The 144,179-nt window shown below is 38.6% G+C and overlaps 3 protein-coding genes across 6 annotated transcripts; all 3 read right to left on the reverse strand.

The window, feature by feature from the left end:
• Positions 1-9,687: 9,687 nt before the first annotated feature.
• Positions 9,688-55,150, reverse strand: LOC118809641. Of its 4 annotated transcripts, none has more exons than XM_036573120.1 (33): positions 55,075-55,150; positions 54,870-54,980; positions 54,745-54,768; positions 42,801-43,193; positions 42,644-42,709; positions 41,622-42,011; positions 40,959-41,348; positions 40,573-40,620; positions 37,447-37,494; positions 36,486-36,878; positions 36,329-36,394; positions 35,311-35,700; positions 34,650-35,039; positions 34,264-34,311; positions 31,395-31,442; positions 30,412-30,804; positions 25,271-25,336; positions 24,251-24,640; positions 23,591-23,980; positions 20,969-21,096; positions 17,471-17,734; positions 17,299-17,397; positions 17,064-17,193; positions 15,372-15,502; positions 14,374-14,637; positions 14,201-14,299; positions 13,953-14,082; positions 12,714-12,856; positions 12,358-12,636; positions 10,640-10,735; positions 10,419-10,554; positions 10,221-10,303; positions 9,688-10,060 (listed from the first exon to the last, which is right to left on the reverse strand). In XM_036573120.1, the coding sequence occupies exons 2-33, from the start codon at positions 54,931-54,933 to the stop codon at positions 9,986-9,988; spliced, it is 6,054 nt and encodes a 2,017-aa protein (XP_036429013.1). In that variant the 5' UTR covers positions 54,934-54,980; positions 55,075-55,150; the 3' UTR covers positions 9,688-9,985. The 4 variants fall into 4 exon arrangements, with proteins under 4 accessions (XP_036429013.1, XP_036429012.1, XP_036429014.1 ...); XM_036573119.1 differs by having other exon boundaries at positions 42,801-43,196; XM_036573121.1 differs by lacking the exon at positions 37,447-37,494 and having other exon boundaries at positions 42,801-43,196.
• An 8,774-nt stretch (positions 55,151-63,924) lies between these two features.
• On the reverse strand, positions 63,925-73,012 carry LOC118809644 (sushi, nidogen and EGF-like domain-containing protein 1). Its single transcript, XM_036573125.1, has 9 exons — positions 72,876-73,012; positions 72,703-72,801; positions 72,454-72,583; positions 70,410-70,552; positions 70,034-70,312; positions 65,658-65,753; positions 65,420-65,564; positions 65,239-65,321; positions 63,925-65,140 (listed from the first exon to the last, which is right to left on the reverse strand). The coding sequence occupies exons 1-9, from the start codon at positions 72,963-72,965 to the stop codon at positions 65,066-65,068; spliced, it is 1,140 nt and encodes a 379-aa protein (XP_036429018.1). The 5' UTR covers positions 72,966-73,012; the 3' UTR covers positions 63,925-65,065.
• LOC118808765 lies at positions 72,967-96,245 on the reverse strand. Its single transcript, XM_036571642.1, has 18 exons — positions 96,203-96,245; positions 95,982-96,091; positions 95,854-95,877; positions 95,090-95,131; positions 94,126-94,167; positions 93,750-93,803; positions 93,413-93,466; positions 90,721-91,113; positions 90,580-90,630; positions 89,820-90,206; positions 89,173-89,562; positions 85,740-85,867; positions 83,361-83,624; positions 83,189-83,287; positions 82,939-83,068; positions 78,335-78,465; positions 73,009-73,139; positions 72,967-72,976 (listed from the first exon to the last, which is right to left on the reverse strand). Exons 2-18 carry the CDS (start codon positions 96,043-96,045, stop codon positions 72,967-72,969), a joined length of 2,394 nt encoding a protein of 797 aa, XP_036427535.1. The 5' UTR covers positions 96,046-96,091; positions 96,203-96,245.
• Positions 96,246-144,179: the final 47,934 nt, after the last annotated feature.

Below are 144,179 nucleotides of genomic sequence, written 5' to 3' on the forward strand. Positions count from 1 at the left end.
GAAATATGTTTTTTGTTTTTCCAATTTAGCAGTATTTTTTTTTTTTGCTATAGTTAATGCTGTAAGTAATGGGACTGTATCTTTGACTGATGATTCTGCTTCTGAGAGGTCTCCTAGGAGGCAGAGGGAGGGTGACATTGAACTGCTGCTCCCCAAATATAGAGATAATTTTGAGGTTATATTTTCCCAAAAACGGTGGACTGGTGTGCAAATCCAGAATGCATGAAAATAGTCGTCTGTTTTGTTAGTTATACATTGTGTACGAATGCTTGAATCGCTGAATCCCAATTTAAACAATTTGTATTGCGTAATGTGTGTCCTAATAATTTTATACTGAATTAATTGTATGTTTGTGTTTTTACTCATAATGAAGATATTATTACAGATTTGTGTCCAGAATTGTGTGTCCTTTTTCCATTTATTAATTGGTATTGATATGGTTAAATTTAAAGTACCTATGAGAGCATATAACTTTGATAAAACTTTCTTCGGGCTGATGATTTTGTTTAAATTTTCAGTAATGGGGGGTGGACTGAGACTGTTGTGAAAAATATTCATTTTGGTTTTAAGTATACTTTTTAACTGATAATGTTTTAAATATTGATTTTCCTCTAAGTCAAATGTTTCAGTTAGTTCTTGAAAGCTTTTAAATGTGTTATTCATAAAGAAGTGTTTTAAATGTGTTATGCCTTTGTCTTTCCACTTCACCAGGTCTTTAAAAATTTAGCTTATGTTCAGTTGGTGCATCAATCTTAAAATTTTCCCTAAAAAGTTACAACCGAGCAGGCGTAAGCTCTGTTGGTGCAAGCAGCACAATATTGCTCAGTGTTGGAGATATCTTGCTTTGACCCTGGTTAAGGTTGCTTGCAGCTGTGTTGCTGTAAATTAAGCAAACAACAATAAATTACACTCCAAATACCTTTTTGGACCCTCTGTTTCAAAGCGACTTACTTTTAACAGCATGAATGGATTAGCTTATTCATGCTACAGATCTTTCAGAAGACGTTATCTTAGATGTTGACTTAGTTATCTTAGTCCATCTATGCTTAACAGAAGAAAGCTCTTTCTTTCATCTAATTACAAGCACATGTACGTGGAGTTTGCTACACGCTGCTAGAACTTTAACCGGAACCAGCTTCTATGGTCAGGTCAAAACTAGAAAATAAACACTGAAAGTGACTTTGATGTAAATAGAAGAATGATTATACAGAAAATAATCTAATCTCCATTATAAATCAGGGGAGTACAGAAAATCCCTACTTAATCCCTGGTAAAAAATACTTTAGTTGTAGTTGAGTATTTGAGTTACGTTTTCTGCAATTATAGTTTTAAAAGTATTTTTTTGAGTTGACTCAGCTACATTATTGGAAATAATATGCATAAACAAAACTAGCTATGATATTATGTGGGGGAAAAGTTCTGAGTCCTGAGACTCAGATCACAGTGTGCTCTGCTAATGCACATTTACACATCTTTATGTGAACTGAGTAAGGAACAAGGTTTACATTAAACTACATGCATTTCATGGTGAGATGGTTATATAAGACTTAGTTTATCAGTTTCCAAGAAAGTGGTGTAGAATCCATGAAAGGCTGTGCAGACTTTGTTACTGTTTAATTAAGTCTATATTAAAAATGTGATTAAAAGTCAGAATTAAAGATAAATTACTTATTTAATAATGCCATTTTTAGTGTTTCATTAGCTCCCTGAATGTTAGCTTAAATTAATAGGTGTGGACCTCTACAGACAGTAAACATTATATTCACAGCCTTTAAACTGTATAAGTTAACTAATACATTCAATATGTTTTTGATACAGCTAATGCGTAATACATTTCTACCATTACAATCATTAGCAACAACAGCAGCTTATACCGTTTTGATTTTTTTCACTGTGACATATTTCTCTGGTAATCATATTAATCACTTATTACACAATCACTAATTTATTTTCACTGAAATTTATTTGATAGTAAAGTTAAACCATCCTTTCACACAGTTAACGACACAAACACAAAGGAATAGAGAGAGAAAGAGAAGAGCCGGCCTCAGTTCTTGAGAACAAATTTCATCTTAAAACACACACAATTTTCACATAGATTCTGACATTCACTAATATTTGTTATGTGGAAATTGATCTTAGCTAAGAACAGAATCTACACACTCAAGAGCAATGTCTGCCACTCCTCCTGCTGAACCTATTCCACACAGTCATTTGACTTAATTTTCTCCAGAAACTCAATCTCCCAGAATTCCCTGGGGGATCATATGACCATCACACCACCACCATCAGCCAATTATTGTTCATCATCACCTGAATACTGATATGCCTCACCTGTTTCTTGTTATCATTGTTTGGTATAGTTAATATATAAGCCTGAGCTTTAGCTTAGCTTGTTATGAGGTACTGCTTCTTTCTTAGAGCTACTGAGTGTTTCTTCCTGCGATTATTGTTTACTTGTGTATCAGACTCTATTTTGCATCTTTGACTTTGCCTTTTTGCCCAGCCCCTTTAGGGATCAGATTTGCCTTTCTTCTTATGGTTATGTTTGTCCCTTTTCATTTTTGGACGATTCTAGGTTTGACCTTTGCCTATTTCATGACCATGAGTATTGATCACATCCAAAACAGTAAAGCCTCAATTCCTGACTTTACTTGTGAGCGTCTGGGCAGTTCTGTTTCATTATCAGCACAAAGATGCAAACAATTCTGACGTTTAAGAACACATCATGAATCTGACGTGGACTTTTTTAAGGACCTTTCTCACGAACAAACTTAAGAAAGAAGATATTGGTCAATGAGTCCCAAAGTCGCTGATGATGTAATATTATCTGTGAAGTGAGATCGAGGAATACATTTATTTTAGCAAATGCATTTTTAAGTAGGTACAGTCTTCAGTCAGAACGATTATGTGAATATTACAGCACAACACTTTTCAAACTCTGTCTAAGTCATGCTCTAATGGCTTGTTATTCATGTGAGATTATTTCTGTTTTGTCCATGTACAGTGAGCATGTAACAAAAGAGCTTTATACTTCACCAGCCAATCTGTTCAGATCACTGTTTAGGCCACTAAGTCTTAAAAAACAACAAAAAGTGAAAAACAAATCATGATGGAGGTCCTGTGCAGTGAGTTTATTGGGAGCTTGTATTAGACTAGATTTCCTTTGTCACAGCCTTATATGACCATTTACCTCAAACCCTGCAACAAAACTATATTTTACATAGGTAAACCGTCGGCTACAGGTTGGCAGCAATTTTAACTAAAGTAGCTAATTAACACACACTTAAAAGTTACTGTGAAAAAGATTTGAAGAAATTTTAAGTTTACTAAACAGCCATCCTTTTATTCTAAAACAAAATTAAGAAGCAAATAGTGAACACAGAACCTGTTTAGTTAGAATTAGCTAGCTAGGCAGTGGTTCCCTCAGGATGAGGCCAAGTTGTGAAAAGCGAGATCTCATTAGAGATCTTGGCAGATTTCGAGAGGCATGTTTGGCAGCTGATGCTTTAATGCCATATTCTTTAGTTCATTTGAAAACACATGAAGATGACTGGACAAAGAATGTTCCTCATGTGGAATGGTAAAGTTCTTCTCTTTCTGTCTCCTCTAAACGTAATGTCTCTGAACAATTCTGTAACTAGTGTTTTTTGCAACTGAAACCTGCTCTGTTTTTACTGTTTTCAGAGTTCAACCAGTATTTCTTCTAATTGGTTTATGAGCTAACATGCTTATAATTTTTTGATTCACTCTGTAACCTTTTTAAAAATTGAAACAGCAAAATGAAAGTACTTAGTTAAAAATGAATTGAAGTAAAAGTACTTTAATTATATTTGAAAAAATACTGTTAGAAGGAAAAATATACTCAAGTACAGTAAAAAGAGTAAATATCATATGTTACTTTACACCTCTGTACTGATACAGTGCCTGATATAGTGTCTACATTTGTCTCTGCAGTTTAAGTGTAATGAGCACATCTCTCTGACTAAACTGATAACTTTGCTATTGGTTCCTCTGTTGAGTCTTAAACACTCATTTCTTAAATTATCTTTCAGTGTAAGTATAAAATTTCTTTTGACTGTTTTCCCCTTTAGTTTTCAGAAACCTTTTTTGAAGGTGCTGCTCTGGCATTTCCTTTGTTTGGCTTTAGCCATCTCCCTTTTGTTTATCAACTCTTCTGTGATACTTTCCTTAGCGTGCTGCAATAGCTTAGCGGTAACACAATCACACCACGTCGGGTGAGTCTTGCTCGGTGCAACCTTGCTTTTCCCTTTTTTCCCGCGTTCTCAAGTCTCTACAGCTCTGCATTTGAGTCTGTCTCTGCACCTGGTCGGTGGCTTATCCCATAGCTTACCAGTTTTCTAACACAGGGATTGTTGGTTCGATCCTAATGTGCTTCCCCACCACGATCCTCATAAGCCAGCCACCATGTTACAGCAAGACTGAGCCAGAACGTGGACTCAGCCAAACAGTGTTACAGCTGAGGTGCACCCTAGCCAACCAGGGTGCTGCCACTGGGCACCATGAGCAAGTGCTGCAGCAAGAGAGTCTTGCAGGGGTCATTGTAGAAACCCAATGGGCAGAGTCTCCATTGTAAAAGGTTTCTGCTACAATGTGAATCAGCCTTTGAGCAGAACCCCTTAAGGTTTCCCACTGAACATTTTAAAGTAGTGTATAACATCATTCTGCTTATGGACCAAGCCCTGGCCTGGGCCACCCCTGTTTGGGAGAATGAGGCCACCACATGCTCCTACTGAGAACTGTTCACAAAATCCACAATGTGCCATACATTTGAACATCCAGTCTGTAGAGAAGTGGCTGGTTCTCATCTCCTCCGATTAAAGCAGGACAAGCATTCAGTGGTGGATTATGCCATTGAGTTTCACATTCTGGCTGCAGAGAGTGGTTGGAATGCAGAGGCATTAATGGCTGCCTTCCAACAGGGCCTCAGAAGTGAGGTCAAGGATGAGCTGGCTACCCAAGACATTCTGGACTCACTAGAAGAGATTACGACCAGGCACTAAAGTTGGTTAAGTGACTATAAGAGCACCATAGAGAATGGGAATTTGTGCCCAGGGTTCATTGCAGGAAAGGGTTCCTCTGGCTGCAATATGACTGTGCAATTGACCTTCTCCCAGGCACCACCCCTCCCCAAGGTAGACTGCTTTCTCTCTCAGGTCCCAAGACAGTGGCTATGGATGAGTACATCATGGCGGCCCTGGCACTGGGTTTCACCAAGCCATCCACCTCATTAGCTGAAGCCAGATATTTCTTTGTAGAGAGAAAGGATCATGGTCTCCATCCTTGCATTGACTACTGGAACTCAATAAAATCACCATCAAGGACCATTATCCCTTGCAGTTGATGTCTTCAGCTTTTGAAGCACTGCAGCAGGCATCAGTTTTTACTAAACTGGACTTGCGCAGTGCCTACAACCTCATTAGGGTGCACCAGGGCGACGAATGGAAGACAGCATTCATTACCCCGTCGGGCCATTATATGTACATTGAGATGCCCTTTGGGCTAATGAATGCAACAGCTGTCTTCCAGCGTTTCATAAACAAGGTCCTGTGAGAGACCCTGAATAATTACGTCTTCACATACCTTGACAACATTCTCATATACAGTCACTCAATGGACAAGCACATTGTCCATGTTTGCCGGGATCTTTATAAGAAGATGGAGAAATTCATCTTTCATGCTCAGTTGGTCAACTTTTTCAAGTTGATGGTGTTAAAGTGTTGACTGAGCATGGGCCCAGGAAGGTGTTAGTGGACTTTGGAAGCCCAGAAAGCATTTGAAGAGCTTAATTGTCGATTGGCCTCTGTTCCGGTCTGTTTCCGGACCCTACACTACCATTTGATGTAGAGATTGATGCATCAGATGTCGGCGTAGGGGCAGTCCTATCCCAGCATTCTGAGGATGACCACAAGCTCCATCACTGCACCTTCTTTTCCCACCACCTCACCCACCCCCCCGCTGAACGAAACTGCGATATCAGGGAATGAGTGTTGCTAGTTGTGAAACTGGCCCTGGAGGAATGGAGGCACTGGCTGGAGGAAGCAAAACATCCTTTCATGGTCTGAATGGATCACAAGAACTTGGCCTACATTCAAAAGGCCAAGCATCTTGGTGAGTTTATCCTCAGGCTTTTACCGTAAGTCTCATGGACAGACTGAGAGGATAAATCAGGAACTTGAATGGACACTCAGGTGCCTGGCATGTCTAGGCCATCCACATGGTCTGATTATCTGCTGTGGGTGGATTATGCCCATAACACCTTGTGGCATTCCTCTCTGGGCATGTTGGCCTTTGAGTGTCAATTTGGATACCCTCCACCCATGTTCCCAGAGCAGGAATCCGAAGTAGAGGTCCCCTCTTCTTGCCTCTTGCTTCAAGTCAGTCCTCTGTAGTCCCCTGGTGCTGGCCCGCGCCCCTCTGCCGCCATGTGCGATTGCCAGGTCCCCAGCTTACATTGTCTGATGGCTGCTGGACTCTCATTGAGTGCAGAATGATACCCAGTACTTGGTGGATTGGGAGGGATATGGACCAGAGGAGTGCTGCTGGGTCCCCAGAGGGAAGTCCACTTGCGAGAGGCTGTATGTCCAGCGGTCACCTCCACACCCTCCCTCTTCTCAGCTCCTTTCACATATTAACTCATCAGATCTGATCTGCAGCACCGCTGCAGTCCCCTGTTCTCCCCCTCTGCACATCTTCACTGCAAATCAGGTTAGATGTGAGCTGAGGAAACTCCACATAAGGAAGGCAGCTGGACCGGACAAAGTGTGTCCTAGACTACTAAAGTCCTGTGCCACTGAGATGGGGATACCCCTACAGCACATTTTCAACTGGAGTCTACACTTGGGGAGGATTCCCACACTGTGAAAGACAGTGTGGAATCATGTCTTATTCCAGTACCCAAGTCCTTTAACATCTGTAGGAAGCTCCTGCAGATGTTCTATCAGACCGTGGTTGCTAGCTGTCTTTTTTATGCTGTGGTGCGCTGGGGAGGAAGCATAAAAAAGAGAGACAAGATGCGACTGCACAAGCTGGTCAGGGGAGCGGTGTCAGTGGCTGGCATAGAACTGGACTCTGTGGTTAAGGTGGCTGAGAGAAGGACACTGCACAACCTGCTCTCCGTTATGGATGATGATGGCCACCCACTGCACACCATCATCATGGACAAGAGAAGCAAGTTTAGTGGCAGGTTGCTGTCACAGAGCTGCTCAGCCGACAGACTCAGATCCTTTGTTCCTAGAGCCCTTAGTCTTTTCAACTTTTCCCAGTGGGGTCAGAAGAGAAGAGAGAAGAAGGAAGAGGATAGATGAGAACTGAATCTTGCGTGTTAAATCCTGGGTTTATTTTATCTATCTGCACATATGGACACCTTACTGTACATATTGCACTTCTGCACACCTTATCGCACATCTTGCACATCTGGACACTCCTCCACACCTAGACACTTTATTTCAGCATCAGTATATGCACATATTTATTCAGTATTGTCATTATATGCTGTTACCTGCGCTTCCTTGTACATTCATTATTGCACTGCCTTTTTTATTTTAGGATGGATCTTATTGTATATTGTTGTATATTTCTAGTTGCATATACGTCTGTGGATAGGTTTTTTTGTATATATTCTTCTTTTTATGTTGTCTTACCCTTCTTATTAGAACTGTCCTGTTTTGTGTGACTGCTACTGGCTGCTAAATTTCCTTCGGATCAATAAAGTATCTGTCTATCTATTTATCTATTCATCTATCTATCTATCTATCTATCTATCTATCTATATGCAAGGCCTTCTCTGAAAAAGATGTCACCTGGAGAACAACTAATGTTGCGCCAAAAGCTGTATATATCATTCAGCATGAATGGTTCCTTACACATGCCATGTGCACTAATGCACCCCCATACCATCATGGATACTGGCCTTTAAACTGTACACTGATAACAAGCCAGATGTTCCCTCTCCTCATTACCCCTGAGGACGTGGTGTCCATGATTTCCAAAAAGAATTTCAAATTTCCAGTTTGCCTCAGTCCATCTTAAATGAGTTTGGTCCCAGAGAAGACGGTGGTGTTTCTGCATCCTTTATATATATATAAAGGATGCAGAGAGAAGAGGATATATGTGTATATATATACACATATACATATACATATATATAAACTGTGTTCACAGACAGTGGTTTTCAGAAGTGCTGATGAGCCCTTGCAGTGATTTCCACTACAGAATCATGTCTGTCTTAAATGCAGTGCAGCATGAGGACCTGAAGATCACAGTCATCTAGTATTGGTTTTCAGATTTGTCCCTTGCATGCAGAGATTTCTCCACATTCACTGAATCTTTTAATGATACTATGTACCGTAGATGATGAAATCCCCAAGTTCTTTGCTATTTTACATTGAAAAACATTATTCTTGAATTTGCTCCCACAGTCTTTCATAGAGTGGTGAACCCCTCACCAGTCTTAACTTCTAAATCTCTGGGATGCTCTTTTTGTACCCAATCATGTTACTGACTTGTTTTTTTAGAAACATGTTGCTGGCATCAAATTCAACATGGGTATATATTTTTCAGAAAACAGTAAGATTTCTAAATTTTTACATTTGATATGTTGTCTTTGTACTATTTTCGATCAAATATAGGGTTTAAGTGATTTTCACATAATTGCATTTTGTTTTTCTTTATATTTTGCAAAGCGTCCCAACTTTGGTATGACTTACTCAGTAGCTGCTATGAAACCAATCTCTATGTATTGTAGATATGACAGAGAGAAACTGAAGTGTTAGCCCACATGGAGGCTCTTGCAGGACAACAATAATCCAACAGGAATGCTATATTGTGCCATGTTTGTACAGGAAACAACAGAATCCTGGACTGTGAGTTATTTTGGTAAAGTTTTATTTAAAGTATCTATTACCCTATTATTACCATCTGGTGATGGAAAAGAACATAGAGAGTTCAATGTGAGGAAACCACCGCAGGTGATACATTCTAAAAAACAAAAAATTATAACGCTTGCTGTAAATTCACATCTTAGACCCAATACAAGCCTGTGTGGAGTCAAAGTCTCCAATAATGTTTCCCAATGCTGCTCAGGGAATTCTCCCACCCTGCATATTTAGAGTTTTTCTGCTCAAAAATGATTACTTTGACCTTATGAAGTGTTTGGGAATGTGCTATTTTTGTGTACAGAGTAGGGAGTCTCCAGGGACAGTATTGGAAAGCATTGATGTACAGAATTTAATTAACCAATTTAAGAAAAAAGAATGCCAAACTTAATAAAACATTATGTATTTGCTCTATAGACTCTATAGTAATAGTATAAAAACTCAAACCCAAGATCACCCCAGCATAATAAATTAAACAAATTAGTATCTTGTTTCACATGGACACAGTTAGAAACACAAGACAACTTGCAACTATCAGCAAGAAAGTCATCAAATTAAGTAGGACCATCAGATGCTGCGTTTACATCTTGGCAGTAGATGGACAATGTCAAACCTGATATTCTGTTGTTTTCAGTGGAGCTGTTATACACAGTGATAAGTGGAACATTCCATCAAGAGTTACATTTTCCCAACTTTTGCTGTTGACTAGAATAAACATTTAGTTTATTTTGAAATAAACTGGATGTCAATGTATATATAATGTTTTAGATAATCAGTTTTGTTTAGTAACCACAGAAGCCAATAAGTTTATTAAGATTGAAAAAAAAATTATTTGTTGAAAACTACTAAAAGGATCACAAACCTCAGGCTAAAATTCTACAACCCTGCACCATTTCTGCCTAGACGAAAGAGATTTATGTTTAATGTATTTAAATTTGACATTTAAGGAAGTTTCAAAATTCTTTAGCAAATTCATTAATATTAAAGTTACATACAGGTGTTACCTACCAAAACACCACCACCATATCACTTATTAGCTAAATATAATTAGAGAATTTATCCCACAGAGATTCTTCTGGATCTTCTAATCATGGACTTTTCTTTTGAACACGTTTCACTTTTATAGTGGATGTAACGCCTCTCCTCCTCAGTTCATCCTGAAGCTGAAAAACAAGAGGTTTCACAAATATTTTTATAAATGAAAAATAGGATTTAAGGCACTCATGCAAAGGAGAAATGATAAGTAACAGTGCATTATGACTTTGAATGCTTATGGCAAAGTTTAAGCTCAGTCAGGAAACTGTATTAACTGTATTAACTTACCTGCTGTAGAAAGATCTTCTGGTTATTGAAGTCTGTTAGGTTAGAGCCTGTCAGGACTTTCAGTCGAGCTGCAAGAAAGGCATCTGTGGGAAGATTTCACAATTACACACAGTACAGAGTCATTTCTGAATAAAGGTTTTGTATTAGAAACACTCAAAAAAAGTATATATATATATATATGAATAAAAACATCATTACCACTAGGTTGGTTTAGCATGAAGGCCCAGCGTCCTGGGACGTTCACATTACTCAAATACTTGAGGTTCGGAATGGTGGATTTGTCATTTGACCACAGAATTACAAAGTAGTCTGTGAAGTTTGTGTCATATCCAGCCTAAACAGACATGTTACGAAATGTTTAGAATCAAGAACAAAGACACAAGTTCTGTATTATGTAGATGAGGTTTAGATCATTTTACCTCCACTCTGTAGTTTGTTGGTGCAATGTCACCATAATTTATCAGCACAAAGGACAAACTGCCACCAGAAATCAAAACCACTTGGAAGGATGTTTCCTGAAAGATAAAGTAAAGAAAATTTCTAAAACGTATCAGAGACAAATTGTTCTTGGAATATGCTTTCCTTGTTTTATTCACTACACTTCCAGACACAAAACAGTACAGTATTATTCCTAACTATTTCATTAAAACCACTTATTACCTATACACACTCAGGCCTGATAAACTGACTAATAATCGGTTGTCTCTGTGGAGGTTACAAAATATGGATTTCGAATGAAATTAACGCAGGGCTGTTCGCTTACTTTTTTAGGTGGTGGCACTTTTGTTGCACAAAAAAACAGCAGTGCACAGAAGAATGGATTTGAAAACATTTCATTATGCAAAAATAGCTGAGGAAAATCGGTAGGCAATACACTAACTGGTACAACACAACACCTTCCTATTATGACATACACTATATTTTCAAAAATATGTAGACACCCCTACTAATTAGTGAATTCAGCTTGGTAAGGTGCTCCCATTGCTGACACAGGTGTTCAACTGCTCATATGCAGCTTGTATGATTTCCATTGAAAGGCACAGTCAGCGGCTCATGAGCTTCACGACCCCCAATGCCAAGTGTCGGCTAGAGGGGTATAAAGTATCCCAGCATTGGGCTGTGGAGCTGAGGAAATTTGGTATGAGCTGAAGTGCAGTTTATGATCTAGAACTACTCATCCAACATCAATGTCTGACTTCACCAATGCTCTAGTGTCTGAATGCAATCAAATCCTCACAGCAATGTTCCAACATCTAGTGCTAAAGCCTTCACAAAAGAGTAGAGGCTGTTAATGCTGCAAAGGGGGATGAACTCCCTATTAGTACTCTTGATTTCATGGGAAATTTTGGATGGTGTCTAAAAACTTTTGGACATTTAGTGTAAAATTGCTGTTTCATTGAATTATCGATCTGTGTGTTTTGTCTGTTGCATGAAATGAATAGCAAAAGGTGATTTCAGTATTTGGATACTGGCATCTTGACCCAGGTACTCGAGTACCTGTGCAGTTTCCTAGGTTGCACATCCACTTAGTGGGTTTTTACAGGTGCTTTACAAAGAAAAAAATCAAAGATGATGACACATAGAATAAGGAAAGAGAAAACAATATTTAAATGATGCTTTTCTGTGTGAATCTGTTCTCAGTAGCCATGGTACACTTAGATCTCAAAGAGCTGTTAGTTTATTTGTCCCTTTAACACCAGTCAGTTGACGCTCTCAGATATGAGTTTTCATCCTCTAAATGAGTGTGAAGATCATTTTGCTGGAACTGAGTGTGTACTGTGGTGTGTGGCACTTTTGGACTGCCAAATAGGAAATTACAGCTACAGCTCTCAACAGGTTCTCAGACATACATTTTTATCGTCTATACTTTTCAGCATTAAGTAGTTATCATCTAAACCTGTTTAGGTGTTTTACTGTTAGCCAGAATCAAACGTTCTGTGGTGAGCAGAACTGGTATCATGCTAGCTGAACTAATGCTAACCAGCTGTTTTCTCATAATTAGCAGCAAAGTTGAACATTTACTAATTGTTATTTGGATGAATGCTGGAATAAAATTGTGTGTCTGTTGTATAAGTGTATAAACTCCTTTTAATTCCATCATGTGATTTCTCAGAATTCTCAAAATTCTGTATCTTACCGTGCCTGAGTAGCTGTAGTACGCCACTTTATCCCATGTTGCAACAAAGACGTAGGAAGCAGTGAAGATAAACTCTGGAAAGTACTGGTTTATGTCCCGTGTGGCCTGTGAAAGGACACTGCCACTAGTGTACTGATTATATGAGATATTGCCGGTTGCACGATTATCAATATCAGTCCAGAGTGGAGCGATGATATCTCTTCCATTATAAGCACTGAATTGAGTGGGTGTATAGCTGTCCCACGGCTGATCAAACGTCAGGTGTCCATTGTTGTTAACCTGCAAGTGAAAACAAAAACAGACAATTAAAAATATATATGCATGGTTCAGCTTTAATAATGATTATAGTCACTCACATATAGCTTAGTGTATGTGCGTCTGAAGAAAGTGAATGGACTCTGTAAGTTTACAGCAGGTGAGCTTCCATCATCACTGCGGGGATTAACAGTGTCTCCTGCTCCTGAGCCAAATGGATAGAACAGTGCTGGTGGTGGTGACACTGTGAGAGAATAAGTGATGTTATGCATTAGTGGATAATCTTTAATATAAATATCTACAACCCTAAATAATCAATCACTCTCTCATAATCATTATTTGGGTCCAATCTGAGCTGTAGGGGGTCCTGCCACTGCAATTCAATGGGCCTCAGTTATTGAAGTATACTGGGTTATTCCAGCTGTTCTGATGTATAATCGGTCCACATGATAATCTATAGTTAAAATGAACAGTAAAGGCTGATGGAATAAAATATCCTTGGTTGCTATTTTTAATGCCTTCCTTAACGTTTCTAAGCCAATAATATGGCAAGGCAGACGTTGATGGGATCATGTAACCACTCTCTCTGAATTATTATATGTACGCAACATGACTCTGAATGTTGCCAAACTTGAGGATGGAGTTATAACCCTTTACATTTTGACATGCAAAAATTTTATTTGAAGGAAATGAATGCAAAGAAAAAGTCCTTCATAACACATCCAGCATCTAGAATCTATGCCCAGGTGAATTCATCGTGTTCAGAAGGTCTCAGAAGGTATAATCTGCTATTAGATAAATAATATATATAATAAACTGGCAAGTCAATAAATGTCAGTTGCTACATGTTGCAAAGATATGGGGATGAGCAATTTTCATGGAGACCTTCCATGAATGTTTTCTCATTAGTTATCTATTTTTATTATTAGACCATGTTATTCCAATGCTAAAGGTTAATTCTGGATACATTTGATATTTTTGATGTTATTTTAACCATGATTTTTCTATGTTCAGATTCACCATTTCAGTATGTATTTGCTGTGATATGCATTATTATGTATTAGGTTCCCAGTGGTACAGCTGTGTAAGATTTTCGCTCTATCATCAGAACATTGCGAATTTGAAATCCTGTGATACTGCAATTGAAAAAGTTGGTAATTAACGGTGCGTCATTGGTGATATTGTTGATGTCACTAATACCGCAGGTCAATGATATTGGCCGATATTACCAGCCAACCATTATATCAGTCAGAGTCTAATTTTCTCAGTGTATCATGTTGCTTGAAATGTAGTTTGACAAGCTGCACATCACCCCAAAGACAAAATAACAGCAAATTCACCTGAGACTGCACTGTCAACACGGAAAGCCCAGCGACCAAGTATTCCAACATTAGTAGTAGCAGACAGAATAGAGGTACTGGGTGCTTGAATGCTGAAATAATATGTGTTGTTCACCGTCTTATATCCAGCCTAAAAAAGTTAATTGAAATAAAATTATATAAGTGCTATTTGTTTGCCTACTTTTTTATTTTAATATCATAAAGCATTATGAAATTAGTAAAAACATGAATGAACATGCTCCTCTTACCATCCATGGTAGTGGATCAGGAGGGATGGATCCATAGTTCATCAGGACATAAGAGCGGTTCTTGCTATCAGAGATCAGGATGACTTGGAAGGTCACCTCCTTCAAGAGGATAAAAGTATTAAAAATGTATTTAGCTTGGAGTCAGTGACTGAGTTATAAAGACAGACTCTTACCCCTGTATCAGGTTCAAATTCCATCTTCTCCCAAGTGGCGACAAAAACCCAGGAAACAGAAAAGTTCAACCCAGAGAACATGCTGTTCATTTCATTTGTAGCTAGCTCAATCAAAGACCCATTTGTGGCTTGCTCATAAGAGATGTTTCCTCTGGTGTAAGAGTCAACGTCAGTCCACAGTGGAGCGATGATGTCTTTGTTCAGAGTTGAGTCATAGCCATCAGGGTAGAGGTACTCAAAAGACAGGAAACCATCCATACTGAGCTGAAAAAGAAATAATCACAAAAGAATTCAGAATAATAAAGTTACACTGAAGATTCATTCAGTAACTCGCAAATTAATACCCCACATCTTTCTGAGATGCTCTGTTAAAATTTCTTTAAAAGACAGTGAGCCATTGCTATTTAGCAGAGATCAGTAATTAAAAAGCAGTCTGAGTAACTCTTAACTGTGAAACCTTAACCAGATTGAAGTGAAATCTTAGTTTTTCTTTTCTGACATTCTTCAGTCTTCAAGAAACCCTAAGCAGTCATCAGTCTTCTTAAGTCATCAGAGGTCTAAGGGTGTGTTTAAACGCAGACATCCCGGGCCGAGAGTGGCAGTGACAGAGACACCATTCTCCCTACTATAAGTCAGTGTACCATCAAAATGATTTTTTTATTTTAATGCAAATTTGCTACATAATGTTGCTTTAAAATGGTTCAGTTCTCCAATGACCATCACCCAATGTCCTATGACCTAAACCCCTTAACTGAGGTCAAGAGAGTAAATGAAGAGGACAGTCCCATACATTGTGAAAAATGACTCACCAGTTCAACCTACCAATATGACTTCATGTGTTAACAAGCAATTTAACTAATGAAGAATTAAGTGTCAATTGTCTTAAGAAACAGGAGGATCAAAGACTGAATAATCACGTTAATTGAGGGTACTAATCATGGTAATAGGCAATGTGTCAGAATGATTCTTTAACCATTCTGTTCTGCTCTTCTACTTACATATATTTGTGAATGTGGTTTTCCAAAGTAGAAGAATGGATAGTCAAGCTGGATCAGTCTAGAACCTCCATCAGCAGTAACAGCATGTTGAATAGCACCAGGTAGCATGGGAAAGAAAAACGTAGATGGAGCTGCAAGAAAGATATTTAAAGATGAGAGAAAGAAATTATAACTACTATGAAAACTTATATATTCTTTTTATGTTTCTATTAATAACAGTAACACAGTCCAAAAATCTTAGGACGATGGGTGACTTATTCTTCCTGGAAATTTACTCATATAAAGAAGTAATGTAAGAACTATCTAGTACTTATAAGTTAGTCCCATCAATGATATTTTAATGAATCCACTGATTTATCGTTATTAATTAAATACAACTTTCTGTCCCTCCCAATAATGTGATAATTTTACTACTAATTATACTAAATATGAAAATGTTCCAGGTGGAACTAATAGATGACAACAATTACACGCACTTTTAATAGCTGTACACAGTTTTATGCATGAACACAGGCTTAATGCATAACTACATTAACATGCAGATTATACTCGTGATTTTTTTGCGCCGGCACAAGGAAACAGCAGCACTTGGTGGTTAAAAGTGTTAAAAAAGCAGAACACACTCGCTTTTTGAATTCCTGAGCAGGTACTTCTCACATTTTTCATTAACACGATTTAATCCTAATTCAGCAGTTCCAATAGTTAGACATACATTATTTTGCTATAATAATAACAGCAACAACCAATAAAATAAATGCAAATGACTGTTAAATAAAGATCATTTTGAGAATTTATATTCCATTCTTGTAAATTAACAAAAGGAGTGTTAAAATTCAGTTAATATTTCAAGTGCACTTTTAACCTTTTTTTTTCCAAAAAATGGGTATTGAGCATTACATTTTGTAGCACTTTGACAGTTAAACTTTTAAATCTTTTACACAGTGTAGCATTTCCACCTTATCCTGTGTTTTACCATAGCAAATAAACCAAATAGAGAAACTCTGGCTTATGCTTGGATATGTGGACCTCTTTGGATTAGCATCACTACAAAGGAGGTTAAGTTCTTTTGCTAACATCTTGGTGCCAGACACCACAGGGCACATTTAGAGGTCTTATACAGTCCTCGGCACATCTGAGGTGTTTTGGTGCAATGCAGAGGACCAACAGTTTTGCCTGTTTAGAGCATGTTACTTTGAAATCCCCCTTGTTGTAATAAATATTACTGATGTAATCTGACTGATTCTCTTTTTGCCTGAGAAATATTAGAAATATTTTAGTTCTTTATATTGTATCAAAACTTTTAATTCATTATAATTTTAAGTTACTGTTGAATTGCTGAATTGAATCGCTGTTCTGTGTCAAATCATGTTGAAATTCACAAAACTGTTTTTGCATTTAAACAAAGAAAGCCTCCTTTCATCGATAAATAACACAGATTTCGATTTCACTTCTGAAATACAGAATAGCGTATGCATGTTTTAAATTACGAGCACAGAAATGATGATCTTTTCTTTAATCAAACTAATTTTTTTTGCTATTGTTCCTGCACTCTTGTAACATGTCTGAATTGAGATGCAAACACAGTATCCCACTATATGCACTACATCATTGTGCTTGAAGTCTGATATATATGTCCATATTGTTGCTGTAAAGCTGCACATCAACCCAAAAATGAAGTAACAATAAATTCACCTGAGACTGCACCATCAACACGGAAAGCCCAGCGACCAGGTATTCCAACGTTAGTAGTAGAAGACAGACTAGAGGTATTGAGTGCCTCAATGGTGAAATTATAGGTATTGTTCTCTGCTTTATATCCAGCCTAAAAAGAATAACAAAAACATAGTGAATCTTGAGTATCTGGTTACATGATATTTCGAAGTTATAAAGCATAACGAAATAATCACGATGACCATGATCCTCTTACCATCCATACTTGTGGAGAAGGGGGGATGGATCCATAGTTCATCAGGACATAAGAGCGGTTTTCGCTGTCAGAGACCAAGACTACTTGGAAAGTCACCTCCTTCAAGAGAAGAACAGTGTTAAAAGTTGTCTTGCTTGGAGTCGGTGACTGAATTATAAGGAGAAACACCTACCCCCACATCAGGCTCAAATTCCACCTTCTCCCAGGTGCTGACAAAGACCCAGGAAACAAAGACTTTACTGCCGGGTAATCCTTGGGAAATTTCATCAGCAGCTAGTTTTACAAGAGGGCCACTTGTGGCTTGGCTGTAGGAGATGCTTCCTCTGGTGTAAATGTGGATTTTAGTCCACAGTGGAGCGATGATGTCTTTGTTCAGAGACGGGTCATAGCTGACAGGGTAGAGGGGCTCAAAAGACAGGAAACCATTCATACTGAGCTGGAAAAGAAACAGAAGACAGTTCTGAATTCTGTAGTTACACTAAACAATGTGGTGTTGAGTTGTTTAGAAATTGTTGAGAAGCTCTTTAAATTAAGACGACAGGGATGGAGGCCACAGTTTGTTAGTTCATGTTTGTCTGTTGTAAGTTTGTTCTCTTACAATTGAAAATCACATTCTCCTCAGGGTTAGTCACACAGCATCATCTGATCTGTTTTCTTCTTTTGTATCAGTTACTCCTAAACCTTGTGGAAAGCCTTCCTAGAAGAGTTGAAGCTGTTATAGCTGCAAAGGGTGGGCCGACATCATATTAAACCCTATTTATTAAGAATGGGATGTCACTCAAGTTCATATGCATGTGAAGAAAGACGAGCGGATACTTTTGGAAATACAGTGTATATAAAGCCTGGGCTTTAGCTTAGCAGTTTTCGAGGTATTGCCAGCACCTTCCGTTGTGTAGCATTCTTTGTTTGTGCAAGTTCTTCTGTGTGTGACTTGTTTTCTGTGTTTTTGGCCTGTCCTTTTCGTCTTTGCCCTTTTTGGTTTGTTGGCAGGTATTTATCTGAGCCTTTTTTTGGTCATCCCAGTCAAAGGTCTAGTTTTTTGGTCTCAGACTGTAACACTGGACACATGCCAAGTGAACCACTGTCCTGCAGTTACCAGGCTTCCATATGTGTAGGGTACGAAATGGAGCTATAAGGGACATTGTGAGGAAAAAACAGTTGGTGTTGAGGTGCTTTTGACCCCCTTTTGTGAAAGATCATCATCATCTGTAAAGCCTTTTTTGTGATTAATGTTCCTTTTCAAGAGTTTTGACACATCATCATTGTGGAGCGAATATACACAAACTTGCCACTCTGGTGCAGTTGCACCAGCAGGTCTTATCTAGAACAGTCTTAACTGTTAAGACAGTCAGAGTAAAGAACATTTTTAGACCATTTATCAGAAAGGCTTAGTCTGTTTATGAATCACATGAATTTATGTCTTAGAAGCAACTAAGACTGTTCTTAGCGGTATGTATACATTTATATATATGTGCAACCAAAATTGCTGACCAACTTGCATCACTAAGCAGAGGCCCAGGGTTAGAGTTATTTTAGAATTATTTAGTGATTTTTTTTTCGGCTGCAGCTCTGAAGTACCTTCACAGAATATGAAAATATGGGCGTGTACGTCTTTTTGGCAACAGTTCTGTGACCTCAGGTGTCACGCCTCCAGCCGAGGACGCTTCCTCTACTTGTTCCTTTTCCCTTGTAAGGACTTGAGTCCATGAACTGTCTAGAGGACTAGAACTCTCATGAATCAGTTGGAGATCATGTGACTCTCGTCCGATAACCATCAACCAATGAACATTCATTCAGCGTTCCTCCTCACCAGAATTCTAAGCTGTCACACCTTTTTGTCATTATACTCCACTAGTCAGTTAGTACACTATATTGCCAAAAGTATTCATTCACCCATTAAGATCATTGAATTCAGGTGTTCCAATCACTTCCATAGGTATGCTCTCAGGAGCTCAGTGAATTCCAGCGTGGTACTGTGATAGGATGCCACCTGTCCAACAAGTCCAGTCATGAAATTTCCTCGCTACTAAATATTCCACAGTCAACTGTCAGTGGTATTATAACAAAGTGGAAGTGATTGGGAGTGACAGCAACTCAGCCACAAAGTGGTAGGCCATGTAAAATGACAGCGGGGTCAGTGGACAGAGTGCACAGAGGTCACCAACTTTCTGCAGAGTCAATCGCTACAGACTTCCAAACTTCATGTGGCCTTCAGATTAGCTCAAGAACAGTGTAGGGAGCTTCATGGAATGTGTTTCCATGGCCGAGCAGCTGCATCCAAGCCTTACATCACCAAGCGCAATGCAAAGCATCGAATGCAGTGGTGTAAAGTGCCGCCACTGGACTCTAGAGCAGTAGAGACGTGTTCTCTGGAGTGACGAATCACGCTTCTCCATGTGGCAATCTGATGGACGAGTCTGGGTTTGGTGGTTGCCAGGAGAACGGTACTTGTCTGACTGCATTGTGCCAAGTGTAAAGTTTAGTGGAGGGGGGATTATGGTGTGGGGTTGTTTTACAGGAGTTGGGCTCGGCCCCTTGGTTCCAGTGAAAGGAACTCTTAATGCTTCAGCAGACCAAGAGATTTTGGACAATTTCATGCTCCAAACTTTGTGGGAACAGTTTGGGGACGGCCCCTTCCTGTTCCAACATGACTGCGCACCAGTGCACAAAGCAAGGTCCATAAAGACATGGATGAGTGAGTTTGGTGTGGAAGAACTTGACTGGCCTGCACAGCGTCCTGACCTAAACCCGACAGAACACCTTTGGGATGAATTAGAGCGGAGGCTGCAAGCCACGCCTTCTCAGTGTCTGACCTCACAGATGCGCTTCTGTAAGAATGGTCAAAAATTCCCATAAACACACTCCTAAACCTTGTGGAAAGCCTTCCCAGAAGAGTTGAAGCTGTTATAGCTGCAAAGGGTGGGCCGACATCATATTAAACCCTATGGATTAAGAATGGGTTACTCTCTTGATATCCCTTCTGTTTTGGTTCTCTTGCTCTCTGGTTCTGACCCTAGCCTGTTCTGACTATGCCCTCTGTATCATTACTTTAGTAAACTTCAGCCTTGTCTTTTTATCTGTGAGCATCTGATCTGTGACATCGTAACATCAGGTTAAGAACCAATAAAACAGAAGTGGTTGTTAAGAAATTACAATTAAAGAAAAATGGAAAGACAGGTTGAAGAAAGGATGCATCTACTCATGCCACTGTGATGAATTTAGCAGTTTGAATGTGAAACTGATTACAAGCAGTTGGAGCAACGATTGGAGTTAAACCCAGAAAGTTATGGCTAACATAGTTTATGACCACTTCCAAAATACAGGCAGCAGATTGCATGTTAATACAATTCTGATATGTAATCCTAAAACACTATGGTTAGTCATGCTTTGTCAAGCCAAATATGCAGCCATTGGGATACAGGGACTGGGATAAAAGCTCTTCAAAGTAGCCAGACTAGGAAGAGACTTCAGGCTGCCAAGGGGTGGGCTAGAGAAATTGTTTCTCTCTTTATTCAGTGAACAGCCTATAGACTTGGCAAGCTATGCTGTAAATTTGAAAAAAAAAAATCTACCCTGCCCAGTTTATTTTCCTCATTTATGATGCAAATAATCCTGGAAGGCACTTTAACAGAATATATATTTAAGCACTGTATTGTGTTTTTATACTTACATATAACTGTGAGTGTGGTTTTCCAAAGTAGAAGAATGGATAGTCCAGCTGGATCAGCGTAGAACCTCCGTCAACAGTAACTGCACGCTGAACAGTACCAGGTAGAATGGGAAATAACCTATAAGGAACTGGAAGAAAATGGATAACCGTCAAAAATTCACTGTTCTTCCCATACTTACTTTTTGGCAACATTTGACTATGAATGCCACCTTTTATTTAGTGTAAATTCTTTGAACCACAATAATTAATTGTTAGAGATCTGTTGCTTATCGTGAGCACTACAGCTGTAATCAAGTTTAATTATTAATTTTATAGACAAATATAATTTTTGAACACTTTTTGCCTGACCTGACCCACTGAAGCGTGTTTTGAATCTGAACCCAGTTGCAACTCAACAAAATTCTGTCTGAGCTCAGCTGCAGCTCAAAATAACTCAAAATTAGCACTTTTTTTGTTCTTTAAAAGTTGATATGCAGAAAATAGAAATCAAACTGAAATTATTAATGCACCTTGAAGATTAACTAAAACTAAAAAAAAGGAAAAACTGAAAATAACAATAATAATAATAATAATAATAATAATATTAATAATAATAATAATGACCATTTCATATATATAATAATCCTAGTGTAGGCACCAGCGTCTCAGTTAAGCAGTGTCACTGGGAGCTCATCAGCAACCTCAGCCACTCAAACAGCAGCATATTCAGCCAAGGGAAGTGGACTTCAGGAAGGGAAGTCGTGCTGCATAATGCAAGTCTTCTTCAGCTGTACCCCGGTGGTACCTGTCATTAGAGAGTCTGGTCCATTTTGTCACTTAATATGGCCAAAAACTGCCTACTTTGACAGGAAAGGCCGTTTTTCTGACAAATTGTTTTAGCATGATGTGTAGGGGCAGACGATTTTACAAAACGATGCTGAAACCTCAACAAATCCACAAGAAACAAATGTGTCTGCAAACTCACAAGATTATGTTGCTTTAAAGCTACTAATTTTTTTAAAAAAAGGGAAAAAATGCATAAATGTCCTTTAAAGATGTAAAGACATGAAATTTACAGTTTATTTATTTTTTTAATCCAACCACTATCTTCCGTCATCATCCAGATATTATAGTTTGGAAATTCTCTCTGGAGCAGGATTCCAAACAGCCTTCACTGCTGGCTTTTAAAATGATAACTTGCATCCAAAATAATCTTTCAGGGAAGCACACATACATACACACTGACTGCAAACACACTAGCTACCATGCCTCACAAGTCATCTCAAACTGGTTCCATGAAGATTACTATGATTTCAGTGTACTTTATTGGCTTCTGCAGTGACCAGTTCAGAATGCAACAGAGCACCTTTAGGATGTGGTAGAAAGGGAGATCAACGGTATTAACATGCAGCTGATAAATCTGCATTAATTTGGTGATGCAATCACATCAAAATTACACATTCTGAGGAGTTCTTACAGCAACTTATTTAATCCGTGACACAAACAATTCAGGCATTTCTTACAGCAAATCAGGGTCGTCCCAGTTCTAGAATGGTGTTCCTAAACAAGTAGTTAGAGGGTGTATTTATCAGCTAAACTAGGCATAGGTGTGTCTAATAACATATAAGTGGTGCTAGGGTAAAGCTGGAGCCAGTATGGGCCAAAGCCAAATGGGAGAATCCAATTTCAAATGCCACACCCTTTGTGGTGCCACTCTACCAACATCAGTGCAAGTGATTTCTGTTCATAAATAGAGCAACCAAATAAAAATGGGAAAATCATGCAACCAAATTGCAAACACATTGGTATGATGCTACTAAGTTAAAAAGGGTTACTTTACAGGGCTAGAGAACTAATAAATAAAAGATGGTTTTATTTTAAACTCTATATAAACTAGAAAAGTACACTCATGATACACTATATGGCCAAAAGTATGTTAACACCAGACTGTCACACATTTTTTTTCCAAAATCATGTGCATTAAAAGGAAGTTGTCTTTGTATGCTGTAGCATTAATATTACCCTTCACTGGAACCAGAAGGCCTAGACAAACCTTGAAAAACAGCCGTATACCATTATCCCTCCTCTACCAATCTCTACTGTTAGCACTCTGCATTACAGAAGGCAGCTTTGTCCTGGTATCTGCCAAACCCAGATTCATCCAGTAGACATCTGGATAGTGAAGACAGATTATTCACTCCAGAGAACACATTTGCACTGCTCCATAGTCCAATGACGGCATGCTTTACACCATTTCAGGTGATGCTTGGCATTGTGCATAATGATCTTAGACTTGTGTGCAGCTGCTCAGCCATGGAAACCGATTTCATGAAACTCTTGATGCACAGTTGCACTGATGTTTGCTTGGGTTCGTTGATGAGCTGTTGTTGCTCCTAGACACTTCCATTTCACAGTTATAACACTTACAGTTTCCAGATCTAGCATTGCTAGAATGTCCATATATTTTGGCCATCTAGTATATGCAAGTATGCAGACAATCTGATGATTGCACATGACAATTAATGTGCGAACAAATTCTGACATTTTGAGAAACAGCCTAAAGTACAGCATCCCATCAACATTTCCAAGTCAGGAAATTATCTTATACATATTTTTTTTCATGCAAGTATATCAGTGCATTACCTGTACAATAGGCTGCATTGCAGAAACTTGTCTTGACAAACTCGTACACATAGTAATTTCCTGGACAAGCTTTCACTTGAATTGGAAAGGCTTTGTAAAAGCAGCAATCACTGCCATAACTTGTACAGGTTTGCCGGACCACCACTCCATCTTGCAGATTTGGGTGAGAGCCATTGAGCCAAAGTGGGTACTGGGTGCCACATCTGTATGAACTGACACATGATTCTGGCATCTTGGCACTTTGTCCCTGATAGAACAGCCGATACCAGCCCACCCAGTTTACACTGGTATCACAGTGTGAAGTTGTGGTGTAGTCAGAGCTGCTTCTCCAAGTATCATTCAGGGCAGTATAGCTGTAGCAGGGATCTACACTGGAGTTGCTAAAAGAAACTATAATTGAAACAAAGTATTAGACTTTTTCAGTTGTCACTGATACACTTCACACAATGAAAACTGAATTTTTTTGAGCATGTATAGATGTTGGTGCTCCATCTCTCCTGTCATAAGGAATATATCACACGAAACAAAAATCAAAACCCGAAGAACTTCATAATGCAGCGTTTAAATCCAGACTTCACCACTTAATCTACAAGAGTAAAATGATCTTCATGGAATACACAAATGATACAGTTAAGGTAGTAAAGAAGAGCTTTGCTGTACCTGCACAGTATGAAGGAACAGGGATCGATATATCTGGTTTAACAAGTTTATAGACGTAATAATTTCCTGGGCAAGCCTTGACTTGAATAGAGTTGGATTTGTAGTAATTGCATGTGGAGAGCCAGCGAGTTCCAGTTACTTCACGAGTGACAATTCCATCACCAATCCGTGGATGTGAACCTCTGAGCAGCAGTGGAGTAACACCACCACATGACATAAAACTCACACACCACTCAGACATTTGAGCATTTTTTCCTTGAAGATACAGTCGATACCAGCCCTTCCATTCTACAAGGGTGTCATCATGTCCTCTGTAGTTTATACGTGTATTTCTCCAGTAGTTGTCCAGGACAGTATAGTTATAGCATGGGTCAAAGCTGGAGTCTGTTGCTGTGAAATAGAACCCAAGATAGACATGTGGTAACCTTAACAAACAGGAGTGTTTTAGTGAAAGGCCTGGACCATAATTCATGATATGTTTCTCATGATCTTTGCATTTACCCTTAAATTGTCTCAAATGATTTTCATGATATATAACTAAAGCTTTTTAATGAACTTTAAGGGTCAAAGCAGACTTGACTTTAAGTGTGTATATATGTGTGCAAGATGGCTGGCCTAAGTATTGTGTATTAACTTGGGGCACTGGTTGTGCACATATTTAGAAATTAACATAATGCGTCAGTGAGATGTAATGGCAACATAAACAGTGCATGTGATATCACATCAGAATCAACCAATTAAAAATGTTTGACCCTGACCTGCTCCCTAGTCGATATAAATTTAAGTCCTCTAGACAGAAAAAAAAGGTATGCAGGTGACTGTGGAAAAATCTGCTAATGTAGCAAATATGCACACATATGAAATGTTTTAAATCAAGTGTACCATGCTTAAGAAATTTTACAAATAATGACACCGGTCATAGAAATTAGAGGCATTCATTTTAAGGGCTATGTATTCTTTTTATTTATTTTTTGCTAATAAAGCTTATTGATCTCACTTATTTTAAAAAAGCATACATACTTGTATTGGTCTCTGTGGTGATGACTCCAGTTGTTGAGAAGTTGCTTGGAGTTAGTGTGGAGATATCTGTGAGAAGTAATATATTTTTAATATACATATTTCATAAATTTCAAGCATTATGCTAAAATGGCCATGTTTCAAACAAAAACGTCTTAAATGATACCTGCACAGTAAGCTGAATTACATGAGACAGGCTTGATGAATTCATAGACATAAAAATTTCCTGGGCACGCTTTGACTCGAATGGAGGTTGTACTGTAGGAACTAGAGCAGCAGATTCCTCCACTATAACCACAGATCTGTCGGGTGACTATTCCATCCTGCATCTGGGGATGTGAGCCGTTTAGCCACAGGGGAACCCCAGTGGAACATCCACTACTACAGCGCTCTGGCATGCGTATGTTCATCCCATAATAGAGAAGACGATACCAGCCGTTCCACTCAAAATCTCGATCACAGACATTATCCCATGATGCATTAGTAACTCTCCAGGGCTGGTGCAGGACTGTATAGTTACTGCACGGGTCATAACCAGGGTTTGCAGTAGTAGAAAGTGCAGCTGTTGAAGACAAAACTGTAAAAGTAGTGCATGAATTTAAATGCTTGACTGAGGAAAAGACACCTCAACCTTACACTGCATAACGGTGTGATTTGTTTTAAATTTTAACAATAAAAACATTTCATTTCTTGATATTCCAGGTATTCTACAATTACTGCTTTTTCTTTTACTCAATACTGCATAATGTGACATTAGATATAAATATATGATACATTTTGAAAATATAGATATTCAGATATTCTAATCAGCAAACTAGCAAAGTACTAGAGCTAATGCTTAGCTAGCTAGCAAATTTTACTGAGTTAGCTAACATTAGGTAGCTAGCTAGCAAATTTTGAGTGCTACTTATACTGTATTTCTGTTAAAACTGTAATCGAAAACTAATGGATTGCTGCTTCAAGGTGTTTCAGCCATTCTGAAGTAATTTGTCTGCACTGCACTCTTCTGGTCAGAGCGGAAATCACATTGTTTAAAAAAAAAAAGCAAGGGGCTCCCGAGTGGCGCAACCGTCTAAGCGTTGGCCCTATCATCAGGAGATCGCGAGTTCGATCCCTGGTGATGCTACAGCCATCCGTAGCCGGGAGTCCGAGAGAGCACAATTGGCCTCACTCTCTCTGGGTGGGTAGGATGGCCCCTCCTTCTCCCCCCATCACTCAGCGCAGGCGTCTGTTAGCTGACGTAACAGATGTGGCGGTTGGCGCTTTCCTCCGAGCGCGTTTGGCTGTCCAATGACGTTGCGTGAGCGGCAGTTCGAAAAGATGCGGTGGTGCTTCACAGGTCTCGGAGGAAGCCTGTGTTAGCCTTCACCCTCCTAGCGTTGATAGCATCGTGTGATTGGGGGAGTCCTAACTAGCGGGTGGAATTAGAGATGACTAAATTGGGGAGAAAATGGGGTAAAAATTAAAAAAAAAAAAAGCACCTGAAAAGTTTGAAATGTGAATTAATGGTGTGTCTTCTTTCTTTAAATCTGATGAAATGTGATTCTTGTCAGAAAACACTGGCTATCTGGGTTATATTACCGCTGTTATAAGAGCACCTAGTGCTACCAGAGCCTGTTGCGATTGCAACTTGCAACGGTCACTGATTCTGTTGATTCACCACGGTTGTTAGGTACCACTGTGGCCTGTGGGTCAGATCAGAACCATAAGACTATGGAGGCATCAATCTGGATTATACTGAATTTGTTTCCCGATTGGAAAGTCAGGATCAGAGCCAGGTCTACCTCAAAAGCAACATAAGCAGCTTCTTAGAGCCCCCTAACAGCTTTTGGGTATAAGATGCTCGAGTGAGGGAATAAAAGCGACTGGTTAATCTTTTCTCCAAAAAGATGCATCTAGTGATGACAAGTGGAAAAGAAAAAGAGAAGATGTTGAGAAAAAGCTTTTAGTTCATAACAAAAGAAAGTGGATAGTGAAAGCTGAGATGGTTACCTGTAATTTGTATGTATTTGATATTAATTGGTCTCTGCTATTTTGATTTTGATTGCCACTTTTTTCAAACTATTCAAACTGAAGTCACATTCTTTTATTACACTATTTTGATTGATCATTTATGTATAATATTTTACATTTAATTATTTACAGTTTTATTCTTAAATGGTTTATTGTGTGTAAGTTTGGGGGAGTGCCAGGACACATGGGGGCTCCAAAACATCCTGTGATAGGGCAACCGAAAGGCTAGAACAGGCCTTGGGGAGGATGGTGTTGAAGGCCCTTAAAAATTAAAGAATGTGATCCTGACTGTAGCTTTGACTTTGTCCAGATGTGATCAAGCTAGGGAGGATGTAGATCAGAGGATCTGTGTGTGCCTGGTAGGCGAACTGAAGATCCATGACCAAAGGTCAGATGCAGGCATAAAACCATGTGTATTTAATCTATGTAATCAGCTCTTCTTCATCAGCAATCACATGATTTGAAAAAGAAAACACATAGATACAAACATAAGTCTAACATAAGTGATAAAAATTCATGCCATGAAAGAAGTCAAAGGCTGTTCTGAGGGCAAATGGGGTTCTACCTAAGTTAAAAATAGTTTTCCCAATAAAGTGGTCGGTAAGTGTATGTATTAGTTAAACCAGCCTCAGGTCTGTGAAATTATGACTGCTTGGTGTTGAAGTGGATCTGGAACAGGTGGGGGACAAAGCCAAATGGAAGAGTCCAATGTTACACGCCACATCCCTTGATTTGACACTCCATCGATAAAAACAGCAACCAAACAAAAATGAATTAAAAAGCAGGTCCAAACAAATTATCAATACACCTGCGTAAAACCACTGAGTAGGTCTTTGTTACACTTCACTGTGCTTTGTTATACTGCACCAAAATACAACCAAAAGTTTCACTTTGAAGTGTCTTTACTACATTCTGCATTTTTAGTGACCAAATATAAAAAGTAGTTCTTACCCTGTGGGGTAGTTGTTGGTGCGTTGGTGACAGTTATGTTGCTTGTATCTGAAATGAAATTAAAGAGGTAATATAGGAGTTATTTAAATAAATACACTTACAAATGTGGCCAACGGAACCTTTGCAGGGCAAGAGAACTAATAACTAAAGAATTATTTTACTGTAAATTCTGTTTAAGAATTGGGAAAGTGTAGTCATAATATTTTTTAAAGTATTCAATAATTTGCTGATTGCACATTCAATCTAAGTGCACAACATAAAAAAACATTTAATAAACTAGCTAAAACGTAGTATAACATTAATATGTATGTTTATCTTATGCATAAATGTATTTTCATGCAGTTGTATCAGTACATTACCTGTGCAATAGCCTGTAGTGCAGAAATTTGGCTTGACAAACTCGTACACATAGTAATTTCCTGGGCAAGCTTTCACTTGAATTGGTAAGGATTTGAAATAGCAGCAATCACTGCCACTGCTTCCACAGATTTGCCTTATCACCACTCCATCTTGCAGATTTGGGTGAGAGCCACTGAGCCAAAGTGGGAAGCTGGTGCCACACCTGTATAAACTGACACATGATTCTGGCATCTTGGCACTTTGTCCCTGATAGAAAAGCCGATACCAGCCCACCCAGTTCACATATGCATCACACTGTGAGGTTGTGGTTGAGTCGGTGCTGCTTCTCCAAGTATCATTCAGGGCAGTATAGCTGTAGCAGGGATCTACACTGGAGTTGCTAAAAGAAACTGTAATTGAAACATCAAGTATTAGACTTTTTCAGTTGTTATTGATACACTTTACACAATGAAAACTGAATTGTGTTTTGAGCATGTTTTCATGTTTGATGCTTAGCTCTGTCTCTGCTATTAGTAAAGGAATCACATGATATACAAATCAAATCCCAAAGAACTTTATACTAGAGGGTTTCAATCCAAACTGCATTTAGTCTAGAAGAACAATTGAATCATCTTAGAACAAACAAACATTACAGATAAGGTAGTGAAGAGGAGTTCTGCTGTACCTGCACAGTATGAAGGAACAGGGATCGATATATCTGGTTTAACAAGTTTATAGACGTAATAATTTCCTGGGCAAGCTTTTACTTGAACAGGATTGGATTTGTAGTAATTGCATGAGTAGTACGAGTGAGATCCAGTTACTTCACGAGTGACAATTCCATCACCAATCTGTGGATGTGAACCTCCGAGCAGCAGTGGAATAACACCACCACATGTCGTAAACCTCACACACCATTCAGACATTTGAGCACTTTGTCCTTGAAGATACAGTCGATACCAGCCCTTCCATTCTACAAGGGTGTCATCGTGTCCGCTGTAGGATGTGCGTGTATTTCTCCAGTAGTTGTCCAGGGCAGTATAGTTATAGCATGGGTCAAAGCTGGAGTCTGTTGCTGTGAAACAGAACCCAAGACAGACATGTAGTAACTTTAACAAAACCTGCTGTAAATGAAATTTGCTAAAAACAGGAGTGTTTTAGTGAGAGATTTGGGCTATAATTCATAAGTTGTTTCTCACGATTGTTGTATTTACCATTAAATTGTCTCATGTGATTATCATGATGAACTAAAGATTTTCAAGAACTTTAAGGGTCAAAGTAAACTTGATTTTAAGTGTGCATATGTGTGTGCAAGATGGCTGGCCTTGGTACTGTTTATTAACTAGGGACACTGTTTGTGCACATATTTATAAATGAATGCAATGTGTCAGTGAGATGTAATGACAACATAAACAGTTGATGCCCTGTACCATAATATGCTGTCATCTCAGCAGCAGGCAGAATAAACCATTAACCAATTTATGTTTTGTAGATTTTTCAAGCTTAATCTGCCCTTTAGTGGATATAACTTCCAACTGCTCAAAGCAAATATGTGCACATATGAAATGATTAAGAAATTTTAATTATAATGATGTTTTAAGAATTTTAAGAGCTAATTTTTTTATTTTTTGCTAATAAAGCTTGATGATATTATTTATTTTAAAAAATCATCACAACTACATACTTATATTGGTTTCTGTGGTGATGACTCCAGTTGTTGAGAAGTTGGCTGGAGTTAGTGTGGTGACATCTGCAAGAAGTAAAATATTTTTTTAATTACAAGAATTTCAAGAATTATGCTAAAATGGCCATAATTCAAAGAGAAATGTCTGAAATGATACCTGCACAGTAGGCTGAATAACAATACAGAGGCTTGATGAATTCATAGACATAAAAGTTTCCTGGGCACGCTTTGACTCGAATGGAGGTTGTACTGTAGTAACTATAGCAGCAGGCTCCTCCATTAGTACCACAGATCTGACGGGTGACTATTCCATCCTGTATCTGGGGATGTGCGCCATTTAGCCAGAGAGCAATACCAGTGGAACATCCACTACTACAGCTCTCTGGCATGCGTATGTTCATCCCATAATAGAGAAGACGATACCAGCCGTTCCACTCAAAGTCTCGATCACAGGCAGTACTCCATGATGCGTTAGTAGCTCTCCAGGGCTGATCCAGCACTGTATAGTTACTGCACGGGTCATAACCAGGGCTTGCAGTAGTAAGTGTAGCTGTTAAAGACAAAAACGCAAAAGTAGTGCATGAATTTAAATGCTTGACTGAGGAAAAGGCACATTAACCCTACAATGCAAAAGAGTGTGATTTGTTTTAAATGTTAACAATAAAACATTTCATTTCTTGATATTACAGGTATTCTACAAACATCTTGTTTGTGAGCGACTGACGTCTTGTTCATGTGATAGGGTAATGCAAATTTTGTTTACTAATACAACTTGGACCACAATGCAGTAGCCTCAGGTCTGTTAAACTAGCCTCAGGTCTGTGAAATAATGACTGCTTGGTGTTGAAGTGGATCTGGAACTGGTGGGGAACAAAGCCAAATGGAAGAATCCAGTGTTGAATGCCACAAACCTTGATATGACACTCCATCGACAAAAACAGCAACCAAATAAAAATGAAAAAAAACAAAAACATGTCCAAACAAATTATCAGTACATCTGCGTAAAACCACTAAGCAGGTCTTTGTTACACTGCACTGTGCTTTGTTTTACTGCACCAAAATACAATCAAAGGTTTTGCTTTGAAGTGTCTTTAATACATTCTGCATTTTTAGCGATCAAGTACAAAAAGAAGGTCTTACCCTGTGGGGTAGTTGTTGGTGCGTTGGTCACAGTTATGATGCTGGTATCTGAAATGAAAAAGCTTTATGTTAAACAGGTAATAGAGGAGTTATTTAAATAAATAATCTTCTACCGCTGCACTCTTATTCTCTCGTCCTCCTTTAATGTTCCACAGCTACACTCCTCCCATCAGCCGCTTAAATACATTTTCAATCCCTCTTGCTGCTTCAACGTGTTTCAGCCATTCTGAAGTAACTTGTCTGCACTGCACTCTTCTGGTCAGAGCGGAAAACACATTGTTTTACAAGTAAAGCAACTGAAAGGTTTGAAATGTGAATTAATGGTGTGTCTTCTTTCTTTTAAATCTGGTTAAATGTTGTGATTATTGTCTGAAAACACTGGCTATCTGGGTTATTTTACTGCTATTATAAGGTCACCTAGTGCTGCAGGACAGCTACCAGAGCCTTTTGCTATTCCTCCAGGAATAACTTTCTGTTAACTTGCTGCTTTGATTCTGGATAAAAGAATGGATCTTAACTGAAATGGTGTTGTCACATTTGTAATGTCGGCTTTATACATTAAGTGAAAAAGACAAAGATACAAAATGATTTAAACCGTTGATGTGTTTGCTGTCTGGTGCAGAGGTGCTGCATCAAAAGCGCATCAAAAGCATGAAAAAAATCCTGGCCATCCGGTCTGTCATTTAGGTAGAACACCTGTTGTAGGACTTTATCTTTACATCCTCCCCCTGGATAGTAACTAGGCTTACAGGCCCCTAACATGCTGGCAATACATCACCAGTCCTCTTGTTTTACTGACAATATCTGCAGAACAATCCTCCTGGTTTCTGACTCATCTTCATCATGAATGAATCCAAAAATAGAAGAGTCATCAGAGAACATAAGCTACGGTTGCACTGGAATGTGGAGAGTGAAGAGAAAAGGAAACACCACAGGAAATGAAAGACTTTATTTCCCAGTTGGAAAGGCAGGATCAGAGCCAGCTCTACCTCATAAGCAACATAAGCAGCTTCTTAGTGCCCCCTAACACCTTTTGGGTACAACATACTCGAATGATGGCAAAAAAGTGACTGGTTAATCTTTTCTCAAAAAAAAAAAATCAGGTGATGACAAGCAGAAAAGAAAAAGAGAAGATGTTGAGAAAAAGCTTTTAGTTGGATAACAAGAGAGAGAGTGGATCTGGATAGTGAAAGCTGAGACGGTTACCTGTAATTTGTAGTTATTTGATATTAATTGGTCTCTGCTTTTTTGATTTTGACTGCCACTTTTTCAGACTATTTAAACTGTACCAAACTTACATTCCTTCATTACACTATTTTGATTTTTCATGTGTAATATATTTACATTTATTTATTTATATTTACAGTTTTATTTTAAATCGTTTATCATGTGGCCATTTGGAGTGCCTAGACACACGTGGGCCCCAAAAAAATCGTGCTTAGAACAATCGAAAGGCCAGAGCAGGCCTTGGAGAGGATGGTGTTGAAGGCACTTATAAAATTAAAGAATGTGATCCTGACTGTAGCTCTGACTTTGTCCAGATGTGATCAAGCTTGAAGCAAGTAGATCAGAGGATCTATGTGTGCCTGGTAGGTGAACTGATGGTCTATTACCAAAGGTCAGATGGAGGCATAAAAATGTGTCTATATATTCTATTTAATCAGCTCTTCTTTTTTGCTAATCACATGAATTGAACAATAAAACACATGGATACAAACATAAGTCACCCAAATGTCATAAAAATCCATGCCACAAAAAAGTCAAAGGCTGTTCTGAGAGCAAATGGGGTTCTACCTAGGTTAAAAATGGTTCTCCTAATAAAGTGGCAGAAGGGTATGTATGAGTTAAACTAGCCTCAGGTCTGCGAAATAATAACTGATTGGTGTTGAAGTGGATCTGGAACTGGTGGGGGACAAAGCCAAATGGGAGAATCCAATTTTGAATGCCACACCCCTTGATGTGACATTCCAGCTTGCTCCTCGTGCCAGGGGTTGTCCCAGGGGGGCTGTTCAAGAACCATTCCCGAGTCGCCTACATGGTCAACGTAGGACTTCCTCGATGAGCCTGTGCTGTGGGTGGACTTCTTGGTGGGCGTTGTGGTCTAATTTGTTCCAGGGCCTTCCCAGACTCTTTGGGGGGTGGGGGGGGGTGTACTGTCACACATTCCTCCAGCAAGGACTCCCAAGTCCCCGAATCCCTGGAGAGAACACATGACCCTTTTTCCCCAATGCACAACCTATCCAAGCTCAACTTCGCCTGATCACTGAGTTTCTTCATCTGTTCTGTGTATCATGTGGTCTGTTTAGCTAGCTTTATAAGCCCAGGCTTTAGTTTAGGTTTTCTGTGAGGTATTTCATCTGTTCTCAGAGCTACTGAGCAGTTCTTTCGATTACTGGTTTGATTTCCTGTGTTTGACTTTTGGCCTGTTTTGTCCATTTCTGACTTGCTGCCTGATCCCTTGGACTTTGGTAAAAGCATTACTCTCTGGTTTTGTATTGTTTTGGATTTGACATTGGACTGTTTTGTGACAACGATTTTGGAACTTCCTCAAACCAGTAAAGCCTCATCAGTCTTTTCCATCCGCACACGTCTGTTTGATTCTGTTGCATTACAAAATGGGAGAATATAATTTTGAATGTTACAACCCTTGATGTGACACTCCACCGACAAAAACAGCAACCAAAAATAATAAAAAAAAAACATGTCCAAACAAATGATCAGTACACCTGCGTAAAACCACTAAGCAGATCTTTGTTACACTGCACTGTGCTTCAATATACCACACAAAAATACAACCAAAGGCTTTACTTTAAATTGTCTTTACTATATTCTGCATTTTTAGTGACCAAATACAAAAAGTAGTTCTTACCCTGTGGGGTAGTTGTTGGTGCGTTGGTGACAGTTATGTTGCTAGTATCTGAAATGAAAAATTTATGTTTAAAACGGTAATAGAGGAGTTATTTGAATAAATAATCTCCTTACAGGTGTAGCCAAGGGTTACTTTGCAGCGCAAGAGAACTAAAAACTAAAGAATTATTTTACTGTAAATTCTGTGAAAGAATTGGGAAAGTGTAGTCATGATATTGTTTTAAAGTATGTAGGTAATTTGCTGACTGCACATTCAATCTAAGTGCACAATATACAAAACATATTTTTGAATTAGCCAAAACAGAATATCACATTAATATGTACAAATCAAGAATTTATCTTATGCATAAATACATTTATTTTCATGCAAGTATATCAGTACATTACCTGTACAATAGGCTGCATTGCAGAAACTTGTCTTGACAAACTCGTACACATAGTAATTTCCTGGGCAAGCTTTTACTTGAATTGGTAAGGATTTGAAATAGCAGCAATCACTGCCACTGCTTCCACAGATTTGCCGGACCACCACTCCATCTTGCAGATTTGGGTGAGAGCCACTGAGCCAAAGTGGGAAGGTGGTGCCACACCTGTATAAATTGACACATGATTCTGGCATTTTGGCACTTTGTCCCTGATAGAAAAGCCGATACCAGCCCACCCAGTTCACATATGCATCACACTGTGAAGTTGCGGTTGAGCCAGTGCTGCTTCTCCAAGTATCATTCAGGGCAGTATAGCTGTAGCAGGGGTCTACACTGGAGTTGCTAAAAGAAACTGTAATTGAAACATAAATTATTAGACTTTTCCAGTTATCACTGATACACTTCACACAATAAAAAAACTGAATTTAGTTTTGAACATGTAGTGATGTTTGATGCTTAGCTCTCCTATTAGAAAAGGAATCACATGATATACAAGTCAAAACCCAAAGAACTTTATACTAGAGGGTTTTAATCCAAACTGCATTTAGTTTAGAAGAATAATTTAATTATCTTAGAACAAACAAACATTACAGATAAGGTAGTAAAGAGGAGTTCTGCTGTACCTGCACAGTATGAAGGAACAGGGATCGATATATCTGGTTTAACAAGTTTATAGACGTAATAATTTCCTGGGCAAGCCTTGACTTGAACTGGGTTGGATTTGTAGTAATTGCATGAGTAGTACGAGTGATATCCAGTTACTTCACGAGTCACAATTCCATCTCCAATCTGTGGATGTGAACCTCTGAGCAGCAGTGGAATAACACCACCACATGTCATATAACTCACACACCATTCAGACATTTGAGCACTTTGTCCTTGAAGATACAGTCGATACCAGCCCTTCCATTCTACAAGGGTGTCATCATGTCCTCTGTAGTTTATACGTGTATTTCTCCAGTAGTTGTCCAGGACAGTATAGTTATAGCATGGGTCAAACCTGGAGTCTGTAGCTGTGAAATAGAACCCAAGATAGACATGTGGCAACCTTAACAATAACAGCTGTAAATGTAATTTGCTACAGATAGGAGTGTTTTAGTGAGAGATTTGGCCATAATTCATGAGCTGTTTCTCATGACTGTTGTGTTTACCCTTAAATTGTCTCATGTGATTATCATGATGAACTAAAGATTTTCACGGAACTTCAAAGTACACTTGATTTTAAGTGTCTCATGTATATGTGTGTGCAAGATGGCTGGCCTCAGTACTGTTTATTAACTAGGGACACTGTTTGTGCACATATTTATAAATGAATGCAACGTGTCAGTGAGATGTAATGACAACATAAACAGTTGATGCCCTGTACCATAATATGCTGTCATCTCAGCAGCAGGCAGAATAAACCATTAACTAATTTATGTTTGATGGATTTTTCAAGCTTAATCTGCCCTTTAATGGGAATAACTTCCAACTGCTCACTTAGCAAATATGTGCACATAAGAACTGATTAAGTAATTTTAATTATAATGATATTGGTCATAGAAACAAAGGGCATTAATTTTAAGAGCTATATTTATTTATTTATTTATGGCTAATAAAGCTTGATGATATTTATTTTAAAAAATCGTCACAACTACATACTTATATTGGTTTCTGTGGTGATGACTCCGGTTGTTGAGAAGTTGGCTGGAGTTAGTGAGGTGATATCTGCAAGAAGTTAAATATTTTTTTAATTACAAGAATTTCAAGAATTATGCTGAAATGGCCATAATTCAAAGAGAAATGTCTGAAATGATACCTGCACAGTAGGCTGAATTACAGTATACAGGCTTGATGAATTCATAGACATAAAAGTTTCCAGGGCACGCTTTGACTCGAATGTAGGTTGTACTGTAGTAACTATAGCAGCAAACTCCTCCATTAGTACCACAGATCTGACGGGTGACTATTCCATCCTGTATCTGGGGATGTGAGCCGTTTAGCCAGAGAGGAATACCAGTGGAACATCCACTACTACAGACCTCTGGCATGCGGATGTTCATCCCATAATAGAGAAGACGATACCAGCCGTTCCACTCAAAGTATTGATCACAGGCAGTACTCCATGATGCGTTAGTAGCTCTCCAGGGCTGATCCAGCACTGTATAGTTACTGCACGGGTCATAACCAGGGCTTGCAGTAGTAAGTGTAGCTGTTAAAGACAAAAACGCAAAAGTAGTGCATGAATTTAAATGCTTGACTGAGGAAAAGGCACATTAACCCTACAATGCAAAAGAGTGTGATTTGTTTTAAATTTTAACAATAAAAACATTTCATTTCTTGATATTACAGGTATTCTACAAACATCTTGTTTGTGAGCGACTGACGTCTTGTTCATGTGATAGGGTAATGTAAATTTTGTTTACTAATACAACTTGGACCACAATGCAGTAGCCTCAGGTCTGTGAAATAATGACTGCTTGGTGTTGAAGTGGATCTGGAACTGGTGGGGAACAAAGCCAAATGGAAGAATCCAGTGTTGAATGCCACACCCCTTGATATGACACTCCATCGACAAAAACAGCAACCAAATAAAAATGAAAAAAAAAAACACATCCAAACAAATTATCAGTACATCTGCGTAAAACCACTAAGCAGGTCTTTGTTACACTGCACTGTGCTTTGTTTTACTGCACAAAAATACAATCAAAGGTTTTGCTTTGAAGTGTCTTTAATACATTCTGCATTTTTAGCGATCAAATACAAAAAGAAGATCTTACCCTGTGGGGTAGTTGTTGGTGCGTTGGTCACAGTTATGGTGCTGGTATCTGAAATGAAAAAACTTTATGTTAAACAGGTAATAGAGGAGTTATTTAAATAAATAATCTTCTACCGCTGCACTCTTATTCTCTCGTCCTCCTTTAATGTTCCACAGCTACACTCCTCCCATCAGACGCTCCCTTTCGAACATTCCAGGATCACTTTTATTTTCACATTGCACACTTATATTTTCAGTTTAAATACATTGTCAATCCCTCTTGATGCTTCAAGGTGTTTCAGCCATTCTAAAGTAACTTGTCTGCACTGCACTCTTCTGGTCAGAGCGGAAAACACATTGTTTTACAAGTAAAGCAACTGAAAGGTTTGAAATGTGAATTAATGGTGTGTCTTCTTTCTTTTAAATCTGGTTAAATGTTGTGATTATTGTCTGAAAACACTGGCTATCTGGGTTATTTGACTGCTATTATAAGGTCACCTAGTGCTGCAGGACAGCTACCAGAGCCTTTTGCTATTCCTCCAGGAATAACTTTTTGTTAACTTGCTGCTTTGATTCTGGATAAAAGAATGGATCTTAACTGAAATGGTGTTGTCACATTTGTAATGTCGGCTTTATACATTAAGTGAAAAAGACAAAGATACAAAATGATTTAAACTGTCGATGTGTTTGCTGTCTGGTGCAGAGGTGCTGCATCAAAAGCATGAAAAAAATGCTGGCCATCCGGTCTGTCATTTAGGTAGAACACCTGTTGTAGGACTTTATCTTTACATCCTCCCCCTGGATAGTAACTAGGCTTACAGGCCCCTAACATGCTGGCAATACATCACCAGTCCTTTTGTTTTACTGACCGTATCTGCAGAACAATCCTCCTGGTTTCTGACTCATCTTCATCATGAATGAATCCAAAAATAAAAGAGTCATCAGAGAACATAAGCTACGGTTGCACTGGAATGTGGAGAGTGAAGAGAAAAGGAAACACCACAGGAAATGAAAGACTTTATTTCTCAATTGGAAAGGCAGGATCAGAGCCAGCTCTGCCTCATAAGCAACATAAGCAGCTTCTTAGAGCCCCCTAACACCTTTTGGGTAGAACATACTCGAATGATGGCAAAAAAGTGACTGGTTAATCTTTTCTCAAAAAAAATCTGGTGATAACAAGCAGAAAAGAAAAAGATGTTGAGAAAAAGCTTTTAGTTGGATAACGAGAGAGAGTGGATCTGGAAAGTGAAAGCTGAGATGGTTACCTGTAATTTGTAGTTATTTGCTTTTTTGATTTTGACTGCCACTTTTTCAGACTATTTAAACTGTACCAAACTTACATTCCTTCATTACACTATTTTGATTTTTCATGTGTAATATATTTACATTTATTTATTTATATTTACAGTTTTATTTTAAATCGTTTATCATGTGGCCATTTGGAGTGCCTAGACACACGTGGGCCCCAAAAAAATCGTGCTTAGAACAATCGAAAGGCCAGAGCAGGCCTTGGAGAGGATGGTGTTGAAGGCACTTATAAAATTAAAGAACGTGATCCTGACTGTAGCTCTGACTTTGTCCAGATGTGATCAAGCTTGAAGCAAGTAGATCAGAGGATCTATGTGTGCCAGGTAGGTGAACTGATGGTCTATTACCAAAGGTCAGATGGAGGCATAAAAATGTGTCTATATATTCTATTTAATCAGCTCTTCTTTTTTGCTAATCACATGAATTGAACAATAAAACACATGGATACAAACGTAAGTCACACAAATGTCATAAAAATCCATGCCACAAAAAAGTCAGGCTGTTCTGAGAGCAAATGGGGTTCTACCTAGGTTAAGAATGGTTCTCCTAATAAAGTGGCAGAAGGGTATGTATGAGTTAAACTAGCCTCATGTCTGTGAAATAATAACTGATTGGTGTTGAAGTGGATCTGGAACTGGTGGGGGACAAAGCCAAATGGGAGAATCCAATTTTGAATGCCACACCCCTTGATGTGACATTCCAGCTTGCTCCTCGTGCCAGGGGTTGTCCCAGGGGGGCTGTTCAAGAACCATTCCCGAGTCGCCTACATGGTCAACGTAGGACTTCCAGCCCCGCGGCAGCTCAGGGCATACTCTAGCCTGTGCTGTGGGTGGACTCACTGGTGGGTGCCGCAGTCTGTCTTGTTCCAGGGCCTTCCCAGACTCTTTGGAGGGTGGGTGGTCGGAGGGTGTACCGTCACACATTCCTCCAGCAAGGACTCCCAAGTCCCAGAATCCCTGGAGAGAACACATGACACTTCCCCCAAATGCACAACCTATCCAAGATCAACTTCGCCTGATTACTGAGTTTCTTCATCTGTTCTGTGTATCATGTGGTCTGTTTAGCTAGCTTTATAAGCCCAGGCTTTAGTTTAGGTTTTCTGTGAGGTATTTCATCTGTTTTCAGAGCTACTGAGCAGTTCTTTCGATTACTGGTTTGATTTCCTGTGTTTGACTTTTGGCCTGTTTTGTCCATTTCTGACTTGCTGCCTGATCCCTTGGACTTTGGTAAAAGCATTACTCTCTGGTTTTGTATTGTTTTGGATTTGACATTGGACTGTTTTGTGACAACTAATTTGGAACTTCTTCAAACCAGTAAAGCCTCATCAGTCTTTTCCATCCGCACACGTCTGTTTGATTCTGTTGCATTACAAAATGGGAGAATCCAATTTTGAATGCTACAACCCTTGATGTGACACTCCACCGACAAAAACAGCAACCAAAAATAATAAAAAAAAAAACATGTCCAAACAAATGATCAGTACACCTGCAAAAAAACACTAATAATGACTGCTTGGTTTTAAGTGGATCTGGAGCTGGTGGAAAAGAAAGCCAAATGGAAGAATCCAGTGTTGAATGCTACGGGTGTAGCATTCAACTACGGGTGTAGCATTCAACACATGGATGTGAGACTCCATCAACAAAAACAGCAACCAAATAAAAATGAAAAAAAAAAAAATATCCAAATTATCAGTATATCTGTGTAAAACCACTAAGCAGATCTTTGTTACACTGCACTGTGCTTCGTTATACCACACAAAAATACAACCAAAGGTTTTACTTTAAAGTGTCTTTAGTACATTCTGCATTTTTAGTGACCAAATACAAAAAGTAGTTCTTACCCTGTGGGGTAGTTGTTGGTGCGTTGGTGACAGTTATGTTGCTAGTATCTGAAATGAAAAATTTATGTTTAAAACGGTAATAGAGGAGTTATTTAAATAAATAATCTCCTTACAGGTTTGGCCAAGGGTTACTTTGCAGCGCAAGAGAACTAAAAACTAAAGAATTATTTTACTGTAAATTCTGTGAAAGAATTGGGAAAGTGTAGTCATGATATTGTTTTAAAGTATGCAGGTAACTTGCTGACTGCACATTCAATCTAAGTGCACAATATACAAAACATATTTTTGAATTAGCCAAAACAGAATATCACATTAATATGTACAAATCAAGAATTTATCTTATGCATAAATACATTTATTTTCATGCAATCATATCAGTACATTACCTGTACAATAGGCTGCATTGCAGAAACTTGTCTTGACAAACTCGTACACATAGTAATTTCCTGGACAAGCTTTTACTTGAATTGGTAAGGATTTGAAATAGCAGCAATCACTGCCATCATTTCCACAGATCTGCCTTATCACCACTCCATCTTGCAGATTTGGGTGAGAGCCATTGAGCCAAAGTGGGAAGGTGGTGCCACACCTGTATAAATTGACACATGATTCTGGCATTTTGGCACTTTGTCCCTGATAGAAAAGCCGATACCAGCCCACCCAGTTCACATATGCATCACACTGTGAAGTTGTGGTTGAGCCAGTGCTGCTTCTCCAAGTATCATTCAGGGCAGTATAGCTGTAGCAGGGATCTACACTGGAGTTGCTAAAAGAAACTGTAATTGAAACATAAATTATTACTTTTTCAGTTATCACTGATACACTTCACTTATCGAAAACTGAATTTAGTTTTGAGCATGTAGTGATGTTTGATGCTTAGCTTTGTCTCACATATTAGTAAAGGAATCACATGATATACAAGTCAAATCCCAAATAACTTTATACTAGAGGGTTTTAATCCAAACTGCATTTAGTCTAGAATAATAATTTAATCATCGTAGAACAAACAAACATTACATTTAAGGTAGTGAAGAGGAGTTCTGCTGTACCTGCACAGTATGAAGGAACAGGGATCGATATATCTGGTTTAACAAGTTTATAGACGTAATAATTTCCTGGGCAAGCCTTGACTTGAATTGAGTTGGATTTGTAGTAATTGCATGAGTAGTACGAGTGAGATCCAGTTACTTCACGAGTCACAATTCCATCTCCAGTCTGTGGATGTGAACCTCTGAGCAGCAGTGGAATAACACCACCACATGTTGTATAAGTCACACACCACTCAGACATTTGAGCACTTTGTCCTTGAAGATACAGTCGATACCAGCCCTTCCATTCTACAAGGGTGTCATCATGTCCTCTGTAGGATGTGCGTGTATTTCTCCAGTAGTTGTCCAGGGCAGTATAGTTATAGCATGGGTCAAACCTGGAGTCTGTAGCTGTGAAACAGAACCCAACAAAGAAATGTGGCAACCTTAACAATAAGAGCAGTAAATGTAATTTTCTACAAACAGGAGTGTTTTAGTGAGAGGTTTGGCCATAATTCATGAAATGTTTCCTACGACTGTTGTGTTTACCCTTAAATTGTCTCATGTGATTATCATGATGAACTAAAGATTTTCACGGAACTTCAAAGCATACTTGATTTTAAGTGCCTCATGTATATGTGTGTGCAAGATGGCTGGCCTCGGTACTGTTTATTAACTAGGGACACTGTTTGTGCACATATTTATAAATGAATGCAATGTGTCAGTGAGATGTAATGACAACATAAACAGTTGATGCCCTGTACCATAATATGCTGTCATCTCAGCAGCAGGCAGAATAAACCATTAACTAATTTATGTTTGCTAGATTTTTCAAGCGTAATCTCCCATTTACTGGAAACAACTTCCAACTGCTCTTAGCAAATATGTGCACATATGAAATGATTAAGAAATTTTAATTATAATGGTATTAGTCACAGAAATTAGGGGCATTCATTTTAAGAGCTATATTTTTTCTTTATTTATACTGTTATAATAAAGCTTGATGACATTATTTATTTTAAAAAATCGTCACAACTACATACTTATATTGGTTTCTGTGGTGATGACTCCAGTTGTTGAGAAGTTGGCTGGAGTTAGTGTGGTGATATCTGCAAGAAGTAAAATATTTTTTTAATTACAAGAATTTCAAGAATTATGCTAAAATGGCCATAATTCAAAGAGAAATGTCTGAAATGATACCTGCACAGTAGGCTGAATCACAGGAGACTGGCTTGATGAATTCATAGACATAAAAGTTTCCTGGGCACGCTTTGACTCGAATGTAGGTTGTACTGTAGTAACTATAGCAGCAGGTTCCTCCGTTATTACCACAGATCTGACGGGTGACTATTCCATCCTGTATCTGAGGATGTGCGCCATTTAGCCAGAGAGCAATACCAGTGGAACATCCACTACTACAGACCTCTGGCATGCGGATGTTCATCCCATAATAGAGAAGACGATACCAGCCATTCCACTCAAAGTCTCGATCACAGGCAGTACTCCATGATTCATTAGTAGCTCTCCAGGGCTGGTTCAGAATTGTATAGTTACTGCACGGGTCATAACCAGGGCTTGCAGTAGTAAGTGCAGCTGCTAAAGACAAAAAGGTAAAAGAAATGCACAAATTTAAACTCATGACTGAGGAAAAGTTATAATAACCCTGCAATGCATATGTGTGATTTTTGTTTATATTTCAGCAATAAAGACATTTAATTCCTTGATAATCCATGTATTCCACAAAAATCCAGACTTGCTTCTTAGCCCCTGATCTGTTGATCATGTGATAGTGTAATGTAAGTTTTGTTTACAAATACTGTATGTTTAAACTCTATCCAAGATAATATATGATATAAATATATGACAGATTTTTAAAACATATAAATATTCAGATATTCTAAATCAGCCAGGTAGTAAACTACTAGACAACTAATACTTTGCTAGATAGCAAATTTGCGTGAGTTAGTTAGATAACATTAGGAAGGTAGCTAGAAAAATTTGTGTGCTGTCTCTACTGTATTACTATCAAAACTGTTATTGAAAAACTGATCAATGGACTGAGACAAATAAATGAATATTTTAATAAATAATCCAACTTCATTCTCTCTGGTACCTTCTTTCTGAGTCAGCTTAAAAAAAGTTCTAATGCATTTTGTGTTTAATTTCTTCTTTGTTTACTGTATATGTACATAGGAAGTGATCAAATAAACGTGAGTGAAACAGCAAAACATTTATGACTCATCAAATTCCTAAGTTAAAGGATAAAAATAAAACAGAATTCCTGTCCTTTAAAGTAAATCACTGATGCCAATACACATGCATTTCGAATTCAGCCTTGGAGTCAATGCACCGGAGCTGAGCTCTGATACCACTGGTTAATGTTATTGGCAAACGGAGTTGAGCTCCAAAACTGCAGTCTAATAGAAATGTAAATGATTTCTAAAACAATATTTTTTTTTTTAGAAACATATAACATTTTGACCATTAATTGCTATAAACCATGCTAACAGACCTCCAGACAGCTACTGTCCATTCCCTTTCTGATGTTCTATCGCTACACTCTCATTTTCTCCTCCTCCTTTTATGTTCCACAGCTAGACTCCTGCCGCCAACTGATCCCTTTCTAAAATTCCAGGATCACTCTTTCACATGTTTTCACAGTGAAAGTTATATATATTTTCAGGTTAAACATTTTTTCTATTCCTCCTGCTGTTTCAGCAATAATGAAGCAATTTGTCTGCACTGGCCCTTCTGGTCAGAGCTGAAATCACATTGGATTTAAAAGTAAACCAATTTAAGTTTGAAATGTGAATTAATGCAGTGTCTCATTTCCTTTAAATCTAGTGAAATTTTGGAATTACTGTCTGAAAACACTGGCAGACTGAGTTATTTTACTGCTATCATAGGGACACTCTGTGTTGAAGGACACCTATCAGAGCCTTATACAATTGCAACTCACAACTAGCACTCAAACATCAAATGGAAGCTTCTCAGACATGAGAAGTATCAGAAACTGGTTTAGACAACACTAACACAGACCCAGCCATTATGGCTGGTCGCAGGAATAGCCACTGGTTACAAGAAGGTGTTGCCAAGTCAGGTGCTTTTTATAAAGTGGTGAAAACCTGCACACCAAATGTAGGCCAGTGCTGTAGCTTGAATTTCCTCCTGCCATTTACCTGCGAGGAATTTACCAGGAACAAGCTAAGTGACATAAAAAAGAAAGTGATGATTGTACAGCACGCTGGACCACAACGCACAGTCTTAGTGTAGAAAATGGCTGATCAAGGCAAGACAGCCATGTTTGACCTTGCAGGGATATGTCTGCACATGCCAAGACCAAAGATCGCCCATAAAGCCTCAAGCTCTGCCCCTGGCACTAGTAACCCCTATTGGAGGAGAATAAGCAATATACACTTTTCTGTCACCAATCACTGCCTTGCTCCTAAATTGAGAGTAAACTGAAAGTCAGTTTTTTGTGGATATGTCAGTGCTTGTATAAATAGAAAGCTAGGATGGATTGGTGATATTAAAGAATGGGAGAAATATTAAGGTAAAAATGAACATATGTTTCTTATTACAAGCTTTTTTGTTCATTTTTTCAGAAAAGTATTCATTTTTTTAAAATATTAATTAGACAATGCAGGACTTGGTGCAATACTTGCAGGAGGGGAGATTAAGAGTCATAGCTTATGCTAGCATGGGCCTATATGATGCAGAAAGGAATGATGCTGACTACAGTGCCTTCAAATTAGAGCTGCTGGCTTTGGAGTGGGAGGGCTCTGAGAAATTTGAAGATGAAATTTAAATACGTGTGGTGGAGGCAGAAGTTGAGGAAGGTGAAAAATGGGCAGAGCAACAAAACCAGGATCCAGAACTGCTTCAGCTGTGACAGTGGAGGGAACATGGATGGGACCACCACTGTCTGAGCAACATGTCCTTTATGATCTGGTTGACACCTGCTTCCTAATTAGGAGCAGCTGGAGGTGTGGCACAGAGTGCTGCTGAGGAGAGAACCAATGGCCAGGGCACACAAAGGCATAGCTGTGGTGGTGCCTATAGTAAAGAGGTGGGCCTTGCTTACTGTGAGGTGTTGTGACATACCAAGGGGAGATGCCTGTTGCAAGCATTCTGAGGAAGGCTGTTTTGGGCTTGCATGAGCAGGGCTAACAGAATATGGGCATGGGAATGTATTGCCTGTGTAATATATGGTGGCTGACCAGACCCTTCACCATGCTCCTTCACCAGCAGCTATTTCTGAGAGACTTTGGACATAGATTATTTGTCCTTGGGATGACCTGGTGATTACTGCCAGCATATTCTGGTAGTAGTGCATCTTGCAAAGTCAGGACTACTCCTAAAACCCAGAGAGAAATGGTGCATAGACCATAGGGAACAGGTGTGGCTGAATGAACACCTGCAAGACATGCATTACTAAAAAATACCACATAGCGGTTCTCGTTTCGTTATGCCATGCCCGTCTTGCCAGTAGATCAGGATGTAGGAATACATTACATTACATTACAAATACTATACTCCATTACTGTTGTTCTGGTTGCTATGTGACTGCTATGTTCATATATGCTAAGCTATCTGCTAATATGTCATAGTATGTTAGATCCTGCTTCGTACAACTCTACATATTCTCAGTACCGTGTACTGTCTTTGCCCTGTTTTGTATTTATTGCACTGTATTGTCTGCACTGTGCATATTGTGCTGTTTTCAATGTGGTGTTCCTGTGTTGCACCATGGTCCTGGAGGACTGTTGTTTCACTTCACTGTGTACTTGTATATAGCTGACATGACAATAAAGCCTCTTGAACTTAAACTTAAAAAAGTGGAACCAGGCGGCTTGCCATGTACCTGTGTTGCCAGGAGAGAAAGTCCTTGTGAGGAATTTACACCACCAAGCCAAGGGGAAATGGGAGTGGGATCCACAGCCCTATGTAAGTCCTTGCCCAACATTTCCCAGATCATCCTGTGCATGCAATTTGGCCAGAGGGACAAGAGGGACCCATCCACACAATTCAACGGAATCACCTTTATGTGTAAGTAGTCGGCAAAAATCATGAGGTAAAGCCTCACAGCGATGTAGGTAAGTTGGCAGATGACCATGGTAATTAGCAGGGTACTGTAGGGCCTACTGGGTACTACAACTCCTTGGCAAGGGCACACACAGCCAGCTTAGAACTCAGAGGTGGTGTGGCCAGTAGAGAGAAATCACCCTAGGGCCTTGATGGTCAAAAAGGGCAAATCTGGGACTCCAGTCTGCGAGGTAGCAAGAGTAGTGGCCCGGATGGCGACTGATTTGGTTGGGGGAGGGTGGGTGTTAGGATGTACTTAATTATTAGGATGTTTTCCTTTTGAAAAATTATGATGTAACGACCATCAGGACTCCTTTGGTGTCCATGATTGGTACTGATAACAGAACTGACTGACACTGGCTTTGATTGGGGGAGAAATTCTTTTTAGGCAGGCATTGCCTGGGGGGATGCAGAACTGCATAGAAGGAGGGAGTGGACTTTTCCGAAGATCCCAGGACTGGATGATGTCACCAGCATGACGAGGGCAAAGAAATTGTGTTCATGGTGTGCTGTCTGCTGAAATGTAAACCAGGCAGAGGCAACAGTGGTGGTTTTCTCTGTGTGTGGTTGGGTGAAGATTTGTACTTATATTGCAGAGCTCAGAATGGCTGCTAGAAGCTCCACACTGTAAAAAATCGCTGTAAATTAACAGCCAGTTTTGAACAGTATTATCTGTTAGTAGCTCTTTACTCTAAAACAAATTGCATCTGTAAATTAACAGCCATTTTATTATCACGTTATCCTTAAAAACAGCTATTTCTTGTAAAACTAATGCATTACAGTAACTCGCGCAGAGGGTTTGTTTGCCGTGTCTGGCAGATGGCAGCTGGGCGAACTCCTCGGATGAAGACACTACGCAACAAAGCCTCTAAATGGTAGGTAAAAAAAAAGGCGTGCCATTAAACAAAGATGGAAAACTTTGAGGAGTTTCAGTTTTGGCAGATACACTAATACTTCACTGTGAAATGCGCATTTGTTAAATAAACAATGGATATCTCCTAAATGTAAGATGTTAAGTCTGTTATTCGATAGTACTAACTAGTACTAAACACCAAAACATACAGGTTATCTTATATTTAGGTTCACAAGAGGATGAGGCTGAAGTTGGCTTTCTATTCATCAGCTTCTTGTTTGAATTTTCCCGCTCCACCTTAAGCGGTGGCGGTATTCTGAACTTGCATGTCACCATAGTTAGAACAGTGAAAGAATCGTTTTCCAGCAGTCATGAAACTATCATTAAATGTCATAGCGTCACGTGGAGCATCTGCGACAGGCAAACGAAACCATAGAAAGTAAGCTCACGAAGGAGCTTTCGGCTTCACACAACCCTCGAGAATTTTGTTTTTCAAGAAGTTTGCTGAGGCCTTAAGCCTCTGTGAAAGCAGCCACATGGCATGGGGTTAGACACAGATCTCAGAATGCCTGAAACTTATTGGGACTTGGTGTAGTTTTTCTTTTGACTTTTTGTTTTTTTTTAATGGTGGGGGTTAGCATCAGCTCCAGCCAGGGCACAAGAAAGGAAAGAGTTATTTGGCATTTAAGCAAAGAAAGGCCCATTGTGGCCACAACACCTGTATGTGTATATTGTTTGAAAGTGGGACACATCCCGTGTTTTAGAAAAAAACAGGACATTACTGTAAGATGGAAGTAACTTTAGTTAGATACATACGTCCATGTGTAGCATTGTATCTGTCTGCAAGGTTACACAGCACATTTAACCGAACATGTGAAGGCATACGGTCCATTTTCAAACAATATTCTCAATTTCTCATGCACTTAATAATACAAAATTCAGTTAAACTGCATTACCCCAGGGAACAAACCTGTACTGCTTGATCAGTTACTATTTGTCCAGTAAGTATAGCAACAACAAATTAAAGGAGCTTCTCTTGGTTCAGGATAATAATGAATTGTCACTTGTAATTTATTTTGTGGAGACATTTTCTTCCTTCCTTAAAGTGAAGGAATTCTTATCATGGAACCATCTGAGTTTCCTCTCCACATTCCTGAGCCAAAAAATCTTGTAAATATTTTGTCACCCTTTTTGATTATAATGAGAATTTGTTTTGCAATTGATAGGCTGTGTATATCAGATTTAGATGAGCATGAAGCAGAGTTGGACTTTGTACATCAGAGATTAAAACAGACTAGCTCTTTCAGAAAATCAGCAAGGCATTCAGAAGCAAAAATAATGAGAACCATGAAATACCTGTTGCACTGATGTCTGCAGCTGTGGCATAGGTTTGGCTTTCTGTGGTAATGACTAGAAAAATATGAGTAAAATAAATGGTGCACTAACAATGACAGCAACACATGTTCAACTGCTCAACACTTCTGTAAATATAGTGGTTGTTTGGTTTCATAATGAGAATTTATTTTGCAATGAATGTGTTTTTTTACTGAGGCTTTATATAACAAGTACATGTACATCTATTTTATATAAGCATAATGCAAAGGAGGGTTGAGGACTCCAGAAGTCAAAACAGACTAAGGGGCTGCTTTACTAAGAGAGAAGGTAATTACTAACAGTCTACAGACACTTTGCTCTGGTGGGGGTGGCCCATGGGTTATCTACCAAGAGCATCCATAGAAATGGACAGTCATGTAATTTCATAGTTAACAAATGACTTGTGCAATATAACCATGAGTTTGGCTTACATGCATTTTGTTTCCATCTCTACTAGATAGCAGAATTGTTTAGGTTTAAACTTTGACTAAATAGGTCAATATAATGACATATTAATATTTTGACTTGAAACTGTCAGATCATTATTTAGGCAAACCCTGCAATTTGACTGCGTTCTACAATATACCCAAAATATCATGAACAAGAACAGTTTTAAAGAACGTTTTTTTTCTGAAATAATTTCATTTGCTTTTTATTTTGCTCATCAAATTAAGAATGATGAGGCAGGGCACTTGAATTTGAAGGTCATAAATTTGTTTGAAAAAAATCTTCCTTTTCTCTCTGAGCACAAACAATGCCAGCCACGATAGCGACACGTGTTCTATTACAGAATGAATATGGTTTCTACTGGGGTCATGCTAAAGTATGGTATGTTTGTTATGTAGTAACAAATCATGCAATCATTTAACACTTAACAATATTGTGGTACTGATTTTGAAAAAAAAAATCATAGTAGACACCTCCAATGTCAGCAGTTGCCAACTAGTGTTGCTCATTTCCTCTCTATTCTCAATAGCTTCGGAATCTATATGATTGATTGGCTCAATATGGCGGTAATTTGTGCCCTGTCTGGAGAGGCCCTGTATGGAGAATATCCACACTGGCTTCATGTACACTTTTCACTGGTGTTCAACAAGACTCAGTACGGTTTTCTTCTTATTTTTCTGTATTCACTGTCTTGGTGATGTAATATCTTCACATGGCTTTTCCATGTTTTGTGATTAATATCTCATCATGGATGACAGCCCTTCACCTAAATCTGTATCATAGCAAGAGAGAGTCACAAGACACGCCCTGCTGCAGTTTAGTTTCCTCCTGTGAGAATTCCCCTGTCACTCTGCCTGAAAAGGCACAAAGCACATTTGGTGTGGTTTGATCAGCACACTGTAATCCTAACACACAGGTTTCTCGTGGAAAACACCCAAAGAGTTCAATCCTTTCTCTCCAACCCCTTAACATCTCAAGTCTTGACAACTACAGCTCACTTTTCTCTGGTCTTCAGAGACACTGCATTAGGCCCCCTGAAACTGATCCAGAATCAAAAAACATAGGTCTTCACTTCTGAATTCACTGCACTGCCTTCATGTAGGTGCGTACATTGGACATAAAACCTAGTGCCTTGCCTACAAAGTCAAAAATAATATAATAACTTTTTCTCAAAAAGAAAAAATGCATTAGTTTAAAGCCAAGTTTTCTCATGTACACAACAAAGCACAAGAGTGTCTGCAAATTGCATGTCTTGTCTGAATGTCTTGCATATCAGCAACCCTGTATATTCATCTACATTCCTGAAAAGTCTCCAGAGGCAACCGCAACAAATTGTGTCTGCATCACAGGTGGTTAAAGACAATGGGCAACATTCGTAACTTTGCTACGCCACACGAAATGTTCTGCACATTAAATAAGAGGTATCCATTAAGTGACAGTGGTGGTGATTAGTGCAGCAGTGTCTATTAAGGCTGCAGTAATTTCTCTGGTATTTTAGATGCTTTTCACTTTTAATCAATTATCTATTAAATCTATTAAAATTACATATAAAAATTGAAGTATAACATCCTAAAATTCAACTTTTAATTGCAAGAAATCATTTTTAGCATGTACAATTTCATTTCAGTTAAATAGTTCAAAAACATCATCAGCAACAACAACAAAAAACAAGAACAATAAAAATAGTAATAGTAATTGATTTGCATTTGTGAAAATAAAATGTTGAATATTGGCTAATAAAAATTCAGCTTTTACTTGTAAGAAATTAATTTTTACTAGTAAAATTGTCATTTTCTCAAATGTAAATTGAATTCCAAAAACCCATTGTAAATAGAAAAATAGTATTATCCTCTTAAATGGCCCGTCACCGCGCCCAAAGTTTGATTACACACTTTGATAAACTAAGAATAGCTCAGTCAGTTTGCACTGAGGTCCCTGTACGTACTGAATAATTAGCCTTAGTATGTAATAAGGATTTTAAGGAGCTAAACATTAAAACAGCTTGCAATAAAATCAGTTTAATTATGTAGTTAGAATCTCAAAATATCAAATTACTCTTCACTTATTTGGATTCCAAGCTAAACCTATTTTCCACATGCAAGAGGGGATTTGTGTTACATGGAATGTGATACAGGAAGAAGAGGCTGTTCTAAAAACAATGCCAGTTAAATCTGTCATCTCAGCACATTTAATTAACATCTCATCAAGAAAGATAGCCCTTCACCTAAAGCTGTATCATAGCAAGAGAGAGTCACAAGACACGCCCTGCTGCAGTTTAGTTTCCTCCTTTGAGAATTCCGCTGTCATTCTGTCTGAAAGGGCACGAAGCATATTTGGTGTAGAGTCTGATCAGGACGTTGTAAACCTAGCATACAGGTATCTTCTGTACAACATCTGGAGGATTCAACCCTTTCTCTTCAAAAAGGTCACTCAGATGTTTGTTTAACCCCTTGACACCCCAGGGCTTGACCACTGCAGCACACTTTTCCCTGGGCTTCAGGGTCATGGCATTAGGCCCTTGCAACTGATCCAGTGTCCAAAAACATGGGTTGTCTTTAACACACATAACTCCACTTTGGAGACACAACAAATTGTGTCTGCATCACAGGGGGTTAAAAACAATGGGCCCAGATTCATAAAACTCAGCAGTAACTGTGCTACACCACACAAAATGTGTTGCGTGGTAAATAAGAGCTATTGAAGTGACAGTAGTGGTGATTAGCTCACCAGTGTTTTTTAATGCTGCAGTATTTTCTCTGGTGTTTGAGGCAAGGGCCAATCAAAATCCACATGTAAATGAGGTCATACATATGACAGACCCTCCAAGTGAAGCCACGGTTGGCTGCCAAAATGAACAAAATGAAAAAAAATGAAAACAAAGAAAGAAAAGCAAAATTCTAAGAAATAGAGCTATACATTTTAAAAGAAGAAGTGCTGGCAAAATGAATCATTTGATGAAGATGCTTTTAACTTTATATCAAGAAATTAAGTTTTTCAGGAAATGTTTTTACTATAAAAAAGATAAAATGATGTAATGTAATAAGATGTAATATAACATCCTAAAATTTAATTTGTAAGTGTAGGAAATTATATTTTATGTAAGATTTAATGTCTCAATTAAATAACCACACATGCAAGAGAGGGATTTACATGACCTGCATGCAGGAAGAAGAGGCTGTTCTAAGTACAATGCTATTTAAATCTGCCATCTCAGCACATCTAACATCTCATCATGAATGACAGCCCTTCACCTAAAGCTGGATCCCAGCAAGACAGAGCTGCAAGACATGCCTTGTGGCAGTTTTGTTTTGTCCTTTGAGAATTCCCCTGTCACTCTGTCTGAAAAGGCATGAAGCATATTTAGTGTAAAGTTCAATCAGCATGTTGTAAACCCACATCTCTCTCCTGTACAATATCTAGATGATTCAATTCTTTTTGTGTAAACAGGTCAGTCAGATGTTTGTTTAACACCTTGACACCTCAAGGCTTAACTATTGCAGCTAAATTATCTCTGGTCTTCAGGGACATGGCACTGGGCCCTTGCAACTAATTCAGAATTCAAAAACATGGGTTGCCCTCATTCTTTAACCCACATAACTCCACTTCTGAAATCAGTGCACTGCCTTCATGTAGCTGCTTACATTGGATATGAAATCCAGTGTCTTCCCTACAAAAATGAGTTACCTTCTGCGGCACTCGCAGGGTGCATCAACACTGTGTCCTGTACTGGCACTCAGGTGGTAAAACAAAGAGGCCGTCCAAACAGCTCAGCCCCTGTCTCCAAATGTGGATTCAGTGATGAGCATTTAAACTAATACTATTATACTAATATAACTATATTAACATATTATAATATATTAATTATTATCTATTATTTATCATATATTAATAATAATTTTTGTCTTAAAAAGCCAAAAATGCTTTAGGTTAAAGTTAAGTTTTCCCAAACAGAAAACAAAGCATAAGAGTGTCTACAAATTGCCATATATGTAAATGGTGTCTGGCTAAAACTTGGCTCCCCACCATTAATGTATGTCTTGCAGTTACCATTTATATTTGTCCATACCCCTGAAAAACACCCCAACAAATTGTGTCTGCATCACAGAGGGTTAAATACAATGGGCCAGATTAAAAAAGAAACTCTGCACTATGCAATAAAAATGTGCAGCAATTAATAAATAAGAGCAAAAATTCAATTTTTTCCAGTAAAAATGTTATTTCTCCATGTTTAAAGTCAAAACCCAATGTAAATAGAAAAATAGTATTAAACATTAAAATTGCTTGCAATGAAATCAACTCAATCATGCAGATATAATCTTAACATATCAAATTACTCTTCCCTCTGGATTCCAAGCTAAACCCACTTTCATACACAGGAGGGGGATTTGTGAAAAATGGAATTTAATGCAGGAAGAAGTGGCCATTTTAAATATAATACCAGTTAAATCTGTCATCTATTGAATCTGAAATCTATTTCAAGCAAGTCCTAATCCTACAGCAGGTAGGAAGTTTGTCATTTTACTCCATCCAAAAAGATCAAATCATGTCTATTAAATATCTTGCTTAGTGTTGGTGTATGCAATGTTTTGCATGTGGGAACCAAACATTTTTGGAACTACTGTAGAAAATATCATTTAATGGACATCTGCTTTTTACCATGAAAATTACCATCAGAGAGAGTCAAGTGCTTTTTTGCAGCATTGCACTGTGTTATGAATCACTACAGGCATATTTAAATGAAGTAAAAATGCAGTAATTCCTCACATCACATTAGCGGTAAACGCGTCAGAATCCTCATTTATGAATGAATAAATGTGTTACCACCACACTATTTGCTCTTAATATCAGTGTAAATCTGGCAGTGCATTTTATGAATCTGGCCCAGAGACACCTGCCTTCAAAATTAGTTTCGGTGCAACTTCAGTAGCCTGTGGATTCAACTGCCTTGTATGGTCCAGGTCAACATTTTTCCTTGTGAAGAACAGTTCTTAGAATTGAGTTATGCAAGTTCTGAAATGTTTGTGGGAGGACATTAGACCCCTCTTCAAGAAGGAAAAAAACATGCAGTTCTTTGAGGGGTAAAGAAAGAAATTCCACAGGGTGCTCTAGAACTTCTCATAGTCTATATAGGAAAAAGTGCACATTCTAATCTTTGTAATACTTTAAGCCCCAAGATTGTACAGTGTGTGAAGCAGACTATGAGGAGCTTTGGAGAGTTGCCAGCTGACCCAAAGCAACATGACAATTATGCACAAACTGGAAAGCATTTGGGAATTAATGAAACACAATTTAGAAAAACGTCCAGCATAGATGAGACTGTAAAGCATGATGGACTGGACAAAGCCAAGTGACACGAAAAAAGAATAAATTATACAGTGTCATTACCTGTTTGTGCTTTTGTCAGACCACCTGTGAAGTGTTAAAGAGAACAGAAACAAATATTTAGCAAATTGGAGAAAGATTTCCAGTTGATTGAGCCAATTGTGGAAAAAGGCATTTATAGAACATACTTATCATTAATATGATTGCCACTATCTTCAGAGACAGCGCAGGCATTTGAACTGAACCCTCCATTGTCACACTGACATCAATACTTCAGATAACAAGTAAAATATTCAAATCTGTAATAGAAAATAACATGAATCTTACTCTAGATTAGTACTGTTAGCTGTTTTCATCATCATAATACAATTAAACAAACTGCAGATCACTAACCTCAGACAGAAGACCATGCTCCATATTCTTCAGGTAAGATCACACTGAAACAGATTTCCTGGCAACACGTTTAAATATGTTCAACCACCCAAACCTGCTCTTCACAAAACTGATGAGGGAAAATGTTTTCCTTGTAGTGTGCATGCATGGAATGCACTGCAGACAACACTGAAGGATATTATGTCCAGTATTGCCTAAATAAAAAAAAAAATACTCTATTTCTTTTTTATTCTGTTAAGGAGCCTGTTAAATGAGATTTTTCTCTTTGTGCCTAATTTGATCTTTATTTATGACAGTTACAAATGTATTTTCAAAACAAATCGGCACTCCTATAGTAATTTTATTGTTTCATGAGGTTGAGGCAGATTGAAGTTTTATTTTAAATAAAAGTTTTAACCCGAAAATACTTTGTGTGTTAACCGATGTAGCTCCTTGTGCACCAATATTAGTTACTTCTGTGTAAACTATGAGAACCAACAGTTGCACTGCATTCCAAGTATATAAGCAGTATAGCTTTTCACCCTGTCCCAGCATACCTGTTGAAAGAGTTATGATGTTCAAATTCTAACCATGCCTGTTTCTAGCAATCGCAAAAGTAACTTCAACAACAATGAACCTTCCATATCGTCTTGCAAAAACCTTGTATTTCCACTTTTGTTGTTTTTTGCCTTTTTGCATAACTCTAGATACCATTAGAATAATGTTAAAACTCATAATGAACAGACAAATAAAATGGTCCAAAATTACTTATGGAAAAAAAAAAAGATCAACTACCATTATAATTTACAAATGTGTTTTAGCTGCCAAATACATGGAAGAAAATGAAAAGGTATTTGGAGAAATCTGACACATCTTTCTAATTATGCACTTTTGATACACCTATGTTTTAAGTTAGTGAATTTAGCTATTTAAGCACTGCTGCACACTGTGCCAGAAACAACTAGCTTGTTTAAAGAAGATATAATCACCTGCAAAAAGAGTATAATTCGACTTTAGGCGAAAAGTTACACCAGGTCTTAGCAAAAATTTAGCTTATGACCGGTTGGTGCAATGAAGTTCTGCCCAAAAAGTTACAACTGACTTACCTTACAACCAGACATAAGCCCTGTTAGCGCAAACAGACCCATACTGCTCCTGCTCTCATGCTGGAAATGTTCTGCTTTGACCCTGGTCAAGGCTGCTTGCAGCTGTATTACTGTAAATCAAACAAACAACAATAAATTACACTCCAAATACCTTTTTTGCAGCCCTCTGTTTAAAAGCTATTTTATTTTGGATTTTTCTCCCCAATTTAGTCTCCAATTTCACCCGCTAGTTATGGCTCCCCCCAAACGCAGCGCTAAGAGGTGGAAAAGAGTACTGAAAATCCCTACTTAAGTAAAAATACTTTAACTGTAGTTGAGTACACTCAACTACAGTTAAAAAATGTATGAAACCGTCACTGGGGCAGTACCCCTCTTGTCACTGTGGTACCCTCAAGGGTACATCTCAGTACCTTCAGTCAGGGAACATAACTGTACTATATTCCATTGAGATTATATTTTGAGTTGTATTGACTCCACACACCCCGTCTCGTCTCCAGGCTTTTTATTGTTCTGTTTTAAAACATTAGGTTATGAAAAGGTACAAATACGCACTTTTAACCTGGAAAAACTTATTTAAAGTTCACAACTGGACCTCAAAATCACTGTTGTACCTTTGAGGGAACATTTACATTTTTGTACCTTTAATGAACGAAAAACGTACCTGCACAGAACCTTTATCTCGAACAGTGTATCTGAGTTGCTTTTTTGTGTCTGCAATTGTAGTTTTAAAAGTAATTTTCTGAGTTGACTCAACTGGAAATAATTTGTGCAAACAAAACTAAAGCAAAACATAACAATACATAAGAAAAAAGGTTGTCCTGAGACTCAGACCAAAGCATGCTGACATTTACACATCTCTCTGTGAAGTGTGTAAGGAACAAGGGTTACATTAAACTGCATGCCTTTTATGGTTAGATGGTTATATAAAACTTCCCAGTCTCTCTGTTCCCAAGAAAGTAGAGTTTAGTTTAAACTGTGTAGAGTGCGCTACTAGTTAATTAGGTCTATATTTAAAAAAAAAAATCTTAATTGAGACTAGTCGATTACTCAATTATTAATGTCATTTTTAGTGATTTTTATCTACTGCATCATCAGCTCCTATGTTAGCTTAAATTAATAGGTGTGAAGTTCTACAGACAGTAAACATTATATTCACAGCCTTCAAACTGTATGAGTTAACTGATACATTTACTACCTTTTTTATACATTTAATGCATAATACATTTCCACCATTAAAATCAAGCAACAGCAATTTATAGTTTTGATTAGGCTAGATTTCCTGTGTCACAGCCTTATACGGCCATTTACCTCAAACCCTGTGACAAAACTATATTTTACATGGGTAAACCGTCGGCTATGGGATGACAACAATTTTAACTCATCTCCATCGTTTTATTCTAAAACAACAAACTAAGAAGCAAACAGTAAACACAGGACCTGTTTAGTTAGGATTAGCTAGCTAAGCAGCTGCTCAGGCTGAAGCTGAGTTTAAAGGTTTTAAGAGGCTTGTTTGGCAGCTGATGATTTAATGCCATATTCTTTAGTTAATTTGAAGAAGACTGGATGAAGTATGTTCCTCATGTGTAATGATAAAGTTCTCCTCTTTCTGTCTCCTCTAAACTTGCTGTCCCTGAACTCAGCTGTAACTAGTGTTTTTGAGACTGGGAGCTGCTCTTTTGCTCCGTTTTGACTAACTGGTTTATGAGCTAACATGCTTAGAATTTATTTACACTCTGTAACATTCATTAAAAATTTGAATAGCAAAATAAAAGTAGTTAAAAAATTTCTTAAAGAGTAAAAGTACTTTAATTATATTCCAAAAAAATAACGTTAGAGGGAAAAATTTACTCAAGTATAGTAACAAGAGCAAATGTCATTTGGTACTTGACATCTCTGCACTGATACAGTGCCTACATTTAAGACATTTGTCTTTGCAGTGTAAGCGTTTTTAAAACACAAAAACTTGTTGGTCACCTTGAAGTGAGATTAACCTCAAAGTGCAAGTTTATCATTCAGCTTTTAATCATGTAGTTATTCAGAAACTACAACCCTGTTTCTAAACGAGTTGGGAAGCTGTGCAAAATGCAAATTAAAACATAATGTACTATTGTACAAATCATTTAAACCATACAGTTATTTGGAAATAGTTCAAAAACTACATATTAAATGTTGAAACTGAGAATTTTCTTTCAAAATGTTGAACTCATTTTGAATCTGATGCCTGTAGCACATTTCTAAAAAGTTGAGGCAGGGTGTGTTCAGGGGCATCACCTCTTCTTTTGTCAACATTCTGTAAGCATTTTGGAAATGAGGAGACGCTGCTGTAGTTTTAAAAGTGAAATGTTTCCCGTTCTTGTTTGATACAGGATTTCAGCTCCTGAACAATTTGGTATCTCCTCTGCTGTATTTTTTGTTCCAAAATGCGCCAAATGTTTTCAGTGAGTGACAGGTCTGGACTGCAGGCAGGCCAGTTTAGCACCTAGAATCTTTTGCTACACAGCCACGCTATTGCAATACGTATAGAATGTGGTTTGGTATCTTGCTGAAATAAGCAAAGCCTTCCCTGATAAAAACATCATCTGGATGGCAACAAACGTTCCTCCAAAAGCTGTATATATTGTTCCGTATTAATGGTGGCTTTACAGATGTGCAAGTCACTCCCCAGATAGCAAATTTATTCTGGCCAAGATCTGGCCCATTTTTATCTGGCCCACTTGCCACATGGATTGATGGCACTTGAGTGGACCACTCCCGGTTGTTAGATGCGGGCCACGTACATACCAGTTAGTGGTTTCACACCAGACTGGTTTCAGATAGCAATTTTTTTCTGGCCCACACACACATGTATAGTTGGCACATGTGCGAAACACTCGCAGTTGTTAGATGTGGGACACGTACGTACCGGATTAGGGCCACACATCAGCCAAAAGCGAACCACATAACTGGGCTGAATGAAATTCTTGGCAAGTTCACTGTTGATTGGCCCCTTATGACCAAATAAAATTAACATATAATATAAAACCGTAACAAAGCAAAAACAAGAAAATTAGCAGCATCAAGTACAAACCAACTACCAAACAATTTGGGAGAGTATCTAAACTGCCACTAAAAGAGAAAGCAGTGATTAGTAAGTTCTGTTGGACATGTATTCAACTGTAAACGGTACAAAAACACAACATTTGATGTTTTGCTGCAAGAACTTTACTGACTTTTTTTTTTGTAAATATATGTTGATTCAAAATATGACGCCTGCAATTCCAGAAAGTTGGGATAGGAGCAGTTTACCACTACGTTACATCAGTTTTCCTTTTAATAGCATTTAATAATCATTTGGGGTTTAAAAACTCAAATTGATCCAGTTTTAAAAGCAGATTTTTTGTAGTTTTCTGGTTATACAAGTCTTTACAACAATACAGGTGTTGCCCTTCATAATGTGCTACACTAGTCCAGCACCTGCACTATTTGATTAAGCAGTCATGCTGTTGTAACACAAGCAAAATGTTTCTTGTAGTTGTCATGCTGAAATAAGCATGGACGTCCCTGAAAAAGTAGTATTTTACATGTCCAAACGTTTTAGAATTAGGTTTGTATATACATTTGCCTTTGAACCTTCATACCAATCAATTACATTAATCTGTGTTTTTAATCATTAAATGACAAGATGTGACCATTTAAAAGATCATTTTAATTGATATAATAAAGAACTTGCACCAGAATAATAATAAAACTTATTATTTTCTTCTGATAGGTAACACATCTGTGCTGTCATCAAGGTATTGACCAGTGCTGGACAGCTGCTGCTTCTTATTGGAATCCTGGAGAAAGTCAGAAAAACAAGCGCACAGAATCAAGAAAGCCGAGCGCAAACGCGACACCAAGAGCACAGAAACAAGAACTGCGGGCTTCAGGCACAGCACACCAGGAGTTTAGTATGCTCACTTATCACAGCTACGCGCTCGCTTCACTGATTTCAGCTCACATTTCACTTTTTGCTCACTTCTGAAATTGCTGCTCGCTTCATAATTACAGCAGGAAATACGTCAGCGGCCAAGGCTTCGTAGCTGATTACCTGAACTGTCAGTTGCAAGCATCAGTCTGTGACTGCCTGAATTTGTTGCCAGTGTTTTTTCCAGTTTGAACCTAGAATTATCTGAATTATACACATATTCAATAACTGTCTCAGTCTTGCCTTAGTTTATTGAAGAAATAATTGATTAAAAGTATGGACCAGTTTATTTATTACATTATTAAGCAGGCCGACAGCAAAAGCAGACAGCTCAGATGTGAGACAAGAAGCATCTCAAAGGTGTGAAGTCAATTAGTTAGCTGAACGATAATAATAAAAGTTTTATTTTAAAAAAACACAAATTGTACAAAGATATCATTAATATAACCTTTTTTTCCCAGCCTTGATGACATCTTGCAAAAAAGAATTGCTGACCAGCTGGACAAATATGAAACATTTTCAATCTGCAACACAAGAGCTAACTTTCTCCAGCGTGGTCTAACTTTGAGGTACCGCGCTAAGCCCGAGCTAACGTGCCAACTGTGAGCTAACATGCTAACCACGAAGTAATGCGCTAGCTAACGGGCTAACACACTAACCGCGATCTAACGCGCTAGCTAACGAACTAACCGCGAATTAACGCGCTAGCTAACGGGCTAACACACTAACCGCGAATTAACGCGCTAGCTAACGGGCTAACACACTAACCGCGATCTAACGCGCTAGCTAACGAACTAACCGCGAATTAACGCGCTAGCTGAAGAACTAACCGCGAATTAACGCGCTAGCTAACGGGCTAACACACTAACCGCGAATTAACGCGCTAGCTGAAGAACTAACCGCGAATTAACGCGCTAGCTAACGAACTAACCGCGAATTAACGCGCTAGCTGAAGAACTAACCGCAAATTAACGCGCTAGCTAACGGGCTAACACACTAACCGCGCTCTAACGCGCTAGCTGAAGAACTAACCGCGAATTAATGCGCTAGCTAACGAACTAACCGCGAATTAATGCGCTAGCTGAAGAACTAACCGCAAATTAACGTGCTAGCTGACGCGCTAACGCGCTAACCGCATACTAATATGCTAACTACCTAAGGCGGGAACGCGCCAACAGTGAGAGCTACGCGCCAGGCAGCTAAACCTACACAAAAAGCATTTAAATACCGTGTTAACTTAGCTGGCTGACCTTACATTAATGTAAAATATTTACAGCCAGGAAAAACTTCACCTCACTATTTCTGCCACAGACATTTACATTACTAAGAAATAATAAATGTACAATACGAACACTGTACTGTAAGATACACTACAGTTACCTGTTTAACTGCCGGACAGAAGGGAAAGACCACAGTCTCTTTGCCTCCAGCCTCGTGATGTCATCACTTTCCATTCACACATGCGCACATGAGCAGACATGAACTTGACTTAGACTTACATCAGCTTTATGTAAAGAACACGTTTTAAACCAACACGCTCTTATATTTATAGTCAGATGAACACAGTTCAAATAATTAAACTTAACCATGTCCCATTTTCATTTTTCGAGTGTAGTTGTTCCCAACTGGCTCTGTCAGAAAAAAAAGAGAACTTTTACATGGAACCGCATCTTAACTTCAACGACTATGATGAAGAATCTAAAGGATGGTATTAAACATAACTATATTTATACTTCTGAATATACTGAAATCTTGACCGTAGTCAGGATATTACAGGTTACCAGAGTACGTAAGTATTTTTTTTAGGTATCTGTACTTCACTTGAGTATTTCTGTCACTTTATACATTTTAATTTTACTCACTACATTTTTAAAACAAGCTTGTTACTTTAGTTTTAATGATCTCTTTATTTAATTTCTCTCTCTATTTATGTATTTTTAGTCAAGCAATTGTATTCAGGCTCCTAATGAAATGTAAATCTGCACTGTAGAAGGGGGGAGTGGAGTGAACCTGTGATTGGCTTTTTTCACGCTTACAGACCAGACCTGTTTTGGAACATGTGGGCCATTTGAATTTTTTCATATGTGGGCCATCTTTGACTCATATGCCATTTACCAGTAAACAGCCCTGCTATATCTGTGCCAAAAGTGGATCGAATCTGTTTTGTGTCATGTGGGCCACCTTTGGCTCACATGCAGGTTGTCAGTGCCAACAAAGGGCCAGCAGTGCCATATCCCTGCCAGAAGTGGCCCTCTGAAACTTTTAATGATATTATATACCATTGATGATAAAATCCCTAAGATCTTTGCTATTTTATATTGCAAAACATATTGCTGGCATCAAATTCAAAATATATTATTGTTTTTCAATAAACAATAAATTTCTCAGTTTCAACATTGACTTTGCATTATTTTCAATTAAATATAGGGTTTAAATGAATTTCACATCATTGCATTTTGCACAGCATTCCATTTTTTTGGAAATAGTGTTATATGAATTATTCAGCAGCTGCTATGAAACTGATCTGTACGTATGGTAGTTATCACAGAGAGAAACTGAAGTGTTAGCCCACATGGGGGCCCTTGCACAAATAATCCAGCAGGAATGCTGTGTTGTGCCATGTTGGTGCAGGAAATAACAGAATCCAGTGGACTGTGAGTTATTTTGGTTAATTTTATTTATCCATTTATCCATTACCCTATTATGACCATCTGGTGATGGAATAAAAACATGGGGAAATTTAAGGAAACCACTGCAGGTGATACACTGCCAAAAATCACTTGCTTGGTGTAAATTCACCTCTTAGACCCAGTACAAGCCTATGTGGAATCAAAGTTTCCGATAATGTTTCCCAGTCCTGCTCAGAGAATTCTCCCGCCCTGCATATTTAGAGTTTTCCTGCTCTAAAATCATCACTTTAACCTTATGAAGTGTTAGGGAATGTGATATTTTTGCATTTTTGTTGGGGGTAAGATATGCAGAGTAGGGAGTCTCCAGGGACAGTACTGGAAAGCATTGATCTACAGAATCTAATTAACCACTTGAAGAAAAGAGTGACAAACTTAATAAAACATTATGTATTTGCTCTTTAGACTCGTAGTAATCAGTAGACTCTATAGTAATAGTACAGAATCTCTGTCAAATCCCAAGATCACCCCCAGCATAATGAATTAAACAAATAAGTATCTTGTTTCACATGGACACAGTTTCAAACACAAGAGAACTTGCAACTATCAGCAAGAAAGTCAGCAAATTAAGTAGGACTTATGCTGCGTTTACATCTTGGCAGTAGATGGGCAATGGCAAATCTGATATTCCATTGTTTTCCATGGAGCTGCGATGGAAAATAACCACAGCAATAAGAGTTAAGAGTTAAATTGTTGCCGTTGACTGGAATAAACATTGCGTTTATTTTGAAATAAACCGGATGTTGATGGTTTGGGAGCCATGAACTACAAAGGTCTCTTTGAGCGTCTTTACATGCACTTAATAATCCGATCATTATCGGATTTCAGCAGTCATCTGATTATTCAAGCAGTCATGTAGACAGCATATTTTGATCTCTTAGATTGAATTAAGGCCATTGACGGATTTCTAGAAATCCGATTAAGAGACCTCGATTTCAGCTCAGGAATGGGGTCTTTCAGTGCATGGAAACCCTCACTCTGATCTCTTTCATTTTTTTGAGTCTGCACACATGTGAAAACAGAGCACTGCTAAAATAAACTATGTGCATGACAAAAATTATTTAAATTTTCTTCAGGTGATGCATATTCATGTTTTATGGTGAAATGACAATATGTAAGGCTGCAGCAGGACATTCAGATTTTTGTTACATTTACATTATGTCTTCTGTTGGCTGGTTGCAAAGCAGAAATCCGATTATTAACTGACTCATGTAGACCCAGAGTTTTCCCAATATCTGCAATGGGAAACGTGTAAACACAATGAATGGCGTACTAACAACATCTGATTTTCAGCAGTTATCAGGTTATTAAGCTCATGTAATTGCACTCACTGCTGAAGTCCGGAATCACCTAGTACTATGCAACAAAAAAAAGTAAACGAGCACAGAATGTTCTCTTGATTTTTGCTGCTGCGCTGGTAGGTTAAGAACAATAAGAGCAGAACCTTGCCATTTTGGTGGAAGGTAAAGCAGACTAAAATAAAACACCTTTTTTCTGAATTCTTATGAAGGTGTTCATTTTCTCGCAAACTTAGCAGGGTTGATGGATACCATAACACTATAATGTGTTGCTTAAGTGTTTTAGGGACCCTTCAAAAAATTTGATTTTGTGGCTTTCAGGGCATCCAAAGGGCTAATTATGGGATAGCAGACCCCCCCCTCCAGTGCCCCCTGTATTTCACACCTTGGCCATAATACTGTCACAATGGCAATGTTTCTGCTATCGGTCACATAGAAATGGAAACGACTCTATTTTCCGAGCCAACATGTGAACACAGCAACAGTGTTGTACCAGGGTAATGTTGTAGGTTGTTGTAGGAGTAACCAGTTGTGTACAATAACCACAGTGCTATAAACCACAGAGCGACGTTTTTTTTAGAGCCAACATGTGAACGCAGCAACAATGTTGTTCATGATACACTACCATTACCACAAGTGGAGAAGTTATTGTATATAATGTTTTTGGTGAGCAGTTTTGTTTAGCAACCACAGAAGCCAATAAGTTTCTAAAGACTGAAAAAAAAACACTTTGTTGAAAATGACTAAAAGGATCACAACCCCCAGGCTAAAATTCTATAACCCTGCACCATTTCTGCCTAGACAAAACCACGGTTTATATTTAATGAATTTAAGTTTGGCAATCTTCAGCAAATTCATTACTATTAAAGGTTACAGGTGTTACATACCAAAACACCACCACCATATCATTAATCAGCTAAATGTAATTTGATAATATATCCCACAGTGAAACAGAGATTCTTCTGGATCTTCTAATCATGGACTTTTCTTTTGAGCACGTTTCACTTTTATAGTGGATGTAACGCCTCTCCTCCTCAGTTCATCCTGAAGCTGAAAAACAAAAGAGTTTTCACAAATATTTTTATAAATGAGGACTAGGACTTTGAATGTTTACTGCAAAGTTCAGTCAGGAAACTGTATTAGCTTACGTGCTGTACAAAGATCTTCTGGTTATTGGTGTCTGTTAGATTAGAGCCTGTCAGGACTTTCAGTCGAGCTGCAAGAACGCCATCTGTAGGAAGATGCACAATGACAGTGAAACACAGTACAGAGTCATTTCAGAATAAAGGTTTAGTATGAGGAACACTCATTACAGCAAAATATCATTACCATTTATGTTACTGGGTTGGTTTAGCACGAAGGCCCAGCGTCCTGGGACATTCACATTACTCAAATACTTGAGGTTCGGAATGGTGGATTTGTCGTTTGACCAGAGAATTACAAAGTAGTCTGTGAAGTTTGTGTCATATCCAGCCTAAACAGAGAAAATGTTTAGAATCAGGAATAAAGAATAAAGTTCTGTGTTATATAGATGATGTTTAGATGATGTATAGAGGTTAGATTTTACCTCCACCCTGTAGTTTGTTGGTGCAATGTCACCATAATTTATCAGCATGAAAGAAAAACCGTCACCAGTAATCAGAACCACCTGAAATGATGTTTCCTGAAAGACAAAGTAAAGGAAATGTTTTAAAATGTACCAGAATCCAATTGTAATATGCTTTCCTTGTTTTATTCAGTACACTTCCAGACACCAAACAGTACAGTATTCTATTATTCTTAGCTATTTCATCAAAAAACACTTATTATCTATATACACTCAGGCCTGATCACTGTAGTTAACTGTGGGGAGGTTACAAAATATGGACTTCCACTGAAATTAACAAAGGGATGTAGGCTTACTTTTTTATGGGACAGCACTTGTGTCACACAAAAAAATAGCAGAATGCACACAGAATGCGTTTGAGAACATTTCATCATTCAAAAATAGCCAACGGAAATTGGCAGGTAATAAGCTAATCGCTGCAGTAATAGATGCTGATTCATCACTTTCCTGTTACAACATAGACTATGCTTCCAAAAGTATGTAGACACCACCACTAATGAACGAATTCAGCTTTTTAAGGTGCACTCATTGCTGACACAGGTATTCAGTTGCTCATACACAACTGGTATAATCTCCATAGAAAAGCATTGGCAATAGATTTGCAATTTAGCCACAGATCAGCCTAAAGTCACCATGCCCAATACCAAGTAGTTCAGCACTCAAAAAAAAAAAAATCTAACCAAGAGTGAATCAGTGGTCAGAAACTGACCATTGATGAAGAGCTAGAGGATGAATAACACAGCGTGTTACACTGTTCAACTTATTTATGTATTTTTTAATCAGGCAAATACATTCAGGGACTTAATGAAGTGCAAATCGGAATCCAGCTGGATGTGCAACGGGGGGGTGGGAGAATGGGGGGTTGGGCAGTGGGTAGAGGAGTGAACCTGTGATTGGCTGCTTTCACAGTTTACAGGCCCCAGCAGTGAGCATGTGGGAAAAGGAAAAAAATGAACAGATGAGGCAATGGAATCCAAAGAAAGTGACAGTGTCGAGTCAGTGCTTAATACGGACATTGCATCTGAGAAAACCTGCATCCACAGACCTAGGCTACATTCACATTACCAGGTTGAAGAGGCACAAATCAGATTTTTTGCCCTAAACTGACTCAGACCTGAACGTCCGAACAGACGTTAAAGCCTGTAAACAGTGTAAAAGCAACACATCTCACCTTTTTGCCTTCATTTCGCTCTAATAATGAACAGCTGAGAGCTGATCAGAGTTAATTATCTTCACAGCGAAGCTCGTTCTGCACGTTAGTTTGTTTGCTGATGATGCACATGATTCATTCACTTGACGTTACTGAGTAGGATGTGCGCATATGGGTCATTTCAGGACGCCGGTTCGTTCACGGATTTAAATCACTTACCTAAACAGTGTGAACCATCATGTCAGAGAGATCGGATTTGAGCAAAAAATCTGATTTGAGCAACAAGGGTTCTAATGTGAACGTAGCCTTATTCAAAGCTGCAAGTGATTTAGAGAGTCCGGAGAATTCTTTGTGGGCCCAGTAGTGTTTTGGGCCGGGTACCGCAAGCTATTGAATAAACTCACAGCACAAGAACGGTCAAACTACGAATGTTACATGAAAGTGTATATCTGTAGTAATTTAGGGGTCAAACCAGCGTCACCTGTCTCAAGTGATGCAGCCTCAGCTTGCTAACTGTAACTGAGATTTGTATGGTGGAAAGATAAAGCTGAAGTTTCCTGTTCTTCATTTCCTGTTCCACCTTAAATGATGAGCAGATAGGTTCAGACACCCATACAAAGGGTAGCCTACAACTGCAGGACTTTTTAAGGTGGAATACAAATTTGAAAATGAAGCTAACTTCAGCCTTGCAAGATTAGCATGACTGTGTGAATCTGGGCACAATATCATCCAATTTGGCTGACACAATAAGCAGCTCTACCAAGTTGCTTCATACCTTCAGTTTATTATCAGTGCACCAGTTTTTAAATTTAAATATCTAGTTGCATTTAAATCATGTAACTGGGGATGTTTAAACGTACATCTGTCCATTTAAGTGTAAAAACAAATGTAAAAACTTTTATTTTTGTGAATTTGGTACTTAAAGTGGTACTTTGGTACCTTGGTAGTTAAACTCTTCTACTATAAAATCTGGAATGGACTTTGTGAAAATGTCAAAGCAAACATCTAACATTACTTCAGTGCATTGAGTCATTACAGGTAAGAAATAAATAGATCATAAACAGGTGTCATGCCTGTGGTGGCAATATGCTTTTGCTTCTGATGATTTGGTTTAGGTTAGTAAAGGTGGCAGTTTTGTATTTCCTTGTCTTTGCACATCAGCTATTTGATTTAACGTTCATGTTGTCTTCATTTGAGTTTGCCCGCTGTGGCAGTAACCTGTGATTTTGGCTTTGATAATTATTAAGTTTTAAATTTGTACATCTTTATCTTTGTAGGTTCAATTTTGTACATCTCAGCTGTCTGATTTTAACTTAGTTTTGTCGTCTTCTTAGGGTGGAAGTTGTGTCTGTGGTGAGCAGGTGAATAGTGAAGGTGCTGCAGTGTTGGTTGTGTTTATGTGAACCCAGATTTCTGATTAATTGATTTTGTTTTGCATCATGGTTTAAGTGTTGGAATATGTAGAGTGATGACTGCACTGCTGTTAGGAATGGACTGTAGCCTGATGTAATAATATTTAGGACATTTGCATGTGTGTTGGTGTGTGTAAACCATTATGTGCATTCAATTTCATGGATGTGTTACTTTAGCCCTCAGTAAAAAAAAATACTATTTAAAAAATTGAGTTAGAAATGATTTTTAAAGAAATACTTTCTTTTTTTATCTGAAGTACATTTATAATCATGTACTTTTATACTTCTACTTCAGATAAAATCTGAGTCATACTTTACTTTTAGTATTTTTACTATATTACTAGTACTTTTACTTCAGTAAGGGACTTTTTCTTAAGTAAGGGTATTTCTCCCACCTCTGCATCAGCGCTTCTATGCGTGAAACAGTTGTACCAGCAGAGCACATGCTACCATGTCACCACCACGTCAGTGTCACTACAGTGCTGAGAATGGTGCACTACCCAAATAATACCTGCTCTGTGGCAGTCCTGTGGGGGTCCTTAAATTGAAGAACAGGGTAAAAAGGGGTCTGACAATTTATGCAAAGAAACAGATGGAGTACAGTCTATAATAGTAGAAGTACAAAGTGCACATATATGGTAAGTGTATATGTTACATTTAGAAACAAGGAGATGGTTTTAATATTACGGCTGCTCTTTAGGATTGGACAAAGCAACGATAATAAGGTATGGCATGGTATTTAAAAATGATGACAGTATATAAAATGATAAAAGAAATTATAACTGTCAACCATCTGGTCTGTGTCTGTCTTGTAAACAGCCAGATAAACACATTTCACCCATTCAGATTTAAGGGGAAGAGGGACTGGTGGGAAAGAAACTGCGTCTGCAGTGCTAGAGATTCCTTCTAATTACTTCACAGATGCTGACTATTGTCCTCCACTGCAAGACAAATGGTTATCACAGCCACATTTTGCCGGTTGTCTTTTTCTGATGTGCTGCTAAATCAGGACTTGAAAATGCTTAAGGAAAACTAGGCAGGACAGTGGCTCAGTGACAGCGAACAGCTACACTCTCTATGCTCTCAGATATGAGTCTTAATTCTCTAAACAAGTGTAATGTGAACATCTGTTCTGTGCTATAGAGTTGGTACTGTCATATGTGGCACTTTTGGCCTGCCAACTAAGCAATTGTTAGCTAAGTTATTTGGAATTGAACCTGTGCTGTGGTGTGTGGCACAGAATGGATCTGTAGGCTGCTCTCTAAGCTAATGTAAAGTTAGCTAGTATGCTACAGAATCAAACACCAAAAAATAGGTTTAGTCTCACCTTTCTGTCCCTCCAACACCAGCTGCTCCCTCAGATTTGAGAAATCATCTAAACTTGTGTCAGTGCTTTTAAGCCAGAATCAAACATGGTTTGTGGTGAGCATAGCTGTTATTATGCTAGCTAAGTTAATGCTAACCAGCTTCTGTCTCAGGATTACCAGCACTGTTTAACACTTACTAATTGTTGGCAGATGGTTGTTTTGACATTTATTGACAATTTTGTATAATGAATTTTATTCTACATTTTCTCCTATTACGAAGTTGGTGGCATCCCACTAACAACAGTTAGTGATGACACTTGACATATACAAGACGTTTCCTTATAAGGTGTACAAATCTGTTATACAAGTGCTTTAATTAGGATATGGAATTATAAGCGCACTTAACATTTTCAAAAACAGACGTGCCTGTTAATTCCAAGCAATTTCTCTTAAAATTTGATATCTTACTGTGCCTGAGTAGCTGTAGTACGCCACTTTATCCCATGTTGCAACAAAGACCCAAGAGGCGGTGAAGATAAACTGTGGAAAGTACTGGTTTATGTCCCGTGTGGCCTGTGAAAGGACACTGCCACTAGTGTACTGATTATATGAGATAGTGCCAGCTCCACGATGATCAATATCAGTCCAGAATGGAGCGATGATATCTCTTCCACTATAAGCATTGAACTGAGTGGGTGTATAGCTGTCCCACGGCTGATCAAACGTCAAGTGTCCATTGTTGTTGACCTGCAAGTGAAAAAAAAAAGACAATTAAAGAATCGATAGTTTAAAAAAAGACATTTTTATTCATGGTTCAGCTTTAATAATGATTATAGCCACTCACATATAGCTTAGTGTATGTGCATGTGAAGAAAGAGAATGGACTCTGTAAGTTTATAGCAGGTGAGCTTCCATCATCACTAAGGGTATTAAAAGTATCTCCGACTCCTGAGCCAAATGGATAGAACAGTGCTGGTGGTGGTGACACTGTGAGAGAATTGAAGATGCTATGCATTATTGAATAATCTTTAACATAAACATTTACAAATAATAAATCTAGTACAATTCATGTTGTTCTGAATGTATGTCAATGAATGTCAATTGCTACTTATGATAAATATGAGGATGTGCAATTTTCATGGATGCTTTCCATAATTGTTTTTTCATTAGTAATTGTGGCATTAGCATAAAAGAAAATGCAGAAAACACTGCATACATGGGCAAATTGAACAGGCAGTTCAACAGGCACCAAGAAATGCCCAGCCCAGTGGTACTGATTTTGAGAATAGCAGGGAAGGTCACCAATAGCCATACAATGTTACTTTGTGGTAGACACTAAACCCACACTAATTAATTTCCAGCCTAAGATAAAACAAAGTCGCTACATAGACACATCTTAAACAAGCAACATTAATAAAAACAACTGTAACAAATGTCTTTTTAATGAAAGGTGGCACACAGCACAGTTTTGCATCCCACTCCCCAAAATCTCCTTACGAAATAGCCCCATTCCCCCCACCCCCAAGGGTCAGCTGTTCCAGTGGCCCTCCCAGTCCAAACAAAGTCTCTGATGTCTCACCGCATCCAGGGATTGAGAATGTCTGTTGCTCTGGTCAACACAGGTTGAGCACAGCCCAAGTCACCATGACAAAGTCCAACCCAAGAATGCACACACCCTGTATAGGTGTGAGCCTGAACCCGTTCACTCGGCTCAGGCCCTCCATCATGACCACCTCCTCCCCCTGTCTAGCTGTTGCTGCCTCCCAGCTGAGAAGTGTGCTGCTCTCTGTGGAAGGGGGCATGCCTGAATGTAACAGCAACACTTACAGCCCAGTGAGCAGTGCAGTGGTGGCTGATTGGCTCCTCAAGCTCCTTCATTGTGTAGTGTTGTGTTGCTCACTTTGAAGCTTCCATGTCGAGGATGAGTTCTGCCCTCTCTGCTTCTGTGAAGGCAGATTGAAGGCTGGCTGGTGCCGTCTCAGCTCCTCTGGCAGCAGTGCGTTTAGGAAGCCAGGCTCTCCTGCACAGCCTTCTTGATACCAGGTATGCCTGCTGAACCATCATGCTCAACTGTGCTGCCACCATGCTTATCTGCTCTTCCTCTGGCCTCTGTCTGTCTGGGAGTAGCTTCCTGACTGACCGTGCCACCACTCCATGCCAGAACTGCAGCTGGTCAATGCTGCTAAGTTATTGTGAAGTTCCGCCAGGAGAAGATGATGTGGAAAACATTGTGCACACATGGCACATGCTCTTTTGTTGCACAGGCAGTTCAACAGGCAGCAGGAAACGCCCAGTCCAGTGTAACTGAATAGCAGCAAGAATAGTGGGGAAGGGCATGATAGCCATACAATGTCATGTCATGGTAGACACTAAACCCACACTAACTAACTCGCAGTCCAACACAAAACACTGTCAACACATAGACAAATCGTAAACTAACAAATAACAACACCAACAGCAACAAATGTCCTTTTAACAGGGGGTAGGGGAGGCTTGGCATGCTCCTTAAGCCCCTTCTGAAACGTCAAGAGTTTGACCAATGGTAAAGGTTAATTTTTTTGTGTACAGATTCAGCAGTGCACTATGTAATTGATGTGATATACGTTATTATGTATTAGGCTTCCCAGTGATACAGCAGAGCATTGCTCCATCATCAGAACATTAGAAGTTAAAAATCCAACGACGCTGCATTGGAAAAAGTTGCTAATTAATTGTGCATCACTGGTAATATTGTTGATGCCATAAAAATTGCAGATCTATGATAATGGCCAAAATGCCAGCTAACACATGTATCAGTCAGACTCTAGTATTATCAGTGTATCATATTGCTTGGAAATTGTTTTGAGAAGCTGCACATCACCCCGAAGACAAAATGACAGTAAATTCACCTGAAACTGCACTGTCAACACGGAAAGCCCAGCGACCAGGTATTCCAACATTAGTAGTAGAAGACAGACTAGAGGTACTGGGTGCCTGAATGCTGAAAGAATATGTGTTGCCCACAGTCTTATATCCAGCCTGAAAAATATTCAAATAGAATGATACATTATGAGTGCTATTTATTTGCCTACTTTTTGTTTTAATATCATAAAGCATTATGAAATTACTAAAAACATGAATGAACATGCTCTTCTTACCATCCATGATAGTGGATCAGGAGGGATGGATCCATAGTTCATCAGGACATAAGAGCGGTTGTTGCTATCAGAGATTACGACGACTTGGAAAGTCACCTCCTTCAGGAGGATAAAAGTATTAAAAATGTATTTAGCTTGGAGTCGGTGACTGAGTTATAAGGACAGACTCTTACCCCTGTATCAGGTTCAAATTCCATCTTCTCCCAAGTGGCGACAAAAACCCAGGAAACAGAAAAGTTCAACCCAGAGAACATCCTGTTCATTTCATTTGTAGCTAGTTCAATCAAAGACCCATTTGTGGCTTGCTCATAAGAGATGTTTCCTCTGGTGTAAGAGTCAACGTCAGTCCACAGTGGAGCGATGATGTCTTTGTTCAGAGTTGAGTCATAGCCCTCAAGGTAGAGGTACTCAAAAGACAGGAAACCATCCATACTGAGCTGAAAAAGAAATAATCACAAAAGAATTCAGAATAATAAAGTTACACTGAAGACTCATTCAGTAACTCGCAAATTAATACCCCACATCTTTCTGAGATGCTCTGTTATGAATTTCTTTAAAATTAAAGTGAGCCATTGCTATTTAGCAGAGAGTTCAGTAATTAAAAAGTAGTCTGAATAATGAAGTAACTCTTAACTATGTGAAATCCTAATCAGATTGAAGTGAAATCTTGGTTTTACTTTTTTGACGTTCTTCAGTCTTTATGAAACTCTAAGCAGTCGTCTTTCTTTCTAAGCTACCTGAGGCCTAAAACAATGTTTAGACTCAGCAGGTCTCTTATGATTTAAACAAACACTGGTGTGATTGCTCTGTTAGTGTGCAAGTGAGAACACTGCATCTCAGTCTGCTTCCAAATGATCTCTGGTGAGGCTCATTTGAAGTCTAAGGCTGTGTTTACACAGCAGGTAAAAGTGACCCAAATCTGATTTTCTCACCAAATCCGATTTTTTGTTTGGCTGTTCACATTATCTTTTAAATGTGACCTGTATGCGACATCAGTCTGAACATATCAGCTCCTAAACCGACTGGCATGCGCAAAAGAACAATGCTTCACATGGCGGCTCATCCAAGGGTAAACGATCATGACGGGCAGCGAACGCCTGTCGCTCCCGGAGCTTTCAGTTTCGTCTTCGCCAGCATCACAGGAGCGAGTATGAAGTTCCAATGACTGACAGCTGGACTTGTCACCCAGAATGTGTTCGAGTTCGCCGAAAAAAGGGCGCGTTATTCGGCCACGGCCACTTCTTTGGTTCGTGTCCTCGGATTCTTTAAACTGTTGTCTGACGCTGCAGCCTCGGGCTCCTCCGGCCGCGCTAGGCCGTTTTGTTTGAACACGGAGCGGCTGCTCTGAGTCTCTTCTAATGTTTTGGTACAGAAACATCAGACTATATTTATGAGTCTCAGCAGCGCGGAATTATGATGAACGTCGAGTTGGATTGACGTAAAAGTCGCATGAATTACGATCTGCCTGTTCAGACTTTGGCTACGTTTACACAGCAGGTAAAAGTGGCCCAAATCCGATCTTTTTCCTCAAATGTGACACAGATGTGTGTCTGTGTGGCAGTGTGAACAGCAAAAAACGCATTGAATCTGACATTTTCAATTCCGATTTGAGACGCTTTCATATGTGGTACTGAAATCCGATACGTATCCGATCTGCGGCAATGCGACTCAGTCTGAACAGCCAGATCGGAATTCATGCGACTTTTACGTCAGTCCAACTCGACATTCGTCATAATTTCGCGCTGCTGAGACTCATAAACATTTAGTCTGATGTTTATGCACTAAAAAATAGAAGAGACTCATCGCAACCGCTCCGTGCTCAAATAGGTTTCGAACGAAACGGCCGAGCACTGCCGCAGGAGCCCGAGGCTGCAGCGTTTAAAGAATCTGAGGACACGAACCAAAGAAGTGCTCGTGACTGAATAACGTGCCTTTTTTACGGTGAACACGAACACAATCTGGGTAATGAGTCCAGCTGTCAACCACTGGAACTTCATAATCGCTCCTGTGATGCTGGCGAAGACGAAACTGAAGCTCAGGGAGCGCCAGGCGTTCGCTGCCCGTCATGACTGTTTACCTCCGCCTCGTGGAGCATTGTTCTTTTGCGCATGCAGGTCGGTTTCGGAGCGAGATCTGTTCAGACTGATGTCGCATACAGGTCACATTTAAAAGATAATGTGAACAACCAAACAAAAACATCGGATTTGGTGAAAAAATCAGATTTGGGCCACTTTTACCTGCTGTGTAAACGTAGCCTAAGTGCCATATGGACCAAATATATCACACAGATCTATCTTGTTTCTTTCCTTCTTTTGTACATACAAGAGACAAACTTCTGATGCTGTTTTGACAAGTGGAAGATGTATTATCTCTTCATGAGTTTGGGAGTACTGGAATGGACAGTTTTGGATTTAAAACAAGTCTGAAGCATTTTTGATGCCACTGTAAATTACTTAATATACATGTATTAAGGTGCAACACTCACTTAGACCAGATAACAACATGATTATGAATGTTTGATGGATCACAGCTATTGTCTTCAAATGTACATCATAAAATCTGCCCAATGAGTTGTAATTCTTACCCATATTGTACCCATATGTAATTTTTACCCATTTTCTTTACATTTTTGTATATCACATATGTCTGAACACTAAGCAAGACAGAACTAACACATAACATAATATCATTTTTGGTTTTGTTTCGGACGAAGGGAACCAAACTACAAATACAAACAGTAAATCAAAGTCATGTCAGAGAAAACCTTAATAAAATGATCAATTTACTGATTAAATGTTGATTAAACTTTAGAAATTAGGAAACTGTACACCTCGAAATACCCCATTAGAAATAAAGGTTCTGTGCAGGTACAATTTTCGTTCATCAAGCTACAAACAATGTAAATGTTCCCAAACAATGTAACAAACAATGTAAATGTACAAAAGTGGTTAAGGTCCAATTGTGTACCATGAGTTTTCCCAGGTGAAAAGTACATATTTGTACCTTTTCATAACCTAATGTTTTAAAACAGATCAATAAAAAAAAAATCCTGGAGACGAGATGACTAAAGGTCCTGAGATGTACCCTTGAGCGTACCACCCCAGTGACAAGAGGGGTACTGCCCCTCAGTTTCGTACCTTTATTTCTGAGAGTGTACCTCTGCACTATCAGGGCAACAGTTATAGTCATGTGCATATTTTGCTAATTTTGTTAGCAAAGTGAAAATAAGCCTACACATCATCTACAGGGAACAAGCTTAAATCTAGTATATTTCTGCAGATTTCAGAGCATGATATATATATATATATATATATATATATATATATATAATGACAAAAAATCTTTGATTATATGGAATGAAACTTTGAATATATGGAATGAAAGTCTGTATATATGGAATGAAACTTTGAATATATGGAATAAAACCTGAGAATATGGAATTAAATGTGACGTCATCGAAATGCTTACGCCATCTTGTTTTTTCGATGTGTGATATTATCCTGTACGGATGCAGGCAGTGACTGAGTCAGCACGAAATCTAGTAGCAGTAATAGTAATAGTAATAATTAACACCCTGGCAAATGTACAGGCCAAAATAGTACCGGTAACAGTATTTAATATGGTTTCTGTATGGAATCTCACACATCCAAAACACAAGATGACGCTGGTGCCTTGATGATGTCAGATTTTATTCCATATTCTAAGGTTTCATTCCATATATTCAGACTTTCAATATATATCCAGGGTTTTCAGTCATTATATATATATTTAAATATATTTCTAAATGGCGTGGCATATATATAAATATATACATGTTGGCAAATATAACAGATAATTGAGCAAATAAACAGTAATTATGCACCGAAATGTGACTTAGAAAATTAACAAAATGTAATTTTACCAGGGGTGTCTTTTGCATGAATTATGCCTATTATGAGCCTTTCTGGAAGAAGATACTTGTTTATTTTACACACATGCAGAACAGAATCTTGCACACTGTTTAATATGGTGGTGAAAGTGTGATGCTGAGAACATGTTTGGCTCTGGGAACCTTGTTAAGATACATAGATACATAGAAGTAATAATCCCAGAAGATAAACCTGTCGGGTCTCAAAACATTTCAGAGCAAAGTCTGTCTTGTAAAGCTTGACCATTGTTGCATCATCAGGACAAAATCTGAAGCATTCCTTCAAATTCACATTAAAATGATTAACTTCTGCAATGACCATCACCCAATGTCCCCTGACCTACACCCTCTGAAACAAACTGAAATGAGGAGGATAATTGAAGAGGAGAGTCTGAGACAATGTCAAATCTTTTTGTCAGTGCAACCTAAAAATATTACTTCAGCAAGCAATTTAATACAAATACACCATATGGCCAAAAGTATGTGGACAACACTCCTAATTAATAGGTTTAGGTTTAGTTTAGGTGTTTCAGCTCTATAATATCAAGCACATAGCCTGGCAAGCTCCATAGACAAACATTGGTAATGGGATGGGTCATAATGAAGAGCTCAGGGACTTTTAATTCTTGAATTCTACCTTTGTCACAAACCAGTTCATGACATTTCTACCCTTCGAGATCTGCCCCAGTCAACTGAAAGTGCTATTATTTTGAAATGGAAGCATTTAGGAGCAACAACACCTTAGTAGAACACACAAACTCACAGAGCAAAGCAGCCGAGTGGTGAAGTGTGTAGCACATAAAAATGGGTGATCCTCTGTTGCATCACTGCCTCTAGAAGAAATAACAGCACAAGAGCAGTTGCACACAAGCCTAAGATCACTAACGTGTTCTGTGGAGCAATAAATTGTGGTCTCTGTGGTGATGATGACTTTAAACATACATGCTTTACTGTCCTGCAGTCTAATGGATGAATCTGGGTTTGGTGGATGCCAGGAGAACACTACCTACTGGAATGCATAGTGCTAACAGTAAAGTTTTTGGAGGAGGGATAATAGGCTGTTTTTCAGGGTTTGGGCCCCTTAGTTCCAGTGAAAGGTGATATTAATGTTATGGCATACAAAGACATTGTAGACAATTATATTCTTCCAACATTGTGGCAGCAGTCTAGGGAAGAACCATTTCCAGTATGACCTTTGCACAAAGTGAGCACATGGTTTGATGGGTTTGGTGTGGAGGAACACCAGTGGCCTTGACCTCAACCCCACCGAACACCTTTGGAATCAGCTGAAACACTGATTATGAACCACGCCTTCTCATCCAACATCAGTGTCTGATAAAAGCTGATTTGACTGTATGGGCACAAATTCCCACAGATACATTCCAAAATCATGTGGGAAGCTTCCCAGAAGAGTGGAGTCTGTTACAGTTGCAGAAGGGGGACCAACTTCATGGTGATGGTTTTGGAACAGGATGTCCAACAAGCTCACGCAGGTGTAACAGCCAGGTATTCACATACTTTTGGCCATTTAGTGTACTTTGAATGAAACAATGCAGCATTTCAGATTTGAGGAACAAAATCGATATTTTACACTAACTCAAATTCAACAACTCTTCAGAACAACTTCCACCCTGTTCCGCATTCCACAGAATAGGGTGCCTAACATCCTATGATGCAATGTGTCAGAATGATTCTTTAACCATTCTGTTCTGCTCTTCTACTTACATATAATTGTGAATGTGGTTTTCCAAAGTAGAAGAATGGATAGTCAAGCTGGATCAGTGTAGAACCTCCATCAGTAGTAACAGCATGTTGAATAGCACCAGGTAGCATGGGAAAGAAAAACGTAGATGGAGCTGCAAGAAAGATATTAGAAAACAGAAAAAAGAAATTATAATTATGACATCCATTCTTTTTCTGTCTCTGGTAATAACAGTAACACAGTGCGTAAATATGTAAAGTAAAATAAATTAAATTAACTCCTTTTAAGAATAAAAATAAATCTTTATTAAAATAAGGCTGTAAAAATGACAGAAATAAGTCATTAGAATGTTTGTTTTATAATTAGAACTGTGTTAAATGAGAGAAAAGGACAAAATGAAGATGACGACTCTCTGCATACAGACTCATCAGTGAAAGTTGGTAAATAAATTCACTGAAAAAAATGAACTTGGCCCTTAGTAAATTTTACATAATACAAAATTGTGCATGTTTTCTCAATTTGAATGTGTTTTTGCTTCAACTAAATAATAATAAGCAATGTTGAAAACCAGTAAGCTAAACATATGAAACATGCTTAAAGTGAATTAGAAATAATTATGTTGTGTCAAGGGGTAGAAACGTGCACAACTTTTCCTGAGCTGACGGCATCCATTTTCTACACCTCCTCTCTGGGAAGATTTGGATTACCTGAGGAAATTCTCTCATCTTACATTCACAAGGTAGGATATTGTGTATTGTCTATTGTTTGTCATTATGGACATATAACATGTTCATGACATTTACGCAGAAAAATATAATTGCCAAACGCAAGGTTACGGGACAACTTAGCATGGCTTAAAATTCGCTAGCTTAGCTAGCTAGCCAGGTTAGTTTAAACCAACGCATATTCAAAGTACACAAACGTTACTCAGTCAGATAATCACTAAACTTACTAAAGCTGACCACAGTGTTTTAATTGTAAAGGTCAGTGTTTAATTTAATGTGCCCTTCATAAGTATCTGTCTATGTTGAGGTCACTTGAGGTCCTCACTAAGTTTGCTCATGAACACAACCGTTAGCTAACTTAACTGTGGACCTAGCCTGCTAGCTAGCTAGCTAAGTAACGGCGCCATTTTCTAAAGTTCACTGCAGACGAGTACGTTTTCCTTGCTGTGTCAAGTACACGTTAAAATATTGTTTAAATGGTTATAGATGCACAAACACAACGCAGCGTTGGATATAACTTTGATGAAAATGTACAGTTAATGGACGACTAGCATAGCGTAAGTTTGTGAGGGGCTCAATTCAACGCATATCTGAAGTAAACAGACCTGGTTGTGTGTCCTTGACATGACCTGTAATAATCTTTTCCCACTGAGGAGGCTGTGCTCGCTTCGCCTGTGATTTTGGATATGATATTTGGGTACCAGGTGTCCATAAACCCGTTTAATTTCAGCCTTAGTTAGCTAGCTCCACCGAGCCTGGGGTTTGGATATGGAGCCTGCTAACGCTATTGTAGCTAGCATTAGCTTAGAAAACATAGCGTGAACAGCTAGTAGGTTACAGACATCAGTTACCTGGTTTAATTTCATCGTTTGTCCATTGAACACCTAACGCTAATGCTCTGTTCGATGAACCCAGTTTGCAATATGGTGTTCCAACATGGACTCTGATACCGTTAGCGCAGCTAGCTAGCGTTAGATAGCTAAGCAAACGTTAGTGTTAGCAGCTGGCTGGCTAACTTAGCTAGTAGGCTACAAGCACCACGAAGCAGGTTTAAGATTAATTTCAGCTTTCTGTTCCTTCAACACCCATCGCTCGACTTTGCTCTATCAGAATTGTCAGTGGAGATTTAGTATATGCCATTATAGAATCCGTTATCTTGTTAACTAGCTATCAAGCTAATGCTAACTGTAATTATAACTATAATCAGAATATAATTTTGTATATAAGATGGTGCACATGCACTCACAAATGTATTTTGCTCATGTAGTTAACTCCCCTTTCATTGTTACCAAGATGGGGTTTACCTTATGTTTAGTCAAACTGCATTTATGGTAAACATTATGGACTTCAAGTGCCAAGTGGTAGAAGTAATTATTATACATTGGTTTTGATGCTCAATAATGCACAACCCCTAGACGAGGAATCCTGATAGCTATATTGATTAAAATAACCATGATGTGACTTAAATATCATAGTTGGTTTAAAACTAAAATAATGCTCAAAGGATTAAAACAAATAGCTAAATATAAAATATATATTGTAATATATAATATGGGTAATATATATTATTGTAAGAATTTCAGCCCTGCAATGGACTGGCGACCTGTCCAGGGTGTATCCTGCCTTCCGCCCAATGACAGCTGGGATAGGCTCCAGCACCCCACTGCGACCCAGTAGGATAAGCGGTTTAGATGATGTATGTATGTATGTATTAAATTTCAGCCAAAATAATGCACTGTTATGTCCTTCCACATGGTGAGATAAAACATTAAACTAAAGCTTATGTTTAAGATAAAATGTTAACATGGTCTTTCATTTAATTTTATTTAAATGCCCTCTTTGTTTATAGGTTAAGGCTTAACAAGGTTGTTGAGTGCCATGTTTTAAAGGATTCTGTGGCATGTTCAAAGTCTCTGGTAAGTGCATTTTTATCATCCAGATTTGATATTTGTATTTAACTATGAGGCTATTTGTTTTGTAAAGCTACTTTTTATTTATTTGTTTTATTGCTCAAACTAGTAATCATTTTTCAGTCTCTAAGATGATCGGATTTTGATGTTCATATGTTTCTTTTATCTGTTCCTTGTATGCTTGTCCATTTTTTTTAAACAGTTGAAGGTACATTCAAACAAGTGCAATCAATATGTGCAGGTGAAGGATGTCCACCTTAAAAGAGAAGCCATCATAAAAGCTCTCTGTCCGCACCTGAATGATGATGATGGATTACTTATCAAGGAGTACATGGTAAGTCAGTATGTGACCTAAGCACATCACCATCATTCTAATTTTATTATAATTTCTAACTAAGGTAAATTCATCTTATTTCATATTTGAGCTCTTTTAAATACTTGTGTGTGTCTTCCAGGCACCTCAGTTCTTATATCAATTGCTTATAACATTTGCTTAATAAAATCAGCCCCCGCCCATCTGCATAGCTCTATTCAACAGTAAAATACACATTATGCACAGGGTACACACACTCCTTGGTTAATACAAAAACAGCATTTTGTAGTGAATTTATCAACTTTCTTATTTGAAAAGGCATTCCTAAATAGACAAAACCGTCAGTTAACTGGCTTTTTTGTGCTTCAGCCATATTTAAAAACTAGATGTGACTTAGGAATGCATTTTCATTATGAGTGTGTATTAAGGCAATGGAACACGAGAGGGACTGTGTTTCAATAAACAGTTACTCTGCAACATAATGTACTATGCATGTTTATAGTAGTGTGTTGTATGGCACTTCTCAAACATAAAGAGCTGAAACTCTCACATTGACTTTGCCATTCATCACTATTGCATAAAGAAATTTCAGAAGTCAAGTGATGCTTGAGATCTTCAAAAGCTTTCTGGGCTTCTGTGTCCACTGAAAACATCATGTTCCCTTGTTAGCGAGGTCAGTCAACGGGGTGGCCACAGTACCGAAGTTCTATATGAATCTAAATCTAGCTGTAACTCTGGAGCCTAGATGACTAGCAAGGAAATCTGCTCTGTGTGCTGACTTATATGAAAGGTGACAGGCCAGGTTTGTTGATTTACCTGCCCAGACCCAAGATGGTGGCCCTCAATGGACAAATCTGATACAGGAACTTCTAGGTTATCTAAGGGCAGATTTAGGGTCTTAGCCAGAGTAATATCAGTAAAATTACCAGCTGCCCAAGTCAACAAATACTTGGGGCCTCTTTTTTTTAAACTTTGTCCACATGAAAGGGTGCATGTAAGTGACAGTCCAGCAGCTTTAGAAGGATGGTTCTGGGTCTGTCACAGGCCCGCTCCCCTGCAATGGACCCCAGGTTTTCCTGCAAGCTCTGGGCAACCTGAAAAAAGACGACCAGACTGCCCACAGTAAAGATACCTGCCCTCTCTCATTCGAGTGTCGCACTCCTGACAAGAAGGACGGTTGCAACCCAATTGCATGGGCTGGTCAACTGAGTAACCCACAGGGGCATGGACTCACGTTCCCTACAGCGCTACCTATATTCGGGGAGAAACCTCCTACAATGCCTGGAATCCCTGTTATATCTTTCTAGGAAAGGTTAGGGAGGTTCTGCTCTAGGATTTAATAAAACAGATTGAGGTGTTTCACGACCCTGGGCAGACAGCGGGTGGAACTGAAGCTTCTGCTAATTGGGCTTCAGCAAGGGCCCTTGCCAGGCCCTGCAGCTGGGCTAATATCTGCTGCAGAACTTGTTTGTGACGGCCGATCTCTGAGCCCTGATTGGCTAGGGCATTCCTTAACTGCATTCTTGTAGCAGAACTACATTCTGCATGTCTGACGTGAGATGCAAACACATTGTTCCATTATTTGCACTCTATCATTGTACTTGAAATTTGATATACATGTCTATATTGTTGCTGTAAAGCTGCACATCAACCCAAAAACAAAGTAACTATAAATTCACCTGACACTTCACCATCAACACGAAATGCCCAGTGACCAGGTATTCCAACATTAGTAGTAGAAGACAGACTAGAGGTACTGGGTGCCTCAATGGTGAAATTATGGGTATTGTTCTCTGTTTTATATCCAGCCTAAAAAGAATAACAAAAACATACAGAATACTGGGTATATGATAACATAATCTTGGAAAGTTATAAAGCATAACAAAATTTAAAGGAAGTTCATGAACATGGTCCTCTTGATCCTCTTACCATCCAAGCTTGTGGAGAAGGGGGGATGGATCCATAGTTCATCATGACGTAAGAGCGGTTTTCACTGTCAGAGATCAAGAGTACTTGGAAAGTCACCTCCTTCAAGAGGAGAACAGTGTTAAAATTTGATTTGCTTGGAAACAATGAATTAATTATAAGGAAAAACACCTACCCCTACATCAGGTTCAAATTCCACCTTCTCCCACGTGCTGACAAAGACCCAGGAAACAGAGAATTTAATGCCAGGTAATATTTCGGTAATTTCATTACTAGCTAGTTTTAAAAGAGGGCCACTTGTGGCTTGGCTGTAGGAGATATTTCCTCTGGTGTAAATGTGGATTTTAGTCCACAGTGGAGCGATGATGTCTTTGTTCAGAGACGGGTCATAGCCGACAGGGTAGAGGGGTTCAAAAGACAGGAAACCATTCATACTGAGCTGAAAAAGGGACAGAAAACAGTTCTGAATTTTATAGTTACACTAAACAATGTGCAGTTAAGGTGTTTAGAAATTGTCGAGATGCTCTTTGAATGAAGACAATAGGGATAGAGGCCACAGTTTATTAGTTTTTGTTTGTCTGTTGTAGGTTTCCAATTCAAACAACATCACCTGCTTAAGAGCCACACTCCTCAGTGTTAGTCACATAGTATCATCTGATCTATTTCCTTCTTTTGTATCAGTAACTGATGTTTTGGTCATCCTAGTCCAGGGGTTAGCAGCATGCCACTCTTTTACAGTCCTGTTGTGGCTCCACCTCATTTTCCACCTATTTTACAAGCCAAAATTTGACTTTTTTAATAAATGTAATACATTTGCTCATTTGCCAACCTTTAACCATGAAGATTGGTGCACAGACTATGGGTCACCGCAATGCAGACAACAATCTCGCCTAGCTAGTAGTTATAGAAAGGGTAAAGAGAAAAATTAAAGATGAACAATTTGGAGACAAATGAACTTTCCGTTTGAAAAATGGAATTTGCATTCATAAGCACTCCAGCTGGTTTTGTGATACGTTTAATCTCAAACACTAAAAAGTAATCTGCCAGCTTCTCATTTGAATTTTTCCATTCCACCTTAAATAGTGCATCAGTTACATTCTGGTGCTTCAGGCACCATTTAAGGTGGAACGGGAAACATTGAACAAGAAGCTGGAAAATGTGAAACTGTCTTCAGCCTAATAAAAAGTCGAATGTTGAGAGACAAGAAAGTATTCTACTTTTCTGGAAAAGTATCCTGCCGGAGATGTGAGAAAAGCAGCTACAGATAAAGCTTAAAGCAGAGTAAAGTAAGTCTGGATTTTCATTTATATTATATTTTTAGCATATACTAGTACATTAGCACATACTGGGACATATTCACAGCCATGATGGTAAAATGTTGTGACTCCCAAGGTGGTTTGATTTTTGTTGAAAGGACAAAGTGGCTCTTCTTAACATTTGGATTGCCAACCACAGTCCTAGTCAAAGGTGCAGTTTTGTGGATTCAGTGTGACATTGGACACATGGCAAGTGAACCACTGTTCTGCAGTTACCAGGCTTCCAACTGTATAGGGCACAAAATAGAGCTGGTTGCACTAGCAGGTCTTCACTAGAACAATCTTAATTGCTAAGTCAAAGATCAAAGTAAAATCATTTTTAGACCTTATTTTTCAGAAAGGACTTTATGTCCTTTGCATCACATAAAGTTATTCCTGGAAGCAAATAAGATTGTTCTTAGCGGTGTTTATGTGGAAATACGTGTAACCAAAATTGCTGAGCAAACTGTGTTACTAAGCAGCCACCGTGCAACTGACTGTTATTTTAGAGTTTTTTTTTTCTGCAGCAGTTCTGAGTAGCTTTACCAAACATAAAAATATAAGCATGTGTACTTATTTTCGACAACAATCCTGTGATCTCAGATTAAGAACCACCAAAATAGAAATTGTTGTTAAGAAAATAAAAAGAAAGGAAAATTGGAAATACAGGTTGAATGAAGGACATATCAACTCAGGCAATTGTGATGAACTAAGCAACTAGAATTTGAATCTGATTACAAGCAGTTGGAGCCACAGTTCCAAAGTTAAACCCAGAAAGTTATGACCAACTTTATGACAGGTCACCAGTCAGTGCAACTGACCCCTGGGGCTGGATTCCGAATTCAGAATAAATACAGGCAGCAGATTGCATGCTAATGCTAAACTTAACTCTAAATTCAAGGAACAAAAAATGATCATGGCTACATTACAATTCTGCTAGTCATCTTAGAAACTCTGTGGTTAGTGATGCTTTGTCAAGCCAAAGAAGCAGCCTACAGGGACTGGGATAATAAACATCTTTAAAGCAGCCAGAGTGGACTAGAAAAGAAAGGAAAATTGTGTCTCTACCAATATACACTTATTCAATAGATAACCTATAGACTTAAGAAGTTATGCTGTAGATTTGATATGCAAACATCTAACCTGGATCCTACCCGGCACAGTTTATTTATTATTTTCCTTATTTATGATGCAAATAATCCTGGACGGCACTTTAACAGAATATATCTTTAAACACTGTATTGTGTTTTTATACTTACATATAATTGTGAGTGTGGTTTTCCAAAGTAGAAGAATGGATAGTCAAGCTGGATCAGTGTAGAACCTCCATCAACAGTAACAGCCTGCTGAATAGTACCAGGTAGAATGGGAAACAATCTATAAGGAACTGGAAGAAAGTGGATAACTGTTAAAAGTCATTATTCTTCCTATATTAAAGCTTTTTGGCTTTATGATGAACATTTGACTATGAACGTCACCTTTTATTTAGTGTGAATCCTTTAAAATACAACAGTTAAAGATAAATAAGAAGGCTAGAAATCCATTGTTAGAGATTTGTTTCTTATTGAGTTGACAATATAGCTATAATCAAATTTCTGTCTGAGCCCCAGCTTTAGTTCACCATAATTCAGTCTCATCCCAACTGTAGCCTTATGAAATTCTGTCTGAACCAGGTGTATAGGCACCAGTGTCTGAGAGCTCATCAGCAACCTCAGCCAATCCAACAGCAGAATGTTCAGCCATGAGAAGTGGAGTTCAGTGGTGAGCTGGAGCAGCCACTGGCACCGTGTGTCTCAATTCAGGGGCTGTGTCCTTCAGAGGCTGCATTTGAAGGGCGATTGCATCACAGCGGCGCGACTAGACTGTCCCATTTCGAAGCCTCCTTCATATGCGGCCGAGAAATGTGTCTTTCTTTTCCGTGGCAATGAAGGATCCAACGGGTGCATCCTTCATCAGCCAACATATCCCAAGGTTCATTGTATGCCGGCGAGGATTCGAGAACATGGCAGCATCAACAGAGGAGCAAATGGTGGCTGAAGAGCAGGGTAAACAGGGGGCTAACAAAGTATGCAGAGAAACAGATGGACTACAGTGCTAACTTACCCAGTTACACACACACAAACATACTGACTGCAAACACAGTAGCTACCATGGCCTCTAATCCACATACCTGAACAGATTGTCTGGAAGACATACAGTTGCACTTTGTAGTTCTACAATTACAGACTGTAGTCCATCTGCTTTTCTGGTTAATTTTAGCTCTCTTTTACCCTGTTCAGGTCAGGACCCCCCACAGGACCACCACAGAGCAGGTATTACCTTGTTGAATACATGCCACAAATAATTCAGGCTATTCTAACTGCAATTGAGTGCCTTTTGTTGTTCCTAAACAAGTAACTAGTGAGTGATTGTATGAGCTAATCTAGCCGTAGGTGTGTAATAAAGACTGGGTGGTGCTAGGGTGGAGCTGGAGCTGGTGTGGGCCAAACTCAAATGGGAGAATCCAATTTTGAATTCCACACACTTTGTCAACAAATGCAAGTGATTTCTTTCACAGAAATAGCAGGTGAAGAATAACCCAAAAACACTTAACCAGCTTATAAATACATTGACATAAGTTCACTAAGCTGTGCCTGTGTTGGCCCAAAAATAGAACCAGAGGGGGGGTTATTTTATAAATTATCCTTTAACATTTGTGGCCAACGATTATTTTATGGGCCAAGAGAAATAATAACAAAAAAATTATTTTATTTCAAAATAGATGAATTGGGAATGAATTGAAAGAATTGGGAAAGTGTATTCATTATACACTATATGGCCAATAGTATACAGACACCTGACCATCACAGCTGTATGAGCCTGTTGAACATCTCTTTCCAAATCTTCGGGAATTATAATAGAGTTGGCCGCCCCTTTGCAGCTATAACAGCCTCCACTGTTCTGGGAAGGCTTGCCACAAGATTTTGGAGTGTGTCTGTGGGAATTTGTGCCCAGTCAGTCAAAAGAGGTCAGACTCTTTTCAGACACTCATGTTGGACAAAAAGGCCTGACTTGCAATCAGTGTTCCAGCTCTTCCCACAGGAGTTTAATGAGTCCTGTCTTGACGTGTCAAACCATGTCTTTATGGAGTTCACTTTGTGCACAGGGCACAGTCATGCTGGAAGAGGAAAGGGCCTTCCCCAAACTGTTGCTACAAATTTGGAAGCATATAATTGTGTACAATGTCTTTTTATGCTGTAACATTAACATTACCCTTCACTGAAGCTTAGGGGCCCAAACCCTGACAAACAGCCCCAGCCCATTATCCCTCCTCCACCAAACTTTACTGTTGGCACTATGCATCCTGGTAGGTAGCGTCTCCTGGTATCCACCAAACCCAGATGTTTGCATCAGAAAGCCAAATAGTGAAGCGTAATTCATCACTCTAAAGCCTAGTGATGTTAGGCTTGTGTATCTGCTCTGCCATGGAAACCCATTTCCTGAAGCTTCTGACGCACAGTTCTTGTGCCGATGTTGCTTCCAGAAGCCGTTTGGAGCTCTGTAGTGAGGTGCATGGTCTAATGCTTTGTGACCGAGCTGTTGTTACTCTTAGATGCTTCCATTTTAAGTCTCCACATGATTTTGGTCATAGCATATATTTAAAGTAAGCAGATAATTTGATGATTGCACATGAAAATCTAGGTGTGCATGTTACGTGCCAGGACGGCACGCATATTTCTTGTTTGTCCTTTTTTTATTCTTTTTTTCCTCTGTCTGTCTGTCTACCTTACTTAACAGATGCAACCCAACCAGTGGCTGCGTGGGTGGCGCGTTCGGCCCTCCAATAAGATGTCTACTACTATTACCTCATCCTCCAATCAAAATCGCCGCTGAGTGAATGGGGGCGGGCGTTCGAAGATAAAAGGCTGACCCGGCAACATGAGGGGAAGAGAGCATTGTGTGTCTGTGAGGCCGTTAGTTTGCTGGTAGTTTGACTTATGCTGTTTTTAAAATTGTAGCCCGTTAGTTTTAGTTCTGCCTTGGCCTCACTATGTCTCTTCCTCTCTCTTTCTCTCTCTCTCTCACTCTGTATCTCTCTTTCTAGCGCGATGAGTGGACAGGCAGTTTGGGCGCGCCTGTACATCTGACACACATGGTAGTGACACACTTTGTAAGGGCTGAGTGCCACCCGCTGTATTTTGTGCACGTTAGCTCCTGTTAGGCAGGTTAAAGGTCTTTTTAATAATATTTGTTGCTTTGGCACCGCCCATAGTCCACCATTGCAGCTAGCTTCGCATACAATATTATTACTCTCAGCCTTGTCAGTACTGAAAGTCAATTTACCTCATCGATCATATTGAGCTTCATAGATTAGTACTGTTAGCTGGTTGTTGATTTTGTCTAGTCGGATGTCTTATTGTCAGCTGTCTCATGTCTTTGTTCCATTTCACTACTTCACTTTAAAGGTGTATGTGTACTCTTTTACTATTGTACAGTAAAGCTTTGTCTAAACGTGGTACTCCCGTTGTCCACATCTCTCCCTTCGACCCCTCATTACATACTCCATGTTACTTCCCCATTACCCCTAGGTAACATCACAGGGGCACGTAACAGTGCACAAATTGCAACATTTTGAGAAACAGAACATTAACATTTCTAAATCATAAACTTATCTAAAACATTCATTTTCACACAAGTATATTAGTATATTACCTGTACAATAGGCTGCATTGCAGAAATTTGGTGGAACAAACTCATACACGTAGTAGTTTCCCGGGCAAGCTTTCACTTGAATGGGTACGGGTTTATAAAAGCAGCAATCACTGCCACTGCTTCCACAGATTTGCCGGACCACCACTCCATCTTCTACGCGTGGGTGAGAGCCATTGAGCCACAGTGGGGTGTTGGTGCCACACCTGTATGGACTGACACAGGTTTCTGGCATCTTGGTACTTTGTCCTTCATAGAAAAGCCGATACCAGCCCACCCAGTTCACATATACATCACAGTGTAAAGTTGTGGTGGAGTCAGTGCTGCTTCTCCAAGGATCATTCAGGGTAGTATAGCTGTAGCAGGGGTCTACACTGGAGTTGCTAAAAGAAACTGTAATTGAAACAAGAGTTATTTGGATTTTTCTACTGTCATTTATATGTTTTACACAATTAAAACTGAATTTAGTTTTGAGCATATTTTGATGTCTGGTGCTTAGCTCTCTCTTTCCCCTGTTAGCAAAGGAATAAATCACACAATATACAAATCAAAATCCAAAGAACTTTATACTAGAACATTTTAACCAAAATGAATCATAATAGAATACAATAACAATAAAAATAAGCTAGTAAAGAGGAGTTTTGCTGTACCTGCACAGTATGAAGGAACAGGAATCGACACATCTGGCTTAACAAGTTTATAGACATAATAATTTCCTGGACAAGCCTTGACTTGAACTGGGTTGGATTTGTAGTAATTGCATGTTGAGTAACGAGACCCAATGACTTCACGAGTGACAATTCCATCAGAAATCTGCGGATGTGAACCTCCGAGCAGCAGAGGAGTATAACCACCACATGTAGTGGAAAACCCACACCACTCAGACATTTGAGCACTTTGTCCTTGAAGATACAGTCGATACCAGCCCTTCCATTCTACAATGGTGTCATCGTGTCCATTGTAGGATGTGCGTGCATTTCTCCAGTAGTTGTCCAGGGCAGTATAGTTATAGCATGGGTCAAAGCTGGAGTCTGTTGCTGTGAAATAGAACCCAAGAAAGATATGTGGCAAAGAGCAAGAGCTTTTAGATAGATATTTGGGCCAAAATTCCTGAGAAAAGTCTGGCCTATGTATTGTGTACTTGCTTGAGGCATCTTCAGAAATTAACGTGACATGTTGGCGAGATGCATTACCAACATAAATAATGGATGCCTATACCACAGAGAGCTGGTGTGGTGTCAGCAGTAGGCAAAATAAAATGTTTGGGGGATGTTTTGGCCCTGACCTGCCCCCTAAATGATGGTACGCAGACCAGTATGGCCACATAGCAAATATGTGCACATACACAATTTCTAAAATCAAGTATATATTTAAGTATATTTATTTTAAAAAATCATTACAGTTACATACTTATATTGACTCCGGTTGCTGAGAGGTTGCTTGGAGTTAGTGTGGTAATATCTGCAAAAACAGATTTTTTTAATATTACAAGAATTTCAAGCAAGATAATAAAATGGCAATGTTTCAAACAAAAATGTTGTAAAATAAAACCTGCACAGTAGGCTGAACACCACCAATAAGGGAATCCAATGAATTCATAGACAGAAAAATTTCCTGGGCACGCTTTGACTCGAATAGAGTTTCTGTAGTAACTATTGCAGCAGCTTCCTCCATCATTACCACAGATCTGACGGGTGACTATTCCATCCTGTATCTGGGGATGTGAGCCATTTAGCCAGAGAGCAATATTAGTGGAACATCCACTACTACAGTGCTCTGGCATGCGTATGTTCATCCCATAATAGAGAAGACGATACCAGCCGTTCCACTGAAAGACTTGATCGCAAATGTTATCCCATGATGCATTAGTAGCTCTCCAGGGCTGATCCAGGACTGTATAGTTACTGCATGGGTCATAACCAGGGATTGGAGTAGTAAGTGCAGCTGTTAAAGACAAAAAAGCCAAAGAAATGCATGACTTTAAATGCTTAACTGAGGGAAGAGCATATTAACCTTAGAATGCATAAAAGGGGGGAAACTGACCTGATTCCTAAAAATATTTTATCAATACAACAAATCCTTGATAGTCCACATATTCTTTAAAAAGTCATGTTTTTGAGCCTCACACATTTTTCTTTTTTGGCATATTTGGTTTATATTTATTTATCAGAACTATATTTATCAGTACCACAAGTCTTCATACAAGGGATCGAAATAACCCCCTGTAAATTTCCTGTGAAACTGGTATTTTTTTATACATTTTTTCAGTATAAATATTTAATTCTTTAGCATTCCATGGAATGATGAAAAAAGTTGTGTGTCAATTTAAACAGACAGAACTCTGTTCATTTATGAAAATATGTCCTGTAACACTGACTAATTGTTTATGTGGTTACAGAATACAAGTTAATGTATGTTTTGTGTAGAAATACTCTATTTTTTAATCTCAGAAAACATATTATAACATATAGATATTCAGATATTCTAATCAGCTAGCTACCACAGCTAATGTTCAAATAGTTAAATATACTAGTTAACTTATACATTTAGGGTGTTGATTCACTTGTATTACTGTTAAACATGTTACTGAGTAACTAATTAATAGACAGAGACAAGCAATAAATAAATAAAACCTATTCAAAAGACGTTTATTATGGCTTTCCATGTCTTCTGAGCTGATGCTACACTGAATTTTCACACTTGAATTATTTCATTAAGGTGAAGATGAAAACAGATAAAAAAATCTAAAAAAAAGTTAAAACTTAAATAGCTAAATATACTAGTTATCTAATAAATTGTGGGTGTTGTTTCACCTGTATTACTGATCATCTCAGACTATTTTCAATTGCATATTGGAGTCAAATCCAATGGGTTTCTTTGTTGTGTTTCCCTGAGCAAGGCTTCCATTGGACCAAGACTATTTGATAGAATATAAATGATTTCTAATATAATATTTGATTTCTAATACAAAATGATTTCTAACACAAAAAAAAAAATACTAAATTTGTGATTATTCATGCTTTGCTCATTTTTTGCCACTGCAGGTTTCTAACTTAAATTGTAAAGTTTTCAACTATCCTGCTGTTTCCTGGTGTATCAGTTAAGTTTTTCTGTACTGCACTGCACGCTTCTGGTCAGAGTTGAAATTATAGCGTTTTAAGAATAACATAAATGAAAAGACTAAAATATGCAAAAAAGAAAAGGAAAGTTTTAGTAAAAGTTGTTTTGAATCAATTAAATACATGTCTAGTATCAAACAAATTATTTTGGAAATTTTCATTGTAATCGTAGTACTTAAGACACCATTGGCCCATGTTGTGAAACGTCATAGAGCTGATGCACGAAATCTGAGCTGCTGCCTCACAGCAAGAAAGGCCTGAGTTCGAGTCCCCAGCCGGGTGACCAGGGTCCTCTCTGTATGGAGTTTGCATGTTCTCCACATGTCTGCATGGGTTTCCTTCCACAGTCCAAAGAAATGCAGCCAGGCCAATTGGAGACACTAAATTACCCCTAGGTCTGAGTGCATGTGTGTGAATGTGTATGTCTGTGTGTCTGCCCTGTGATGAACTGGCGACCCGTCCAGGGTGTTTCCTTCCTTCCACCCAGTGAGCACTGGGATTGGCCCCAGCACACCGACCCCCCCAGACCCAGAAAGATAAACAGCTTAGATATTTAGGATTCTTGCGGAGTCCCACAAGGTTCAGCTTTAGGGCATTTGCCTTTCCTTGGTACTAAAATTCAGAGAAAGCTGCTTTGTGATAAACTAGGCTCTTTTGCTTTGTATTCCGAACCATGAAACCTAAATGTAATCTTAAAGCTCTGTTTTATCTGACATGTAAATGCAGTCACTAAAGTAGCTTTATATCATTTGAGATATATTGCTAAAGTTCAGCCTTTTCTATCCGAGAATAATACAGAGAAACGTGTTCAAGCTTCAGTGTACAGTGTACAAAATGCAGCAGCACAGATTCTAACAAAAACAATAGAGAGAACTCATATCACTCCCATTTCGAGAGAACTACACTGGCTACCTGTATCTTTTAGGATAGATATTAAAGTTCTTTTACTATTTTTTAAGGCTCTAAATAAACTAGGACCTATATAACCCCCGGTATGTCACAGTTTATGTTCCAATCATGTGATCTTAGATCTGCAAAGACTTCTCATAAAATACAGAAAACATTGGTTTGCTGCTGTTTACAATAGGAATTTATTTTGCACAAAAAGAATAACTATAACGTACCTGTTATTCCGGTGTCTGTTGCTGTGGAACTGTTTGAACCTTTGGTGCTGATGGCTGTGATAATAAATTTTGTAATAACAACAGCATAAACACAAAGTCTGATCTAGATGCCCCCCTCATTTTCATTTCAACATTCCTTACCCTTTTTTTGTTTAGAATTAGAATTTGTTTTGCAGTTCATGGGTTTTTATTGCTATTTCATATAGTAAACATATTTACATCTGCTGTTAGAAATTTGTCTTAGATCACATTGACGTGGTGGAGTAAAGTATATCAGAGGTGAACACAGACTCTTATGCAATCAGCAAAACATTCAGAAGCAAAATTATTTACATACCTGTTGTGCCGATGTCTGCAGTGGTGGAACTGGTTGGGCTTTGCGTCATGATAACTATAATAATACATTTTGCATTAATAACAAAAGCAAAAAAAAAAGCTGTTCTGTTCATGAAACTAACTCTGTGCATTTCCTCTCAACATATCTCCAAACGCTCTGTAAATATAGTGATGGTTTATCTTAAAATGAAAACTTATTTTGCAATTAAAGTGGTTTATACTGAAGCTTTGTATTGTAAATAAATATGTACTACTGTGGATCAGTTTTGGATTAGCATAATGCAGAAGGGGACTGTGTAAATCAAATATCAAACCAGGCAAGATCGTAGACAATTACAAAGCCAATCATAAGCACAAAAAAGAGAACCATTCAATACCATTTGTGCCGATGTTTGTAGCTGTGGAATCGGTTGGGCTTTCTGTGGTGAAAAATATAATAATACATTTTGCATCAACAATGACAGTAGGAAAAGGAGCCATTCCATTAGTCAAGTCAAAGTTTATTTACATAGCACTGTTTACAACAGACATTGTCACAAAGCAGCTTTACAGAAAAATTTGGGTCCAAGCCCCAGTGAGCGTCGCCAGTGCCAAGAAAAGAGTGTGGCAAGAAAAGACTACATAAGAGCAAAAGGAAGAAACCTTGAAAGGAACCAAGACTCAAAAGAAAAACCCATCCTCCTCTGGTCGACACCAATAACACAAGAGCAATATGAACAGAGAATAAGGTTTTACTGTTAGTATAAATTACTAAAACCACAGAAAAGGGGAAAAGCAGGTGAAGCAACAGCTATGATTAAATAGTTTGTGTCATGTGCAGCAGCAGCATCAGTATATGTTTCATATACACCTCTGACTTTCCTCTCAACACTCTTCAGCCCAAAGCTCCTGTAAATATACTGACTGGTAGCACATTTAATTATTTTTCTTATCTTGTTTTGCAATTAATGGGTTTTATACTGACTTCTCCTGTTGGAAACCCACATACATGTACTGTTGTTGACGAAATTTAGTGTATTTATATATACTATACTATACTAAATATATATAATTTATATTATATATATTTAGTATAATAGAGAGGCAGACTATTTACACGCAAAGTCAAAAGCAAAACTAATAAGAAGCAGCAAACATTTCTGTTAATATAGTGATTGTTTCCTTGAGAATGTGAATTTGATTTTCCAGGAATGGATTTTACACTGAAGCTTTGTATTGTGAACGCATATCTACTAATATAGATCAGTTTTAGATAATGCAGAGGGGACTGTGTGTATCAGAGGTTAAAGCAAAGTAGATCTCAGTTCAGAAGCAACAACAACGACGACAACTATGAAATACCTGATGTGCCAGTATCTGCAGCTGTCAAACTGGTTGAGCTTTCTGTGACAACAACATTAAGAGCAAAACATGTCGTGTTCTTTCACAAAACTGTTTTGTAGTAGCAGTATTGACTCCTGTTTCTGGTAGTGTCTTAGCTCCAAGGTCTTTTTTGACTTTGGACTAGCTCGCAAACAGCTAAACTTTTTTTTTTAAATAATAATGATGTGAGCAGGGGTCCTTTTGGGGTATGTTTGGGCCCTGAGGCAACAATGTGTGGCAATGGGAAGACATGATATAGAACTGTGTTCCCTGAAGTGGTTAGATCTGCCTTTGTGACTGGCTAAATCCATTCCACTGTTGCTTCTAGGCAACAAACATACTTCTGCAAATGCTCAAAACAAAACAAAAAAAAAAATGATACTGAATGTTAAAAAAGAGGTTTAAAAGTGTCCACTAAGAGACAGTATGACCAAGTAAATGCTTTTTATTGATTTATTGAAACTCTTTCCTTTATTGCTAACCCTGTCATTGTTGTTAAATATGTATAAAGTTAGTCTAAAGTGAGGAAAAAGAAAAAAATCATGCAATAGAGGATTAAAGCAATATGATAATTATATACAAACTGTAAAGTATTTGAAAATGAATGAAACACATCTTCAAAACAAAACCTAGCATAGCTTTTAAATGAATGAACAATGCAACAGAACAAGTAAAAGATGAATACACTGTATAAAACATGATTAACTCGGTAAAGTCCAATGACATTTAAACAGTGTGATTACCTGTTTGTGCTTTTGTAAATTCACCTATGAAGTATCAAAAGAGCATATATGAACACATATTCAGCAGCCTATTTTAATCTTTCCAGTTGACTGAGTCAATTATGGATAAAGGCATTTAAAGAACGTACTTATCATTAATATTATTGCCACCGTCTGCAGAGACACCATAGGCATTTGAACTGAACGCTCCATTGTCACATAGATGTCCGTACGTCACCTAAATGTAAAATATTCGGACCTGTAATAGAAAAATCATGAATCTTACTTTAGATCATGTACCATTTGCTATGTTGTTGACATCACCATAATAAAATTTTACAAACTGCAAAAGCTAGTGAAGATCACGTACCTCAGACAGGAGAGCACTCTTGCATGTTCTCCTCTTCACACTGAAACACTTTGCCGGTCGCCAAGTTTAAATGTGTTCAACCACCCAAACCTGTTTTTCGCAAAGCTGGTATGGTAAAATTATTCCCTTGTAGTATATGTGTGGGCAGCATTGTGGAAAATAAAAGGAAATAATTTCCAATATTGTATTAATTCAATTCTTTATTCTGTATTACTCTATTATTAATACCCTTTATAAACACTAACTATAAATAGACGTCAATATAAAACTTTTCACTGCCTATAATTTGTGCTGTATCTGCACAAAAGCCTGCATCTGCAGGGAGAAGATAAAGTGGTGGTTATTGTGAGAACACAATAACCGTCACAAGAAATGGAAGGTAGGGATGGGAATTTAATTTGGCCGGACTGTGTCAGAGGAAAGAACAGGCAGATGGCCGAGGAAAATCCAGAAAAGATGAGGTCTGTAGCAGAGTGGCACATGGCATTACTGGTGTATTACAGCTGATTGCAAAAACTTAATCACACGAAATGGAACATGGGGATGTATGGCAGGATCCCCAAATATTCTGGGGATTTTAACAGAAACTGCCTGGAGAGAAACTGTAGAGTGCTGAAAATTGGAGGTAAGTGAATATCATTTGTCGTTTGTTTTGTGCCACTGATTGGAAAGGATACTTAGCTAGCTAGCAGATAAGTTAGCAGGTAAAACGGATCTGCCCAACACTGCTACGCTATGTGTGTGTGTGTGTGTGTGTGTGTGTGTGTAAAATCTTAGGGAGTAGATTATTAAACATCAACATGTGCAATATATATATATATATATTCTGCCATGGGTGGACCGTTCAACAAGCTAATGACCCCAAACACACATCAAAATCCAAACAGAAATGGTTGTGGGAAAACAAAATCTAAGTTTTGCAATGGCCCTCTCAGTCTCCAGATTTGAACCCAATTAAAAATGTGGTATATTTTAAAGAGGGCAGTCCACTGAAGATGACTTAAGTACACAAAGTACCCATTTGTTTAAGCCTAAAATATTACACATTGCACTTCTGGTTCATTTAATTTAGTGATCTTAGCTAATTTTCTTGAAGGGTGCCAATAAACCTGGCGTTGTCTGTAAGTGGACCTCCATGGCAAAAATAAAATGCTGGAAAAATGTAGATACAACCTTCTCCCCTTTAGAAAAAATGTGTTCACAGGAACTGATGGTTGCTTATGAATATTACTTGTTGCTATGTCTCCTCTCAAAAACCTTAAAATTGGTGAGTGAATTACTTTTAAGCAGTTCATGGGTAGGCCCTTTGGAAATCAATCACAAGTTGAAGCTCCAGATTTCAGTGGTGCACTGATACATTCAGAAGCCTCGTTTATCCGTCATCATTTGACATTTAATCGCCTGTCAAAGCTTCCAAACATCTGCGCTTCTAGGGCTTGAAACAGCAGCAAAGTGTTAGTATTGAGTACTAAACATAACTGGCTGAACAGCACGTCCAAAGAATGCAGTTATTAGTCGAGATGAACCTGCTGCATAAAATAGTTTCACATTCTTTAAAAAAAACAACTTCTAAAGGTTTCAGGGAGAGTTTAAAAGATGTTATCTGTGAATTTTAAGCCCTCATTTTAAGTTCTTCTTAAAATGTGCTTTAAAATATGTAAAATGTAGATTAAGAATGGTTTCATTTCTTCTTATCGTCTTAAAGTCTAAGCTTGTACGTCAAGTTATTAATTGTAGGGCATGTGTCAGTACATAGCATGAACTATTCATAGTCATGAAACTATTATATAAGGTGTGCAGTTACGATAGAGAGAAACACAAATGCACCTGCCAAAGGGTTCTGTTAGGGTTTTTTTAAAAAAGAGTTCAAAGGATTAAAATACTTTGTACATGTTTTAGTTTGTTGTGGACAAACATGGGCTGAATGTCTTATTTTATTTGTTTTTGTTTGTTATTTAGAAAAAAAAACTGTAAAATTGTATCGTACACTGTTAGAATTAAAGGTTCTGTGCAGGTACATTTTTCGTTCATCAAAGTACAAACAATGTAAATGTTCCCTCAAAGGTACAACAGTGGTTTTAAGGTCTGATTGTGAACTTTAAATGATTTTTCCCAGGCGAAAAGTACATATTTGTCTCTTTTCATAACCAAATGTTTTAAAACAGAACAATAAAATAAAAGCCTGGAGAAGAGACGGGGTGTGTGGAGTCAATACAACTTAAATAAATATAATTTCAATGGATTGTGGTACAGTTATGTTCCCTGACTAAAGGTAGTGAGATGTACCCTTGAGGGTACCACCCCAGTGACAGGAGGGGTACTGCCTCAGTGACAGTTTGCTACCTTTATTTCTGAGAGTGTGCCACTATATTTACAACAGATGATGAAATTTAATGCTGGATTTAAGTTGTAAAAATTGTATGTAAGTAATGTTCAAAGATGCACTAAACAAATATCATACTCTGTCAGAAAAAAAGGGTACTGTACAGGGTTACTGTACATTTTTGTCCAAGTTACAGACAATGTAAATGTACCCTGAAAGGTAAAACAATGACCTTAAGTCCAGTTGTATACCTTAAATTATGTTTCAAAAAGTGTACTACATTCACTTTCAAAGGAGAATGGTTCGTATTTGCACCCTTTCATACCCTAGTATTTCAAAATAAAAGAATAAAATAAAAAGCTCTCAGGTCAAGACAGGGTGTGTGGAGTCAATGGAACTTTTTTTGAACTTGGTACAAAAGAAAATGTTTTTTTTTTTTTCATCCAACAAAAGAAGCCTCAATTATCCATGATCTTTTGGCATTTAAATCATACCTCAAAACTTCTAAACATTCGCACTTCTAAGTGAACATAACTGAACATAACTGAACTGAACACAAATGGTTGCTCTTAATTTTGCCGTGATGAACAGAACGTACAAAGAATGCAGGTATAAGTCGAGATGAACCTGCTGTGTCTGCATAAAATAGTTTCACTTTCTGTAAAAACAACTTCTTAAAGGTTTGAGGACAGTTCATAAGATGTTATGTTTCATTGTGAACTGTTAAGCTCTCATTTTGAATTCTTCTTAAAATGCAGTTTAAAATGTGTAAAATGTGGGTTAAGAATGGTTTGATTTCTTTTTAACCTCTTGACGTCTAAGCTTATACTTAAAGCCATTAATTATAGGGTGTATCCAGTACATAGCATGAATTACTCAGGGGTCATTAAACTGTTATGTAAGGTATGCAGTTATAAGAGTGAGAAAAACAAATCTGCACCTGCCAAAGGCTTCTGTACATGTTTTAGTTCGTGGTATAGTAATGTGGGTTAAATGTGTTGTTATGTTGGCAAGAAATGTTTGTTATTTAGAAATAAAAAATAGTAAAAATACACCCACAGATAATGAAATTTCACACTGGATCTACATTGTAAATATTGTACATAAATAATGTCCAAAGATGCACTAAATGTCAGAAAAAGGGGTACTGTACATTTAAATATGCAATATCACAGTTATTGGTGGCCGTAGAAATTCTTATGAACAAAATACAACTGTGTGCATGGTTTCAATTATATTTCATTTTTTAAAGTCCATGTGGTTGTTTAAGAACTATTAAGCAATCATCCATGACATTTAAAACAACCAGAGCTGTAGTGAACCTGCCTGAAAAAGAAAGTGTTTGCTAAACACTATGGGAACTTTGACTGCATGAGCATCATGTCAAGCCATCTAACCGCAGTTGTAGGAGAAGAAAAGGATGAATTTAGATTTCTCAGAACATGCGAAGAAAGAAATGAAAATGTAGGTATTACAGAGAAAGACATTAATACTATCTCATACTTTCAACTGGCACTGTGCTTAAAAAAGCCTTCCTGCGGCAAATTTGATGTTTTGCAAATCCCCCTCCTGTATATGGAAAGTAGATGTAGCTTGGAATTCAAGTCAGTGAAGAGCAAATCAACATGTTGCGATTCTAATTCTGTGTTCAAATTGATTTTATTGCCGATTTTAACTTTATTCTTATTTATCATGGATTTTGCAAGGGAATGTCATTTACACATGTAAAAATGACATTTCCTAGCAAAAACTAATTTCTTACAAGGAAAAAGAGAATTTTTACTAGTTGTCATTTAATATATACTACTGTAATTTTCACTCATGTAAATTGAATTCCTGAGATCAAGAAAAATAGGAAATGAAAGCTAAAACTGCTTGACATTTTAAGCGGGATTTATTTTGAATTGTGTGCAACATATGCTGCCATCTAGATGACATCTTTTTCAGGGAAGGCTTACTTATTTCACCAAGACAATGCCAAACCACATTCTGCATGTATTACAACAGCATGGCTCCAAGGTGAAAGAGTCTGAATGCTAAACTGGCCTGCCTGCAGTCCAGACCTGTCACCCACTGAAAACAGCGCATTATCAAACAAAAAATACAACAAAGAAGACCCCAAACTGTTGAGCAGCCTATATCAAGCAAGAATGGATAACATTTTGCTTTCAAAATTACAGCAATTGGTCTCCACAGTTTTTAAAAGAAGACATTATGCAACACAGTGGCAAACATGCCCCTGTTCCAACTTTTTTAGAACATGTTGCTGGCATCAAATTCAAAATGTGTATATATTAAAAAAAAACAAAAAAACGATTTCTCAGTTTCAACATATGATATGTTGTCTTTGTACCATTTTTAATTAAATATAGAGTTCAAATGATTTCTGTCCCAACTTTTTTGGAAACAGGGTTGTACCATGTTTGCCAACACTTCTTCTTCTTCCCTTGAAATTTGCAATTCTTTTTCAGAGGATTTTGGTTTTCTTCATTTTCATTGCTCTCATAGTGTTCATTTTGGCAGCTAACTGGAGTTTTACTTGGCAGGTCTTTAATATGTATAACCACATTTACATGTGGATTTTGATTGGTTCTTGGCTAACACACCAGTGACAATGCTGCAGCATTGAAAAGACACTGGTGAGCTAATCGCCACCATGGTGACTTTATAGTTAGCTCTTATTTACTGTACCTCACATTTTTAGGGCTGAGTTTTATGAATCTGGTTTAATGTGGGTAAAATAATCAACAATTGAACAAAATGTACACGGTCTGCTGGAGCCAGCATCCTATAGTAGTGGTATAGAAACCCTCTCAAACTCAAGTTTACCTTGTTTCTCACCTGTACACAACAATGTTTATCATGAAATTCCACCATTACCACAAGTGTGGAATTTGTGTATATAATATAGCATTTTAGGTACAATTGGCAGCCATGTACGACTATCTGTCATAGAAGCCACAACATTTCCTAAGACTGAAAATCACTGTAACTTTGCTGATATGAGAAAATAAATTATAGGAACACAAACTTTAAGCTAAATCTCTACAGACCAGCACACAGCTAAAAGTGGTTTGTCTAGGGTTAAACACAAAGAACCCTTTCTGCCTTCTTCATATAACAGTGTATAGTGTTCTTTTGCCATTTCATTGAACAAATTATTACATTTTAGGAAGTAGTTTTAAAATTCAATAGTAAATTCATTGGTATGAATGGTTATAAGTGATGCCAAAAATACTACCATATTATTCATTAATTAACTAACTACATATATTGTGAGAATTAATCCCAGCATGAAGGATGACTTATTCTGGCCTGACTGCATGTCTTTGGATTGCGGGAGGAAACCGGAGCGCCGCAGAAAACCCACGCAGACACAAGGAGAACATGCAAACTCTACACAGAAAGGAACCTGGTCACCTGGCCGGGGAACCAAACCCTTCTTGTTGTGAGGCGCCACCGTTCCACCCCTGATGAATTTATATGATGACTAAAAAGACACATAATGCTGCACAGCAGCCATTACACACACTTTACATCATCTAGGATTACAACACAATAAAGCCATTTCACAATTAAAATTAAAAGTAAAATAAAAAGTATGTCTACTATGAGGAACAACAATTATTACATCTTGTAAGTGCGCCACTAGTTTGGCTTATGAGAAAGGCCCAGCACCCTGGGGCATTCACATTACTCAAATACTTGAGGTTTGGATGCTGGCTTTTAAACTGTGCACTGATAACATGGTCTCTCTCCTCTTTAGCGTGGAGGACGCAGCATTCATGCTTTTCAAAAAGAATTCCAAATTGCCTCAGTCCATCTTATATGAGTTTGAGCCCAGAGAAGGTGGCAGTGTTTCTGCCTCCAGTATATATATGTATTTATATATTGTTTTTTCATTTCATGGTAGAGTTTTTTAACTTGCATTTGTAGATGCAGCGATGAACTATGTTCACAGATACTGGTCTTCAGAAGTGTTCATTAGCCCATGCAGTGATGTCCACTAAAGAATTGTGTCTGCTTTTAATGCAGCGCCGCATGAGGGCACGAAGATATTGTCCATCTGGTATTGGTATTCAGCCTTGTCCCTTGCAAGCAAAAAATTCTCCCGATTCTCGATTCTTTGAATCTTTTAAATGATATTATGTACTGTAGATGACGAAATCCCTATTTTATGTTGTGAAATACTATTCTTCAATTGTTGCACTATTAGCTCACACAGTCTTTCACAGAGTGGTGAAACCCTTCCCATCTTTACTTCTGTAAGACTTAGCCTCTCTGAGATGCTCTTTTTTATACCCAATCATAGTACTGACCTGTTGTCAATTAACCTAATTATTTGTGAGATGTTCCACCAGGTGTTTTTTTTAGCATTACACAACTTTATTAGACTTTTTTGCCCCATCCCAACTTTCTTGAACATGAACATGTTGCTGGCATCAAATTCAAAATGGGCATAAATTTTTCAAAAACAATAAAATTTCTCAGTTTCAACATTTGATATGTTGTCTCTGTGCTATTTTCAATTAAATATCGGGTTAAATGACCTTCATATAATTGCATTCTGTTTTTCTTTACATTTTGCACAGCGTCTCAACTTTTTTGGAAACAGCGTTGTATGAATTACTCTGTAGCTGCTAAGAAACTGATCTGTACATGTTGTAGTTATGACAGAGAGGAACTGAAATGTTAGTCCATATTGGGGCCCTTGCAGGACACAAATAATCCAGCAGGAATGCAGCATTGTGCCATGTTGGTGCAGGAAATGACTGAATCCACTGGACTGTGAGTTATTTTGGTTAAATTTTATTTAAAGTATCAACACACTTGCTTGGTGTAAATTCACCTCTCAGACCCAGTACAGGCCTGTGTGGAATCAAAGTCTCCATTAATGTTTCCCAATCCTGCTCAGAAAATGCTCCCCTCCTGCATGTTTAGAGTTTTCCTGCTCTAAAATCATTACTTTAACCTAATGAAGGGTTTGGGAATGTACTATTTTTGAGTTTAATGTTTCAGAGGGGGGAATAAGATGTGCAGAGTAGGGTGTCTCCAGGGCCAGTATTGGAAAGCACTGATCTACAGAATCTAGTTAACCAATTGAAGAAAAAAGAATCACAAACTTAATAAAGTACTATACACTTTAGACTCTATAGTAATAGTATAGAAACTCTGTCAAAACCCAAGATCACCCCCAGCATAATGAATTAAACAAATAAGTATCTTGTTTCACATGGACACAGTTTTAAACACAAGAGAACTTGTGTCTTCCAGCAAGAAATTCCACAATGTAAGTAGGACTTGCGCTGCGTTTTCATGTTGGCAGTAGATGGACAACAGCAGATTGGATGTTCGCCAAATGACGCCACGATGGAAAATAACTGCAGCAATAACTAGAACATTCCATCAAGGATTTAATTTTCCCAACTTTTGATGTTGACTGGAATTAATATCGAGTTTATTTTGAAATTGAAATTGGATGTTGATGTCTTTACACACACTTAACTATCCGATCGTCATCGGATTTCAGCATTCATCTGATTACTCATGTGGTCATGTAAACAGCATACTTCGATTTCTTAGACTGAATTAAGGCTGTTTTTGCATTTCTAGAAATCCAATTAAGAGGTCTTGATTTGAGCTCAGTATTGGGGTATTTCTGTGCATGGAGACCCTCACTCTGATTTCTTTCATTTTTCTCAGTCTGCACATGTGTGAAAACAGAGCACTGTCCCAGAAACAGCATGCAGCGTTTAACACAGCATCTGTGAGATGGCAACAAAATACGTTTGGAGTCAAGCTGAAACCAACTATGTGCATGACAAAATGAAGAATCTGAATATTCCTCTAGATGATGGATATTCATGTTTTCTGGTAAAGTGACTCCATGTAAAAAAAGGCTGCAGCATGACATTCTGTTTTTGTTTTTTTGTTTTTTTCATTACATTTACATTATGTCTTCCTCTGTTGTGAAGCAGAAATCCAATTATTGACTGACTCACGTAGACCCAAAGTTTTCCCACTATCTACAATGGGAAACATATGTAAACTCAGTGAATGAACTGATTTTCTGCAGTTATTAGATTATTAAGGGCATGTAATTGCAGTCATTGCTGAAGTCAAGAATCACCCAGTATTACTGCAACAACAACAACAAAAAAAGTAGAAGAGCACAGAACGTTCTCCTTTTTTGTTCTCCATTTCTGTTCTACGTTTTTATTACCTCAAATAAAGAATGAACATTCCCAAAGCTCTCCTCTGATAATCATTGATTTTAGCCATAACAAGTGTGCAAAATACCCCATTGTAATTAAAGGGATCCCTATGTTCCACTGTGGGCTGAACTCTTAAGTCCTACTTTGGTATTAGAAAATGTAAAGTAACAGTTCTGCTTACTTTTTCCATTTCTATTCACTCTAGGAACAACCGCAGAAGAAACACGAGAGCAAAATTGAAAAATGCACTACAGTGCCACCCTGTGACAGATCGGTGCTACTGCGCTGTTTGGTTAAGAACAATAAAAGCAGAACCTTGCCATTTTGAGGGAAAAGCTGACTAAAATATAATGTTTTAAATAGAGTAACCAGTTGTGTACAATAACCACAGAAGCCAATAAGTTTATTAAGATTGAAAAAAAACTTTTGTTGAAAACTACTAAAAGGATTACAAACCTCAGGCTAAAATTCTACAACCCTGCACCATTTCTGCCTAGACAAAAGTACATTTTATATTTAACAAATTTGAATTTGATATTTTAGGAAGTTTCAAAATTCTTTAGCAAATTCATTACTAAGATTACAGGTGTTACCTACCAAAACACCACCACCATATTAATCAGGTAAATATAATTGGAGAATTTATCCCACAGTGAAACAGAGATTCTTCTGGATCTACTAATCATGGACTTTTCTTTTGAACACGTTTCACTTTTACAGTGGATGTAACGCCTTTCCTCCTCAGTTCATCCTGAAGCTGAAAAATAAAAGAGGTTTCACAAATATTTTTAGAAATAAAAACAATATTTTGAGGCAGTCATGCAACAGAGAAATGATAAGTAGCAGTGCATTATGACATTCAATGCTTATTGCAAAGTTTAAGTTCAGTCAGGAAACTGTATTAACTTACCTGCTGTAGAAGGAACTTTTGGTTATTGGTGTCTGTTAGGTTAGAGCCTGTCAGGACTTTTAGTCGTGCTGCAAGAACAACATCTGTAGGAAGATGTACAATTACAATTAAACACTTTAGCTTTACTATTAGAAACACACAAAAACATATATATATTTATCATTACCACTAGGTGGGTTTATCACAAAGGCCCAGCGTCCTGGAACGTTCACATTACTCAAATACTTGAGGTTCGGAATGGTGGATTTGTCGTTCGACCACAGAATTACAAAGTAGTCTGTGAAGTTTGTGTCATATCCAGCCTAAACAGAGAAAATGTTTAGAATCAAGAACAAAGACACAAGTTCTGTATTATGTAGATGTTATTTATGTTATTTTTACCTCCACTCTGTAGTTTGTTGGTGCAATGTCACCATAATTTATCAGCATAAAGGACAAACTGCCATCAGAAATCAAAACCACTTGAAATGATGTTTCCTGAAAGACAAAATAAAGGAAGGGTTTAAAACATATCAAATTGCGTTTGTAACATGCTTACCGTTTTTTATTCTGTACGCTTCCAGACACCAAACAGTGCAGTATTTTGATACTTTTAGTTATTTCAATAAAATCACATATTATCTCTACACACTCAGGCCTGGTAACTGTGGTTAACTGTGAAGAGGTTAATAAAATGGACTTCAACTGAAGTTACCGTAGGGCTGTTGGCTTACAGCATTTGAAAACATTCACTGTTCAAAAAAAAAGCCAAGGGAAATTGGTAGGTAATAAACTATTCGGTACAACGACAGATGCTGATTCATCATCTTACTATTACAACATAAATTATATTTCTAAAACTATGTAGATACCACCACTAATGAATGAATTCAGCTGTTTAAGGTGTACCCATTGCTGACACTGTTCAAGTGCTCAGACACAACTTGTATAATATCCATAAGAAATGATTGCCAATAAATTTGCAAAGCAGCCACATATGAGCCTAAGGTCACCATGCCTAGTAAGAAGTGTTGGCTAGATGGGTATAAAGCCCCACAGCCCAAAGCTCAACTCAGTCAGGATGAGTTGGAGTGCAGTTTGTGCTCCAGAACTGATGATCCAACATCAGCACCTGACCTCACTAATGCTCTTGTGGGTGAATGCAATCAAAACTTTGCACTAGTGTTGCAACATCTAGTCTAAAGCATTCCCAGAAGAGTAGAAGGCTGCAACTGCAGCAAAGAGGACAAACTCCATATTAATACCCTTGATTTCAAAAGATGTGTTGCATGAGAAGGTGACAACCTTTTAGACATATAGTGTAAAGCTGCTGTTGTACTGATTTGTTAGTCTGTCTCTTTTGAATGGTTAACTGAGTATTCGAGTACCTGTGTGTTTTCCTAGATTGCATGTGCAGTTTGTGGGATTTTTGCAAGAAATTTACAAAGAAAAATATCACAGATGATGATATATGCAAAAAGGATGGAGATGGAGAAAACAATATTTAAATGAGGCTTTTGCATGGTTCTCAATAGCCTTGGTGGTTCTCAATAACCATAGTGAGCTCTAATCTTAAAGATACGTTAGTTAATTGTATATAAGATCTACAGACCAAAAAAATAAAAAATAAAGAACTGTTGTGCAAATGATGACTGACGGCTTTCGACGGAGGGTTCAACTTGTGATTGTTATGCAACAGTGATTAGAGTAGCGTTCAGAGCTACACAGTCCACTACTCTAGCTTGCAACATTGATCAATACAAATTTCAATTCGGTATAGTAGGTGCACTTTGTAGGTGTACGAGTACTGACTTACTTGGACCACCACTGACCAAATATAGTACCATGGGACCACCAACAACCTAAAAATAATACAGCTGTGACACTCACATGGTAGTGTTTATGGTGATGGTATGAGTGTATCAGACACAGCAATGTTGCTGGTGTTGTTACATACATCTTTGCCATTGATAGACTGAGAGTGTACCACCACTTATAAATATTAAGCAGAGAGTGATTCAGTGGTCAGAATCTGACCACTGATAAAGGGCTAGAGGATGACTAACATAGTGTGTAAAAACCCTAGCAGTTGAGTAATTTCAATTGTTCATGTTTGGTTTATTGCAAACAGCTGAAAGCTTATACATTTTGCTAATAAGCCTAATTTGCCATGGGGATTGAATAATGTTGATTGCAACTGTATATGGTAAGTGTATATGTTAATTGTAGAAACGGAGAAAAGGAGTTTTAATATTATAGCTGATCTGTGTTTATTTAGGATTTGGCAGATGAACAGTAATAAGGTATGCCATCATAGTTAAAAATGTATATGAAATGGTATTTAAAATGATAAAGGTATTTAGAAATTATGACTGCCAACCATGTAATCCATGTATGCCTTGAAAATGGCCAAATAAACACATTTCACCCATTCATTACTTCGCAGATGCTGACTGGTGACCTCTACTGCAAAGCCAAATGGTTCCCATGGTTGCATTGTGATGGTTATCTTTTTCTGTTGTGCTGCTAAATCAGGACTAGAAAATACCCAAGAAAACTAGGCAGGACAGTGGCTCAGTGACAGCTAACAGGTACACTCTCTATGCTCTCAGATGTGAGTCTTTATTCTCTGAACGAGTGTGATGTGAACACCAGTTAGCTGGAACTGAGTCTGTACTGTGGTGTGTGGCACTTTTGGCCTGCCACCTAAGAAATTACTAGCTAACATGCTACAGCTCCAAAGACCACAGAACAGATAGACGGTCTCCGACATGAGTTTTTATCACCCATACTTTTCAGTTATTTGGAATTGAACCTGTACTGTGGTGTGTGGTACAGAATGAATCTGTAGTCTGCTCGCTAAGGTAATGTTAAATTAGCTAGGCTACAGAACTAAACACCACAGATTATTTTTTTCCCCTTTTCTGTCCCTCCAACACCAGCTGCTCCCTGAGATTTGAGTTATTATAATCTAAACTTGTGTCAGTGCTTTTTAGCCAGGATCAAACATGTTCTGTCGTGAACAGAGCTGTTATTATGCTAGCTAGGTTAACGCTAAACAGTTCCTTCCTCTGGAATAGCTGCACTGTTTAACATTTACTAATTGTTGGTAGATGGATGTTTTGACATTTATTGAATGATGGATTAAAATGAACTTAACTAAACTTTTTATTTGATATTACAGGATGAAATGACACTTTTACACATTTTATGCATTTTCTATGTGCCATTATTACCTTATAACACACTAAATTTTGGAGATGTTTTAAAGGTATAAAAACACTGGAAAACACACAATTCTAAATATATTATTTATGTATCTAGTTATTCTGACTATATGTTTATATATTTATGATTATACCACCCTGTTAGAAAAAAACAGCACAGACCAGCATAGCTGGTCACCAGCAAAACCAGCATATATTGTGTTTTGGTTGTTGGTATGCTGGTCAATCAACAAGAACATGCTTGGTGACCAGGTAAACCAGCACCAGACCCCACTAGACCAGCATAAACCAGTTTAAACCAGCATGGAATGAAGGGCAATTTTGTATAATGTACTTTATTTTACATTTTGCCCTATTACTAAGTTGGTTGCATCCCACCAACAGACTTATGGCCTGATAACACTTGATATCTACAACATTTATTTGTTTGTTTTTAAGGTGTACAACCTGTTATATTAGTGCCTCAATTAGGAAATGGGATTATAAGTGCGCTTAACATAATCAAAAACAGACATGCCTTTTAATTCCACCACATAATTTCTCTTAACTGTAAAAATTCTATATCTTACCGTGCCTGGGTAGTTGTAGTACGCCACTTTATCCCATGTTGCAACAAAGACCCAAGAGGCGGCGAAGATAAACTGTGGAAAGTACTGATTTATGTCCCGTGTGGCCTGTGAAAGTACACTGCCACTAGTGTACTGATTATATGAGATAGTGCCAGCTCCACGATAATCAATATCAGTCCAGAATGGAGCGATGATATCTCTTCCACTATAAGCACTGAATTGGGTGGGTGTATAGCTGTCCCACGGCTGATCAAACGTCAGGTGTCCATTGTTGTTGACCTGCAAGTGAAAACAAAAACAGACAATTAAAAAATATATATTAGCATGGTTCAGCTTTAATAATGATTATAGTCACTCACATATAGCTTAGTGTATGTGCGTCTGAAGAAAGTGAATGGACTCTGTAAGTTTATAGCAGGTGAGCTTCCGTCATCACTGAGGGGATTAAGGGTATCTCCGACTCCTGACCCAAATGGATAGAACAGTGCTGGTGGTGGTGACACTGTGAGAGAATTAAAGATGTTATGCAATAGTGAATAATCTTAGGCATTAATAACTACAACCACAAATAATCAATCTCTCTCTCCTAATCATTGTTTGGAAATTCAGTTCTCAAGTCTCAAGTCTTCACACTCAAGTCCCCAGTCAAGTCCCAAGTCAAGATAGTCGAGTCTCGATTCAAGTCCCATGTCAGTGAAAGTGAGTCTCAAGTCGAGTCCCAAGTCAATAGTCCTAATTTTCGAGTCTTAAACAAGTCAGTCAGCATTCTTCAGCTAATTTAAGGCCATGACACTGAATAATGATAACAGTACTATAGCCTTTTAATGAAGGAATTTTAGCAGTGTATGGCTATATATTCTTTTTTTATACAATAAAAATCTCTTTTTTTTAATAAAAATACAAAATCCATGGTACACAGATAACCATGACAGGCATACTGTATACACAAAGAATACTGGAACTACACCTGAAAAGCATTTTAAAAAGTACTATTGAACTTAAAAAAAAGCAAGGTAACAAGGTAGCTTAATTTGCCAACCGTTTTAAAAACACACTTACACAGTTTTCACAAAGATTCTGACGTTCGCCAGATTTGCCTCCCACGCCCCTAAAGCTCCTTGTGAAATGCGGAGCGTGTGGCACATGCCACATAACCCCAACCCTCCCACCCTCAAAGATCAGCTGTCTCAGCAGCCCGCACAGTCCAAACAAAGGCTCAGACGTCTCTCCGCAGCCAGGGACTCAGAATGTCTGTTGCTCTGGTCAACACAAGTTGAGCACAGCCCCAGCTGCTGCGAGAAAGCCCAACCTGAGCATGCACACACCCTTTATGTGTGTGAGCCAGAACTTGTGCACTAGGCTCAGGCCCCCCATTATGACCACCTCCTCCCTCTCATGTTGACTGGGCCGCAGGTGACGGACCCTGTTTCCCATATGTGCTTCACTTGACTAAAGTCCCTGGTGGCAGATAACCTTACTGGCTGGCTTCTGTTTCCCCACGTTCTTAGCCTTGTGGCATTTACTGGTGCGGTGTCCCTTCCTCCTGCATTGCCAGCACACCAGTCACTCTTCTGTCACTTGCTTAGAAGGCCACTCACTCAGTGGCTGATTGGCATGCTGTCTTCTCCCCTCGTCAAGGGTGAGTTCTGCTCTCTCTGCCTCTGTAAAGCAGCTTGAAGGCTGGCTGGTGCCATCTCAGCTCCTCTGGCAGGTTGTTGTGATGCTCTGCCAGAAGAAGATGATGTGGAAGACATTGTGCATGCATGGCAAATCCTCTTTTGTTGAACAGTCAGTTCAACAGGGAGCAAGAAATGCCCAGTCTAGTGCTACTGAAAAGCAGCAAGAATAGTGGGGAAGGGCAACTTCACGTCATGGTAGACACTAAACCCCCACTAACTAACCCAACACAATAAAACACACTTAATCCATAGACACATTTTTAACTAACAAATGACAACATTAACAACAACTCCAACAGCAACAACAACAGCAACAAATGTCCTTTTAAAGGGGGGCTTTGCATACCATGCCCCTAAAGCCCCTTTTGAAATGTTGAGATTTTGGCAGGTGCCATATTATCTTTTCTTCTCATTATTATTATTATTATTATTATTATTATTATTATTATACCGTTATTTCAATGCTAAAGGTAAGTTTGGATACATTTGATGTTTTCGTTATTTTAATCATTATTTTGTTCAGATTCAGCAGTTCACTTTGTCTTTAATGAGAAATACGTTTTTATGTATTAGGCTTCCCAGTGGTGCAGCGATGTAAGATTTTTACTCTATCATCAGAAAATTGCAAGTTAAAAACCCAACAATACTGCATTAGAAAAAGTTGCTAATAAACGATCTATCACTGGTAATATTGTTGATGTCACTACATCTGCAGGTCTATGATAATGGCCAATATTACCAGTCAGCTGATATATCAGTCAGACTCTAATTTTACCAGTGTATCGTATTGCTTGAAAGTTTGAGAAGCTGCACATCACCCCAAAGACAGAACAACAGTAAACTCACCTGAGACTGCACTATCAACACGGAAAGCCCAGCGACCAGGTATTCCAACATTAGTAGTAGAAGACAGGTTAGAGGTACTGGGTGCCTGAATGCTAAAATAATGTATGTTGTTCACAGTCTTATATCCAGCCTGAAAAATATAATTGAAATAAACACATTTTTGCATTGTAAAATTAGCAAAAACATGAATGAACATTCTCTTCTTACCATCCATGATAGAGGATCAGGGGGGATGGATCCATAGTTCATCAGGACATAAGAGCGGTTCTTGCTGTCAGAGATTAGGACAACTTGGAAGGTTACCTCCTTCAAAAGAATAAAAGTATTAAAAATTTAGCTAGCTTGGAGTCAGTGACTGAGTTATAAGGATAGACTCTTACCCCTGTATCAGGTTCAAATTCCATCTTCTCCCAAGTGCCAACCAAGACCCAGGAAGCAGTGAAGTTCAACCCGGAGAACATCCTGTTAATTTCATTTGTAGCTAGCTCAATCAAAGACCCATTTGTTGCTTGCTCATAAGAGATGTTCCCTCTGGTGTAAGAGTCAACATCAGTCCACAGTGGAGCAATGATATCTTTGTTCAGAGTTGGGTCATAGCCGTCAAGGTAGAGGGGCTCAAAAGACAGGAAACCATCCATACTGAGCTGAAAAAGAAATAATCACAAAAGAATTCAGAATAAAGTTACACTGAAGACTCATTCAGTGGCACAGAAATCACTGTTGTGGACACCACCTGGGTTCAGCTTAAAAGATCAAAGCTGATCAAGGGATAATTAAATGTATGTCATAAAATCTGCCTAGTGAGTTGTAATTTTAATCCATTTGACTTTGTTTTGTAACATACAGTCAACCTGCTAGGCCTAGGAGAAGCTGGAGAGCCAGGACCAAGTACTTAGGGCTGATCAGTTGCAGCTGTGGGCACCCTATTTAAGGTGTGCTCACATGCCGCTAGCTGCTCAGTCTTGAGTTCTCTTTGACACAGGACACTCTGACTCAGACGGTAAATTTGATATCTCTCTCGAGTTTTGAGCCCTTTGCTTTCTCTAGCTGATCCCAGCTACAGAAAGCAAAGGGCTCAGTTAGAGAAAGCAAAGGGCTCTAGCTCATCCCAGCGTAAGTATTTAAAAAGGAAATTAAATAAAAAAAAATAATCTCTTGAGTGCTCTCTCGCCATTGGTGTTCAGGGAGAAGCAAGGGAGAGGTTAAGAAGAGAGTTTTAAGTTCAGTTTTGGGGAGTCCTCAGTTTAGTTTTTCCTCATAAGCCTTTTGAGTGAGCACAGCTATCACCACTTTGGTGGCATGGTGTGTAGTGCGTTAATATGAGATCACAGTTTGGTCCCTGGTTTATGTGACCAGTCACTTTCTTTGTTTATCACATTTTCCCCCTTTTAGTTTCTTTCCTCATTCAACTCGTTCCACTCTACTCTTAGCTTTTTGTCTCCTTTTGAAGTTTACTTTTTCGTGAACCCTTAGCTGCTCTGTGCTTGAGCATGTCCTTCATCGTCTGCCAGGTGGTTCATCCCTTAGTGCTTAAAGTGCATAAAGGTCGTGAGTTTTGAGTCTCACTCAGGTCAAAACCCCTGGCGCAACAGCAAGACTGAGCCAGCAAAATGGACTCAGCAGAGCAATCACAGCTGAAGCAATTATGAAGTGCTCTAGCAAATCAGGGTGCAGCTATTTGTGGACATGAACAACTCCTACAACAAATACTGAACCAACTACAGGGCTTAGCTGGGGCTCTTACTCAAGCCCAACAGATAGAAACTCCAGCTCCACTGGCTGTAGCTCTCCCCACCCCCTTTCATCAGCCCAAACCCCTAGCTATAAAGATGAACCTAGTTTGGCACTCAAGAGTGTTACAATAGTGAACCTGGGCATTGTAGGGGGTTTCTCCTACAATGTAAACTAGCTTTCGAGGTTCTCCACTGAGCACCCCAAAGTATCATCCATCCTCTCACTACTTATCAATCGTGCCCTTGCCTGGGTGACCCCAGTATGGGAGAATGACTGTACCACCTGTTCCTCCTCAAAACTGTTTATGGCAGCCATGCAGCGCATTATTGACCTTTTGAGTCTGTGGAGGAGTACTTGAGTCTCGTCTAAGTGCTCAGTGGCAGACTATACCATCGAGTTTCGCACTCTGGCTGCTTAGAATGAGTGGGACGAAAAGGCCCTAATGACTGTGTATCAGCAGGGTCTCAAAGACAAGCTTCAAGATGAGTTAGTCACCTGGAACATACCGGAGACCCTAGATAAACTCATTGAACAGGCCCTGAAACTAGACAATCGGTTGCGTGAACATCGCTGGGAACGGAACTTTGGGTGTTCTCGTGATAAGACCCCTTCTTGGAACGTCCTGAGCTCATCCCTGCCTCCTTTATCTTCCGAGCCCACTGAGCAGCCCATGCAGCTAGGAGGCACCCACCTTTCTCGCCAGGAGCACGCATCTCGCAAACAAGCCGTTTTCGCATCGGTTGTCCTCAGCTTCTGGGAAAAGCCAGGGTCCATTGCAGACAGGGCTATTGACTGTGATCCTCCCTGGCACAACCCCACCTTGGGAAAGGCTGTTCTCTCTCTCGGGGCCTAAGAAGATGGCCATGGAGGTGTACATAAAGGAGGCACTAGCCCTGGGCTTCATTCGCCCTTTGTCCACTCTAGCGGGATCTGATTTCTTCTTTGTAGGGAAGAAGAACGGCAGCCTTTGACCCTGCATAGCATGCAGGGGACTTGTGTAAGGGGACTAAAATCATGGTCAAGGATGACTACCTGCTGCCTCTGATGACCTTAGCCTTTGAGGCACTGCAGCAGGCATCCATCTTTACTAAGTGGGATTTGTGCAGTGCCTACAATCTAATTTGAGTTCGCCAGGGAGACAAGTGGAAGACAACGTTCATCACACCCTCTGGCCATTATGTTTACCTCGTAAAGCTGTTTGGGTTGATGAATGCTCCAGCTGTCTTCCAACATTTGATAAATGAGGTCCTCTGGGAGGCCCTTGACCACTACATGTTCATCTACTTTAATGACATCCTCATCTACATTCATTCTAGATGAGCACATAATTGACATTCCCCGGTACTACAGCTTTTACTGTAGAACCGCCTCTACATAAAACTGGAGAAATCCATCTTCCATGCACAATTTGACACTTTTCGTGGTGTCCTAGAACCAGCTGAGCATGGACCTGGTGAAAATTTAGGCCATTACTGAATGATCACCACTCATGTCAGTTTGGCTAATTCAAAGTTTTCTGGGCTTTGCCAACTTCTTCCATAGGTTTATATGGAAAATATGGAAAAGTTGCTAGCAGTGAAGTTGGCTCTGGAAGAGTGGAGACACTGGCTGGAAGGCACCAAATATCCCTTTGTGGTCTGGACAGACTGCAAGAACCTGGCTTATATCCAACAAGCCAGACGGCTTAACTCGTCAGGCCAGGTGTGCGTTGTTTTTCAGTTGGTTCGATTTTGTTCTTTGTTCTTGCCAGTCCCTCTCCACAGCCAATCATTCCCGAGGCCCACATCATCTCTGTAGTATGCTGGGGGCTGGAACCTACCATCCACGACACACTTCGGGCTGAACCGCACCCACTGAGTGGGCCCCCGAGTAGACAGTATGTGCCCTCTTCAGTTAGAGCCCAGGCTCTCCAGTGAGGCCATTCTTTCCCTTTTTTGGCTCACCCGGGGGAGACCCTCACCAATGGGCAGACTGAGAGAGCAAATCGGGACCTCCACCCCCAGGTGCCTGGCCTCTTCATGACCCACCACATGGTTTGAGCTCCTGTTCTGGGCAGAGTATGCCCCCAACTCCCTTTGACACTCCTCCCTGGGCAGGTCCCAATTTGAGTGCCAGTTTGGCCATGTCCGCAGCCATGTCATTCTCACATCTTTTATCTAGAAAAACTCAGAAGCATTCCTGTAAGTTCACATTAAAATGGTTCACTTCTGCAATGACCATCACCCAATGTCCCCTGACCTAAATCCATCTAAAAAATGGGATGAGGAGTGTAATTGAAGAGGAGAGTCTGAGACACTGTGAATTTTTTTTGCCAATGCAACCTAAAAAAATGCTTCAACAAGCAGTTTAACTGATTTTAACACAAATACACTATATGTATACTAAATAAAGTATATGGACAACACTCCGAATTATTGAATGTTTCAGGTACATAAAATCAAGCACATAGCCTGGCACGCTCCATAGACAAACATCAGCAGTAGAATGGGTCATAATGAAGAGCTTAGTGACTTTAAACATGGCACTGTCATAGAATTCTACCTTTGCCACAAATCAGTTTATGAGATTTTTACCCTGCTAGATCTGCCTCAGCAAACTCACAGAGAGAAGCTGAAGTGTGTTGCACATAGAAATGGCTATGTAGCATGAAGCTGAGGCGTGTAGCATGCCAAACTGGGCAATCCCCTCTTGCATCACTTACTACAGCTTCTGGATGCAACACCAGCACAAAAACTGTGCATCAAGAGCTTAATGAAATGGGTTTCCATCGGTGAGCAGCTGCAACTCACCTAAGATCACTATGCAAAGTGCCCAGCATCATATGCTGCCACTGGACTCTGGAGCAGTGGAAATGTATTCTATGGAGTGATGAATCATTCTTCACAATCTGACAGTTTGATGGGTGAATGTCGGTGGATGCCAGGAGAATGCTACATATAAAGACATGGTTTGGTGAGTTTGATGTAGAGGAACTCCAGTGGCTGGCACACAGCCCTGACCTCAGCCCCAATGAACACCTTTGGAATGAATTGGAATGCTGATTCCAAGCTTAGCCTTCTTGTCAAACATCAGTGCCTGACCTCACAAAATCTCTTTTAAATGAATGGGCACAAATTCCCAGAGATGCACTCTAAAATCATGCAGAAAGCCTTCCTAGAAGAGTGGAGTCTGTTACAGTTGCAGAAGGGGGACCAACTCCATGTTATTGCCAATGGTTTTGGAACAGGATGTCCAACAAGCTCATATAGGCGTAATGGTCAGGCATCCACATACATTTGGCCATATACTGTGCAAGCTAATTTTCAGATTTGATGAACAAAATCAATATTTTACACTACTACTACTACACTTCAAACTCAACCACTCTTCAGAACAACGTCTGCTCTGTTCTGCTTTTTACATAATAGTAAGAATTAGGAATACATTTTCTTAAAAATTATGGGATTCAAGGATTACATAATCACATTAATTTAGAGTGCCAGTCATCCTACAAGGCAATGTGTCGGAATGATTCTTTAACTATTCTGTTCTGCTCTTCTACTTACATATATTTGTGAATGTTGTTTTCCAAAGTAGAAGAATGGATAGTCAAGCTGGATCAGTGTAGAACCTCCATCAAAAGTAAGGGCATGTTGAATAGCACCAGGTAGCATGGGAAAGAAAAATGTAGATGGAGCTGCAAGAAAAATATTGATGGAAGAAAAAAGATGGAACAAAGAGATTTATTTATTCTTTTTACATCACTGTTAATAACACACTATCACAGTCCATAAATCTTTACATTAAAATACATTTAATTTAAACATTATTACGAATAAAAATAAACCTTTATTAAAATAATAAAATTAATAAAAATAAAAATGACAGAAATAAGTCATTAGAATTTCGCTTTATAATTAGAACTGTGTTAAATGAGAGGAAAGGACAAAACAAAGATGATGACTCTATACATGCAGACTCATCAGTGACAGTTGGTAAATAAATTGAAAAAATGCTTTATAGAATGATGTCATTTTCTGCAAAGAAAATAATTTATTAAAAAATGTTACAAAATTGTTACATTTAATTTACTGGTATGAAATGTTGGTAACACTTTACATTAAGGTTGAAATTTAATTGATAATTATATGCTAGTAAGTAATAAATATATTTATTATAAAAAATAAATGTTACTAGTTTATTAAGCATTAGTTGCTCCTTAGTAATTAATTAATCCACTGATTTATTGATATGAATTACTTAATAAACTTCCAGTAATGCAATCATACTTATTAGTAAAAATAATACCATTTCATGATTAAGACTAGACTAGGTACTGATATTGTAATTTCACTGTACTTTTTGTGTTTCCTCACATAAATTGGAAAATATACTTTATAAATTAATGTTTATTCTAAGTGATTCTACACAGCAAACCAAACAGAAATCAAGAATAATGCATTTTTTTAATTAAACTAAAATGAGTTCTTCACACTTGCATATCTCATCCAATGACAGGTTGATTAGGGATCCAAGAGTGGGTTTTGCACTGGCATTGCCCCAAAAAGAAAGCTTTTGGCACCTTAACATTTAAGATAATAAGATAACAGTATGAAAGTATAATGAGTATCTGCACTTAATGAAGATGAGATACTAAGTATCACCTGTTATCTCTTAAGTGTCATATTTAGCTGTAAAATATTTGTTTTGGGTATACTCAGGGTCAGCAAGGTTTCTATTGTGATTCACAGTGAAGTGTGTATAGTCTGCTCCTAATCGTGCAGTCATATTATGATTATATTATGACATATGAAGTGAAGATCATATATATATATATATATATATATATATATATATATATATATATATATATATATATATATATATATATATTTACTTGGTGGAACCCTTGGAAGGAAAGTAGTAATTAATGGTTTAGTAATATGATGTAAGGAGTTATAAAGTTAATATGCTAAGAACTAATAACAGACTAAATGATTAGTTAACTGCATATTTAACTACTATTTTCTAAATACATAATGAGTTACTAAGTAATAACTAATGCTTAATGATCACTTAATTATATAAATAAAGAGTAGTTAAAGACAGTAACAACATAACCAATCTTTAATTTGTGACCCTTAATGTAAAGTGTTCCCAAAAACTTTCTATCTCTTATTTCTTGAATATCACAACCTGTGGACCTTGGGCATCTGTGACTCCCCATAACCTATCGATGAAGAATTTTATGTGTTTAATTTAATATTTTATAATTTATATATTTATGCATTCCCATGACAGATCAGGTTTTTTGGGCATATAGAGCTGTTTGGGCACTTTCTATTTAGAAAGGCTGTCTTTTTAGGACATTTTTAAGACACTTTTAGGACACTTTTTATGAAAAGTGGCAGCTTTCCTGTTCAAAACATACTTGCCTCCTCTCAGTCCAGCTCTCCATTGTACTGTTTGTGTTTCATGTAAGAAGCACATGAGTGTTGGGTAGCAGACTTGTAAGAGCCCCTTAGGGAAAGATTTGCGCAACTTTGTTTTCAAAATAGTTGGGACAATGTGCAAAATGTAAATAAAAACAGAATGCAATGGTGAGCAAATGATTTAAACCCTATAGTTAATTGAAAATAGAACAAAGGCAACATATAAAATATTAAAACTGAGAAAGTTTGTAAATATATACTCATTTTGAAATTGATGCCATCAACAGGACAGGTGCATGTTTACCACTGTGTTGCACAATGGCTTTTTTTAAACACTGAGTAAGTTTTAGGGAACTGAGGAGACCAAGTGCTGTAGTTTTGAAAGTGACAATATTTTTCCATTCTTGCTTGATTTAGGATTTCAGGTCCACAACAGTTCAGGGTATCTTTGTCATATTTTTCTTTTCATAATGCGCCAAATATTTTCAATGGGTGACAGGTCTGGACTGCAGGCAGACCATTTTAGTACCCAGACTCTTTTACTAAGGAGCAAATGCTGTTGTAATACATGTAAGAATGTGGTTTGGCATTGTCTTGCTGAAATAATCAAGGCTTTCCAAGAAAAAGCTGTCATCTTGATGACAGCATATGTTGCTCTAAAACCTGTACATGTCATTCATGTAATGTGGCAGGGGGTTTGACCAGAGTGAGGATCAAACCCACAACCTTTATGTTAGTAGTCAGGAGTGCTATGAGAGGAACCACCTGGCAGACACTAGAAGACGGCCTCAAGTGCAGAGCAACTGAAGGTCAGGAGAAAAGTGCAACTCAGAAAAGAAATGGAATGGGCTAAGAGCTGGGAAAACAAGGAACAAATTAAAAAAGGAACAAGGAAAGTAACTGATTGGGGAGGTCAAACCCTCAATCAATGCAATGCCACACTAACGTGCTCCGTGGCATGCCACTAGAGGGGATAATGGCCATGCTAACTAAAGACTTAAAAGGATGAACTAAACAAAGAACTCCCCAAAACCAAAACCAAAAAACTCCCTTCTTTAAATTCACCCTCGCCTCATTGCATTCTGTTTTTTTTTATTTACATTTTGCACAGTTTCCCAGCTTTTTTGCAAGTGGGGTTGTACTACAATACACTCCTCCTCTTGAGAGAGCCAACCCATGGATAGACTGAGGGGACCATCTTCTTTGGGCCAAATCCAGGTAGAACCAATGCACAGTACTTAGTGCCATAAATAGGGACACATTATATTCCTTTCCAACAGCTGAACACTATTCATGCATGAGCACCGACATATTGCATAACTACATTAATGTGCAGATTATACTCATTTTTATGTACATACAAAGAAATGGCAACAATTGTTGGTTAAAATTGTTAAAAAGGAGAACACACTCATTATTTGAATCTTTGAACAGGTAATTAATACTCTCATTTTTCTACTTAACAAGATTGAAAAAATCTATGGCCATAAATCATTTAGCCACAGCTATACTGTAAAAAAAAACTGTAAAAATGGTAAATGTAGGGGTGCCAGGCAAAACCTTGTAATTACAGTGAAATTATTAATTTTTTTCAATAAGGGTAGAGTAACATGGCAAGTGGCTTACCCCATGTGGGGATCAAATGGGTGGTCTCCTTGTTAAGAACCCAGAATGCTTTGGGGTAAGCCATAAACTTTCAGCTGTGGATAGGCTCTGGAGACTGGTTAACAGGGGGTATGTCCCACTGTCTGGAGACGACATCGGACTTGATGTTCTTCAAGTCGGGTTGATAGGAGAAGGTAAAGTCAAAATGACTGAAGAACATTGCCTACATGGCCTGGTGTGGATTAGGCCACTTAACCTGTTGAATATAGGCCAAGCTCTTATGATCTGTCCAAACTATGAAAGGATGTTTAGCACCCTCCAGTCAGTGCCTCCATACCTCCAGAGGCTGTTTCACTGCTAGAAAGTCTTGATCCCTGACATAGTAGCTACATTCAGCAGGGGTAAGGTGATGGGAATAGAAGGCACAGAGATGTAGCTTGTGGTCATCCTCAGAATGCTGGGTCAGAACATCCCCAACATCTGAGGCATCAGTCTCTGCTATAAATAGTAAGGCAGAATCGGGCAGTCACAGGACCAGAGCATAGGTCAAGCGATGCTTGAGGCTTTTGTGTCCACTGGGGTTTCAGGACCCCGGGCAGACAGCGGGTGGAGCTGAAGCTTCTGCCAATTGGGCTTCAGCAAGGGCCCTTGCCAGGCCCTGCAGCTGGACTAGTATCTGATGGGTTCATGATGGCCAACTGCTGAGCCCTGGTCAGCTAGGGCATTCCTTAACTATATTCTTGTAACATGTCTGACGTGAGATGCAAACACAGTGTTCAACTATTAGCATTACATCATTGTACTTGAAATTTGATATACATGTCTATATTGTTGCTGTAAAGCTGCACATCAGCCCAAAAACAAAGTGACAATAAATTCACCTGAGACTGCACCATCAACAGGGAAAGCCCAGCGACCAGGTATTCCAACGTTAGTAGTAGAAGACAGGCTAGAGGTACTGGGTGCCTGAATGGTGAAATTATGGGTATTGTTCTCTGTTTTATATCCAGCCTAAAAAGAATAACAAAAACATAGTGAATCCAGGGGATATGATTAGATGATCTTAGGAAATTATAAAGCATAACAAAATAATAAAAAAATCATGAACATGATCCTCTTGATCCTCTTACCATCCAGGCTTGTGGAGAAAGGGGGATGGATCCATAGTTCATCATGACGTAAGAGCGATTTTCACTGTCAGAGATCAAGAGTACTTGGAAAGTCACCTCCTTCAAGAGGAGAACAGTGTTAAAAATTGATTTGCTTGGAGATAATTAATTACCAGGAGAAACACCTACCCCTACATCAGGCTCGAATTCCACCTTCTCCCAGGTGCTGACAAAGACCCAGGAAACAGGGAATTTAATGCCAGGTAATATTTGGGTAATTCCATCCACAACTAGTTTTATAAGAGGGCCACTTGTGGCTTGGCTGTAGGAAATGTTTCCTCTGGTGTAAGTGTGAATATTAGTCCACAGTGGAGCGATGATGTCTTTGTTCAGAGACGGGTCATAGCCGACAGCGTAGAGGGGTTCAAAAGACAGGAAACCATTCATACTGAGCTGGAAAAGAAACAGAAGACAGTTCTGAAATCTGTAGTTTCACGAAACAATGTGGAGTTGAGTTGTTTAGAAATTGTTGAGATGCTTTTTAAATGAAGATGACAGGGATGGAGGCCACAGTTTGTTAGTTCTTGTTTGTCTGTTGTAAGTTTCTTCTATTCCATTTCAAACAGCATCACCTGCTTAAGAGCAAAGCTCCTCAGTATTAGTCACACAGTACCATCTGATCTATTTCCTTCTTTTGTATCAGTTACTGATGTTTTGGTCATCCTAGTCCAGGGGTCAGCAGCATGCGGCTCTTTTACTGTCCTGTTGCGGCTCCACAGCAGAATAAGACTTTTAGGTAAAAAAAAAATGTTTATATTGTATTTTTTTTTAGCATGTATTAGTGCATTAGCACCTGCTGAGACATATTCACAGCCAAGATGGTGAAATAAACATAAAAAGTTGTGGCCTTTGTCTTGTGGCTCCCAAGGTTGTTCGATTTTTGTTGAAAGGACAAAATGGCCCTTCTTAACATTTGGGTTACCAACCCCTGTCCTAGTCAAAGGTACAGCTTTCTGCATTCAGGTTGTGACACTGGACACATGGCAAGTAAACCACTCTTCTGCAGTTATCAGGCTTTCAACTGTGTAGGGAACAATCTGCTTAGTAAGTCAGATCACTTTTCATTTTATTTTCTTTCAGAAAGGACTTTATGTCCTTAGCCATGCCTGGAAGCAACTTAGCAGTGTTTATGTGAAAATATATGTAACCAAAATTGCTGAACAAACTGCATCACTAAGCAGCCACAATGCAAGTTACTGTTACTTTGGAGCTATTTAATTATTTTATTTAATTATTTTTTCAGAGTAGCTTTACCAAAGATGTGTACTTCTTTTTGACAACAATCCTTTAACCTCAGATTAAGAACCACCAAAATAGAAGTGGTTGTTAAGAAAATGAAGGGAAAAAAGGAAAGACAGGTTGAAAGAAGGACATATCAACTCAGGCCATTGTGATGAACTAAACAATTAGAATTAGAAACTGATTACATGCAGTTTGAGCAACAGTTTCATTACAATTCTGCTAGTCATCTTAAAACTCTGTGGTTAGTGATGCTTTGTCAAGCCAAAGAAGCAGCCCAAAGGTACAGGGATAAAAAGCCAGAATGTACTAGTGCAGAAAAGAAAATTTGTTTCTCTGCTTAATATACCCCTTATTCATTGGACAACCTATAGACCTAAGAAGTTATGCTGTAGATTTGAAATGCAAAAATCTAACCTACCCAGCTCAGTTTATTATTTTCCCTATTTATGATGCAAATAATCCTGGAAGGCACTTTAACAGAATATATCGTTAATCACTCTATTGTGTTTTTATACTTACATATAATTGTGAGTGTGGTTTTCCAAAGTAGAAGAATGGATGGTCCAGCTGGATCAGTGTAGAACCTCCGTCAACAGTAACAGCATGCTGAATAGTACCAGGTAGAATGGGAATTAACCTATAAGGAACTGGAAGAAAGTGGGTGACTGTTAAAAGTCATTATTCTTCCTATTTTAAAACTTTTTGGCTTTATGATAAACATTTGATTCTAAATGTCACCTGTTATTTAGTGTGAATTCTTTAAAATACAACAGTTAAGGATAAATAAAATGTCCTGAAATCCACTGTTAGAGATTTGTTTCTTATTTTGTTTACAATATAGCTATAATCAGGTTTAATTTTTTTTTTTTTCATGATAGCATTCCTATTCTCTTCATACAAATCATGTTTTTTTTAAAAAGTGATTCAAGTTTAAACACCAGCATCTCAGGCACGTGAAGATAAATACTATCACTGGGAGCTCATCAGCAACCTCAGCCACTCCAACAGCAGCATATTCTGCCATAAGTTCAGCAGTAAGCTGGAGCACCCACTGGCAGAGTCTGGAGGGGCTACAGGAACGGAAGTGGTGCTGCAAAATACATGCTTCTGAGTGGTGTCTGTCATTAGAGAGTCTGCTGCATTTTGTCGCTTAATGTGGCTAAGAACTGCCTACTTTGACAGGAAAGGCCATTTTACTGATCAGCAAAATACTGTTTTAGCATGATGTGTAAGGGCAGGTGCTTTTTCAAAATGGGGATGGAACCTAAACAAACCCACAGGAAACAAAGCTAACATGCATCCCTAATGATCTTTCAGAGAGGCACATACAAACACATTGATTGCAAACACAGTAGCTACCATGACCTCTGCAACAGACAGATTCCCAAACAGCGCTATCTGGAAGAGAACTTCAACTGATAAAAATTCAACAGATTTCTTTCATGTTCTGAAAACACTTAGGGAAAAGCAGTGTCTAACGGTGACTTTTGTTGTTGGTGCATGACCAGTTACTACCCAACCCTGTTGATATAGTCTCAGGCACATGGAGTTACATAGTGTCACTGGGAGCTCATCAGCAACCTCAGCCACTCCAACAGCAGCATGTTCAGCCACTCCCAGTGACAATATGTAACTTTGGCCACTTCATTAAGTATACCTGATTGTTTCTACACTTATTGTCCATTTTATCAGCTTCACTTACCATAGAGTACCATACATGCAGTTCTACAATTACTGACTATAATCCATCTGTTTCTTTGCATACTTTTTAAACTCTCTTTCACCACTTCAATGGTCAGGACCACCACAGGACCACCACAGAGCAGGTATTATTTAGATGGTGGATCATTCTCAGTACTGCAGTGACACTGGCGTGGTGGTGGTGTTAGTGTGTGTTGTGCTGGTACGAGTGGATCAGACACAGCAGTGCTGCTGGAGTTTTTAAACACTCTGCCCACTCACTGTCAACTTTATTAGACACTCCTACCTTTTTGGTCCACCTTTTAGATGTAAAGTCAGAGACAGTAGCTCATCTGTTGCTGCATAGTTTGTGTTAGTCCTTTATGAGTGGTCATCGGACACTGCCCACAAGACAGTTTGCTGTATATATTTGGTTGGTGGACTGTTCTCATTCTGATCCACTCATGCCAGTGCAACATGCAGTAGTACCACCACCATGTCAGTGTCACTGCAGTGGCGAGAATGATCCATACCTGCTCTGTGGTGGCCTTGTGGGGTGCTGACCATTGATGAACAGGGTAAAAAGGGGACTATCACAGTATGCAGAGATGGACTACAATCTGTAATTGTAAAAAGTGCAGCTATATGGCAAGTGGTACTAATAAAATGGACAGGTAAAGATGCAAGGAGGTGTATTTAAAATAGCTGGTCAGTTTATTAAACAATTGCCACTAAATGTCGGTTAATATAGTTTTACATAGTTTTATGCTTTACATGTTTTACTTTGGAGGACAAGTGAGACAAGCACTGTGATTTTCACCTTGCTGGTAAGAGCGGTCAGAGGAAAAACTTTTTTCACAGGAAGGCCGCAGTAACTTGAGTAACCTTACTTTATAAGACTGATCAAAAAAGCCTTTCAAGGTTCAAAATGTCGAACCTTGAGGTGGATGGGCTACAACAGCAGATGACATCAGGTTCCACTCCTGTCAGCAAAGAACAGGAATCTGAGGTTACAGGCACAGGCTCACTCAAACTGGACAGTTTTGCCTGATCTGTTGTATCTTGATTACTGCTGAGACATGTAAATGGTCAGGTTGGATTTTGGCTTAAATAGCATGAACGTAACCTGCCTTGTGTCAATAGTTCAAGCTGTTTTTGGTGGTGTAATAGTGTTGGAAATGTTTTCTTGGTTCTAAGTATTGTTGCTGACCATGTACATCTCTTTATGGCCACAATTTACTATCTTCTAATGGCTATTTCTGTCACGCCTGCCACCGAAGATTCCTTCTCTGCTTGTTGATATCAAACCATCTGTTTTGACCAAAATATGCAACTGTGTCATGCATCCTATTGTCATGCGTTTGAAAGTGCATCTGTGAATTTTACATGTTCACTGTGAAAGCAGCTGCGTTCAGACACTGAAGTGTGTTCCGAAAAAACAAAAACAAAACAAAAAATGCTCTGAACTACAAGAAAGTTTGACAAAGCAGAAAAGGAGCAAAGTGGACATGCAGTGTTAGGGGCAGGAGGCTTGACACTTGATCACACCTCACACTAAATGGATAAACTAAAGAAACTAGCACCAATTGTTCTCCCTTTTGGAGGGGAAAAAGTCCACTAGGTTTAATTCTTCCTTCTCAGCCCAAGTGAACATTAGCACTATTTGCAAGTGTTTTGAACAACGCAACTAGCAAAGAGACACAACATTGTATTTCTACATTAAAGTAAACTTTACAACAAGCTACAAAGCTGAGGTGTATGTGTTAAACTAGCCATAGGTGTGTGTAATAATGACTGACCAAGGTGGAGCTGGAGCTGGTGTCAAACCCAAATGGGAGAATCCAATTTTGAATTCCACATATTTTGTTGTGCTACTCTACCAAAAAATGCAAGTGATTTCTGTTCACAGAAATAGCAACTGAGGAATAATGGGAAAAACAGCCAACCAAATTATGAATATATTGGCATAATTTCACTAAGATATGCTTGGTTCTGTTTTCTTGCAGACAGAGAGTTTGCTTTGATGTGCATCTACTACATTCAGCATTTTAGCTAACAAAGATCAGACAGAGATAGTTCTTACTATTTGAGGTAGCTGTTGGTGTGTCTGTGACAGGTATGCTGCTAACACATAGTAAGGAAAAATCTAAAATTAAAATAAGGTGATGTAGCGGATTCTTCTAGAAATTGTTCTTTTACAGGTGTGGCCAAAGATTATTCAATAGGCCAAGAGATATCATTAGTAAAGACTCATTTTACTTCAAACTCTGTGAAAGAACTGAAAAAGGGTATTCACTATACACTGTATGGCCAAAATTATATGGACACCACACCTATATGAGCTTGTTGAACATCTCTTTCCGAATCCATGGGCAATACAATGAAATTGGCCTCCCCTTTGTGGCTATAACAGCCTCCACTCTTCTGGTGAAGCTTTCCACAAAATTTTGGAATGTGTTTGTGGGAATTTGTGCCCATTCAGTCAAAACAGTATTTGTGAGTTCAGGCTCTGTTGTTGGATGAGAAGGTCTGGCTCACAATCAGCATTCCAATTCATCCCAAAGGTGTTCAGTAGGCTTGAGTTCAGGGCTGTGTGTGGGCTACTGGAGTTCCTCTACAGCAAATTTGTCAAACCATGTCTTTATGGAGTTTGATTTGTGCACAAGGGCACAGTCATGCTGGAGCAGGAAAGGGCCTTCCCCAAACTGTCTCCACAAAGTTGGAAGCATTTAATTGTGTAAAATGTCTTTGTATGCTGTAGCATTAACATTACCGTTCACTGGAGCTATGGGGCCCAAACCCTGAATAACAGTCCCAGCTCATTATCCCTCCTCCACCAAACTTTACTAATGGCACTATGCATTCTGGTGGGTAGCATTCTCCTGGTATCTGCCAAACCCAGATTTTTCCATCAGAAAGCCAAATAGAGAAGCATGATTCATCACTCCAGAGCTTAGTGATGTTAGGCTTGTGTAGCTGCTCTGCCATGGAAACCCATTTCATGAAGCTCCTAACACACAGTTCTTGTGCTGATGTTACTTCCAGAAGCTGTTTGGAACTCTGTAGTGAGTTTGCATGGTCTAGTGCTTTGTGACTGAGCTGTTGTTGCTCTAAAATGCTTCAATTTTAAAATAGCAGCACTTACAGTTGACTAGGGCAGATCTTAGCAGGTCTTTACAAACTAGCAAATTTACAAACTGACTTTTGCAAAAGTGGCAGTGTCAGTACGACCTATTGTACTGCCAGTGTTTGTCTATGGTGATTGCAAGGCTATGTGCTTTTATACAACTATTAACAATAAGTGTTGCTGGAACACCTGAAATCAATAATTAGGATAGGTCTCCACATGTAAGTAAGCAGATAATTGGTGATTGCACATGACAGTCTAAGTGTGCACAAATTCCAAAATTTTGAGAAAAACATTTCTAAATCAAGAATTTATCTTAAACATTTATTTTCATGCATGTATATCAGTACATTACCTGTACAATAGGCTGCATTGCAGAAATTTGTTTGAACAAACTCATACACGTAGTAATTTCCGGGGCAAGCTTTCACTTGAATGGGTACGGGTTTATAAAAGCAGCAATCACTGCCATAACTTCCACAGATTTGCCGGACCACCACTCCATCTTCCACGCGTGGGTGAGAGCCATTGAGCCACATTGGGGACTGGGTGCCACACCTGTTTGGACTGACACATGATTCTGGCATCTTGGTACTTTGTCCATCATAGAAAGGCCGATACCAGCCCACCCAGTTCACATATACATCACAGTGTGAAGTTGTGGTGGAGTCAGTGCTGCTTCTCCAAGGATCATTCAGGACAGAATAATTGTAGCAGGGGTCTACACTGGAGTTGCTAAAAGAAACTGTAATTGAAACAAGAGTTATTTGGATTTTTCTACTGTCATTTATATGTTTTACACAATGAAAACTGAATTTAGTTTTGAGCATTTAAGTTAATGTCTGGTGCTTAGCTCTCTCTTTCCCCTGTTAACAAAGGAAAAAAATCACACAATATACAAATGAAAATGGAAAGAACTTTACACTGGAAGGTTTAATCAAAGCAAGTCATGAAAAAAAATACATAAACAATAAAAATAAGGTAGGAAAGAGGAGCCTTACTGTACCTGCACAGTATGAAGGAACAGGGATCGATATATCTGGTTTAACAAGTTTATAGACGTAATAATTTCCTGGGCAAGCCTTGACTTGAATAGAGTTGGATTTGTAGTAATTGCATGTGGAGTAATGAGACCCAATGACTTCACGAGAGACAATTCCATCAGAAATCTGTGGATGTGAACTTCTGAGCAGCAGTGGAGTAACACCACCACATGTAATATAAAACCCGCACCACTCAGACATTTGAGCACTTTTTCCTTGAAGATACAGTCGATACCAGCCCTTCCATTCTACAAGGGTGTCATCATGCCCTCTGTAATTTGTGCGCATATTTCTCCAGTAGTTGTCCAGGGCAGTATAGTTATAGCATGGGTCAAAGCTGGAGTCTGTTGCTGTGAAACAGAACCCAAGAAAGATATGTGGCAATAAAGAACTGGAACTGTTGTAAATGTAATTTGTTACAAACAGGAGTGGTTTAGTTAGATATTTAGGCCATAATTTTTTAGATAATTCTTAGTCAAGAATTGCAAAATGGCTGGCCTGTGTATTGTGTATTTGCTTGGTGCATTGGTTGTGTACCTCTTCAAAAATTAACATGATGCAATATGAATATAAATAATGGACGCCCTATACCACAATGTGGTGTGACGTCAGCTGCAGGCTGAACAAAAAGTTTGAAGGTTGGTTTGGCCTTGACTTTTCCCTTAGAGTATATAACGTTAAGATATTTAGATTTAGCAACTGTGTGCACATATGCATTGTTTACAATCAGGTTTACCAAGAGCAAGATAATTTGGCAATTTCACCAACAATTCATTTTACTAAGAGTGGCCTCATTCACCACTATTTTCATCACTATTAAGGTTTTTCTTAAATTTGTTCTTGAGAAAAGTTCTAAGAGGAAGTCTATGTCAGATTCATGACATGCTCTTAAACCGCAGAATTGTTTACACCTTTGTGCTCTTGAGTGTGTGTACATTCAGCTCTTATGAATCTTCATGAAAATGCATAAGTGGGTTTTGAGAAGAAATTTTTTCTTAAGAATGGTTGGTAAAGGCCCAATGACATCTGCCCCAGAAATTATGGATGTTAAAAGCTTTATATTATTTAATGAATTCATAGTTATTTTTGCTAATTACATCTGTTGATCTAATTTGTTAAAGTGTAATAAAAAAAATAAAAATAAAAATAAAACAATACACCTGCTTACTTATATTGGGTTCTGGGATGACTCCAGTTGTTGAGAAATTGGTTGGGTTTAGTGTGGTAATATCTGCAAGAGCAAATTATTTTTTTATATATTACAAAAAATTCAAGTATTAAATTAAAATGCCAATGTTTAAAACTAATAAATATCTTTAAATGATACCTGCACAGTATGCTGAATTACATGTGAATGGCTTCATGAATTCATAGACAGAAAAATTTCCTGGGCACGCTTTGACTCGAATGGAAGTACTGAAGTAAATATTGCAACAGATTCCTCCACTATTAGCACAGATCCAACGGGTGACTATTCCATCCTGTATCTGGGGATGTGCACCATATAGCCACAGTGCAATTCCAGTGGAACATCCACTACTACAGAGCTCTGGCATGCGTATGTTCATCCCATAATAGAGAAGACGATACCAGCCATTCCACTCAAAGTCTCTATCGCAGATGTTATTCCATGATTCATTAGTAGCTCTCCAGGGCTGATCCAGGACTGTATAGTTACTGCACGGGTCATAACCAGGGTTTGCAGTAGTAAGTGCAGCTGTTAAAGACAAAAAAGCCAAAGCAAATGCATGAGTTTAAATGCTTAACTGAGGAAAGAGCATATTAACCTTTTAATGGATGAAGAGGGTCAAACTGACCTGATTCCTAAAATATTTTATTAATAAAATATTTAATTCCTTTATAGTCCATGTATTCCCATATGGAAAATTGGACATATATTTTTGTATATTTGAAATATATTTCATTGTAGTCCATGTTGAAGTACATTCCAAACTTGCTATATTAACCCAATATATTTTAAAATACATTTCTTTTAAAATTTGTGGGAAAATATTACACATAGAAATGTACCATGCAATGCATGTACTGTAAAGGTATTTATCAAATACATGTGTATATATGAAAATAGCCAGAATACTTGTCTAATGCACTTTACTGTTTTGAGAAAAACACTTTTTAAAATGAATGTGTTCCAGTATCTTAATTTTATTTTATATTAACAAATGAACCTTGCCAATAGCAAGTGTTGTAGGTCTTGTTACCCTGTGAAAATGCAGTTGATATCTTGTTTGATTCGATATCTTGTTCATTTGACATACATTTTGTGTGAGTGCTGTCTTACCACATACATACAATGATTAATGCAAAGTACAATGTAAAACACAGAGGTCAGTACCATTAATTTACATCTGTAAACTTACAGGTGATGCACAAAATCTGAGCTGTTGCCTCCCACAGTGCAAAGACATGCAGCCAGGCCAATTGGAGATACTAAATTACCCCTAGGTCTGAGTGAGTGTGTGAATGTGTATGCCTGTGTATCTGCCCTGTGCGACAGGACTGGCGACCTGTCTAGGGTGTCTCCTGACTTCTACCCAGTAAGCGCTGGGATCCATGACCCAGGAGGATAAGCAGCTTAGAAGATTTAAGTTTCTTGTGGAGTCCCACAAGGTTCAATTTCAGGGCATTTGCCTTTCCTTGGTACTAAAATTCAGAGAACGCTGCTTTGTGAGAAACTAGGCTTTTTGCTTTGTATTCCAAACCAGAGTGTAATATTAGACTCTGAGCTCTGTTTTATCCCACATGTAAATGCAGTCACTTAAGTAGCTTTATATTGTTTGAGATATATTGCTAAAGTTCAGCCTTTTGTATCTCAGAGTGATGCAGAGAAACTTGTTCAAGCCTCTACAACTTGTACCAAATGCAGCAGCACAGATCCTAACAAAAACAAGAAAGATAACTCACATCACTCCCATTTTGAGAGAACTACTGGCTACCTGCATCTTTTTGGATAGTTTTCAAAGTTCTTTTACTATTTTTTAAGGCTCTAAATGAACAAGGACCTGTATATCTCACAGCATGTCACAGTTTTTGTACCAATCACGTGATCGTGAATCTGCAAAGACCTTTCATAAAATACAGAAAACAGGGAGAGACTATTTCTGTTATTATGCTTCTAAACTGTGAGTTTAGTCAAACTCAGTGCAAGATTTTAAAGATTTGAAAACAATCTTTCAAATCTCCCCGCTTTTTCTTTCAACATTGTACACCCTTTTTTGTTTAGAATAAGAATCTATTTTGCAGTTTACAGGTTTTATAGTGATATTTCATATAGTAAACATATTTACATCTGCTGTTGTATTTGTCCTAGGTGAGCATATTGCAGAGGTGAGAACAATTATATAACTGTTGTGCCGATGTCTGCCGCTCTGGCCTTCTGTGGTGATAACTACAATAAAATGTTCTATTATGAAACTACCCCTGTGCATTTCCTTTCAACATACCTCCTTCTGTACATTTCTGTAAATCTGGTAATTATTTTTTATGATGAGAATTTGTTTTGCAATAAATGGGTTTTACACTGAAGCTTCGTATTGTAAATACATATCTACTATTATAGATCAGATCAGATTTAGATTGACACAATGCAGAAGGGGACTGTGTAAATTAAAGGTCAAACCAGACTAGATCTCAAAAAAAAGAAAAAAAAAAAGAATCTTTCAATACCTGTTGTGCTGATTTGTGTAGCTGTGGAACTGCTTGGAGTTTCCATGGGGATAACTACAACAATAATTTTGCATTAAAAATAAAAGCAAAAAATTAGCTGTTCTATTAGGACACTACCTCTGTGCACTTTCCTCTCAACATACCTCCAAACACTTCTCTAAATTAATGCAATTAATGGGTTTTGAACTGAAGCCTTGTACTGTAAATAAAAGCACTGCTATGGATCAGTTTTGGCTTAGCATAATGCATAAATCGAAGTTCAAACCAGTCAAGATCTTAGACAAATAGCAAGTCATTCATGAGCAAAACATTAAACATTAGATACCTGTTGTGCTGATGCCTGCATCTGTGGAACTGCTTTGGCTTTTCGTGGTCGATTCTGTAATAATCGATGACAGGAAAAAATAAATGAGCCACCCCATTAGTCAGGGGAAGTCAAAGTTTATTTATATAGCCCTTTGTACAACAGGCGTTGTCACAAAGCAGCTTTACAGAAAAATCCAGGTCCAAGCCCCCATGAGCAAGTAGCAAGGAAAACTCCCAAGAGCAGGAGGAAGAAACCTTGAGAGGAACCAAGGCTAAAAAGGGGAACCCATCCTTCTTTGGTCGACAGCCGATAGCAGAACAATAACATGAGCAAAATAAACAGAGAATTTTCATTTTTTACTATTTCAGGTTTTACTATTAGTATAAATTACTAAAAACACAGAAAAGGGGAAAAGCAGGTGAAGCAGCAGCTATTATTAAATAGTTTCATGTGCAGCAGCAGCAGCATCAGTATCATAGTATGAAACTACACCTTTGACTTTCCTCTTAACATTCTTCAGCCCAAAGCTCCTGTAAATATACTGATTGATAATTAACTTCATTCTTTTTATCATTTAGTTTTGTAATTAATGGGTCTTACAAAATGCATCAGCAAGAAGCCATGGTCTGTCATGGTGTGAGGCAAATTGCACATCTGTGAAAGCAGCATTAATGCTCAAAGTCATATACACATTTTGGAGCATATGTTTCCTTTCAGACTTTTCAGGAACATCCATGCTTATGTCAATATGACAACACCAAGAAACATTTTGTTTTTTTTGGTGGTGCATTTTTGGTAAAGTGCTAAGCCTAGGCCTTCTCTTGATGCTCCTTTCATACCCAAGTATGATTACATCACCTCTTTTGAAATGTTTTCCAAACATTTAACATTTAACAATGTTTCTAGTCTTAAATGTAGTCTTAAAGAAGAAACATTCTGCATGTGTTTCAACAGCATGGCTGTGTAATCATAAGTGTGGATACTAGACTGACCTGCCTGTCTCCTATTGAAAACATGGCACATAAGGAAGTGCAAAATATGACAAGCGCCCCATACAGTTGTGCAGTAGAAAATGTTAATAACTGAAGAATTGAAAAAAAACTTTCAAAACTGAATTAAATTCTCAGAACCTTAATTAAGTGTTGATAAAAGAAAGGAAAGCTGATGTAACTCAGTGGTAAACATGCTGCAGACATCATATTTGAAATGAGCATGTATTTACAAACATCAAAGTATTGTTTACTGTTTACATTTCAATAGCTGTCAAATAGAATTTACTAATCACTGCTTTTTTTATTGGAATTTCTTTTTTGGAATTGGGTTTGTATATAGGAACAAGTCAACATGCTTGTCCTTATAAGTAACTATCTTGGGCTCCAAGACTGCATAGTATGTGAAGAAGCCTACAAGGACCTTTTGATGGTTTCCAGCTGACTCAAAGCAACACAACTGTGATACACAAACTGGACAGTACTGGAGAATTAGTGAAACACATCTTCAAAAAACACCTAAATTAGCTTATAAACATATTTACAAAATTCAACAAAACAAGTAATAGATGAAGAGCCTACATAAAGCATGATGGACTGGGCAAAGTCCTGTGACAGTTAAATAGTGTAATTACCTGTTTGTACTTTTGTAAATCCACCTATGAAGTATCAAGAGAGCATTTATGAACATATATTCAGCAACCTATTTAACTATTTTCAGTTGACTGAGTCAATTGTGGACAAATGCATTTAAAGAACATACTTATCATTAATATCATTATCACCATCCTCAGAGACACCACAGGCATTTGAACTGAACACTCCATTGTCACAGTTCAGTACGTCACATAAATGTAAAATATTCAAATCTGTAATAGAAAAATCATGAAGCTTACTTTAGATAAGCAGTTGCTATGTTGTTGGCATCACCATAATAATAAATAAAACTGCAGATCACTTACCTCAGACTGAAGAAGACTCCTGCATATTCTTCTCTTCACACTAAGACACTTTGCTTGTTGTAAAGCTTAAATGTTTTCAACCACCCAAACCTGTTTCTCACAAAACTGGCATGGGAAAATTATTTCCTTGTACTGTGATGGACTGGCGACCTGTCCAGAGTGTGTGCTGCCTTTCGCCCAATGAATGCTGAGAATCCAACACCACCTGCAACCCAAGAACATAAGCAGCTTAGAAAATATGTGTGCGTGTGTGCATTTCCTTGTAGTACATGTGTGGGCAGCATTGTGGAAAACATTGAAGGAAATAATTTCCAATATTGTATTAAGTGAAAGCTTTATTCTATATTACTGCATTATTCTATTAAATAATGAACAATATAAAAACACATAACCCTGTGTAAACACACACTACAAATGGAGATCAATCTAAAACCAGTGACCACCCTTAGTTTATGCTCTATCTGCATAAAAGCCTATACTTGCTAATAAGTCTCCATATTGCTTTATATTGGGGTGTGGTGCTTCAACCATGATTATCACTGTTTGTAGCTGTATAACTATGATATAATTTGTCGACATTTCCTCGGTAAGGATGTGCATTGGTAATTGAGTACTCTGTTAACCGTTCAAGGTGGCAATATTCGATTATTGAAATTACAATTCTGGTATCTGTTATGTTTAATTTCAGGAAGACAGAGAAAACATACAGGGCAACAATTCAGTGAAACAATGGTTTCTGCATGTATTTGTGGGTATTTATGATATGTTATACAAAGCTTAATATGAGTGTATTGCCAAGGACATTGTAATGTGGCAGAATAACTCAGACACTCGCGGTTAAAAAAAGAGAGTGAGGCTTTAATGTTTGAGTCGTAATCCAAAATTGTGGTCAAAAAACAGGCAAAGGTCAAATCCAGCAAAGGCAAGAAACACAAAAAGACAAACATAACAAGGCAAACAAAGTCCAAAGGGCAAAGGCAAAAAAAGCAAAAGTCAAAAACAGCAAACAGAGTCAAAAACCGGAAAATCACAATAGACAGAGGGAAAAACCGCTCAGTAGCTCCTGAATAAGAAAAAAATACCTCGCACTGGACTAGACTAAAAGCCCGGGCTTTATACTAATTATATCAGAACTTGGAGCAAGATGGAGGGCAGAGAATCATGTGATTCTGGGAAATGGAGTCCCTAGAGACCTCTGAGCCTGAGGGATGTGTGACAGTACAACCACCCCCAGCCAAAGAGTCCGGGGTGGCCTCGGGGTAAATCAAGCTTATAAGTTACTTCATTAATTCTCTCAAGCACTTTAAATTGACCAATGTACTTAGGTTGGAGCTTTTCACTTCCCTCAATGCCTCTGAAATCTCTAGTAGACAACCATACGCGATCTCCGGGTTGGTTTTTATTCCGCTGGAGTGCCACCTCGATTCTCTGATGGATCTCCTCCCAGACCTTCTCGCTCCTAGTCATCCAGGTGTCAACTGCTGAAACACCTGTTGTTACACCTGTCCAGGGCGCTATAGGCGGTTGGTATCCCAAGATGGATTGAAAAGGAATCAGTCCTGTAGCTGAGTTGATAAGTGAGTTCTGGGCTATCTCTGCCCATAAGAGAAATCTGGACCAATCTATTAAAACAGAACAATCTTAGAAATTTCCCTAACTCTTGATCTACTCTTTCACACAGCTCCTACGGGACCTCCATCCAGGGCTGCGATCTTCAATGGTGTTCTGAGGGTCTCCACTGGGATTTGTAGTTGTTTGACTAGATGAGTGTGGATGAAGTTACCCTCAGCACTGGAATCTATCAGAGCTGAAACAACAAGAGAAACCTGGTGACAGCCAACAATAACAGGTAACAGAAATGATTTTGAAACAAACCCCTTTGTGGGAACACTCACCACACTGGGGTCGGCGCCAAAGTTTTATGTGGACAGACTCAGCAGTCATGGAGGAGATGACCAGCACCGCCACAGTACAGACATAGGCCCTTTGTCAGCCGACGAAACCTCTCCTCCTTGGACAGACGCGAAGAGTCACACTGCATGGGTTAATTGACTTCTTTCTTCTCAATGGGTTCACAGGCTGTCCATGTTTTTGCTGTCATTCTGTTGCCTTGTTTAATTTTTAAACAATCATTTATGAGCTGATCTAGACATATAGACAGAGTAATAAGTTGATCTAATGTCAAGTTATCATCTCTACATGCCAGTTCAATCAGGATCTCAGAGTTCAGTCCTTGACGAAACATAATCAAAAGAGCAGCCTTGTTCCACCCACTGCCAGCTGCCAGGGTGCGAAACTCTAAAGCATAGTCAGCTACAGAACGATTACCCTGACGCAGCTTACACAACAGTTCTCCACTTATTTTGCCATCATGTGGGTGATCGAAAACCAGCTGAAATTCCTTTAAAAACTGAGCATACAAGACAGAGTGGATTCTTCACGTCATATATCAGCCACTCTCAGATCACTCTGTCCAAGGGATCACTGTGTATATATACTGGTCAGTTTATCAGAATTCCCTTCCTTTAAGCTCCACCTGGAGTTTGTTAATGCCCATTTATTGATGCACAGTTTTTGTAGCCATCCTCAACCCTTCGACAGTGACTTTCATTCAATATATATCAATGTTCATTCAATATATAACAAAGTTAAAGAAAAGAAGTAAATAGATGTCAATCTATTATAATACTACACTTGGAATCACACAGTTTATGAATTATGTGACTTTTTACACCAATTGGCTGAACCAGTGATGATTCAGGAGAGTCATATTAAATGGGGTGAATTCATATGCAGTCAGGTATTTTGTGTTTGATATTTGTAAGTAATTTTAATCACTTTGCAGAGATCTGTTATCACTTTTACATAAAATAGTCTGTTACAGTTGAACAGTAAGCCCATAGTCATATGAACAGTGCAATTTCGTGCCTTCCAGTTCCACCATATAATTTCTCTTGCTTGTATCATTTACATATCTAACAGTGCCTGAGTAGCTGTAGTACGCCACTTTATCACACATTGCAACAAAAACCCAGGAAGCAGTGCAGTTAACCCCTGGTTCATGTCCTGTGTGGCCTGTGAGAGAACATTGCCATAAGTGTACTGATTATATAAGATGCCAGTTCCATGGTTATCAATATCAGTCATGAACGGGCTCTGCTCACATGTGTGCTGTATTTTAAGCTTGTGGTTTTGTTTTGGATATTTTACTGGTGCTTTTTTTTTATTTAGTTTATAAGAGTTTGTCTCATGTGTTAGGGTAAGTACGTTAGTTTTGGTATTTTACTTGCACACATTTAACTTAGTTTTACAAGAGACTGATTATTTGTACCACCTGGGGTTTCAAACAGGTAAGAGGGGCGCGCCTATACATTCCGATTACGTAGACGTCTACTCTGTCTAATTCCCTAGGTCAGAGGGCAGGCACCACAACATGTACTTTTGATTACTGGCCAGGGAAGTGTAGAGTTGTTAACTTTTGTTTCCTTTCGTAGGTTAGCTAAGTATGTTTTGTTTCAGTGTAGGCAAGTGTGGTTAGGTTTTGTTTTGTTCTTTTCTTTGGTGCTGTCCACAGTTTGATTCTTTCAGTGTGGTACCAGAGATCATAGCACAGCATTTTTATTGTGGCCTATTTTAGAAGCTCTATTGTTCTGTTCCTCAAGGTTTCAACCTGTCATCATCAGTTCAAGATTTAATGCCACATGTTACTGATCCCACAGTGCCCTGGACCACATGGGGTTGTAGCACTTCCTTAACTCATACAATAGAAAATGACCTTCATAAATAATATAATACTGTATCATTAGCAGTAGAACTGCTTGAATCTGTTGTAGGGTCCATTTCAATTTAACTCTTTATTTTTTCTGTTAGTTCTATTCATTAAAAAATTGTATTAAAACATGTTATTCTAGTGCTACAAATTTGGATTTGGATACCTCTGACATGTTTTTGTTACCTTGATGGCATTTTGTGTTCAGATGCACCAGTTCAGCCTGTATTACTGTGTTGATATAGTTGAATATAGGGAGACTTATATTGGGCTCAGTTGTACAGCACTATGAGGTATTACCGATTGCAAGCAGAATTCTCAAAGATGCCACGGCCAAAATAAAAATTATGCCCTGTTAATTATCGGCACGTCTCCTGTGATAATTATCACTGAAAGTGTTTAAAAACCCTGGTAACCAATATTATTGAACAACTAAATTATCAATCAGGCTCCAATTTGATCAGAAATCCTAATGCATCATATTTCTTGAAACTTGGTTTCAGAAGCTGCTCATCAACCCAAAGACAAAATACGTAAATTTACATGAATGAACATGCTTCTCTCACCAGCCATGATAGTGGACCTGGGGGCATGGGTATATAGTTCATCAGGATGAAAGGGCAGTTTGTGTCATGAGAGATAAAGTGTCTTGGTCTCAAATAATCTCCTTCAAGATAAGGTATCTTCCTAAATTTTCTCAGTTGGAGGTAGGAAAATTCTACAACCCAATAAAATTCTGTCTGGAAGCGACTTTAGCTCGACAACAGTCTGTCTGAATCCGAAACCCCCAAAAATTCTGCCTGATCCTGAATCCAATGGGATTCTGTCTGAACCTGAGTGCAACCAGACGGAATTCTATCTGAATCTGACAGCACCCAAAAAATACTGTCTGAACCTGACTGCAACCCAACAAAATTTTGCAACCCAACAAAATGGTCTGAAACAGACAGCAAGCAGACTACATTCTGTCTGAACCAGAAAGCAACCTAATAAAATTCTGCCTCAATCCAACTGCAACCCAACAAAATTCTGCAATTCAACCAAATTCTCTCTGAAACCTACTTCAACCCATCAGCATTCTGTCTGAATCCGACCACAACCCAACAAAATTCTGCAACCAGACAAAATTTTGTCTGAAACCCAATGCAATCGGATAACATTTGGTCTGAATCTAACAGTAACCCAAGAAAATTCTGCCTGAACCTGGATGCAATGTAGGAGTATTTTGATACTAGATTAATTAAACTATAGTTATTCACACATAAGTAGCAATTTGGCTGTGTGTCTGTGAGTGGCCTTGAGGCATGGGGATGAGGAGGCCTGCTGTGAGTGGCCTTAAGGTGTCGGCTGTGACTTGATGGGACACAGACATAGAGCTGAAGTCTTTTTATATCATTAGAACATTATGATTATCATTGGGAAAATGGGAGAAGTTCATATGTAGCAGAGATAAATTAAAAACAAACAAATCCAAATGTAATAAACGAAGGAAATAAAGTCTGAAGGCTTAGGCCTGAGAATGGCCTTTGCCTTCAACATTTTAAAAAACATGTTACTCCTTGGTTTGTAAATAAGGGTGGCAAAAATAGCCGTGACTTTTGAAGATAGTGAGCAAATGGAAAAAAAAAAAAAGAGTACAAAAAGCATGGATTTTTGAGGATCCAGCAGTTGTGCCTGGGTCAACTCAAGATTAACGCTTGATGCTGGAAAGCCTTAATCTTCAGTAAGGAATTGTGCTTTTTCCTGCCAATCCTGGTGGTGTTGTGTTTTTGTTTTTTTTTGTTTGTAGTGCTGTGCTGCGGAGACATTTTTCCATGACGGCAACCCAAAATTCTGTCTGCACCCAACTGCAACTGGATGAAATTTTGCCTGAAACCGACTGCAACCCAACATTATTCTGTAACCCAACAACATTTTGCAACCCAACAAAATTCTGTCTGAAATGGACTACAACCTGACAACATTCTGTCTGAACCTGGTTGCAACCACAACACAAACAAATTCTGCCCAAATCCAAATGCAACCTGACAAATTTCTGTCTGAAGCCTGACTGCATCCCAACAAAATTGTTTGAAGTGCCACCTAACACCCTTTTGAACCACAGTGCCATCTAAATTCTGTCTTGGGCACCTAAGCAGATTGTTTGTTTTAAACTACTTATCACAGCAGTAAGTATGGTTCTTCCAATAAAAACACAGTATAAAACATTAGAATAAATACAAAAAAACATGCAGTAAAAAAGTAAAAAGAATTTGCTAAAACATGGTTGATATGGTTGATGTAAGCTAATTTAAAGCAGGCAGGTTTTGGTTCTCCTCAGTGCTTTCAGCCATCATATGTATTTGTTCAAATCCACCACCAGCACTTCTGATTTCAATTAACAAGTACATTCAGTTGTTCGGCCAAGATATATTTGATGTCAAATTTTGCTTCTTTAGTTTAGAAATGGAGCTATTTGGCTAATGGTGCTAACAAACCCTGGAAAACAATGGTTACCCAAACTGTTTCCACAAATACATGCCAAAACCTTTATAAATTTACAGTGAATGGCTTGTCGAAGTTGGGGTTCCTCAGGATTGGTTCCATGGTCAGGTGGTCTTTCATCCTATGGAATGAGTCTTTGGCTGCTGACGTCCACTGTACTGTGTCCTTTCTTAGTGAGGTCAGAGAGTGAGGAGGCCAGAGAAGTTGGGCACAAACCGCAGGTAGTAGCTGGACAAACCCAAGAAAGCACAGACCTTTGTCTTAGTCTGGGGCCATGGACAGTTCATTTTGGCTGTGCCCTTTTTTTCTAGGGGCTCGTTTCAATTTTTTCTTATCTGGTTGTTCCAAGCTGTGGTTAACAGGGCCTACCTTTTCTTTTACTGTAAATGAGCCCTGCCAAGTTGCCAGGAACTGGCAGCTACCTGTGGGGATCATAACCAGGACCCCAGTCCCCCGACTAGAACTCTCTAGGCTGGGCGGGGTGTTTGTATGTTTCTTGTTGGGCTTTCTGTGTGTGCTCCCTGACCACTGGAACTACTGCATTGAGACTTTATTGCATTTCCTGGATATTCTATCACAGAGCAGAACAGGGATGGCTGCTCCTCCTATGCCTCTCTGACTATCTTGAGGAGGCCCCTCGGCCACCAGCCATAGGGGAGCTCAAATGCCTGTGGAGGCCTTTGGTTGAAGTGTTCTATCAACTCTCTGGTGTGGGGGTGATAAAGGAAGATGAGTAGATGTTGCATGTGGAGGAACTTACAGAGGTCCCCCATCAACCAGTAGACAAAGAGAGTGCCTTGGTCTGTGATATTCTTAGGAAAATCGATCACCACCATGATGTATTTCTGCAGCCAGTACATCTCTATTCGCTAAAATGACACAGCAGTAATGGGGAGCGGAATAAAGGGCACGGGAGGCGTTTTCTTGGGGGAGGTGAACTGGCACTTGGGGCACCAGTGACAACAGTTCTTGACCTCACAGATGTCCAGTAGAAGCAGGGCATGATGTGAAACAGGGCCAGGTGGTCACCCAGGGAATGGTGGTGCATCTACTCAGTAGAGTAGGTTATTTTTGACTGCAAACCTGAGTCAGAGTGAGGCACACCATTATTCATTCACATTTTCTCAGGCCTGCTTAAATCACTTGTTCTGCCGGTGTTTCCTGGAGAACCTAGCCTTCTGCCCTGACATGTTGGAAGAGAGAGGAAATCGTATTACATGGGCTGGGCATCTCACCTTCACCTCTACCTTTCTTGGTGTGGACCTATGGTGCAGAGTGGGAGTCTGGCCAAGTGTTTGTTTGAACACAGGAAAATCATGGCCGACCAGGAGGAGTACCAAGACGTCCAGGACTGTGAGGGGCCAAGCTTGTTGGGGCTCACCAAGCCGAACTTGAACAGTAGGGCACCTCCTTACATTACTGTGGATACAGTAGATGGAGATTTGGCTGTCTCTTGGTTTAAGCCATGGAAATTCAGAGGGCCGGTCCAGAGTGACAATATTCTTGGAGTCCAACAGCAACTGGCCGACCATCTAATAGTGGCAAACAGGTGGACCCCCTTAGTGGCGAAGTAGGGGTCAGTTTGACACTGGGGGCTTTTGTTCAGGCATCAAGGCTCTTGGTCATTCTTCCGCCGGGACGGAAGCACGTCAAGACAAAAGGGGAGGGGGGCATCATGCCATTCAGTGTGGATGTGGACAAGAGACACCTCCACACACAGTTCATGGCCTCCAAAAGTGGTACTCCACAACAGCGGCTACCATGCTTTTCATGACATAATCTGCTGCTTCAGCAACAGAGAGGGAGAAAGAGTCCAGTTGGACTTTTCCAGTGAGAAAGGTGGAAGGAGTAGGTTGCCCACCCACTCCTCCTTGTCACACATTTCATCTTCTCTATTTACCTTATATTCAAGAGAGAGAGAGAGAAAAAAGGAGAAACAAATGACTCAGAGGCCAAATTTATTACACAGTCTCAACCAAAGAACGCAGGGGAATGGCACTCCTAGGCAACAAAACTGGTTGGAGACGGCCAGTCTGTCCAGTCTTGGCAAGCCAAGGTGAGAGCATGCACAGGGGCTTCATGCCAGACATGAGTTTGGTCTGCCCATAAAGCCACAGGGCCTCATCGGTCACCTGCCAGTAGCAGAAAGAAGAAAGAGAGAGAGAAAGCCAGGAGAGAAGGAACACACTAGGCATTAGTTCGCTCTAAGTTTGGAGTCTGGTTAGTCCCTCTCGCCACTGAGACCCAAGGTGGCTCATTTATGGCTGCTTTTCAGCTGGTGTAAATGGGACCAGCTGGGATGATCAAGGGCAGTCAGCTGTGTGCAATCTGAGGCTCTGGCTGTCCACAACAGGGGTGTTAAAGTATTACAGCTTGTTTCAATACCCTGGAAAGCTGTTCTTGGTTGTGACAGCTCAGACAGACAGAGGCCCGGGGATGGTGTTGAGGCGGCCAATGGCCACAGATACTATTCCGGTGCTATTCCACCTTCAGACTCTTGGAGGCTGTTACTATGCATATACACAGCATTAGCACAGTAATACCTGAGACTTGCTTACTGTAAGAGGTTTTGAATTTGCATATCAGATAATAAACAACCTAAGGAAATGAGGTGCTTTGCAAAAACAGAACAAAGAAATCTACTGGTCTAGTTTGTTAACAACAATATCCTACTGATGCAGAAACATGCAAACTGTGGCTTTTAGAAATGAACCACAAACTCACTAGACATTCAGTAAAGCTACTTTGCAAAATCTGTGTGTATTTGCTTTTTACCCAGTGATTGCAAGAAAGGACATTCTAAAATCTACAAGTACATTTTTATGGATGATGCCTCAAAGAAGTGAATCTGAGATCCGAGGTAACCATCTTTGTTGTGCTCACTTACTGTCATGCCAGATATAGCTAAGAAGTGGTCTGGGGAGTCATTGATAGGTCCAACAGCCAACTGAAGCATTTTTTCACAGTTGACTCGTTTCGCTTCTCTACTTGTGTTACCCTACATGTCTTTTTTCCACTTT

This window comes from Colossoma macropomum, unplaced genomic scaffold (assembly GCF_904425465.1).
Source record: "Colossoma macropomum unplaced genomic scaffold, Colossoma_macropomum, whole genome shotgun sequence".
Classification (NCBI taxonomy): domain Eukaryota; kingdom Metazoa; phylum Chordata; class Actinopteri; order Characiformes; family Serrasalmidae; genus Colossoma; species Colossoma macropomum.

Bases quoted from the DNA above. Each gene is read 5' to 3' on its own strand.
- LOC118809644 (XM_036573125.1), bottom strand. From the start codon at position 72,965: ATGAACAGGATGTTCTCTGGGTTGAACTTTTCTGTTTCCTGGGTTTTT. The intron at 72,584-72,702 runs GTAAGAAGAGCA...AATATTTTTCAG, and splicing joins CTGATCCACTATCATGGATG to GCTGGATATAAGACTGTGGG. The intron at 70,553-72,453 runs GTGAATTTACTG...ATTCTCTCACAG, and splicing joins TGTTGACAGTGCAGTTTCAG to TGTCACCACCACCAGCACTG.
- LOC118809641 (XM_036573119.1), bottom strand. From the start codon at position 54,933: ATGGAGGGTTCAGTTCAAATGCCTGCGCTGTCTCTGAAGATAGTGGCA. The intron at 15,503-17,063 runs GTGAATTTATTG...TCTTTCTTGCAG, and splicing joins TGTTGATGGTGCAGTCTCAG to CTCCATCTACGTTTTTCTTT. The intron at 10,061-10,220 runs GTAAGTTAATAC...CTTGTTTTTCAG, and splicing joins AGAAGATCTTTCTACAGCAG to CTTCAGGATGAACTGAGGAG.
- LOC118808765 (XM_036571642.1), bottom strand. From the start codon at position 96,045: ATGGAGCGTTCAGTTCAAATGCCTATGGTGTCTCTGCAGACGGTGGCA. The intron at 90,631-90,720 runs GTTTTATTTTAC...CTGTTTTTGCAG, and splicing joins GTGTTCAGCCTACTGTGCAG to ATATTACCACACTAACTCCA. The intron at 90,207-90,579 runs GTATGTAACTGT...TCTATTTCACAG, and splicing joins AGCAACCGGAGTCAATATAA to CAACAGACTCCAGCTTTGAC.